Raw genomic sequence first — 144,179 nt, forward strand, 5'->3', positions numbered from 1 at the left:
ATATCTGCCACACTCTCTCCCCTATTACGTGATAATACAAAAAGAGCTGCCCTTTTTTGCACCCTTTCGATGTCCTCCGTCAATCCCACCTGGTAAGGATACCACACCGCGCAGCAATATTCCAACAGAGGACGAACGAGTGCAGTGCAAGCTGTCTCCCTAGTGGACCCGTCGCATCTTCAAAGTGTCCTGCCAACGAAACGCAACCCTTGGCTCGCCCTCCCCACAATATTATCTACGTGGTCCCTCCAATTGAAGTTGTTCATAATTGAATTGACAGCCCCGAGAATTGTACTATTTATCGAGTAATCGAATTCCAACGGATTTATTTTGGAACTCATGTGGATCACCTCAGACTTTTCGTTATTTAGCGTCAACTGCCACCTGCCACACCATACAGCAATCTTTTCTAAATCGATTTGCAACTGATACTGGTCTTCGGATGACCTTACTAGACGGTAAATTACAGCATCATCTGCGAAAAACTTAAGAGAACTGCTCAGATTGTCACCCAGGTCATTTATATAGATCAGGAACAGCATAGGTCCCAAGACGCTTCCCTGGGGAACACCTGATATCACTTCAGTCTTACTCGATGATTTGCCGTCTATTACTACGAACTGCGACTTTCCTGACAGGAAATCACGAATCCTGTCGCACAACTGATACCCCATAGGCCCGCAGCTTGATTAGAAGTCGCTTGTGAGGAACGGTGTCAAAACTTTCCGGAAATCTAGAAATACGGAATCAACTTGAGATCCCCTGTCGATAGCGGCCATTACTTCGTGCGAATAAAGAGCCAGCTGCGTTGCACAAGAACGATGTTTTCTGAAACCATGCTGATTACGTATCAATAGATCGTTCCCTTCGAGGTGATTCATAATGTTTGAATACAGTATATGCTCCAAAACCCTACTGCAAACCGACGTCAACGATATAGGTCTGTAGTTCGATGTATTACTCCTACTACCCTTCTTAAACACTGGTGCGACATGCGCAATTTTCCAATCTGCAGGTACAGATCTATCGGTGAGCGCGCGGTCGTATATGATTGCTAAGTATGGAGCTATTGTATCAGCGTAATCTGAAAGGAACCTAATCTGTATACAATCTGGACCTGAAGACCGTATGAAGCGATTTGAGTTGCTTCGCAACCCCTAAGGTATCTGCTTCTAAGAAACTCATGCTAGCAACTGTTCGTGTTTCAAATTCTGGAATATTCCATTCGTCTTCCCTGGTGACTGCAAATCTGTAAGCCTGTCTGGTGACTCGACCCGCTGCATTGCCATTCACAAACAGCACTCATGGGATATTTTCGAACAATATCCTCTACAGAGTGTTGACATGTTGGCCTGGCCTGCTCGATCACCAGATCTGTTTCCAACAGAACACATATGGGGCACCATCGGACGATAACTTCGGCTTCGTCCACAAGCAGCATTAACCGCCACTGTACTGACCGAACGAGTGCATAAGGCATGGAACTCTATCCCACAAACTGACATTTGTACAACAAATGCATGCACGGTTGCATGCCTGAATTCACAGTCCGGCGGTTACACCTATTATTAATGTAGCAGCATTTCACAGTAGCAATGGTGTATCTCTCACTTACATTAACCTGTGATAATGCAATGTTAATCACTTATACAGGGTGGTCCATTGATCGTGACCGCGCCAACTATCTCACGAAGTAAGCGTCAAACGAAAAAACTACAAAGAACGAAACTTGTCTAGCTTGAAGGGGGAAACCAGATGGCGCTATGGCTGGCCCGCTAGATGGCGCTGCCATCGGTCAAACGGATATCAACTGCTTTTTTTAAAAAATAGGAACCCCCATTTTTTATTACATATTCGTGTAGTACGTAAAGAAATATTAATGTTTTACTTGGACCACTTTTTTCGCTTTGTGATAGATGGCGCTGTAATAGTCACAAACATATAGCTCACAATTTTAGACGAACAGTTGGTAACAGGTAGGTTTTTTAAATTAAAATACAGAACGTAGGTACGTTTTAACATTTTATTGCGGTTGTTCCAACGTGATACATGCACCTTTGTGAACTTATCATTTCTGAGAACGCATGCTGTTACAGCGTGATTACCTGTAAATACCACATTAATGCAATAGATGCTCAAAATGATGTCCGTCAACCTCAATGCATTTGGCAATACGTGTAACGACATTCCTCTCAACAGACAGTAGTTCACCTTCCGTAATGTTCGCACTTGCATTCACAATGCGCTGACGCATGTTATCAGGCGTTGTCGCTTGATCACGATATCAAATATCCTTCAACTTTCCCCACAGAAACATCTTGTAGTAACATCGGTAGAACATTACGTAGGAAATCAGCATACATTGCACCATTTAGATTGCCATCGATAAAATGGGGGCCAATTATCCTTCCTCCCATAATGCCGCTCCATACATTAACCCACCAAGGTCGCTGATGTTCCAATTGTCGCAGCCATCGTGGATTTTCCGTTGCCCAATAGTGCATATTATGCCGGCTTACCTTACCACTGTTAGTGAATGACGCTTCGTCGCTAAATAGAACGAGTGCAAAAAATCTGTCTGGCCTCTTGTGCCCAGTGGCAGAACTGTACACGACGTTCAGAGTCGTCACCATGCAATTCCTGGTGCATAGAAATATGGTACGGGTGCAGTCGATGTTGATGTAGCATTCTCAACACCGACGTTTTTGAGATTCCCGATTCTAGCGCAATGTGTCTGCTACTGCCGGCCAGAGTGGCCGAGCGGTTCTAGGCACTACAGTCTGGAACCGCGCGACCGCTACGGTCGCAGGTTCGAATCCTGCCTCGGGCATGGATGTGTGTGATGTCCTTAGGTTAGTTAGGTTTAAGTAGTTCTAAGTTCTAGGGGACTGATAACCTCAGCAGTTACGTCCCATAGTGCTCAGAGCCATTTGAACCATTTTGTCTGCTACTGATGTGCGGATTAGCCGAGACAGCAGCTAAAACACCTACTTGGGCATCATCATTTGTTGCAGGTCGTGGTTGACGTTTCACATGTGGCTGAACACTTACTGTTTCCTTAAATAACATAACTATCCGGCGAACGGTCCGGACACTTGGATGATGTCGTCCAGGATACCGAGCAGCATACATAGCACACGCCCGTTGGGCATTTTGAGCGCAATAGCCATACATCAACACGATGGCGACCTTTTCCGCAATTGGTAAACGGTCCATTTTAAGCCGGGTAGTGTATCACGAAGCAAATACCGTCCGCAGTGGAGGCATGTTTCGTGATATCACGTACTTATACGTTTGTGACTATTACAGCGCCATCTATCACAAAGCGAAAAAGTGGTCCAACTAAAATAATCATATTTCTTTACGTACTGCATGAATATGTAATAAAAATGGGGGTCCCCATTTTAAAAAACGCAGTTGATATCCGTTTGACTCATGGCAGCGCCATCTAGCGGGCCAACCATAGCGCCACCTGGTTTTCGCCCTTCAAGCTAGACAAGTTTCGTTCTTTGTAGTTTTTTCATTTGACGCTTATTTCGTGAGATAGTTGGCCCGGTCACTATCAATGGACCACCTTGTATATGTTATCTAGAAAATGAATCCCCGAAATTTCATTACTCTTCATTAATTATTTTTTGATGTAGCGACTTTTTCTCTGCCAGTGCATATGTAATGAATGTGTATCTTAATTGGTCATAAAATAAAACAACTTATTATCATTCGTATTTTGTATAATTTATTTGCATTGCAAATTTTACACTGTACATTGTGACTTTGTTTAATGAAAATGATCCGTTTCTGAATCTCACTCGTAATTAACAGTTGATTCCGTAGGAATCCATGTAGAATAGGTCAATGCGTTCCAGTCAACAAAAAACGGGGTGTTAAACAGATTGTAATTTTTAGTTGCGGTACAAAATATCTTATTTTAGAAGAAAGTTGTCTAAACATATTTGTTTATGCTTGTGCTTCAAAATTTGTCGATATGGAGACAGAGACCATCGTTAACTAAATTCGTAGCGTCCATGGCACCTGCCTCACGGGTATCCTTAATGAATTCGAGATTGTTAACGTCGACAAATCAGGATTGGAGTCAATCATAGACAAATACTGAAACGGAAAGGGTTACCACGCGCCGGCGAAGGAAAGATCTTCCAACATCGATGCAGAGAATGTGCAACATCGTGGTAGAACACCGAGCAGTGGTAAGGGTGGCAACAACCGCCATTACAGCTGACTGAGTACGGCGCTGCCCAAGCTCCTATACTATGGTGTGGTAGCTTATAGGAGGACGCGTGGTCATACCTCGCGGCCAGAGAGACCGATCCAGGCCAGAAGATAGTTTTTGAAATGGTTGGTAAAGACTGAAAAAAAAGTAATAGTTAACACACTCTTTATGCATAACATCTTTCGTTAATCGAGTCAGTTTCTTTAATTTTCTTCTACTCGTTATACGAATGGCGTGCGGACATTTGCCACGCCGGACATTTGCCACGACTTTACCTGCTCCGAAGGGTTGGGTCCCTTGTCTCCCCCTCCTCCTCCTCCTCCTCATCGCTTACTGAGCCTTTCCGCTGGTTTTCTTAACATAGGACCAGAATCTCTATGGATTTTTCGCCACATTTCTAGAGAGAGTTTCGTTGTGGAAACTATTAAATGCATCTCGCATTGAAATCCGCACCAAATTTCGAGCCACAGTAAAAGTTCGTCAGTCTTGGAGATTTTGCGCTCGTCTAAATTATACGTGCCTTTTTCGGTGCACCTGCAGCAGCTTTCTGTCCTGTTTTGTGTACCATGGGGAATCAGTTCCGTCTGATATCAATTTATTTGGTATGAATCACTCGAGTGCTGTTGATACTATTTCTTTGGACTTAAGCCACACTTCACTTACATAGTTTGGAAGGATTGGAGACTGTCTCTTAGAAAGACGACAACCGAATTTTTAGTCGCTTTTATAAATATATATATTTCGCGTTTAGTTTTGGTGAATTTCTTTGGCACGGAATTGAGCCTCGCTACGACTGTGTGCTCACTAATTCCTGCACCCATCGTGATGCTCAGGATTATTTGCGGCTAAGAGGTCAAGTGTGTTTTCGTAAGCATTTACAATTTGAATGACCTCGTGAACTAATTGTTCAAAATAATTTTTTAAAAAAGCATTTAGAACAATTACGGAAGTTGTTTCCTATCTACAATAGGGTCTGAAAATGTATTTTTGTCAACATACGGAAGGTAGATTGAAGTCACTGCCAACTATAATTGTATGAGTAGCGTACCTATTTGTGATGTGACTCGAATTTTCTTTGAAATGTTCAGCAACTGTTTCATCTGAGACCGGGGGTCGGTAAAAATGCCAGTTATTTATTTATTCCGGTTGTCGAATATAACCTCTGTCCATACTAAGTCACAGGAACTATCTGCTTCAATGTCGCTTGTGAGCTGGAACACACATTACATTATTTTTCCTTAAGTTGTGCTTCTTGTTTCTGTTGTTGTGGAGATCACTACAATTACGGCTTTTCCCTCCAAAACCTAGGATGCTTTCTCTGTGACCCTGTAAATACCAGAGCTAAACAATGTAGAACAACAACGTACGTTACAAGCATAGCATTCTGTATTACTTCATTTCCTTATTTCTAACATTTTAAAATTGTACGTCGACTTTAGATGGCATGTAAGTCATAGATGTTCTTATCTCTGTTTATGAACGTACTTTGTCATGTTTTGAACATTGTCCCGCTACACTTTATTAGCTAAAGTTTCGCCGCAAGAGATATCCGATTTTAGAGAGTAAATTAATATGGAGTATGTCGTTATTCTTCTCAAACATTCACATACCCATTTCTTCTTTCCTAATTGTCTTTTGGGCATGAAATTGTAGTAATTAAAGTAGGCACAAATGCAGCGATCAAAAAGAAATGATTAGCGTACATTCCCATTCTCTTTACATCGTTCCTTTCTTGTTGCTCCCCTGGCGATGGACTGTTTCTATCGTTCTATCGCAATCAGTAAGCGTGAAAGGAAGCTACCGTACAGACAGAGGGATCTGTATTTATACTTGGCAGAACTAATTACATACTGACATAATCGTCGGAATTGCTTTCGTTTCCCAAAAGATATAAATATTTCGATTTCGGAAAATAAGCTCTGAATTTCGCTAAGATGTCGAAGAAGGAGGTCCCTTGCGTACTGGTTGTATCGAGTAAGATGTGGAGACGACGGTTTGAAAGCGGACAGAAGTAAGAGGAAGGGCGTCCCTTACCTGAGGGATCGCTACTCAAGCTACCTGGCGAAGGGGCAAGTGTGGCAAATGTCGTGGTGTTCGCAGACCGATGTTATGGCGCGGGTCGCAGTTTGGAGACCCCCTGCTGTAGATTGTCGTATTACAGCGTTCTCGAAGCCTTGGGCGAACTTACCAGGTGTACAAGTATGAAAACGGAATTTCTCTATAGATGGTGCTAACCGACAGTTAGCTTTCGGCGAACATGCTCATGGGAAAACGCAGTGTTTCGTGTGGTTCAAAAAATTCAGAATTCAAAAGTAATGATTTTGACGTGAGAAACGACGAGCTCGGGAAACCACCGAAAGAGATCGAAGACAACGAAATTGCAGCTCTTAAGGGATGAAGATGATACTCAGACTCAACTGGAACTCGCGGAACAATTGAATGTGACGCAGAAAGCCGTTTCTCTTCGGTTGGTAGCTATGAGAAACGTGGAGAAAATAGGAAAATGGTTTCCGTATGAACTGGATGAAAGGCAGCGAGCAACTAGAAAGACCACTTGTGAAATTTTGCTCTCCAGATACAAAATAAAGTAGTTTCTTCATCGAGTAGTGACAGGTGATGAAAAATGGATCATAAGCGTCATTAAAGTGCGCGTCATTTACGACGGCGGCCGAGTTTAGGTTCGTTCTGCGCATCTGACGTCACAAAACACAGTCAGCCAATGAACAGAGAACGACGTTGCCAGAGCTCGACTGCAGTGCAGAGCACGGACGAGTTTTATAAACGTTCAGTCATAAATAAAGTAATTGAACAAAAGCAATGTCTTGATAGCAAACTTTCTATAAAATAAAGTTTGGAAAAAGCATTCTTTATACCAACTGTTTCATATTCAATTAATTAATTAAACCAAACCAGCAATAAGCCTCCTAATTCAGGAGATAGCAAGGAAATTCATTCTCACTAACCGCTTTTTCGCAATAAAGAACAGCGGTAATTTTTTATTTCCTATTGTACTTCGACGAAACGTGAGCAATTCATAGGCATACCAACAGTGTTTGTCGGTATTTTGCTTGATCGTTTAAAGTACTCCAGGAATTCTGTTGAACGACGAGCTGCATTAGTGTAACGGCTAAGGTGTTTGGCTGTTAAGCGAAAGATTCCGACTTCAAATATTGTTCGATGTGTGGTGTCACTGCCAGACACCACACTTGCTAGGTGGTAGCCTTTAAATCGGCCGCGGTCCGGTAGTATACGTCGGACCCGCGTGTCGCCACTATCAGTGATTGCAGACCGAGCGCCGCCACACGGCAGGTCTAGAGAGACTTCCTAGCACTCGCCCCAGTTGTACAGCCGACTTTGCTAGCGATGGATCACTGACAAATTACGCTCTCATTTTCAGAGACGATAGTTAGCATAGCCTTCAGCTACGTCATTTGCTACGACCGAGCAAGGCGCCATTATCATTTGCTATTTATCTTGTGATGCATGTACCGTCAGACCGATATTCACCAATTATGGATTAAAGTTAAGTATTCCAGAAGCTACGTACCTTTTTTGCTAGTCTCAATTCCTTGTCATTTTCCAGACCTCACGCCAGCCTGCGTGAGCTTAAACGCGTGCCTTTCGGCTTCCTGTCAAAGTGGATTGGCTGTCTTGCCAGTCCACAACACGATGCTTAATATTTTCTGTATTTAAAAACAATATTGAAGTGTCTAACTTCATGAATTTTATTCGTTTGACTGTAATTTTTTGAAATTTCTAGTGGCAACTAAAATCGACCATACGGAAAGTATACGCTGTGGACTTTTACCTCTACAAACTCTTCAAAATTTCGTGCAATGGTTTACTACATTTAATGTTGCACAGTAACTGCGTTGAACATCGAAACAAAATAAAGTCATTTATGGGGGGGAAAGGTATCAGTCAAGAAGATGTGTAAAAATCAAATTTTTGGGCCAAATAGTTTTTGTGAAATCGAATGATAAGTGTGTCAAAGCTGTCGGAACACCATGTGTCTGCGCAGGTGAGCAGTGCAGTGATGACAAAATCACGCAGAATGCGGGGAGCACGTCTCTGAAGCAGCGAAAGGGTTAATGCCGCCGTGGTGGCTTTACTCCATAAACTGCGCGCTCCACCCCAAACGTAAGTTTGCGAACTATACTATACTATGGCGCTGCTTCTCTTAGCGCGTGCAACTGGCAACGCAGCAATCTCCCGCGGCTGGGAGGGCGTGCGTGAACCGCCAAGATAAAAGAATTGAACTATAATCATGAGTGAATCCAGGCAAACCATCGACATCTAGTGCAAGACCAAATCGCTTTGGAAAGAAGACGATGCTCTGTTTGGTGGGATCAGAAGGGTATCATCTATTATGAGCTGCTGAAACCTGGTGAAAGCGCTAACACTGATCGCTACCAACAGCAAATGATCGATTTGAATCGAGCATAAAGTGAAAAACGGATGGAATATGGAAAAGGGCATCACAAAGTCATATTGCTCCATGATAACGCCCCATCACACACAGGAAAACGGATCACGGAAACGATCGAGGCCTTCAGTTGGGAAATACTACGGCACGCGGCTTATTCTCCAGACTTGGCTCCGTCCGATTATCATCTATTTGCATCTCTGGGACACGCTCTCACTGAACCTCAGTTCGTATGAAAATGCACGAAAATGGCTCGCTGACTAGTTCGCTTCAAAAGAAGAACTGTTTTTTTGGCGTGGCATTCAATAGCCTGCCGGAGAAGTGGGAGAAATGTATAAATAGCAATGGAGTGTATTTTGAATGAACTATTGTTATCACTTTCAAACAACAGACGTGTAATTATTGCAACCAACTCCGGTTTCATACTTCTACACCTGGTATGTGCTTTTGCTGATACAACTGAGCGACATTGCAAGTTGTTATAGCATTCTTTACGAAATTAGTTACGAGATTTTTGTCATTTGTAATGTTTTGGGGTTTCGTTTACCAAATTCTGTCATAGTTCCTTTCAGCAACGTCGGAAGTGCAACGGGCGCTTTAGAGTCTAACTAATCAAAATTGACTTCCTTACGTTTTTCTTGGTTAAACGTCCAGGTAAATTCGTGGTCAAAATTATGCAAGGTAGACCTCTTAGAACCGGTTTCTACATAACATGTCAACTATATGTATATTTTAACTTACTCTCTAGGTCTGAGTGGCTTCGCTTAATGTGAGTCAACCGACTGATCCAAGTCTCTGAGAGTCATCCCAGCTGTATGAAAGTGGATTAATAAGGTAAGGAATGACGAGGTTCTCCGCAGAACCGACGAGGAAAGGAATATATGTAAAACACTGACAAGAATAGGGGACGGGACGGTAGAACGTGTATCAAGACTTCAGAGAATGACTTCCTTTGCACTAGATAGACCTACAGAGGGTAAAAACTGTAGAGGAAGAGTTCATCCAGCAAATAATTGAGCACGTAGTCTGCAAGTACTACAGAGGAGAAATTTGTTGCGGGCTGTTTCAAACCAATCAGAAGACTCATGACTCAAAAAAAAAAAAAAAAAAAAAAATCACTTCGTCTCTTGGTTTGAATGGTTTCCTTTACATAGTTTTTCAGCCTTTCGTATTAGATGTGAACGATGACTAGAGTTGCCTACTGGTTTAGAGACAAATAACGTATCTTATTTCAACGACAGATGAATAAAAAGAATGTTTTTTAAAAAAATATTTTCAAAATTTGTGTATTCACGTATTTATTTAAATCCGAATTTTTCGTACTTCCTGCATTGAATATGGATATCTGATCAGTTTTAAAGGATTAGCAACTGTTGCTACCTTACAAACTTATATTTAATTAAATGAAGTTAATTTTAAGTTTAAATTTATTGAAGTCTCGTCTGCTGGTTTGCATCCATCGCTGATAATCGATTTCAGTAAATTCTGAAGTTAACGTGAACAAAACGTACGTCAGACACGTCTTTTTAAGTGTTTGTTAACACGAAGCGTTTTTTAGAACTATTTTTCATCATTCGTTAATTTGAATTTCTTTGATTAATGTAGCTTCAGAATGAAAACCATCTTGGCAGATGCGATACAGCGCACTGAAATTATCTTGAGGGTCACCGTTTATCCAGTGGTATGATTCTTTCCATTCCTCAGCCGCATGTTTTCGGCATTTTGACCCAGACTGTAGTTCACCGTTAAGTAAATCTGTAGTCACAAATACGGAAGAAACTGTGAACTAAAAGCTGTGTATTAGCACTCAGTAAGAAGGGAATGTCGGAAAGGCAGCAACAGTAACGGCAGGCGATAGCCGTAAGCTGTCAACAATAATGATTTAACAATGGCAGAACGGTCGAACGTTTGCACTCAGGACTTTTGGTTGCTCTCGCAGACCGGTTTCACTCGAAAGAGATGAATGAATAATTCAACCGATACAAAAAACTACAATTGAATGAGTCGACTGTTTTCGAAAAACCGAATGAATCGAATGTTTTCATTCAGTTGTTCCCATCACTAGTTTAGACACCACCCTCTAGAATTCGAAGCACAAACTCCACGTGTGTAACGTTCTCACGCGTTTGGCAAGTCACACCTCCAGAAGGAATGGCGTCATCACCCACCACATCTTCTTCGACACCTTCCCCAATTAACGCGTAAGTACTTACGCTGATGTGTGCCGTTAAGAATGCAAAGCCGAGCGCGAAAGTCCCCTTAGGGGTACATGAAGAAGAAATAAGCATGGCCAAATTTTAGAGGCATTTGTCTTTGTGTTTAATAGGGGGTAGGACGTCAAACGGGCCGACGGAGCAGGAGAGGCACCACAGGACATTTTAATTTCCACTGTGCATACTTTTACAAGTAAATTGTTAAAACTTTGTCAGCATGACCAGGAAGGACTCAGGATTCACATTCATTACAGTGAAAGGTAAAAAACATAACAAAATACTTTTTTTTACATGTGAAGTTTCATCGTTTTTTTTTTCACTTCTCATTGGCTGCATTTGTTGCTACAGCTACATATTCTTCATAAGTAGAAGAGATTCTTCGATGAATTTTTCACAGAATACAAACCATACTTGTAGGTGTATCAAACTCTACAATTTATTTAGTTTATGAAAAAATGAATGCTCTGTTACATTTAAAATTCCATGTTTCAATCAAACTCATTTATAGTTAATTATCTTAGTTTTTACCATAATTTTAATAGAGTTGGAAAATTCTAGAGTTTCATACACCTGTTGGTATGGTTTGTATGCTGTGAAAAATTCATCGAAGAATCTCTCTTATTTATGAGGAAAAGCGTACCTATAGCAAGAAATGCAGCCAATAGTAAGTGAAACAATGATGAAATTTCACATGTAAAAAAAATTGTCATCTTTTTGAACTTCCACTGCTATGAGTGTCAATCCTGAAACCACCCTGGTCATGCTGACAAACTTTGATGAATTTACTTGTAAAAGTGTAGACAGTGGAAATTAAAATTTCCTGTGGTGCCTCTCCTGCTCCAAGTCAGCCCATTTGACGTTCTACCCCCCGTTAATGAAAAGATGTTACGATCTTCAAAAATTAAAAATCATATGTATCTAGCTCTTGAACAATTATTCAGCGACTTAATGGCGCGGAACATAACTATATTGTCGAGAAAAATTCCCTCACCTGCGGCGTACGTTGAAATTACAGACACATATGCCAACGTGGTTACATTTCAGTGGCTGTGAAGAGTAGCAGGTATAGTATTGTCTTTCATGGGTTGAAAAAATTGCTGTTAACATTCACACATTGGTATCTCAGCTTCACTGTTATGCCTATCTCTAGTACAACGCTGGAAGAACCCTGGAACCGAGTTCGCAGCCCTCTGGACCGCTGGGAGTGATAATAGTACACTTCCCTGAGTGCCGCCGCACTCAGTTCTGAACGAGAACAATAGATCATTCATGTGTCATTAAGTCGTTACTGTTGACTATACTCTGTCGTCAGGGTTAGTTTCCTTACGACATATGCTTTTTATTTGGTGCTCATAAGTAGCTTTTAGTTCAGTTTTTCGTCCATGTTTAATAACAGTGCCCTTTCATAATAGTGAACATTCTGTCGCAATCAAAATGTGTAAATACGGAATTGAGTGGGAAAGCGAGAGGTCGTATGACTGCACAGAAAGTGACTTTCAACGTAAATTCTATGTGACACGCGGTATGCAGTATCTGTAAGGATAATTCGTATCCAGTAACTGTATGAACTAAGCAAGTTTGAAGGAAATTACAGAACGATGAAGAATGATATTCACAAAAAATGCTTCTGTTAAGTGTCATTCTATGCTTAAAAAGCAAATGCATAACTCACCCATGATATGAAAAATATTTTATGCTATGTAGTTTTCCTTCATGTAACCTCAGAATTTACTGAAGATGATTATTGGCGATGAGTGCAAACCATCAGATGTGGGAGAGAGAGTTTCCACGAATTTAAATAAAAAAGTAATTGTTCATTTATTGAAACTTAAGTTTACAGTGTAACACTATTTACTAAACTTTTGAAACCAACCGAAAGTTCTTGTGTAATATCAGAAGCATGAAAACATGGGATTTAAGTAAATGATGATGAAGTCCCATACTCCATGACGGAGTGTAGGGGAATGATACGGGAGACCCGCACCGCCGTACTAGGCAAGGTCCTACTGGAGGTGGTTTGCCATTGCCTTCCTCCGACCGTAATGGGGATGAATGATGATGATGAAGAGGACACAACAACAGCCAGTCATCTCGAGGCAGGAAAAATCCCTGACCACGCCGGCAATCGAACCCAGGACCCCGTGCTTGGGAAGAGAGAACGCTACCGCGAGACCATGAGCTGGATACACGAATTTTCAAAATACTTCATTTTTAGATTTATAGATTCTTTTTGTACCTCTTTGAAATTAGATACGTTATTTCTGTCTTAAAATGTGGGGAATATGGCCCTCGTCGACCTATACCCAAACAGGATGAACAAATATGAAAATCACAGTGGAGGCTAACTGGAACATTCATATAACTGACATAACAAGCAGAGACTTGTGTGAGTCGGTCGAGTCAAGCACGGAGAGTGAGTGAAGCGCATTCAAACAACTGACGTGGCCGCAGTGACTAATTCCATTCGAGTCTTTCATTCCACTGAAGAAACCGACTAGACCTATTGGGTGTTAAGACCAGTTGGTAGTCCCATCGTCACTAACTGTAGCGAGTAGAGGGACAACGCCACTACTCGCGCACCGCACCGGCATCGAGCAGCAGTCTGACACACGTGGCGCTGCGGCTCTTCAGAGCACAGGTCAGTGGGGAAACCCCGTCCGAGTTCTTCCCGTTGACATGCGCCACAAGGAGAGCGTGAGACTGGTTCCGGAGAAAACCCAGAAGCAGCCTCACGGTGTCCTCGTGGCCTCTCCGTGCTGCCAAGTGCAGGGCCGTCCACCCGCCGTAACATTTCGCCCACACGTCCGCGCCCGCCTCTGCAAGCAGCGAGAGGCACTGTGTATTCCCGGCGGCAGCAGCGTAGTGGACTGCTGTACAGCCAAACACGTCCCTCTCGTCCAGATCTGCTCCTGAATTTATAAGTGTGCGTAGTTTACGTGAACTGCCAAATGCTGCAGCGTAATGTAGTAGTGAGTACGTGTCACCGTTGTGCTGCCCCTGTGTCCACCCACTGCGACTGGCGACTGCTGGAGACCTCACCACTGCCGGTACCATTTCAGCCTCTGCCCGGGCAGCGTCATTCTCGTCTGGAACCTCTGGAGAACTACTTGGGCTATTTGGGCTCCAGTTGCTGCAGTTTCTCTCTGCAGGCACATCCTGCAGCTGGCCACCAATCAGATGGTTTCTCAGACGGTATGAACGAACATCTTTGGCCAAAAGTTTTGCCAACTTCATCCAACGTCCCATTTCTTCTTCAACTGTCGTGCCGTATGCCCGCAACAGTAAATGCCAAACCTGAGAAACAAAATCAGTTCTTAGAATACAATCGCAACCCATTAGTAGTGTAATAAGAGCTGTAATTCGTATGTACAGCTTGTAGTATCGTTAAGGAAACAATATTTCAAATATACCTCCGTTCTTATAGCTCAAAGATAAATATTTTACATTAATAAACTGGAGGCATTCAGGGGTGGATAAACAATACTTCAATAGTATAACTAAAAAATAACCAATCTTGTGCAAAATTGTGTATATTTAGAAAATTAATTTCCTTATTGATGTGTAAATACACTGAATGCCAATAAACAATGGTGTAAAACCGTTGAAACATAGCTTACAGCTAGCATGCTTTTTCATATTACGAATCAATTAAAAATTCTGTTGCTCACTTAAAATTATCGCAATTCAAGTAAAATTTTATGCATACGTAAATTATGAATCTGAAATTGTATGATACAATATTTCTTCAATTCCCAATTTTCCCTTTGTAGTTTTACAGTAGATGAAAGTAATTGTGTTTTGAAATTTGGATGGGAACCATCTGGGAGAACTGGCACAAAGTTACACCACTGCTGGAGTCTCCAGCTGTTCGACTGTTCCCATGTATTCACAGACAAGCTAGACTACACGGTAAGTTAATGTTCCAGCTGGCTTTGGCTAGTCACTTATTAACGAATCCTAGGTATTCTACTGGTAGCCTGAGTAAGATGCTTATTGCAGTTTGTGAATTTTCCCACCGCTGAAAAATGTGGCCCACAGTCATATCTTCAATGAGAAAGACAACAAGTACACCAAGTATGTCAGTATGTTTTCCACCTCATTAGCTGAGTGGCCAGTGTGGACGACTGCCATGCGGGTTCCTGAGCTCGATTCCAGCCGGGTTGGAAATTTTATCTAATCTGGGACTGGGTATTGTGTTGTCCTGATAATCCTCATCAGCATCGGCACACAAGTCGCTGAAATGGTGTCAAATAAAAAGATTTGCAGTAGATGGTCAAGAAACCCCAGATGGAATCTCCCACCTAGTAATGCCATACCATACTTTCATTTCATATATGACTGTTGTCAACAGTTCTGGCACAACCAACCGATAATTTTACAGTAGGGAGTAGAGAGCAAGTGATTGTTCAAGAAGGGGTGAAAGTATATCGAAATGAGAGAGCGACTTGGATGAAAGACAGGATGCGGCAGTGGTCTTGGGTGTCTTTGCTTTGCGATGTAATGAGGTACAGAGAAATCATCCTCTCTCAATACTGTGCCTTGAGAACAACAAGAGTGTGTTTAAGAAAATGCTTATGCCTGCCTGCTTTAAACAGGAAAATGACGATCAGAATAGTATCCAGATAGGTACACTGTACATGCAGTCCTCTACACAGATGAAAACTTTTATCTTCGGGCACACCGTCATGTGGAGGAAGTTACACATGAGGATATTCATTGCAGAGCAAAATTTGGAGAGTAAATGTTGAATTGGCACAGTGCCTCGAAAAAATTGTTGGAGAACATTGTGTTGACAGGTGGAGGTAATTTTCATGTCGTGGCTTCATAAGCAGGTGTTACTGGGACAAGTAGCATGAATGAAATCTTGTAAAGTGACTGTAGCAATAGCACAGAACCAACCACTTGTGAGCAGATGAAGTGGGATGACGGCCATCAGTATAATGGGCCAATATCTGCTGCATGACACCACGAATGCTGCCTGTTAACTTCTGGTATTAAATGAAATATTATGAATAGGAAGGTAGGGCAGAGGGTGTGTTACTGTGAACAGTTCAGTGACCGGGTTGTTCTAATCAGAATCCACAGCAGACCAACACCGACAACGATAGTTCAGGTATACATGCCGACGTCGCAAGCTGAAGATGAACAGATAGAGAAAGTGTATGAGGATATTGAAAGGGTAATGCAGTATGTAAAGGGGGACGAAAATCTAATAGTCATGGGCGACAGGAATGCAGTTGTAGGAGTAGAAGAAAAGGTTACAGGAGAATATGGACTTGGGACAGGGAATGAAAGAGGAGAAAGACTAATTAAGTTCTGTAACAAGTTTCAGCTAGTAATAGCGAATACCCTGTTCAAGAATCACAAGAGGAGGAGGTATACTTGGAAAAGGCCGGGAGATACGGGATGATTTCAATTAGATTACATCATGGTCAGACAGAGATTCCGAAATCAGATACTGGACTGTAAGGCGTACCCAGGAGCAGATATAGACTCAGATCACAATATAGTGATGATGAAGAGTAGGCTGAAGTTCAAGACATTAGTCAGGAAGAATCAAACCGCAAAGAAGTGGAAGTACTAAGGAATGACGAGATACGTTTGAAGTTCTCTAACGCTATAGATACAGCAATAAGGAATAGCGCAGTAGGCAGTACAGTTGAAGAGGAATGGACATCTCTAAAAAGGGCCATCACACAAGTTGGGAATGAAAACATAGGTACAAAGAAGGTAGCTGCAAAGAAACCATGGGTAACAGAAGAAATAGTTCAGTTGATTGATGAAAGGAGCAAGTACAAACATGTTCCGGGAAAATCAGGAATACAGAAATACAAGTCGCTGAGGAATGAAATAAAGTGCAGGGAAGCTAAGACGAGATGGCTGCAGGAAAAATATGAAGACATCGAAAAAGATATGATTGTCGGAAAGACAGACTCAGCATACAGGAGAGTCAAAACAACCTTTGGTGACATTAAAAGCAACGGTGGTAACATTAAGAGTGCAACGGGAATTCCACTGTTAAATGCAGAGGAGAGAGCAGATAGGTGGAAAGAATACATTGAAAGCCTCTATGAGGGTGAAGATTTGTCTGATGTGATAGAAGAAGAAACAGGAGTCGATTTAGAAGAGATAGGGGATCCAGTATTAGAATCGGAATTTAAAAGAGCTTTGGAGGATTTACGGTCAAATAAGGCAGAAGGGATGGATAACATTCCATCAGAATTTCTAAAATCATTGGGGGAAGTGTCAACAAAACGACTATTCACGTTGGTGTGTAGATGTCTGGCGACATACCATCTGACTTTCGGAAAAGCATCGTCCACACAATTCCGAAGACGGCTAGAGCTGACAAGTGCGAGAATAATCGCACAATCAGCTTAACAGCTCATGTATCGAAGCTGCTTACAAAAATAATATACAGAAGAATTGAAAAGAAAATTGAGAATGCGCTAGGTGACGATCAGTTTGGCTTTAGGAAAAGTAAAGGGACGAGAGAGGCAATTCTGACGTTACGGCTAATAATGGAAGCAAGGTTAAAGAAAAATCAAGACACTTTCATAGGATTTGTCGACCTGGAAAAAGCGTTCGACAATATAAAATGGTGCAAGCTGTTCGAGATTCTGAAAAAAGTAGGTGAGAGCTATAGGGAGAGACGGGTCGCATACAATATGTACAACAACCAAGAGGGAATAATAAGAGTGGACGATCAAGAACGAAGTGCTCGTATTAAGAAGGGTGTAAGACAAGGCTGTAGCCTTTCGCCCCTACTCTTCAATCTGTACATCGAGGAAGCAATGATGGAAATAAAAGAAAGGTTCAGGAGTGGAATTAAAATACAAGGTGAAAGGATATCAATGATACGATTCGCTGATGACATTGCTATCCTGAGTGAAAGTGAAGAAGAATTAAATGATCTGCTGAACGGAATGAACAGTCTAATGAGTACAAAGTATGGTTTGAGAGTAAATCGGAGAAAGACGAAGGTAATGAGAAGTAGTAGAAATGAGAACAGCGAGAAACTTAACATCAGGATTGATGGTCACGAAGTCAATGAAGTTAAGGAATTCTGCTACCTAGGCAGTAAAATAACCAATGACGGACGGAGCAAGGAGGACATCAAAAGCAGACTCGCTATGGCAAAAAAGGCATTTCTGGCCAAGAGAAGTCTACTAATATCAAATACCGGCCTTAGTTTGAGGAAGAAATTTCTGAGGATGTACGTCTGGAGTACAGCATTGTATGGTAGTGAAACATGGACTGTGGGAAAACCGGAACAGAAGAGAATCGAAGCATTTGAGATGTGGTGCTATAGACGAATGTTGAAAATTAGGTGGACTGATATTGTAAGGAATGAGGAGGTTCTATGCAGAATCGGAGAGGAAAGGAATATGTGGAAAACACTGATAAGGAGAAGGTACAGGATGATAGGACATCTGCTAAGACATGAGGGAATGACTTCCATGGTACTAGAGGGAGCTGTAGAGGGCAAAAACTGTAGAGGAAGGCAAAGATTGGAATACGTCAAGCAAATAATTGAGGACGTAGGTTGCAAGTGCTACTCTGAGATGAAGAGGTTAGCACAGGAAAGGAATTCGTGGCGGGCCGCATCAAACCAGTCAGTAGACTGATGACCAAAAAAAAAAAAATTAAATGAATACGTTTGGTACATCATAGGTGATTGAGGAAAGATCAATAAACCAGTTGTCATGCGAGATGGTGTAACAAGGCATCTTCCACATCCTCTCAGTTGGAGGAGCTGTTTCGTAGACTTCAGCTGCTTCGATGAGAATCTCGCCAAAGTGGAACAGAAGTTCAGGCCTCAAGATTCTGTTACGTTGGGCGAAATAGGAAGCATAGCGGCCAAAACTGGATACACCAAACGTGTTCGAGGCACAGATACAGAATGTTCTACAAGATTTCCCATGCAGACGTTTGAGTGGTGTAATCAAACCAGCCTGCAGTTCTAAGAGAAGAAGAACACGAAACGGAGATATTAGTTGAGAAGGAATTTAGACAAGAATGTAGCCAGTCCGCCATGTAGTTCTATCTGTACACAGAGCACCAGAAAACGAAACCACGGAGAAAACTGAAAATGGAATTTAAGTTCGAGGAGAAGAAACAAAAACTTTAAGTTTTGCTGATGACATTACAATTCTGGAAGATATGTCAGGACCAGAAAGATCGTATGAACGGAGTGGAGAGCGTTTTGTGTAGACCCACAACGGACGAGCATGAAGACGACGACGGATGCTACTAGAATAGCTGCAAGTAAACACAAAATAGAGTTGCAGATTATTTTATCTCAAAAATTACATTTGTAGATACGGTAATTTCTTAACGCGCCAACTGAACTCACAATAACATAATTTCCTTGCAGACAGAAAATTGAACAATAACGTAAATAACATCCTACATAAGCTAACATTCAAGAAAATAAGGTAATAATCACAAGAGGCCTGAACTTTGTTACAGTAGTTATTACTGAAAACATGTCTGCATTTTAGAACTGAAGAAAAGATGCCAAAACAAGTTTTGTTAATTGAAGAGAAGTATTGTGTGCAGAAGAAGTGGACTTGAATTCTTACAATTTACCCTGAAAACAACATCTGATGTCAAAGCTTCAAAAGTGTTGTGTACATAGTTCCGCGTAGTCAGCGCGTACACAACTTTCCCACTAAAGCGCGCCCCGCTAAGCACAACAGCGCAGGTGCAGCGCTCGCCCGTCTCCGCACTACGAGATGGCGCTGTCTTAGAGACGGACCAAATTCTGCTTCCGTCGATCCGCGTATTAATATCTAACACAGCCAATGAGATTGCTGCTAACGTAGAACGTTTTCTCGTCGCGGATCACACTCGCACAGAGATACATGAACGCGCGAGGTATTATAACGAGTGTACAGACCTCCGATCAGTCAGTCTGCATTTGTCTGCATCAGTCTGTACCCGTCTGCATTAGTCTGTACCAGTCTATAGTCAAGTTTCAGTCTGTGCCTAATAAGATTACCATATTCCTGTACATAGCCATGAAGATAAATGAATAGACACTTTGTCAAGTATCAGAGAGAATAAGATTAACGTACCAAGACCAAAGGAACTTCAGATTGTCAATTGTAAACAGCATCCAGAATCAAGTTAAGTAAGGTTTATGATTGTTATTATTTTAATAAATGTGTTTGAAAACTAATCAAGTTCTGTTTAAAGTTGGTCACTGTCAATCTGCTACTCTAAGCGTGCAAGTGGCATTTCTATCGTCTGACCTAACGACAGAAGATAAACATGCCACGATAAGGCCACGAGACATATTGCTGACACTCGCCTACTTCGATAGAGCGACAAGTCAAATAATCTGATGGTGTGTGCCGGCCGCGGTGGCCGTGCGGTTCTAGGCGCTCCAGTCCGGAGCCGCGCTGCTGCTGCGGTCGCAGGTTCGAATCCTGCCTCGGGCATGGGTGTGTGTGATGTCCTTAGGTTAGTTAGGTTTAAGTAGTTCTAAGTTCTAGGGGACTAATGACCACAGCAGTTGAGTCCCATAGTGCTCAGAGCCATTTTTTGATGGTGTGTGTACCGAAGGTCTTACACTACGCCCACCACAAAAAGCAAACGATGAGGATCGTTAGTGCTATTATTCTTATTTTTATTACAATGCTGGAGAAAAATGCAGCACCCTCAAGAGAGGGGTCATTTTATTGACAAGTGAAGTAACGGGTAATTCACTGTAGGAGTGTACGATAACAAATTCAGACTAAATGAAACACAGTTGTGGCAGCAGAGAGCGCACAGTCAGTCGCATTAATAGACAGTATACAACACCCCTCCCCCCTCCACTCCCTAAGGCGCAGATCATCCCAAGTATCTAGCTCCTTCTGTTGCAGCTCGACAAGGTTCTTGCAAGCCCTGGAGAACGAGTATGTTCCGCTTCATCATATTCCATACGTGTTCAACTGGCGAGAGATCTGATGATTTTTTCTTGGCCAGGGCACTTGTTGCACACCACGAAGAGCGCATGCGTCGCAACAGCCGTTTGTGGGCGAGCACAGTCCTATTCCGATACCACATCACTTTCCTATACAAGAAACGGCTCCAGCACAGGGATTACAACCTGTGGAATAGAGCGACACTGCTTACTTCACCCTCCAAAAACACCAAACGTAACCGTGAAGCCTAGGGTCTGACCTGCATATGGTGAGCGAATGCATTCTGGAAAAGGAAGCTCACAATGTCTGCACCATACACGTGTACGTCCATCACTCGCATACAGGCAGAACCTACCCTCATTACTGAAGACAACAAAACGGCTTTCCACTTTCCAGTCAACTCTTTCACATCAGAATACCCACGACTGGCGGGGTAGAGATGTCAGTGGCAGCCTGGCCTGACGCGCACACGATCTTAATCCTGCTGCAAGCAGATGGTTCCAAATGACTCCCGATGAGACAGCAAATGGAACACGTGCTACGATTTCGTCCCTGTATGATATTCGGCTTCTATCGGTTTTTCCATTCGTCTGTAAAGAATTCGCGTTAGTATTTTGCAGCTGTGACTTATTAAACTGATAGTTCGGTAATTTTCACATCTGTCAACACCTGCTTTCTTTGGGATTGGAATTATTATATTCTTCTTGAAGTCTGAGGGTATTTCGCCTGTCTCATACATCTTGCTCAGTTTAGATTCCGTAGAAATGTTGGAACACGTGAGGCAATACTGACCCTACGACTTATCTTAGAAGAAAGATTAAGGAAAGGCAAACCTACGTTTCTAGCACTTGTAGACTTAGAGAAAGCTTTTGACAATGTTGATTGGAATACTCTCTTTCAAATTCTGAAGGTGACAGGGGTAAAATAGAGGGAGCGAAAGGCTATTTACAATTTGTACAGAAAGCAGATGGCAGTTATAAGAGTCGAGGGGCACGAAAGGGAAGCAGTGGTTGGGAAGGGAGTGAGACAGGGTTGTAGCCTGTCCCCGATGTTATTCAATATGTATATTGAGCAAGCAATAAAGGAAACAAAAGAAAAGTTCGGAGTAGGTATTAAAATCCAGGGAGAAGAAATAAAAACTTTGCGGTTCGCCGATGACACTGTAATTCTGTCAGAGACAGCAAAGGACATGGAAGAGCAGTTGAACGGAATGGACAGTGTCTTGAAAGGAGGGTATAAGATGAACATCAACAAAAGCAAAACGAGGGTAATGGAATGTAGTCGAATTAAGTCGGGAGATGCAGAGGTAATTACATTAGGAAATGAGACACTTAAAGTTGTAAAGGAGTTTTGCTATTTGGGGAGCAAAATAACTGATGATGGTCGATGTAGAGAGGATATAAAATGTAGACTGACAATGGCAAGGAAAGCGTTTCTGAAGAAGAAAAATTTGTTAACTTCGAGTATAGATTTAAATGTCAGGAAGTCGTTACTGAAAGTATTTGCATGGAGCGTAGCCATGTATGGAAGTGAAACGTGGACGATAAATAGTTTAGACAAGAAGAGAATAGAAGCTTTCGAAATGTGGTGCTACAGAAGAATGCTGAAGATAAGATGGGAAGTTGACATAACTAATGAGGAGGTATTGAATAGAATTGGGGAGAAGAGGAGCTTGTGCCACAACTTGACTAGAAGAAGGGATCGGTTGGTAGGACATGTTCTGAGACATCGAGGGATCACCAACTTAGTATTGGAGGGCAGCGTGGAGGGTAAAAATCGTAGAGGGAGACCAAGAGATGAATACACTAAGCAGATTCAGAAGGATGTAGGGTGCAGTAGGTACTGGGAGATGAAGAAGCTTGCACAGGATAGAGTTGCACGGAGAGCTGCATCAAACCAGTCTCAGGACTGAAGAGCACAACAACAACATGATATTCTGTCGGCCATCGCCGCTCGCACAGTGCGCCGATCTTGACGGACACTGTGTGATCAAATGTATCCGGACACCTCGTTGAAAAGGCTAAAAAGTTCGTGGCACCCTCCATCGGTAATGTTGGAATTGAATATGATGTTTGCCCACCTTTACACTTGATGACAGCTTCCACTCTCGCAGACATACATTCAATCAGGTGCTGGAAGATTTCTTGGGGAATGACAGCCCATTCTTCACAGACTGGTGCACTGAAGGGAGGTATCGATGACGGTCGATGAGGCCTGGCACGAAGTCGGCGCTCCAAAACATCCCAAAGGTGTTGTATAGGATTCAGGTCACGACTCTGTGCAGGCCAGTCCATTACAGGGATGTTATTGTCGCGTAACCACACCGCTACAAGCCGTGCATTATGAACAGGTCCTCGATCGTGTTGAAAGATGCAATCGCACTCCTCGAATTGCTCTTCAACATTGGGAAGTAAGAAGGTGCTTAAAAAATTAGTGTAGGCGTGTGCTGTGATATTGCCACGTAAAACAGCAAGGGACGCAAGCCCCTTCCATGAGAAACACAACCACACCATAACACCATCGCCTCCGAATTTTAGTGTTGACACTACACACGCCGGCAGATGACGGGCATTCGCCATACCCACACCCTACCATCGGATCGCCACATTGTGTCCCGTGATTCGTCATTCCACACAACGTTTTTCCACTGTTCAATCGTCCAATGTTCACGCTTCTTACACCAAGCGAGGCGTCGTTTGGCATTTACCGGCGTGATGTGAGGCTTATGAGCAGTCGCTCGACCATGAAATCCAAGTTTTCTCACCTCCCGCCTACCCGTCATAGTACAGTTTATCCTGATGCAGTTTGGAATTCCTGTGTGGTGGTCTTCCTATTACACATTACGACCCTCTCCGTCGCAGTCTCTGTCAGTCAAGAGACGAGGTCGCTTTTATGCTGTACGTTTCCCTTCACGTTTCCACTTCAGTGTCACATCGGAAACAGTGGACCTAGGGATGTTTAGGACTGAGGAAAGCTCGCCTACAGACGTACGAAACAAGTGTCACCCAATCACCTGACCACGATCGAAGTTCTTGAGTTCCGCAGGGGCCGGCCGAAGTGGCCGAGCGGTTCTAGGCGCTGCAGTCTGGAACCGCGGTACCGCTACGGTCGCAGGTTCGAATCCTGCCTCGGACATGGATGTGTGTGATGTCCTTACGTTAGTTAGGTTTAAGTAGTTCTAAATTCTAGGGGACTGATGACCTCAGAAGTTAAGTGCAACGCAGCTAGGTCTTTATTCGCACGAAGTAATGGCCGCGATCGACAGGGGATCTCAAATTGATTCCGTATTTCTAGATTTCCGGAAAGCTTTTGACACCGTTGCTCACAAGCGACTTCTAATCAAGCGGCGGGCCTACGGGGTATCGTCTCAGTTGTGCGACTGGATTCGTGATTTCCTGTCAGGAAGGTCGCAGTTCGTAGTAATAGACGGCAAATCATCGAATAAAATTGAAGTGATATCAGGTGTTCCCCAGGGAAGCGTCCTGGGACCTCTGCTGTTCCTGATCTATGTAAATGACCTGGGTGACAATCTGAGCAGTTCTCTTAGGTTGTTCGCAGATGATGCTGTAATTTACCGTCTAGTAAGGTCATCCGAAGACTAGTATCAGTTGCAAAGCGATTTAGAAAAGATTGCTGTATGGTGTGGCAGGTGGCAGTTGACGCTAAATAACGAAAAGTGTGAGGTGATCCGCATGAGTTCCAAAAGAAATCCGTTGGAATTCGATTACTCGATAAATAGTACAATTCTCAAGGCTGTCAATTCAACTAAGTACCTGGGTGTTAAAATTACGAACAACTTCAGATGGAAAAACCACATAGATAATATTGTGGGGAAGGCGAGCCAAAGGTTGCGTTTCATTGGCAGGACACTTAGAAGATGCAACAAGTCCACTAAAGAGACAACTTACACTACACTCGTTCGTCCTCTGTAAGAATATTGCTGCGCGGTGTGGCATCCTTACCAGGTGGGATTGACGGAGGACATCGAAAGGGTGCAAAAAAGGGCAGCTCGTTTTGTATTATCGCGTAATAGGGGAGAGAGTGTGGCAGATATGATACGCAGGTTGGGATGGAAGTCATTAAAGCAAAGACGTTTTTCGTCGCGGCGAGATCTATTTACGAAATTTCAGTCACCAACTTTCTCTTCCGAATGCGAAAATATTTTGTTGAGCCCAACCTACATAGGTAGGAATGAACATCAAAATAAAATAAGAGAAATCAGAGCTCGTACAGAAAGGTTTAGGTGTTCATTTTTCCCGCGCGCTGTTCGGGAGTGGAATGGTAGAGAGATAGTATGATTGTGGTTCGATGAACCCTCTGCCAAGCACTTAAATGTGCATTGCAGAGTAATCATGTGGATGTACATGTAGATACGAACATTTTACTAATGCCACTTTTCACATTCGGCATCGCTTATGAATTCAGGCAGACCAGTACCAAACATCACAATAATTACGTTTTTATACTACTACGTCGAAATTTTGTTTCTTTGCGTTTCTTTGCGATTCTTAGACCTTGAACACTCCCAATGGACCATAGATCTTTGCCGTTGGTGGGGATGCTTGCGTGCCTCAGTGATACAGATGGCCGTACCGTAGGTGCAACCACAACGGAGGGGTATCTGTTGAGAGGCCAGACAAACGTGTGGTTCCTGAAGAGGGGCAGCAGCCTTTTCAGTAGTTGCAGGGGCAACAGTCTGGATGATTGACTGATCCGGCCTTGTAACATTAACCAAAACGGCCTTGCTGTGCTGGTACTGCGAACGGCTGAAAGCAAGGGGAAACTACAGCTGTAATTTTTCCCGAGGGCATGCAGCTTTACTGTATTGTTAAATGATGGTGTCCTCTTGGGTAAAATATTCCGGAGGTAAAATAGTCCCCCATTCGGATCTCCGGGCGAGGACTACTCAGGAGGTCGTCGTTATCAGGAGAAAGAAAACTGGCGTTCTACGTATCGGAGCGTGCAATGTCAGATCCCTTAATCGGGCAGGTAGGTTAGAAAATTTAAAAAGGGAAATGGACACGTTAAAGTTAGATATAGTGGGAATTAGTGAAGTTCGGTGGCAGGAGGAAAAAGACTTCTGGTCAGGTGAATACAGAGTTATAAATACAAGATCAAATAGGGGTAATGCAGGAGTAGGTTTAATAATGAATAAAAAAAAATAGGAGTGCGGGTAAGCTACTACAAACAGCATAGTGAACGCATTACTGTGGCCAAGATAGAGACGAAGCCCACGCCTGCTACAGTAGTACAAGTTTATATGCCAACCAGCTCTGCAGATGACGAAGAAATTGAAGAAATGTATGATGAGATAAAAGAAATTATTCAGATGGTGAAGGGAGACGAAAATTTAATAGTCATGGGTGACTGGAATTCGATAGCAGGAAAAGGAACAGGAGGAAGCGTAGTAGGTGAATATGGATTGGGGGTAAGAAATGAAAGAGGAAGCCGCCTGGTAGAATTTTGCACAGAGCATAACTTAATCATAGCTAACACTTGGTTCAAGAATCATAAAAGAAGGTTGTATACATGGAAGAAGCCTGGAGATACTGACAAGTTTCAGATAGATTATATAATAGTAAGACAGATATTTAGGAACCAGATTTTAAACTGTAAAGCATTTCCAGGGGCAGATGTGGACTCTGACCACAATCTATTGGTTATGTACTGTAGATTAAAACTGAAAAAACTGCAAAGAGGTGGGAATTTAAGAGGATGGTATCTGGATAAACTGACTAAACCAGAGGTTGTACAGAGTTTCAGGGAGAGCATAAGGGAACAATTGACAAGAATGGGGGAAAGAAATACAGTAGAAGAAGACTTGGTAGCTTTGAGAGATGAAATAGTGAAGGCAGCAGAGGATCAAGTAGGTAAAAAGAAGAGAGCTAGTAGAAATCCTTCGCTGACAGAAGAAATATTGTATTTAATTGATAAAAGGAGAAACATAAATATGCAGTAATTGAAGCAGGCAAAAAGGAATACAAACGTGTCAAAAATGAGATCGACAAGAAGTGCAAAATGGGCAAGCAGGCATGGCTAGAGGACATATGTAAGGATGTAGAGGCTTATCTCACTAGGGGTCAGATAGATACTGCCTACAGGAAAATTAAAGAGACCTTTGGAGAAAAGAGAACCACTTGTATGAATATCAAGAGCTTTGATGGAAACCCAGTTCTAACCAAAGAAGGGAAAGCAGAAAGGTGAAAGGAGTGTATAGAGGGTCTTGAGGAAAATTTTATGGAAATGAAAGAGGATGCAGATGAAGATAAAATGGGAGACACGATACTGCGTGAAGAATTTGACAGAGCATTGAAAGACCTGAGTCGAAACAAGGCCCTCGGGAGTAGACAACATTCCATTACAACTACTGACGGCCATGGGAGAGCCAGTCCTGAGAAAACTCTACCATCTGGTGAGCAAGATGTATGAGACAGAAGAAATACCCTCAGACTTCAAGAAGAATATAATAATTCCAATACCAAAGAAAGCAGGTGCTGACAGGTGTGAAAATTACCGAACTATCAGTTTAACAAGTCACGGCTGCAAAATACTAACGCGAATTCTTTACAGACGAATGGAAACACTGGCAGACGCCGACCTCGGAGAAGATCAGTTTGGATTCCGTAGAAATATTGGAACAAGGGAGGCAATACTGACGTTACGACTTATCTTAGAAGATAGATTAAGAAAAGGCAAACCTACATTTCTAGTATTTGTAGACTTAGAGAAAGCTTTTGACAATGTTAACTGGAATACTCTCTTTCAAATTCTGAAGGTGGCAGGGGTAAAATACAGGGAGCGAAAGGCTATTTACAATATGTACAGAAACCAGATGGCAGTTATAAGAGTCGAGGGACATGAAAGGGAAGCAGTAGTTGGGAAGGGAGTGAGACAGGATTGTAGCCTATCCCCGATGTTATTCAATCTGTATATTGAGCAAGCAATAAAGGAAACAAAATCCATGGAGAAGAATAAAAATTTTAAGGTTCGCCGATGACATTGTAATTCTGTCATAGACAGCAAAGGATCTGGAAGAGCAGTTGAACCGAATGGACAGTGTCTTGAAAATAGGATATAAGATGAACATCAACAAAAGCAAAACGAGGATAATGGAATGTAGTCGAGTTAACTCGGGTGATGCTGAGGGAATTAGATTAGGGAATGAGACACTTAAAGTAGTGAATGAGTTTTGTTATTTGGGGAGCAAAATAACTGATGATGGTGGAAGTAGAGAGGATATAAAATGTAGACTGGCAATGGCAAGGAAAGCGTTTCTGAAGAAGAGAAATTTGTTAACATCGAGTATAGATTTAAGTGCCAGGAAATCGTTTCTGAGAGTATTTGTATGGAGTGTAGCCATATATGGAAGTGAAACATGGACGATAAATATTTTAGACAAGAAGAGAATAGAAGCTTTCGAAATGTGGTGCTACAGAAGAATGCTGGAGATTAGATGGATAGATCACATAACTAATGAAGAGGTGTTGAATAGGATTGGGGAGAAGAGAAGTTTGTTGCACAACTTGACTAGAAGAAGGGATCGGTTGGTAGAACATGTTCTGAGGCATCAAGGGATCACCAATTTAGTACTGGAGGGCAACGTGGAGGGTAAAAATCGTAGAGGGAGACCAAGAGATGAATACACTAAGCAGATTCAGAAGGATGTGGGTTGCAGTAAGTACTGGGAGATGAAGAAGCTTGCACAGGATAGGGTAGCATGGAGAGCTGCATCAAACGTCTCAGGACTGAAGACCACAACAACAACAACTGCACAGCAACTGGCATCTGACCTCGCAGCATCCACTGGACGAGTTGTGTCGAGGCAAACGGTGTGCAGAAGGCTTCCGCAGATTGGCCTTTATTGTCGGAGACTTGCTGTATGTGTACTACTGACGCGTCTTGACAGATGGGAACGTCTAGAGTGGAGTTGGCGACGTGGCACATGGGCGGTCGAACGGAGGGCCAATGTTGTTTTCACACATGAGTCCCGATGTAGTCTGGAGAGTGATTCTCTACGGATTCACATCTGGAGGGAACGTGGAACACGGTCTCGGGACAACATTGTGGGAAGAGGATCCTTAACGTTGTGGGCAGGGACTATGTTGACCACACGAACGCCTCTTCATGAAATTGTATTGGTGAATTGGCAAGGTTTAACTGCTGTCAGGTGTCGTGACGAGATCTTGGGACCTCATGTGCGGTTGTTGCGAGATGCTGTCGGTCCAGCCTTTGTATTGATGTTGCTCAACCTCACACAGCACGGGTGGTTGATGTTTTCTTGGAAACTGAAGATATTGCAGAGATGGCGTGGCTTGCTCGCTCTCTCGCTTTGAATCACACAGCGCATGTCTGCGATGCACCAGAGAGACTGGCTGTATCACTTCAGCCTCTGCCAACCGCTCTCCGGAGTAGCTCTGCATGAGACTGATGACGTAATTCACACATGCACCATCGATGTAAGGCTTGTCTCGCTGCCAGAAGTGATTACACGCTGTACCGAACATATTAACAAGTTCTCGGACTGAGTATGCAAAATGGTTCAAATGCCTCTGAGCACTATGGGACTTAACTTCTGAGGTCATCAGTCCCCTAGAACTTAGAACTACTTAAACCTAACTAACCTGAGGACATCACACACATCCATGCCCGAGGCAGGATTCGAACCTGCGACCGTAGCAGTCGCGCGGTTCCAGACTGCAGCGCCTAGAACCGCTCGGCCACACCGGCCGGCCGAATGAGTATGCAAATCCGTGAAGTTGGAAAAAACGAAGAACATTTATACACGTTGTAGTTGTTTACATTCTATATTCTTTACATTGTTTCTACTTTACTATCACCTCTTTATACTGTTTTATGGCAAAATGAACGTAACCTTGCAAAATTTCCATTTGTTCAAAAATGGTTCAAATGGCTCTGAGCACTATGGGACTTAACTTCTGAGGTCATCAGCCCCCTAGAACTTAGAACTACTTAAACCTAACTAACCTGAGGACATCACACACATCCATGCCCGAGGCAGGATTCGAACCTGCGACCGTAGCAGTCGCGCGGTTCCAGACTGTAGCGCCTAGAACCGCTCGGCCACCCCGGCCGGCTTTCCATTTGTTGCTTTTTAATTTTGGACACTAGTGTGTTTTATCACTTTTGGACACTTTCCAGATGCCGATGGCTGCTTGATTTCACCGATGAATGATCTTTGCAGATTTCAGAAAAAAATGGCTTTTCCAAGGTTCCCAGGCCGATTATATGCCCTGTGCCATTGATTTCCTTGCGGGATCGTGCATGCTGTCTGTATGTTCACAGTCCTTTCATCACTGTACTACCTGACATGAACTTGAAGCTTGAATACATCAATGTGGAGGCATTACTACTCGTGTAGCATATCGATGTCTTCCGGTTGACAGTTCACTGTTTTCACCATTGTCGACGCAGAGACCCCTTCCTCTGCCGTGTTGACACTGGAAACCAAAATCTGAGTCATGTGATGGGGCACAGTTTCTGTCATTACGTCCTACGCGAAGCGGAGATGACATTTAGAGTTTTTCTCATTTATAGCTGAAATCAGGCATTGATTCCAACAATTGAACGATGTGTTGTATTACTATTAACCGTGTAGTAGAATAGTTAATCTAAGTTCTCCGGAATTTCCAATACTAACGCGATGGTTATCCTTTTCACATTTCACCAGGTGAAAGCCATACTAGGACTTTGAAAATTGTAGCTCCTCACTAAGTCTCTGTTTTATTGAAGAGTGAGTCGTTTTGTTTGTCGTCTCTACTGGAGCAGAAGACTGAAGAACTTTCTGTTTTTGACAATCCCTCAACAATATGTGTGACAATTTTTATTATGATTTTATATCCATCCATTTCCTTCAATAATGTTCGGTTTTTACACAAAATTAGCGTTTACTTTTACAAATTTTGCGCAATGGAGTACAGATACCGTAACAATATCTACATGAGCAGCATAATACATTAGAAAACAAACAATCCTGTTGGAGGGACATCCGCAACTGAACATTGTACCAGAGGTTGAAAATACCGCTACAATTGTAAAGTTGTTTTAATATCACACGGGCCGGCCGCTGTGGTCAGGCGGTTCTAGGCGCTTCACTCCGGAACCGCGCTGCTGCTTCGGTCGCAGGTTCGAATCCTGCCTCGGGCATGGATGTGTGTGATGTCCTTAGGTTAGTTAGGTTTAAGTAGTTCTAAGTTCTAGGGGACTGATGACCTCAGAAGTTAAGTTCCATAGTGCTCAGAGCCATTTGAACCATTTTTGAACCGGTCATGTGATAATAAAACAACTTTACAACGGTAGCGGTATTCTCAACCTCTGACATTAGAAAACGTTGATTACAGAGAAAACTCTTCTAACGAGTTAGATATTAATATTCTGTCGTCTCAAAATCTTCAGTATTCTTTGAGTTTTAAGTACGATTTTTTCGATGAAAGACTGTAATTTTTAAGGGCCAGCGACAGCTCGTGGATGAAAAATGCTTTCGGTTTCAGAACAACATAAGTGAAGACATCACACGTTCATTTTTGTACCGAGAATGTGCTTTTTCATAAGTTATTGACCTTACTTTTGCTCAGTTCCTCACTTAATAAAATTCATAACTCTTTCAGAATTCTCTCGCAACTGCGAGTGCACAACATGTCAGTGAGGTGACATTATGTAAATTCCGCTGTGTTTTTGGCAAAATAAGCAAATTTTGGCATGGCAAAAAATGAATTATGTTGGTTTTATCGAATATTCGCGACTCATGACGCTTCTGAAAGCTACAAATGGTTAACAAGTCGGGCTAGAATAAATCGCTATTTTTGTTGCATTTTCAGCGGAATTCTTTTTAAATTGTAACTGAAGGAGAGGTGACAGATCTTTTTGAATGGTCACCATGCTAGTGTGGGCATGGAGGGGCTTCCCTTAAAATTTACAAAGAATTTGAGCGTGCGCTTTAGAACAGCACCTCTCCCCCTGCACGCCTTTCTGGTTGCGCGTCTACTGGCCACTTTATTCTGCGAACACATTATATAGGGTTTCACTTTCCAGACATCTCAAACGGATCACCCCGTGTAAAAAGAAATAGTATCGGCAGCAATTGAGAGATTTATACCAAATAAATTAACAAACGACGGAGCTGATCCTCCTTGGTACACAAAACGGGTTAGAACACTGTTGCAGAAACAACGAAACAGACGCAAAATGCCCAAGATTGGTGATCTTTTACAGAAGCTCGAAATTTAGCGCGGACTTCATTGCGAGATGCCTATAACAGTTTCCACAACCAAACTTTGTCTCGAAACCTGGCAGAAAATCCAAAGAGATTCTGCTCGTATGCGAAGTATGTTAGCGGCAAGAAACAATCAATGCCTTCTCTGCGCGATAGTAATGGAGATAGTATCGAACACAGTGCTGCCAAAGCAGAGTTACTAAACACAGCCTTCCGAAATGCCTTCACTAAAGAAGATGACGTAAATATTCCAGAATTCGAATCGAGAACAGCTGCCAACATGAGTAACGTACAAGTAAATATCCTCGGAGTAGTGAAGCAACTTAAATCACTTAATAAAAGCAAATCTTCTGGTCCAGCCTGTATACCAATTAAGTTCCTTTCGGAATAAGCTGATGCATTAGCTGCATACTTAACAATCATATACAACCGTTCACTCGACGAAATATCCGTACCCAAAGACTGGAAAGTTGCACTGGTCACACCAATATTCAAAAAAGGTAGTAGGAGTAATCCACTAAATTACAGGCCCATATCGCTAACGTCGATATGTAGCAGGATTTTAGAACATATATTGTTTGAACATTATGAATTACCTCGAAAAAAACTGTCTACTGACACACAGTCAACATGGGTTTAGAAAACATCGTTCCTGTGCAACACAGCTATTTCTTTATTCACATGAAGTGTTGAGTGCTATTGACAATTTCAGATCGATTCCGCATTTCTGGATTTCCGGAAGGCTTTTGACACTGTACCACACAAGCGGCTCGTAGTGAAATTGCCTGTCAGTTATGTGACTGGATTTGTGACTTCCTGTCAGTGAGGTCACAGTTCGTAGTAATTGACGGAAAGTCATCGAGTGAAACAGAAGTGATTTCTGGCGTTCCCCAAGGTAGTGTTATAGGCCCTTTGCTGTTCCTTATCTATATAAACGATTTTGGAGACAACCTTAGCAGCCGTCTACGGCTGCTTGCAGATGACGCTGTCGTTTATCGACTAATAAAGTCATCAGAAGATCAAAACATACTGCAAAACGATTTAGAAAAGATATCTGAATGGTGCGAAAAGCGGCAGTTGAAACTAAGTAACGATAAGTGTGAGGTCATCCACATGAGTGGTAAAAGGAACTCGTTAAACTTCTGTTACACGATAAATCAGTCTAACCTAAATCTGTAAATTCAACGAAATACAGTACCTAGGTATTACAATTGCGAACAACTTAAATTGGAAGGAACACACAGAAAATGTTGTGGGGAAGGATAACCAAAGACTGCGTTTTATTGGGAGGACATTTGGAAAATGTAACAGAGCTACTAAGGAGACTGCCGACCGGCGTGGCCGAGCCGTTCTAGACGCTTCAGTCTGGAACCGCGCCACCGCTACGGTCGCAGGTTCGAATCCTGCCTCGGGCGTGGATGTGTGTGATGTCCTTAGGTTAGTTAGGTTTAAGTAGTTCTAAGTTCTAGGGGACTGATGACCTCAGATGTTAAGTACCATAGTGCTCAGAGCCATTTACTGCCTACACTATGCTTGTCCGTCTTCTTTTAGAATACTCCTGCCCGGTGTGGGATCCTTACCAGATAGGACTGACGGAGTACATCAAAAAAGTTTAAAGAAAGGTACGTTTTATATTATCGCGAAATATGGGAGAGAGTGTCACAGAAATGATACAGGATTTGCGCTGGAAATCATTAAAAGAAAGGCGTTTTTCGTTGCGACGGAATCTTCTCACGAAATTCCAATCACCAACTTTCTACACCGAATGCGAAAATATTTTGTTGACACCGACTTACATAGGGAGGAACGATCACCACGATAAAATAAGGGAAATCAGAGCTCGTACGGAAAGATATAGGCGTTCATTCTTTCCGCGCGCTGTACGAGACTGGAATAATAGAGAATTGTGAAGATGGTTCGATGAACCCCCTGCCAGGAACTTGAATGTGATTTGCAGAGTATCCATGTAGATGTAGATGTAGATGTAGAAGGCGAAGCTGCCATTTTATGGATCTCACTTCTGCAACATATTTTGCTTAGGCCTTACTTCAGCATTACAGGTTATTGAATCGATCAGGTAACACATAATCTTGACAACTATTTCAGGTCAAACATTTAATTTAACTTTGCGATGTAGCTATGTAGAAGGCAATCGAAGATGACGTAAGTTTACAATGAATAGAGCCACAGATAATGATTACTAACGATACGAATGAGTTATTTACTTATCCTCATTACTGCAATCTTTAAGAGACAAAAGGGATAATCATTGAAAGGGTGTGTAACTTTAATTTCATGTGCCGTTTCGTGATCTTATTTCGAAAGACAAAATTTCAAACTCGCGATTCAGATTAATTTATATGATGATATACAAACCTGCTACATGTGTCAAATATAATCGTTCAGATTATTCACATTAAAGTCTACAATAAAGAAAATCTTTTCAACTGCCTCCAGATAAGATGTATGTTGTAGTCATATTGAATGCTAGTCCCCAGAAAGAAAACACTATTATTGCTACTCCCATGACAGTCGAAATTTTATAACAGGTGCTTGGGAAGCGCAGAGAGACTGGACAAGCGTAATGTAGGCATTCTCTTTAGTAGGCTGTGACGTTTTCTATATTTAATATTAGGTTTTTTAATTATATCAAATACTTCCATAGTTTGTTCGATTGCGTCATCCCCCACTGACGAGCCCTTCAATGTTCCAGATATTCTGTCTACTATTTTCTTCTCGTTTCTTCTTTATACACCATGTTTCATATAACTTTAAAACTGTGGTAAAAGTGGTGGATAGATGCCCGTTTTGGTTATATTATAGATATAGTTGCTCTTTATGATCTCGATCAGTGCATAAAAAGTTTCATTTATATTTTTAATCCAAATTTTAATTTATCTTTTACGTTACATGCTGTATTAATGAAGCTCACCTTCCAAGCTATTAAATTTCATGTCTTTGTTCAAATGTTTTGGTTTAAGTGAGCACAGAATATTTGGTTTTGTTGTTGATATTTTATTGTAAACTAGTTAAACTGAAGCTATGAAACTGTTACTTGGCCCTTCTTTCACGCTAGAAAATTTTCAAGTATAAAATTCCTGTGATATCATAGCGTTACTCAAACAAAATACCGTAAATTATCAATAGGCAAGAGCCAATAAACAATCGTACTACAATATCGATAGTACAAAAACACAGTCAGACTGCTACTGTGATATAAATGGACGAACAATGTCCTTAGGCTTCAATGACCTTCGACTTTAATATGACACAACTGTCAGAGATAAAGCAACATTTACCACATACAGTCGTCATACTTACTAGCGTGTGTCCTTTCTCCCAGGCCTTCCCGGCGATGTGACTCAGCGCCTCTCTTGGCATATTTGCAGAGATCAAGGATACAGCAAACTGCGAAACGTCAGACTACGTCAGTAGAATTTCTTAAGACCTTACACACGATAAACAAAAAAAAAAAAAATTAAGCAATAGTTTACACAGTCCTAAATTATTGGATTGTTTTATACATCTCCATTGTTTCCAACAATTAAAATACAGTTTGCGTCCAAACTTCTTCACAAAGCACCCTCGTACTTACAAGGAACGTGCGGCGCACTTGTATGGAAATCGTCGCAAAGATATGGATAGTAAAGTGAATTTATCTGAAGGCGAGAGATTAGGACTGTGCAAAGAAAGTGTAAGTATAATGCAAGCCCACTTGTTGCCAATGTTCTTTCGACTGAACTGGAAACCAGAAGACTTATAATCTCATTACATATTTAAACGAGAAAGCATCAGAGAAAGTGAAACCAAGAAAAGGAGTAGGACAATTCAGCACTCTGTCGCCTACCCTTTTCATTCTTAGAAAATATTGACTACTTCTCACAGAATAACAAGGGGGTGAAAACTGGAGGAAGAAGAATATTGTGTCTGAGGTTTGCAAACAACGTCGCCCTTTTAGCAATCGGTAAAAAAGAATTACAGGATATAGTGTGTGCCGATAAAGCTAAAGGAAATACGAGGGTGAGCCAAGTGAAAACCTTAAATTTGTAATAACAAATTGAAATTTCGCGCCGTTATCCTGTTAGTTGGTAAGCGTGCTACAAAAAGCGTGCAGAATGGCCTGTAGGTGGCAGCATAGTGCTGATGCACACATACCGTCGTAGCATCAGTATAAAGATGGCCGCCCCACTTGCGACTTGCACCAGGGAAGAAAAGCGTTCCGTTATTCGATTTTTGCGTAGTGAAGGTGTGAAACTTATTGAAATTCAACGACGAATGAAGGTTCAGCACGGTGATGCATGTTTGTCACAGCAGCAAGTCTACAAGTGGAGTAGGAAGTTCGCAAATGGTGTGACTTCAGTGGAAGACGCTCCTCGAAATGGTTCAAATGGCTCTGAGCACTATGGGACTCAACTGCTGAGGTCATTAGTCCCCTAGAACTTAGAACTAGTTAAACCTAACTAACCTAAGGATATCACAAACATCCATGCCCGAGGCAGGATTCGAACCTGCGACCGCAGCGGTCTCGCGGTTCCAGACTGCAGCGCCTTTAACCGCACGGCCACTTCGGCCGGCTGACGCTCCTCGTCCAGGTCAGGCACAACGAGTTGTGACTCCACAGAACATTGCAGCAGTTGAAGCCATAGTGAAGGAAAACCGCCGAGTGACGCTGAATGACATTGCAGCATGTTTACAGATTAGTCATGGGTCAGCACACCACATTGTGCATGATGTGCTCCAGTTTCACAAAGTGTCTGCAAGATGGACGCCACGGCAGCTGACTCCTGAAATGAGAGAACGACGTGTTGATGCCTGTGAAGAATTTCTTTGGAGCTTTGAACGAGAAAGTGATGGGGTTGAGCAACGGAGGCAGCCTGGGGCAAGAACTTTAAGTAGTAAGTAACCTTGCCCAAAAACACCAGATAAGTCCTTAGGACGAGGAAGGGCCTCAATGGCCGCGACATTACGACCTGAAGGGCGAATGCCATCTTTGATACGTCAGTGGCCTAAGTATTCCACTTCCAGCTGAAAAAAGAAAAACAACAGTTGTCCAGCCAACAGTGTAAACCAGCAGACTGCAGAGCGTGAAATAAGGCGCTGAGGTTTTGCAAATGTTTCTGGCGGAAACGCCCGGTGACCAAGGTGTCATCCAGGTAATTCACACAGGCGGGGATAGGCTGTGTCAGCTGCTCCAGGAATCGCTGGAAAATGGCCGGCGCTGAAGAGACACCAAAGGGAAGGCGCTTGTACTTATACAATCCGAAAGGCGTTTTGATAAACATGATGTTCTGAGATTCTCCATCTAAGGGCAGCTGGTGGTATGCCTCAGCCAGGTCGATCTTTGAAAAATACTCTTCCCCGGCAAGCTCGGCGAGAAGGTCTTCCTGTCGGGGAATGGGGTAAGTGCCAACGAGGGACTGAGCATTGACTGTAGCGCCGAAGTCCCCACACAGCCGATGGGACCCAGTGGGTTTCCGTTTGAGCACCAGTGGTATCGCCCAGGCACTAAGTTACAGGCTCCAGAACGCCAGCGGCCTGGAGCCGATCAAGTTCCTGCTTGACTGCTGGCCGTAAGGCCACCAGATGGGGCCGGACCCGGAAAAAGCGAGGCTGTGCATCCGGCCGTAGGCTGATGTGCGCCTGAAAGCCGGAAGCGAGATCCGTTGCAAACAACGATACAAAAGCGGAGCACAGTTCGTCCAAGTCGGGAAAAGGAACAGCAGTGGAAACGACCTTAACTTCGTCAGAATTAGAAAAGCCAAACAGTTGAAACGCATCCAGGGCAAAAATATTCGAAGCTGACATATGGTCGACAACAAAGAGGGTAAGGAGCCTGGGAACACGCTTGTACGTCGCCTGGACGACGAACTGCCCACGAAGGGGAATGGAACCGTCTCCATGCTAGCAACTACCACCTTCTACCTCGTCGCCAAAGATGTTGTAACCTGTTGTGACGGCGACTGGAACGGTCACAGGGTGGCCGAGAAAGTGCGGCGGAACCAAACGGAGAGCGGCCCCGCGAACAAACAAACGAACGGAAGGACGGACACGAAACAACGACGGACGATGGAGAGAGACCTTACAACGACAACCCGCAACAAGCAACAGAGTGACAGAGACAACCAAACGAATCAAAGACGTCCACGAGTAATGAAAACAAAGAACGATACACACGCTGTCTGTTGTCGAGGTGATGTGTCGAGACTCACGCAACGATTAGACTCGCTGGCTGACCTTCTTTATTTCTCTTTATTGAATTTCGATTCCCCCCGAAGGGAGCGGGCTGGCAGCAGCTTAGTATGCCGCTCTTCAGCCTACAGAATTTGTTTTAAAAAAGGGGAAGATAATAAATAGTAAAAAACAGGCGACAAAATCGGAGACAAAGGGTAACATGGAGAAAACATCGTGGAACTTAAAACAGAGAACAAAGGGATGATGATGCTAATAAAATACATGTGAAGCAGACAGGTAAAATAGTAGACAGACAATTAAAAAACACGGCGACAGTCTGGTTTCTGTTCGCAAAAGACATAAAATTCACACCCAGCGACAGCATGGTTTTGGTTCGCAACATGGGAAAAGAAGAAACAACACTGAACAGTCACTGGAACACTGCACTAAAATATGACATACCACAGCTGAGAGTGGGTGGGGGGAAATTGGTCAGATGATGGGAAAATAAAAAAGGGGGGAAGTTAAGGAAAAGCGAAGGGGGGAAAAGAGCCAATGGAGGATGAGGACCCATAAGAAGGGTGGGGGGGGGGGTGCTGGGCAGACGTCGTGACAGGGAGTGGAGAAGGCAGAGGTCGGGAAGACAAAAGGACTTGGGGGGGGGGGAGAAGAGAGGTAGGGAGAGGTTAGGTGGGGTGGAACACAGGATCGAAGGGGGGGAGCCCAGGGAAAGGATGGAGGAAAGGAGGGGTGGGGTGAGGATCATAGGAGGGATAAATGGAGGGAGAGGGCATCATCCGGGAGGGGGAGTTGACGGAAGCCACCTTGGGAAAGGAGATGCTGGCTGAGCGAGAGGCAAGCACTTAAATATTCTATCGGGGGCGCCGCTATTGGCGGCTGGGACCACGTGTTCCACTGTGCCGACCTCACACTAAATGCCGGCCAGGAGGCGCGCGCCGCCACAGCTTAGGGCGCGATGTTGCAGAGACCTCTATGGGTCTTCGACGTCCATGACGTCTGGCGCGGATTCAAATTCCGCGGAGATTGGTACCAGAGCATCAAGGAAAGTTACAATTCCAGTTTGTTTGTCTTTGAGGGGGACATTCAGTGATACAACACTCGACCCCCTACGCAACCATGTGCATTAGTGGCGTGAGGTAGCTTTGAAATCTTCAAAAGGAAACAACAAGACCCCTGTTTTTTGTTCCAGATTATATTTCAATGGCAAAATCAACATACGTTTTGTCTGAAGCATTTTCTTTGTTTCGCCACAGATGGCACTGTAATAGAAGGCATAGGAATGGGTACACAATAGTAATTTACGATATGTTAACTGTTCTCGAATATCTACTGGCACATGGGACCCCACCTCCATGCTGCGAGGGTATGACGGACCAGTATTTCTTAACTTGAAGGTCTTGATGCAGTGACACGTGGTATGGATGAAACTTACGACGATGCAGTATTGTGACTGTACTACCTACATACCTAACATAAGCATGGTGTAATTGCCAGGCGCTTATCTGTGGGTTGAGGTGTGCTGCCGCTAGAACAGCCATATCAGTAGCTTCTCCTGTAGCGGCCAGTGTGTAAGATAAGATGCCATCAGACATAAAGGCCTTCACAACCTTGTAATCTTTCTGTGGGAAACGCTCGGGCGCGGTATTGGCCGAGCGGTCTCAGGCGCTGCAGTCATTGACTGTGTGGCTGATACCGGCGGAGGTTCGAGTCCTCCCTCGGGCATGGGCGTGTGTGTGTTTGTCCTTAGGATAATTTAGGTTAAGTAGTGTGTAAGCTTAGGGACTGGTGACCTTAGCAGTTAAGTCCCATAAGATTTCACACACATTTGAGGTTTTTTTTTTTTTTTTTTTTTTGAAACGCTCGGCAAACAAGGCAACAGCAGCCTCAACATTTGTCCTATTTTCTCCGTAAATCAGGATCATTTCAGTCTTTTCTTCTGTGGTTGCAACATCCATCGTCCACTTGCACGTCTGTTCTGTGAATGATAGATAGGTGTATATGCAATAAACACTGTGCAGATATCGTAATTTTTAGAGCCACTTTCAGTTCTACGTCTGCACGATACGTGGGCTCTGGTCACACTGTTATGGTACCTCGTAGTACACCACACGGCCACGGTGGCGCGCCGAGTAGCCCCCTGTTGGATATGTCGGAGGAATACAACGATGCGAATGGGGTTTCCAATTAAAAGCTACGAAATACTGGCCTGTCCTACCCTCGCAGCATGGAGATGTGGTACCAGTGCCATTGGACATTAAAGGGCCATTGAGTAGCATGTCGTAATTCACGATTGTGCACCCATTTCTGTTCCTCCGTTTACAGCGCCATCTGTGACGAAACGAAAAAGAAAATGCTTCAGACAAAACGTATGTAGATTTTGCCGTATAATGGTAATCTGCAATAAAAAAACGGGGGTTGCCGTTGAGGATTTCAATGTGATTTTCCGCCACACACGAACGATGTTGGGTTGCAATTCAAGTGTGGTATCTTTGAGTAAGTTTTTTTGATCTGATGTGTAGTTTTCGAGATATTTCAACGTTTTCACTTAAAATGTCTCCCGCACCCTCACGAACCACGGACCTTGCCGTTGGTTGAGCGGCTTGCACTTCTCAGCCATACAGACAGCCATACCGTAGGTACAACCACAATGGAGGGGTATCTGTTGAGAGACCAGAGAAACATGTAGTTCCTGAAGAGGGGCAGCAGCCTTTTGAGTAGCTGCAGGGGTAACAGTCTCGATGACTAACTGATTTGGCTGACAGCAAGGGGAAACTACAGCCGTAATGTTTTCCGAGGATAAGTAGCTCTACTGTCTGGGTAAATAAAGGTGGCACCCTCTTGAGTATAATATTTCAGAGGTAAAATAGTCCCATATTCGGATCTCCGGGCGGGGACTATTCAGTTGGACGTCGTTATCAGGAGAAACAAAACCGGCAGCCTACGAATCGGAGTGTGGAATGTCAGATCCCTTAATCGGACAGGTAGGTTAGAAAATTTAAAAAAGGAAATGGGTAGGTTAAACTTAGATATAATGGGAATTAGTGAAGTTCGGTGGCAGGAGGAACAGGACTCCTGGTCAGATGAATACAGCGTTATAAATACAAAATCAAATAGGAGTAATGCAGGATAGGCGCCCCCATCGTGCGCATCTTCTGAATGACTTCCTTCAGGATAACGTCATCGCTTGACCAGAGTGGCCAGCATGTTCTCCAGATATGTATTCCTGTCGAAAATGCCTGGGATAGAATGAAAAGGGCTGTTTATGGACGATGTGACCCACCAACACCTCTGAAGGAGCTACCCTGAATCGCCGTTGAGGAGTGGGACAATCTAGACCAACAGTGCCTTGATGAACTTGTGGATAGTATGCCACGACGAACACAGGCTTGCATCAATGCATGAGAACGTTTTGCTGGGTATTAGAGGTACCTGTTTGTACAGCAGTCTGGACCACCACCTCTGCAGGTCTCGCTGTATGGTGGTACAACATGCATTGTGTGGTTTTCGTGAGCGATAAAAAGGACGGAAATGATGTTTTGTTGATATCTATTCCAGTTTTCTGTACAGGTTCCGGACCTCTCGGAACCGAGGTGATGAAACACTTATTTTGTAGCAGGTCGTGTGTGTCTCTATTTCCTGCGAACCATTGCTCTATATTCTGCCGCCCATCACATCATCCAAGATGTGAAATCCTTCCGTCCCTTGCCTCCTTTTTGCTTCCAAATTGCTTTTTAAGACGTTTTTTATGCCCCTCCTTCTTAATTGATATAATTATGTCCACTCCAGTTTCGTTTCCTTCTTTTTATTACATCCAGTAATTGTCTTTGCTCTCCCACTCTTTTCAGTAGCTGTGCATTTCTCACTCTATGCGTCCAACTTATTCTGTCCATTCTCAGCCATGTTCACATTTCAAAAGCCTCCAGCAAGAGCTTCGCTTAATCTTTCTTCCTCAGTGTCCACGTTTCAGCACCAGTAGTGACTGACCTGGACAAGAGCGTCTTCCACTGAAGTCACACCATTTGCGAACTTCCTACTCCATTCGTAGACTTGCTGCTGTGACAAACATGCATCACCGTACGGAATCTTCATTCGTCGATGAATTTTGATAGGTTTCACACCTTCACTACGCAAAAACCGAATAACAGAACGCTGTTCTTCCCTGGTGCAAGTCGCAAGTGAGGCGGCCATCTTTATACTGATACTGCGACTGTATGTGTGCATCTGCACTATGCTGCCATCTACAGGCTATTCTGCACGCTGTTTGTAGCACGCTTTCCAACTTACAGGATAACGGCACGAAATTTCGATTTGTTATTACAAATTTAAGGTTTTCATTTGACTCACCCTTGTACAAAGGTACAGTCTTGGTATTTCCGCCCACAGTCCAATTTTCTCAGGATGCAATGGCGTTTCAAGCACAGCTCGTGGATTCTCCGTTGACCATAATGGCGTGTTTTGTGTGTTTGATTTGCGTGTTTATTTATCGCCTTCACATGCTCAACAAGGAAAGTTCCAAGCACCATAATTTAAAAACAAACAAACATCTAAGCACTATACCATTGTCGATAGCTTTCATCAAATGAACTGTTACGAAACAGTGGAATAAATTAAGAAAGAATCCCATATCAATGAAAAACTAGTCCTGCGAACTTGTGTTCTCCCAACTTTGTTTCGAACTTCGAATGTAACCTACATCAGTAATGCACCGTCCAGTTTACAGCGACTTTCATAAAGGAATTTATCACACAAACCCATGTTAAAATTTGATGGGGCCATTGGGCTATGAAACTGATGGTTGCAGCCACGTAGTTTATTCCTAGAAGACCCAAGAAGTCAGGATACAGTACGCTGATAACTGCGTTTCACAGCGGTTGTAAATAAGTTTCAATGATGCAGAAGATAACGATCTCTGCTGTGGTTTGTGTGCAGTACTGAAACTTCTTGGCAGGGGCTCCAACCCAGAACCTTTACCTTTTGTGAACTAATGCTCTTACCTACTGTGCTATCCAGTTCCGACTCACAGCAACACTTCCTTTCTCCTACTTTCTCAACGCCACAGAAGTTCTCCTGCATCTCTTGCAGAACTAACATTACTGGAAGAAATCAATTTTCATATTTGTGCACATTTCGGTGTAGAGTGAAAATTTATTCGGTAAACAATCTCCTAGGCTGGGCTAAGGCTTTTCTCCACAATGTCCTTCCTTCCAGGGGTTCTAGTCCAGCAAGGTATGTGAGTGAAATTCAGTGATGTTGGCACCAGTAAAGCTGACAGGGCTGTCCACAAGTCGTGCCTGGATAGCTCAGTGAGCAACAGCATTTGCCCTTGAAAGTCTAGCCGTTTTCATCGGATTAGTTAAAACTAAATCCATATGTGGTGTCTATTCTTTCACACATATTCGAAAGAATAGATGCCATTTTGATCCTGCAACACTATGAATAAAACCATAGAGGAATTAGAGGCAATAGGTGCCAGAGGGCACTGACTTATATCAATGGGGTAAGTTGAAAATTTGTGCCAGACTGGAATTCAAACGTGGGTCTCCTGGTTAATAGGCAGATGCACTGACCACTATACCGTCTGGATACAGTGGTCACCACAAGCACATGGACTACCCTAGCATGTCACCAGTAAGACACAGATTCGCAACTTATACCACACACTGCCGATTTAACGCCCTTCTCATTAGCCTCATTACTCACGGTATCTCTCTGATTCCCATGAGAGTTAGAGCTTGGTGTGCATCTGAAGGGATCACTGGCTGCCATCTCCTTACTTATACCACTATGATCACGACATATCAATGGGGGAGGCATTGATTTATATCAATGGGGGAGATGAAAATTTGTCCCACACTAGGATTCCAACCCAGGTCTCCTGCTCACTCAGCAGATGCACAGAATACTACGCTATGTGGATATGTCTGAAAGAACATACACCACATATATAATTATAGTGATGACAGCCAATGATCGCTTCAGTGCAGAATGCACACGAAGCTCGAACTCTTATGGGAAGCCGCCCGGGATTAGCCGAGCGGTCTAAGGTGCTGCAGTCACAGACGGTGCGGCTGATCCCGGCGGAGGTTCGAGTCCTCCCTCGGGTATGGGTGTGTGTGTCTGTCCTTAGGATAATTTAGGTTAAGTAGTGTGTAATCATAGGGACTGATGACGTTAGCAGTTAAGTCCCATAAGATTTCATACACATTTGAATTTTCTTACGGGAATTGGCGAGATGCCACGAGTTATGAGGATAATGAGCAGTAGTTAGTGGTATAAGTGGAGATTTTCGGTCTGACAGGTGTGCTAGGATAATCCGTGCCATTGTGTTTGGATAGCATAGAGGTAAGTGCATCACACTATAGTTGAATTCTTTTATCTTGGCGGTTCGCGCATGCCCGCCCAGACGCGGGAGATTGCTGCGTTGCCAGTTGCACACGACGCACGCGCCAAGAGAAGCAGCGCCATAGTATAGCATAGTTCGCACGCAAGCTTACGTTTGGGGGGGGGGGGGGAGCGCGCAGTTTATGAAGTAAAGCCACCACGGCCGCATTAACCCTTTCGCTACTACAGAGACGTGCTCCCCGCATTCCGCGCTGTGCGCGATTTTGTCACTGTACTGCTCGCCTGTGCTGACACATGGTGTTTCCGACTGCTTTCACACACTTATCATTCGATTCCACAAAAACTATTTGGCCCAGAAATTAGATTTTTACATATCTTAGTGACTGATACCTTCCCCCCACTTCCTTTGACTGAAGTGCTTTAAAATAAAGCCAAACGCCCCCGGTGAAAATAAAACTTTTATTACAGTCGCGAAAGACGGAATATTTCTCAATATTACATACGACACCTATGTGGTACTTAAATTAAATGAGATATTGTTATACAGTAAATTCTCTATGAAATTTTGGTACCTTGTCCACATTTCATTCTCAACATTGTGGCAACTAAAATCGACCATACGTAAAGTATACAGTATGGACTTTTACCTCTGAAAATTCTTCAAAATTTCGTGCAATGGTTTACTACATTTAATGCTGCATAATAACTGGGTTGAACATCGAAACAAAGTTAAGTCATTTATGGTGGGAAGGTATCAGTCGAGAAGATGTGTAAAAATCTAATTTTTGGGCCAAATAGTTTTTGTGAAATCGAATGATAAGTGTGTCAAAGCAGTGGGAACACCTTGTGTCTGCACAGGCAAGCAGTGCAGTGATGACAAAATCGCGCACAGCGCGGAATGCGGGGAGCACGTGACTGCAGCAGCGAAAGGGTTAATGAAGAGACAAAGCACTAGAAATTTCAAAAAATTGCATTCAAACGAATAAAATTCCTGAAGTAAGACACTTCGATATTGTTTTTAAATAAAGAAAATATTTAACATCGCACCAGGTTTGAACTCTTTAACTTTCGCTTACTAAGACAACGCCTTAACCGTTACGCTAACGCAGCTCGTGCTGCAATGTTTCTCCATCGTCGAAGTACAATAGGAAATAAACAATTATCGCTGTTCTTTATTGCGAAAAAGCGGTTAGTGAGAATGATACAAACACCTTTCCTTGCTATCGCCTGAATTAGGAGTCTTATTGCTTGTTTGGTTTAATTAATTAATAGAAAATGAAGCAACTGGTATAAAGAATGGTTTTTCCAAACTTTCTATAAAACAAAGTCTGCTATCAAGACATTGCTTTTGTTCTATTACTTTATTTACGACTGAACGCTTCTAAAACTGCTCTGCAGTCGAGATCTGGCAACGTCGTTCTCTGTTCATTGGCTGACTGTATTTTTTGACGTCAGATGCGCAGAACGAACCTAAACTCGGCCGCCAACATAAATGACGCGCACTTTAGTAACCAAGAAATCTGAGTCTGAATCCCATTTTGGAACAAATTTTCAGCTTGACCCATTGAAACAAATCAGTGCCCACTGGAAGCTAATGTCTTTATTCCTTTGTTTCTTAGAACTAAACATCACGTGATGCACAGTACATTTTAACATACCTCCATTTGTTGTGCTGCTTTCTCTACTGGCTGTTTGATGATGTGCTGGTACAGGGCCTGGTATCCAGACCTTCTGAACACATCACATAACTGTGCAGGGTCGTGTAGCCCCGCATGGAAGTCCCCCAGATGTCTGAGGTCGTCACCCGCCTCCAGCAGCTTCTTCACAGCGATCCAGTGTCTGCCCTCTGCGGCGTACCTCATCGGCGTCCACCCGAGCAGGCCGTCCTCTACCGACAGCATGCCCTCCCCCACATACCTGCACAGCCGCCGCAGCAGAGGCAGCGAGCGCTGCTCGTCGAGGGCTGCCGCCAGGTGAAGTGCGTTGCGGCCACACGCATCTCTCTGCCTCGGGTCGGCACCCTCCGCCATTACAGCCTGCAACCTATCCTTGTCACCGCCCAACAGTGCCTCCAGCAGTGGCCGATCCCTCGCTGCCCTGCGGTTGAAGGCCTCCAGAAAGAATTCCAGTGTCCTGTCCAGGTAGGCCTCACGGTACACTGCTGCACGACGCCGTTCCCCTTCTCTGACGAAGCACCACTTGGCGAGGAAGTGTTCGGCGAACGTCCTGTGCAGAAATGTGGGTTTCCTATTGGCAAACTTGTACACGATTCCAGCTTTCACGAAGTAGTCCATATCCACTAATGGCCTTGCCGGTATATCTGTACTGCGTAACAGAATTGATGTTGCAAGGAGCATCAAGTGTTTCTCGTGCTTCTTCTGCGCCTTCTCGAGCTCTATTTTCCTTCCAGGGGTGGATAAGTTGTGACCCCACTTCTCCTTGTAATACCTCCTGAATTCATTTTTGAAGAAAGCTTCGTACAGAGTCACAATGTCGTATGTGTCAGGCACCTCCTGTGACACATTCACAAACATTTCAGCAAACAGAGGAATTTTCAGAAGATCCCTTAAATTACTGTTGAGACCATTGATGGGTGGGATTCTTCCCCTTGAGGGGTGGTGTCTGAAGAAATCCTCTAGCTCTGAGTCAGTGAAAGGGTCCAATGAATATGCTGGCACACCCAATCGTGCCTCCAAGAGCTTCAACGGTGCTGGCCTCGTTGTCACCAGGAGCTTGCCCTGGCGTGGCGCCAGCAGATTCAGTATCTCGAGACACTCGGTGACGTAATCCGGGCAGACCTCATCGAAGCCATCCACGAGACAGACGACTCGCGGGGAGTGCGACAGGCTGTGGCGGAGCAGTGCATACTCCAGTCTGCCCAGCTGGTCGTCGTTGAAGACTGTCTGGAACAAGATGTCTCTCACACCAGTTATCCCACTGCAACTGTGATCTAAAACCGTGTCAAACTCCAACAGGTTAACTCTCAATAGCCAGCAGGCAGGGTCCCTTTCTTTTATTTGCTTCGCCACGTGTGACAGCATCTTCGACTTGCCCACTCCAGGTTTCCCTTCCACAATTACTATGTTACTGGCAGTGTCCAGTACCTCGAGTTGCTCTTTTCTCTGCTCTCTTGGATACTCTAGAACCCTACAACTCCGCCCAGAAAAGTGACGAATCTTACAACTGTCTTCGGAAATCAGTAATATGTAGAAATTAAAAACTGCCAACCTTCGGATGTTTTCTGGGATACTCTCCAGGTTGTCAGTCAATACAAACAGGGGCCAGTCGAATTCGGATTTATTGAGGATCCATCTCACTACCTCTTCAAAACTCGTGAGTGAATGTCTGCCAATTTTACTTTCTAGCAACTCATAGCACGCACTGTTGGTGATGCACACATCCCTGGACCCCAGAGACGAGACGAAGTCGGCCAGCTCGATTCGAGGATCCACAAGCTTTCTGGGAATGTAATACGCAGGGAGCGGTTCGAGCTCTGGGCCCATCCTCAGAGGCTGCGACAGCTGTGCCAGAGCCAACAACAGTGCCGGCTCGTCGTCCAGCACAGACTTCAGGGCGCTGACACTTGCCACCAGGTCCCGCAAGTGGCATTCGTAGTGGTCCCCATTCAGTCTGATGTCAGTGTCCATCCACTTGTTCCAGCTGTCGTCACTGATGTCTGCTGATTCGAAAGTGTCGACATAGCCGTTAGTCTCCCTTGATGACACAATAATGAGACGTCGTTCAGTTTGTATTTGGGCCACAAGCTCATGCAAAATTTCAGAGCTCTCTTCGCTATCCTCATCTATAATCACCTGTAGGCGATTAAAATAGATTAGTTACAGACAAATAAACCTGTGACATCAATATCTTGCAAATATTACTTACATGCATAAGAAATTTGTGTAGTGTGACTCACAGAATTAAACAATTCTTTTTTTTACTGCCAGTGCTAATCAGAATCAACCTTTCACTGTACAGTATTTAATAATAGTAAACTGGAAAACTGCTCTCATAAACTTACTACGTCGTATGATGGCCTCATGGATCCAAAACTATAATTGGAACCAGCCGCTGTGGCCGAGCGGCTTTAGGCGATTCAGTCTGGAACCGCGCGACTGCTATGGTCGCAGGTTCGAATCCTGCCTCGGACATGGGTGTGTGTGATGTCCTTAGGTTTGTTAGGTTTAAGTAATTCTAAGTTCTAGGGAACCGATGACCTCAGATGTTAAGCCCCATAGTGCTCAGAGCCATTTTTTTCTATAATTGGAAGGCATGGATTGAAGTTTGTGATAGGGAGGGCATTGGACTAGAGCAGTCCACGCAGCTGTGACACCTCTACTGCTACAGTGGTGTAATGGCTGACACACCAGCCGACACAATCCACCTTCAGCGTTGTAGCAGTCTGGATGTGCCTAGTGCTCCGGCCATGCTCCTTTAGAGGGAGTTTTTGTTTACATCTGTGAGGCAAAAATGGCTCTGAGCACTGTGGGACTTAACAGCTGAGGTCATCAGTCCCCTAGAACTTAGAATTACTTAAACCTAACTAATCTAAGGACATCACACTAATCCATGTGTGAGGCAGGATTCGAACCTGCGACCGTAGCAGCAGCGCGATTCCACACTGAAGCGCCTAGAACCGCTCGCCCACAGCGGCTGGCCAAGAATGTGAATTGATCTCTGGAATCGCATATCATCTTACGTATTAATAGGTGGATGTCGAGCCATTGTCATATACGACGGTCAACCGAAAACCTGTTTTGATTGCAGGCTGACTGTCTTGAGCAACGTCTCGCACAGCTACCTATGGACACCCAGCACCCATCACAGCATATGACATCGCCGCCTATTACGTACATGATAACGGAACGAGGTGCCCATAGAGTCCACGATTATTGCCCTTGATCCTGGGTCTCTCGTTACACCATCAGCCAGATGCCCCACAACAGCTGTGGAGTCACGGTTCTTCCATGTTCCAGTCGAACCCATCTTCAGTTATCGAAGCGGATCCGCAAGAGGAGCGTTGCTGGCTCTGGATCACGGGATCCTGGGTTCGATTCCCAGCCGGGTTGGGGATTTTCTCTGCCGAGGGACTGGGTGTTTGTGTTGTCCTCATCATTTCATCATCATCATCATCATTCGACAGTGGCTAGATTGAACAGTTTAAAAGAATTGGACTGTGTAAAAATTGGGTGCTGATGACTGTGCAGTTGAGTGCCCCACAAACCAAATATCATGATCATTCGCAAAAGGATCACACTGAACAGCATCCCTCAGCTAACTTGGAAGCACGACTACGAAAGCAGGTGCCGCTGCAGAAACGAAAGAAGCGGCGGCTGTCCACAGAAGACGAGCAGCACAGCCGAGTCCATCAACAAGACAGTGGAAACGATCATGATTCGTTTCCACCGACCGGTCAGGACGACGTCACATCCATAGCGTCTATGCTGCAGACTGTGGAGGGGCCACAGCGTCAAAGAGACGCAACAGGATGACGTCCCATCTGAAGATGAACGCCCATCAACAGTGAGAATCCTCATCGGTTCATTAGCAGATTGGGCACACGAAATGGACCAAACTGATGAAGATGCCGGAGGTCGAAGTTCAGCCATTGGCTCCCATGGACAACGAGTCGGGAGGTCAAGTGGCCAATGAGGTGGTGTCATGAGGTACCAGTGCAGGACGAATCCTCCATAGCCAGCTGATTCATTGTTGCATGATATTCTAGCAGTGCACAGTCGATTCGAAGTCACATGTCTGCTGAATTACCACACTTAACATCAGTGGAGTTCATGCCCCAGTAAAGATCCAAGTGCTGCAGGCAGGGTACGAAATAATGACGCAGTTGAGGTTTACAGTTGTGACGTCCGTCGTTTGACAGGTTACGACAGCTGTAGCACATTCATACTATCACGAGAAGGAATAGTGGCAGACGACGTGGAATACCTATCATGAAGCTGTAGTGCTGCCCTGACTGTAAACGATGAACGCCATCTGGCTCGACGAAGAGACAAGAAGACACACCACATTTTTCACAGAGGAAGTGTCACCTCTCTTTCGAGGACGTCAGGAGAATTACGTTGTCGGCGGGTACTTTAACTGCTTTCTGCGGCCCGAGGACTAACACCCACACTTCGTCCCTCTGCTGGTCCGAGATCTTGCACTGCATGACACCTGGGAAATTAAGCAAGGAAACAGCCGCGTATATACGTAGGCGACGAAGGCGACCACTGACACTGAGGCGTGACTACGGCCTTTACAGACCACCAGCGTTACATCTGCACCATCGCTCTGCCACGACAAAAGACGCGGCCCCATGGAAGCTCAGCGTTACCCACCTGCGAGATGAGAACCATTTTCGAGAGGTTGAAGACACATGGTGTCAACGTCAACAGCGTCAACGTGCATACGATTTAACGCTTAAATGGTGGCTCTGCATGTCAAACCAGCTTTACGTAGAACGTTCACACGATATGGACAAGATAAGTCACACTGGTAACGAGCGCCTTCTCAATTTTCCTTCACGGTCCTACGCGAGTTGGCGACGCAACCACCGTCTCCAGACCATCAGCAGGCTTCTCAACGTATAAAAACACAACTGCTGCGAGTTAAGGCAGTGAAGATGGAAGTTCGTGCGAGGATACTCGATGGATTACGCAACTAACGGCCGTCAGCATATCTAGTGAGAGAAAGGAAACGGCGCTGGCGTACACCTATACGGGACGTCGTAATGGCCAATTGATCGCGGGCTCACCACTGTCGCAGTGTCTATGTGGAAGACCAGCTGGACAGAGCAAGACTCACACACATGCTTCGACAAATGCCACCGGCCGAGTATCCTACTGGTCGGCCTTATGGCTGAAGTAACCATTGATGCCCTGAATTGTGGTGCGTCAAACAAATCTGCTGGACCACATGGACTCCCTCTTCAGTTCTGGCAGACCTTTGCTCCTCTGATGGGATCGAACATGAGTACAGATGTATAACGAACTCTTCAGAGCTACCTTACGGGTCCCTACTGAGTCCATACAGGGTGTCAAGATACCTGTTCCAGACCTCAGTGATGGTCGTAGACCACATGAATACCGACCTTTGACATTATTGAAAGGAGACTACAAAATCTTTGCACGTATCCTTCAAGCTGTGATAAAGGACAAAAAAATTAGATCAAATGTGTCTAGTTGGGAAGAGCAATATCGACACGACACTAGGGGCATACAGGCATGTTGTAGCACTGATGTCGCCGTGTAGATTATGAGTCCTGGTGGCATCGGATTTGGATCACGCTTTCGACCGTGTCGACCATGTGTTTCTACATGTGGTCATGGAATGGGTGGCAATCACCCTTAAGTTTGTGGACACGATCTTGCTGTTGATTCACTGCACACACTCGAGAGCCCTGGTGAGCGGAGCTCGCTCAGAACCTTTCAAGATCCAGTGCTCAGTGCGGCAGTGTTGCCCCCTTTCGGCCAACCTACTTGCCATCACTCTCGAACCTGCACTACAGGGCATCCAACGGCGCCTTAAGGCGCCCAACTACGGACCGCACCTTTCCAATGCCGCGCATACGCGGAAGACTGCACTGTAGTTCCTTCTCTAGATTGTCGCACAGATGACAAAATGGTAGATATCGAAATAGACGACAGAGGGATAGAGAAACAATTAAAATCGCTCAAAAGAGGAAAGGCCGCTGAACCTGATGGGATACCAGTTCGATTTTACACAGAGTACGCGAAGGAACTTGCCCCCCTTCTTGCAGCGGTGTACCGTAGGTCTCTAGAAGAGCGTAGCGTTCCAAAGGATTGGAGAAGGGTGTGGTGTCACCGCTAGACACCACACTTGCTAGGTGGTAACTTAAATCGGCCGCGGTCCTTAGTACATGTCGGACCCGCGTGTCGCCACTGTGTAATCGCAAACCTAGCGCCACCACATGGCAGGTCACGAGACACGGACTAGACCTCGCCTGAGTTGTACGGACGACATAGCTTGCGACCAGACGTACGAAGCTTTCCTCTCATTTGCCGAGAGACAGATTGAATAGCCTTCAGCTTAGTCCATAGCTACTACCTAGCAAGTGTGGTGTCTGGCGGTGACACCACAAAGGGCACAGGTCATCCCTGTTTTCAAGAAGGGACGTCGAACAGATGTGCAGAACTATAGACCTATATCTCTAACCTCGATCAGTTGTAGAATTTTGGAACACGTACTATGTTCGAGTAAAATGACTTTTCTGGGGACTAGAAATCTACTCTATATGAATCAGCATGGGTTTCGAAAAAGACGATCGTGTGAAACCCAGCTCGCGCTATTCGTCCACGAGACTCAGAGGGCCATAGACACGGGTTCACACGTAGATGCCGTGTTTCTTGACTTCCGCAAGGCGTTTGATACAGTTCCCCACAGTCGTTTAATGAACAAAGTAAGAGCATATGGACTATCAGATCAATTGTGTGATTGGATTGAAGAGTTCCTAGATAACAGAACGCAGCATGTCATTCTCAATGGAGAGAAGTCTTCCGAAGTAAGAATGATTTCAGGTGTGCCGCAGGGGAGTGTCATAGGACCGTTGCTATTCACAATATACATAAATGACCTTGTGGATGACATCGGAAGTTCACTGAGGCTTTTTGCAGATGATGAGGTGGTGTATCGAGAGGTTGTAACAATGGAAAATTGTACTGAAATGCAGGAGGATCTGCAGCGAATTGACGCATGGTGCAGGGAATGGCAATTAAATCTCAATGTAGACAAGTGTAATGTGCTGCGAATACATAGAAAGAAAGATCCCTTATCATTTAGCTACAATATAGCAGGTCAGCAACTGGAAGCAGTTAATTCCGTAAATTATCTGGGAGTACGCATTAGGAGTGATTTAAAATGGAATGATCATATAAAGTTGATCGTCGGTAAAGCAGGTGCCAGACTGAGATTCATTGGAAGAATCCTAAGGAAGTGCAGTCCGAAAACAAAGGAAGTAGGTTACAGTACGCTTGTTCGCCCACTGCTTGAATACTGTTCAGCAGTGTGGGATCCGTACCAGATAGGGTTGATAGAAGAGATAGAGGAGATCCAACGGAGAGCAGCGCGCTTCGTTACAGGATAATTTAGTAATCGCGAAAGCGTTACAGAGATGATAGATAAACTCCAGTGGAAGACTCTGCAGGAGAGACGCTCAGTAGCTCGGTACGGGCTTTTGTTAAAGTTTCGAGAACATACCTTCACCGAAGAGTCAAGCAGTATATTGCTCCCTCCTACGTATATCTCGCGAAGAGACCATGAGGATAAAATCAGAGAGATTAGAGCCCACACAGAAGCATACCGACAATCCTTCTTTCCACGAACAATACGAGACTGGAATAGAAGGGAGAACCGATAGAAGTACTCAGGGTACCCTCCGCCAGACACCGTCAGGTGGCTTGCGGAGTATGGATGTAGATGTAGATGTAGACGACGTCGTTCTTTTGGTCAAGTCAGGAGATGAAATCCAGGCGACACTGGGATGGCTTCAACAGTATGGAACGGTGACAGCGTCAGTAAACCATGAGAGACCCGATGTATGGAAGTGGACAGAGAGCTGCCACCAGGGACAGCATTGCACATCACCAGGGTCCCAACCCTCAAGTGGTGTTCTATGGAAACATACGGCGTACGGCGGCAGATAATTATCAACAGCTGTTGTGACAGATTTGCGCATTCGTTCACTGCGCGCCAAAGATAAACTCCACCGCGCACATTATATCGACGTCTATTTGGTACCAAAAATGGGTCACTTGGCGCACATTGCCCACCACGATAGCGTCAAGACTTCGGACATTTCGTGGGTGCTGACCTCCTCTTTAAAATCCGCTACGATACACCTTGACACTGCCACCGACAGGAGGAGGCATCGGACTCGTAAACGTGAGGAACAGGGCCTGTGTGATATTTCTTAGTACGATGCCATGCTATTGGAGAACCGAGCACGTCGTCTTAATGGGCCCTGTGATCAACACAGTGGCTCCCCATTCACTCTGTCCACCAGTCAATGTGGACCAAGACAGAAAGAAAAAAGTTCTGCTGAATAGCACAAATAATGTTGGGAGGGTGGTAAATTCTAGTGAATGGGGAGTTATCACAAAGGGAGTCCCACAGGGTTCAATTTTAGGTCCTCTGCTGTTCGTTATTTATGTGATTGACCTCCCACGTAACCTTCAGCAAGCGGAACTAGTACTTTTTGCAGATGACACGAGTGTTATAATAAATCCCATTTCAGAAAAAGCAGCTGAAGATATTGTTAAGGCCCGCATCTCGTGGTCGTGCGGTAGCGTTCTCGCTTCCCACGCCCGGGTTCCCGGGTTCGATTCCCGGCGGGGTCAGGGATTTTCTCTGCCTCGTGATGGCTGGGTGTTGTGTGCTGTCCTTAGGTTAGCTAGGTTTAAGTAGTTCTAAGTTCTAGGGGACTTATGACCACAGCAGTTGAGTCCCATAGTGCTCAGAGCCATTTGAACCATTTGAACCATATTGTTAAGGATATCTTTCGAAAAATTATTAAGTGGTTCTCAGAAAATGGACTCTCCCTTAATTTTGAAAAAACTCGCTATATCCAGTTCTGTACACCGAATAGAGTCATACTGACAGTTGATGTAGCATATGAACAGGGCTCAGTTAACAGCGTAGATTTCTCCAAATTTTTGGGTGTTCACATTGATGAGAACTTGAACTGGAAGAAGCGTATTACTGAGATTCTCAAACAACCAAGCTCAGCTTCTTTCGCTCTTCGTATAATCGCTAGTCTTGGTAATAAACAGATCAGCCTTCTAACGTACTTTGTATATTTCCACTCAATAATGTCTTATGGAATAGTTTCCTGGGGTGACTCACCACTTAGACATAAAGTATTGATTGAACAAAAGAGAGTGGTGAGAAAATTAGTGGTGTTCACCCAAGGACGTCATGTGGTCACCTATTCAACTAGTTAGGTATTTTAACCGCATCATCAGAGTACATATATTCGCTAATGAAATTCGTTATAAATAGTCCATCTCAATTCGCGAAGAACAGTGATGTTCATACGTATAACACTAGAGGAAGAAAATGACCTTTCCTATCCGCTGTTGAAGCTGTCAGTTGCTCAAAAAGGAGTACATTATTCAGCAACAAAAATCTCTGCTTATTTCCCCAACAGCATAAAGTGTCTGGCAGGTAGCAGATCAAGTTTTAAATCTAGCTTAAACTCATTTCTTTCGGACAACCCATTCTACTCCACGGACACCGAGAGTAGTGATTAGCACTCGCGTTCGGGAAGACGACGGTTCAATCCCGCGTCCGACCATCCTGATTTATGTTTCCGTGATTTCCCTAAATCGCTCCAGGCAAATGCCGGGATGGTTCCTTTGAAAGGGCACAGCCGCTTCCCAATCCTTACCTAATACGATGAGACCGATGACCTCGCTGTTTGGTCTCTTCCCCCAAAACAACCAACCGAACCCAACTCCAGGGACGAGTCTTTGTTTCAGAAATGATAAAAAAAAGTTCCTATAATGTAGTTGCATGTGTAGAACTAAAAATTTCAGTAATTTTCAGTAATATTATCGCTATTCATATATATATATATATATATATATATATATATATATATATATATATATATATCTCTTGTAATCTGACTTGTTCCACATCACATCGATAAAATAATTGGGAAAATGATCTACAGAACATAACATAACTAAAACTAAAAACATCACTGAAACCACAGGACACCTTCGGGACTTCTTTGTCGGTTACAGTTACATTCAGGACAGATTACCTTAGACCAGGCTGCCCACAACGAAAGACGTATATCGAAGCTTCCTTGAACAACAATCTCGCAATATGGTCGAACAGTAGTACGCGGAGGTGCAGTGGCAGAGAATATGGAGACCGGTTCATCTTCCCTCTCTCTCTGCAGGTGCACAAGCGTTGTGGTATGTAGTGGTGAACGGCTAATTCCCTAACCGTCAACGACTGCCCTCTGTTCACCAGGTCGACACGCCGATATGCCCCCACTGCGCGGTCGTCGAGCATCGTCTGATTTGTGGCAAGGCAATCGCTTGTTGGTTTCACTGCGTACGGCGCACAGGGCGATCAAAGCTGACGTCCTATGCTTTACCATAGCCAAAGCAAACGCCGTAAATTGTATGTAGGGGATGGCGACGTATTATCTCCATCGCACCGATGACGAGGACGTCATAGACTTCTGGTAGCTATTGCAAGACCAACATGTGATCTTCGTTGTTCCATTATGGATCGTGGGACGACGGCTGGCATGAACTTCTTGATACAATAATTTACCAACAGCCGTATGTATTGTAGAAATTTATTTTATTTTATGAACTTCTATGTGCTACCAGTTTCGGCATTACATTGATGCCATTTTCAGGCCCCACTCGTCATAGTCGTAAAATCGCTATACACGGAAGGAGCCGTATAACTGGATCCGTGAATCAGATCGTCCTGCAACAGCTCTTACGGGCCTCCTCCCGTGTGTAGCGGTTTTACGACTATGACGAGTGGGTCCTGAAGATGGCATCAACGTAATGCCGAAACTGGTAGAATATAGAAGTTCATAAAATAAAATAAATTTCAACAATACATACGGCTGTTGGTAAATTATTGCATCAGGAAGAACATGTGGTCTTGTGGCGACACGCGAAATACAGAACATATTTTTCCAGTTACTTGGGGTCGTTCTGACTGCAAGGGTGTTCCGGATGCGAGAAGTGAAATGAGAAGAGAGTCCAAAGTTCAGGACCTTATGTACTGATGTACTCAGGGGACTAGATATTGTTTTTAAGTTCGAGAGAAGCTGACTTGGATACACATCATCTGGACCGTTGAAGGGTCCCGCTTCCCTTCGTTAGTGAAATCCTTAAATCTGGATATTGGGAGCCGTTTTACGTTTGGTTGTAATGAATGGCTCCTTTAGTTTCTGTATGTTATGTTTTGCATCTATAAAAGTGTAAAAAAATCAATAAATAACTAAAAATAACAAAATAAAAAATGGTAAGCAGGAGACCCGCATTCAAGTCACGGCCGTGGCACAAATTTTAATTCATTTCTTCAGCTTCTGTCATTGCTGTTCCCACTAAATTAAAAAGCTGTACTATGGAATAAGTTTTCATCTTTGCTGAACTCGAATGATCTTAGGGCTTAGTGGGCTCTATCATTTCAAATGCGGAATGAGCAAGCCTCAATTTTTAGAGAAATGCTAAATGGTGTAAAATGTAAGGTACGGAGAAAATTTTCCCCACATTTTGAAGCTGACAAAAGAATCTGACAATGTGGTGGAGTATATTCAGCACTTTCTAATGTTTCTCCTTAATATTACCGAAAACTTGAAGAAATCAGAGCTTAAAATAGACCAATCCAAGAATTTGAGGACAACTAATCGCATATGGTATTCCAGTGCCTGCGTTGTTCAGAAACGCGATACAATATTCCTTTGGACATACACACATATCCAAAGGAGCTGGCATTGCGGCGACTACAGTTGTCATGAACTACATGAAATCTGTTCGTAGCTGCGAATATGGCCAACCATCAGTTCTATAATGGAATGGCGACAATGGAAATATGCGCACGAGCAGCACTGGAAACGGATTTCCCGCTTATCGCTAACAGTCGCCTTACAATTAGGCTATCGGAACACGCTTCCTGCCAAGACCCATACTTCCGTATGTCGTCAACCACGCTTCTACAACCTGCTCTCGTGCATCCATTATGGGCCGGCCTTGGTGGCCGAGCGGTTCTAGGCGCTACAGTCTGGAACCGCGCGACCGCTACGGTCGCAGGTTCGAATCCTGCCTCGGGCATGGATGTGTATGATATCCTTATGTTAGTTAGGTTTAAGTAGTTCTAAGTTCTAGGGGACTGATGACCACAGCAGTTAAGTCCCATAGTGCTCAGAGCCATTTGAGCCCATCCATTACGTACAGGGTGGTCCATTGATAGTGACCGGGCCAAACATCTCACGAAATAACCATCAAACGAAAAAACTACAAAGAACGAAATTCGTCTAGCTTGAAGGGGGAAACCAGATGGTGCTATGGTTGGCCCACTAGATGACGCTGCCAAGTCAAACGGATATCAACTGGTTTTTTTTTTAAATAGGAACCCCCATTTTAATTACATATTCGTGCAGTGAGTAAAGAAATATGAATGTTTTACTTGGACAACTTTTCTGGCTTTGAATTAGATGGCGCTGTAATAGTCATAATCGTATAAGTACGTGGTATCACGTAACATTCCGCCAGTGCGGACGGTATTTGCTTCGTGATACATTACTCGTGTTAAAATGGACCGTTTACCAATTGCGGAAAAGGTCGATTTCGTGTTGATGTATGGCTATTGTGATCAAAATGCCGAACGGGCGTGTGCTATGTATGCTGCTCGGTATCTTGGACGACATCATCCAAGTGTCCGGACCGTTCGCCGTATAGTTACGTTATTTATGGAAACAGGAAGCGTCCAGCCACATGTGAAACGTCAACCACGACCTGCAACAAATGATGATGCCCAAGTAGGTGTTCTAGCTGCTGTCGCGGCTAATCCGCACATCAGTAGCAGACACATTGCGCGAGAATCGGGAATCCCCAAAATGTCGGTGATGAGGATGCTACATCAACATAGATTGCACCCGTACCATATTTCTATACACCAGGAATTGCATGGCTACGACTTTGAACGTCGTGTACAGTTCTGCCACTGGGCACAAGAGAAATTACGGGACGATGACAGATTTTCTGCACGCGTTCTATTTAGCGACGAAGCGTCATTCACCAACAGTGGTAACGTAAACCGGCATAATATGCAACTATTGGGCAACGGAATATCCACGATGGCTGCGACAAGTGGAACATCAGCGACCTTGGCGGGTTAATGTATGGTGCGGCATTATGGGAGAAAGGATAATTGGCCCCCATTTTATCGATGGCAATCTAAATGGTGCAATTATGCCGATTTCCACGTAATGTTCTACCGATGTTACTACAAGATGTTTCACTGCACGACAGAATGGCGATGTACTTCCAACATGATGGATGTCCGGCACATAGCTAGCGTGCGGTTGAAGCGGTATTGAATAGCATATTTCGTGACAGGTGGATTGGTCGTCGAAGCACCATAGCATGGCCCACACGTTCACCGGATCTGACCTCCCCGGATTTCTTTCTGTGGGGAAAGTTGAAGGATATTTGGTATCGTGATCCACCGACAACGCCTGACAACATGCGTCAGCGCATTGTCAATGCATGTGCGAACATTACGGAATGCGAACTATTCGCTGTTGATAAGAATGTCGTTACACGTATTGCCAAATGCATTGAGGTTGACGGACATCATTTTGAGCATCTATTGCATTAATGTGGTATTTACAGGTAATCACACTGTAACAGCATGCTTTCTCAGAAATGATAAGTTCACAAAGGTAGATGTATCACATTGGAACAACCGAAATAAAATGTTCAAACGTGTCTACGTTCTGTATTTTATTTAAAAATTCTACCTGTTACCAACTGTTCGTCTAAAATTGTGCGCCATATGTTTGTGACTATTACAGCGCCATCTATCACAAAGCGAAAAAAGTGGTCCAACTAAAACATTCATATTTCTTTACGTACTACACGAATATGTAATAAAAACTGGGGGATCCTATCGTAAAAAAACCAGTTGATATCCGTTTGACCGATGGCAGCGCCATCTAGCGGGCGAACCATAGCGCCATCTGGTTTCCCCCTTCAATCAAGACAAGTTTCGTTCTTTGTAGTTTTGTTGTTTGACGCTTATTTCGTGAGGTATTTGGCCCGGTCACGATCAATGGACCACCCTATATATGCCCATACAGGGGAGACATTTTAACTGAATGTCGCTGTTGTGGCGTAACAAGCTAGTCACGCCACACTGAGAAGGAAGCCGAAAGGCACGCGTACACACACGCCGACTGGCGTCAAGTCTGGAACAGGATAAGTTATGACTGCTATAAAGAAAATACGTAGCTTTGGAATATACTTAACTTTTAATCAATCCTTGTGATACATCTCTCTTGACTATACAATTGAGACATTGTGACAATTGGCGCCTTGCTAAGTCGTAGCCATTAACTTAGCTGAAAGCTATTCTAACTGTCTCTCGGCAAATGAGAGCAAAGGCTTCGTCAGTATAGTCGCTAGCAACGTCGTCGTACAACTGGGGCGAGTTCTCGTACGTCTCTCGAGACCTGCCATGTGGTGGCGCTCGGTCTGCGATCACACAGTGGCGACACGCGGGTCCGACATGTACTAATGGACCGCGGCCGATTTAAGCTACCACCTAGCAAGTGTGGTGTCTGGCAGTGACACCACAGTCGCTCGCTCGGTGTCGAAGTATAATTACGAATTCGGGTTCGAGTTCCGGCCCGACACAGATTTTCATTATCGTCATTTCGATATGCAGCTGATGATTGTCCATATTCACAACTGTCAATACGTGTCATAACTAATATCATGGTTGTCTCTTTAACTTTTGTATTCAAACCACTGCTTCTGTGTTGGGACAATCAAACAGCCCAAAAATAATGTGAGACCTGAGTTTCTCCTGGCGTATACAACTTTCAAATAACTTCCGGGAATTCAGCCAGGTAACACTTCCAGCGACCGCCGATATTTCGGCGGGAGAACACCCCGCCATTTTCAAGGCAAACAACGAACAGGAGGCGTACATGCAAATTTAAAACCTCGGTTCTCGGACTGAAACAGGAAAGATAACACACACACTGAACACTAGTGCCACCACAGATGTCCAAAGTCAGAGCTATCGATAGTGAGAATATGGATTCGCAGGTGAGGTAGCATTGACTCTGTCCCTATGTTTTTTGACAAGGGAGAGAGCCGGATTCCAAACAGAGTTTAAACAGAAACCTCCATCCCTGTTAACGAGGTTGCTCGCTAATTTAATTTCAACTGCCTCCCTAATAACACTGTCCCAATAGCTGGACGTGCATGCCAATATCTCGGTATAACATGGGGTGACCAGTATCCAAGCAATGTTCGGCAATAGCAGATCTACTTGGCTGCTGTAATCGTGTGTGCCGTTTATGCTCAGTACATCGGTCCTCCACGGTCCTGATAGTTTGACCAATATATGCCATGCCGCAGCTACAAGGAATACGATATACACCCCCCTTACGCAGTCCAAGATCATCCTTAACGGAAATCAAAAGTGTTCTAATTTTGGTTGGAGGTCGGAAAACACATTTCACATCGTATTTCCGAAAAATACGACCGATCTTGTTGGACGTGTTTCCTACGTAAGCCAAAAAGGCAGTAGACTTAGGTGTTGACTCAAAATTATCATCAATCACCCGATGTATAGTTGGTCGATAGCGCAACGCACGTTCAATCTGTATATCACTATAACCATTTTGACGAAAGTGTTACCTGGCTGAATTCCCGGAAGTTATTTGAAAGCACAAAAATAAGTTTCAAAAATTGTAAATTTGTGGTAAGATCTTATGGGACCAAACTGCTTAGGTCATCGGTCCCTAAGCTTACACACTACCAAATCTAACTTAAACTAACTTATGCTGAAGACGACACAACAACCCGTGCCCGAGGCAGGACTCGAACCTCCGCGTGGACCGTGACAAGACGCCCTATACCGCGCTGCTACCCCGCGCGGCAAAATTAGATATTCCTAAAGAAACAACTTACTCTTAAGTATGCAAATCTCATTAGAAGAGAAAAGTAACATATTTTGCACCCAAAGTCCTACGAGATATGGAAAACTAGAAAGAATTACGGACTGTACAAGGGCTATTCAAATGCATTTTTTTATTGTTGAAACCAACAATTGTACCGATGCGTGCGCATTCTCTGTGTTCGAAGGCATACGTTGTGCACATACATTATGATTTTACACGACTACCAGTCGCTGGCTAGCCATTAACGAGTGAACAAGTGTAAGTGGTGGTCACTAGATTTTGTATTGTGGGAGAAATGGAAGAAAAAGTGGAACAACGTTATTCCATCAAATTTTAAGTTTGGCGAGTCTCGAGTTGAAACGCTCCGCAAGATTCAGCAATAGTCTGGGGACGAACCAATGGAGACCACACAGATAAAGGAGTGGTACAACCACTTCAAAGATGGCCGCTCATCGGTAAAAAGTGAAGCACCTTCTGGTAGGCTCTCAACATCTGTAGATGAGGTTGTTATTGATCACGTAAGGACACTAACGATGCAGGATAGACGAAACACGATCAGACGACGTTAAAATTAGTATTGGATCCATTCATTCTATTTTGACGGAAGATTTGTACGTCAGGAGGATCTCAGCGAAATTTGTGCCTAAGTTGCTAACAACTGAGTAGAAGCAACTCCATTTGGAGATCGCACTGTGAACAGTAATCCCAACTTTCTTCATTCAGTGACTAATGATGATGAGTCCCGGATTCCAGTCAACGCAGTGCAAGCATCATCCATCTTCCCTGAGACCCACAAATGCGAGGCAGGTCTGCAGCAATGTCCAAGTCCAGCTGACCATCTTTGGCTCCAATGGCATGGTCCATCACAAGTACGCCACAGAAGATACTGGTTCAAATGGCTCTGGGCACTATGGAACTTAACATCTGAGGTCATCAGTCCCCTAGAACTTAGAACTACGTAAATCTAAGGACATCACACTCATCCATGCCCGAAGCAGGATTCGAACCTCGGACCGTAGCGGTCGAGCGGTTCCAGGCTGAAGGGCCTAGAACATCTGGCTTTTCCCTAAACCGAAAAAGGAAAGACTGTGATAGGAATTAGATTTCAGAGCATGGAAGACATTATGCACAACTCGATGGAGCAGATGCGCACCATACAAAAGTGGCTTCCCAGGGATGCTTCCAGCAGTGGCAGCAGAGCTGTGAAAGGTACACTATGTGATCAGAAGTATCAGGACACCATAAAAAACATACGTTTTTTCATATTACGTGCATTGTGTTGCCACCTACTGCCAGGTACTCCATATCAACGAGCTCAGTAGTCTTTAGACATCGTGAGAGAGCAGAATGGAGCGCTCCGCGGAATTCACGGACTTCGAACCTGGTCAGGTGGTTGGGTGTCATTTGCGTCATACGTCTGTACGCGAGATTTCCACACTCTTAAACATCCCTAGGTCCACTGTCCCCGATTTGATAGTGAAGTGGAAACGTGAAGGGACACGTACAGCACAAAAGCGTACAGGCCGACTTCGCATGTTGACTGACGGAGACCGCCGACATTTGAAGAGGATCGTAATGTGTAACAGGCAGACATCTATCCCGACCATCACACAGGAATTCCAAACTGCATCATGATCCAGTTCAGATACTATGACAGTTAGGTGGGAGTTGAGAAAATTTGGTTTTCAAGGTCGAGCGGCTGCTCATAAGCCGCACATCACGCCGGTAAATGCTAAACGACACCTCGCTTGGTGTAAGGAGAGTAAACATTGGACGATTGAACTGTGGAAAAATGTTGAGTGGAGAGACAAATCACGGTACACAGTGTAGCGATCCTGTGGAAGGGTGTGGGTATGGCGAATGCCCGGTGAACGTCATCTGTCAGTGTGTGTAGTGCCAACATTAAAATTCGGAGACGGTGTTGTTATGGTGTGGTTGTGTTTCTCATGGAGGGGACTTGCACCCCCTATTGTTTTGCGTGGCAATATCACAGCACAGGCCTACATTGATGTGTTAAACACCTTATTACTTCACACTGCTGAATTCAGGGATGGCGATTGCATCCTTCAACACTAGCGACTACCTTTTCATAAGGCTCGGCCTATGGCGGAGTGGTTACACGACAATAACATCCCTGTAGTGGACTGGCCTGCACAGTCCTGACCTGAATCCTACATAACACCTTTGGGATGTTTTGGAACGCCGACTTCGTGCCAGGGCTCACCGACTGACATCGATCTCTCCTCAGTGCAGCACTCCGTGAAGAATGGGCTGCCATTCACCAAGAAATCTTCTAGTACCTGATTGAACATATAGCTGCGAGACTGAAAGCTGTCATCAAGGCTAAGGGTGGGCCAACGTCATATTGAATTCCTGCATTACCGATGGAGGCCGCCACGAATTTGTAAGGCATTTTTATCCGGGCACTTTTGATCACATAGTGTGTGTGGAGGCTGAAAGGGACTGCGTTGAAGATGACTAGTTAAGAGACAATTGTACCTGAACAAAGACTGATTTTCTAAGTTGAACTCGGATACAATCCTCGTACAGTTTTTTACACATAACCAATATTTGCTGATGAGCTGAAACTTTCTGACCGTTGTCCATTACGAGACCGAACGCCGAGTGGTGGTTCTGCGGAAACATGACGCAGTAAGGGTAGAAGAATCAATTTACCATTGATTTGGGCCGCAATTGGGGAAATCTATAGACATAAGCGCATTTCAAAAACGGCAGATTGTTACGGCCCAACATCTGCTGTCGTGAGCATCTGTGGTAAGTAGTTCAAAGACGGTCAAACCCCGAGTAGGCGACAATGTGTTGGATGTCCACCCTTCATCACACAATGTGGCGACTGGGGGCTTTACAACTTTGTAAAATGGGATAGGCGGTGATCCGTGCCAGATCTGACGACAGAGTACAACGATGGTGCAGCCACAGGATTTCGGAGCACATCGTTCAGTGTACACTGCTGAACCAGGGGCTTTCACAGAAGACGACCCCTTAACGTTGAAATACAGACCCAACGACGTCTTCAGTTTTGAATGAGTGGACACGAGATCATCTAGACTAGATCTTGGATCAGTGAAAATGTGTGGCGTTGTCTGATTAATCAACTATATTATTAGACCAGATAGAAGGTCGTGTCCATGTAGGCTATTATCATCTGCGTGAAACATGTCTGTGCCAAACTCACCCCTTATGGGGACAGTATTGTGCTGTAGACGGCATTCTACTATATGGTGATAATTAAAGTCGCAAAGAGAGCTATGGACAAAGTGACGTTATTAGAGACCACATACATTCCTCCCCCACGGCAATCCCATCGTCCAACAGGATGTCAACATTATAAGGCCAGAATCGTGCTTCAGTAGTTTGAGAAGCATATGGAGAACTCACACTGATGTCTTCGCCATCAAAGCCAATGGAACAAGTATGGGACGCTATGGGGTGCCAGTTCCACAGCCCAAAATCACGGTCTTTAATTTATGGGAGTTGCGTGTGCTGCACATAGACATTTGGACTCTCATACCTTTAGAAACTTTCCAAGGCATTGCCGATTCTATATATAGCTGCTGTACTGTGTACAATTGGTGGACGATCACGGCATTAAACAGTGGGTCCTAATATCTCAGCTCATCAATGTACATATACAACATATGATCAAAAGTATCCGGACACCTGGCTGAAAATGACTTACAAGTTCGTGGCGGCCTCCATCGGTAATGCAGGAATTCAATATGACGTTGGCCCACCCTTAGCCTTGATGACAGCTTTCAGTCTCGCAGCTATATGTTCAATCAGGTACTAGAAGATTTCTTGGTGAATGGCAGCCCATTCTTCACGGAGTGCTGCCCTGAGGAGAGATATCGATGTCAGTCGGTGAGCCCTGGCACGAAGTCGGCTTTCCAAAACATCCCAAAGGTGTTATGTAGGATTCAGGTCAGGACTCTGTGCAGGCCAGTCCATTACAGGAATGTTATTGTCGTGTAACCACTCCGTCATAGGCCGTGCCTTATGAAAAGGTGCTCGCTAGTGTTGAAGGATGCAGTCGTCATCCCCGAATTGCGCTTCAACATTGGGAAATAATAAGGTGTTTAACACGTGCTGTGATACTGCCACGCAAAACAGCAAGGGGTGCAAGCCCCCTCCATGAGAAACACAACCACACCATAACAACACCGTCTCCGAATTTTACTGTTGGCACCACACACACTGACAGATGACTTTCACCGGGCATTCGCCATACCCACACTCTTCCATAGGATCGTCACATTGTGTACCGTGATTCGTCACTCCACATAACGTTTTTTCACTGTTCAATCGTCCAATGTTTACGCTCCTTACTCCAAGCTAGGCGTCGTTTAGCATTTACCGGCGTGATGTGCGGCTTATGAGCAGCCGCTCGACGATGAAATCCACTTTTTCTCACCTCCCGCCTAGCTATCATAGTACTTGCAGTGAGTCCTGATGCAGTTTGGAATTCCTGTGTGATGGTCGGGATAGATGTCTGCCTGTTCGATCCTCTTCAAATGTCGGCGGCGGTCTCTGTCAGTCAACAGACGAAGTCGGCCTGTACGCTTTTGTGCTGTACGTGACGCTTCACGTTTCCACTCCACTATCACATCGGAAACAGTGGGTCTAGAGATGTTTAGCAGTGTGTGGAAATCTCGCGTACCCAATCACCTGACCACGTTCGAAGTCCATGAGTTCCGAGGAGCGTCCCATTCTGCTCCCTCAGGATGTCTAATGAGATCGCTGATATGGGGTACCTGGCAGTAGGTGGGAGCACAACGCACCTAATATGTGTTCGAAGTCCATGAGTTCCGAGGAGCGTCCCATTCTGCTCTCTCAGGATGTCTAATGAGATCGCTGATATGGGGTACCTGACAGTAGGTGGGAGCACAACGCACCTAATATGTTTTTTGGGGGTGTCCGGATACTTTTGAACACATAATGTATGTTTGTATGAATTCTGACGAAGTATTTCTTGGTTACCATCTGATGCTGATTTCAATTGCTCTGATGATGGCCCACGGTAGGCGATAGCGATGTACCATATAAAATATTTTCCGAGATTGCATCGGAGAAAAGGCTACTTGAAAAATTGAAGAAATTACTCTCTTTCATACATTCACCACTTTTAAACATACCAGCCATCTGCAATATGGTCCCCAACAGCACAGAATCTGGGGTTGTAGCATTTTCAAATCGTCCGCAGCCACCATTATGTGTGTTTCATGAGCCAGTGTTTGGTGGATCTTCGTAGCAGAGAGAGCTGCCGTTCCCCTCCCTGGAGGCCTCACCCACGCCGGATTACAGGACTCCACGTATCTCCGAATATCTCCCACGCAGCAGTACTCGAGTCTAGTGGTCACCACTCTGCACCGAGTCACCTCTTTCCTGATGTAATCGCCTACAATTGCCTGCCACTTGCTCCAGCTACTCGTCAGACACACACTCGCCTCGTTCATCCACTCCCTAAGACTCTTGCACAAACTTTCACATATGGACTCACAAAGGTTACCGGCGCCGAGCAACTTATCCAGCTCACTGCAAATGTCTTCCACAATCTCCACAGAATTCTTCTGGTGGCACAATAAGTAGAAATGCTGCACAAAACTCATGTTCCCACGCACTGCCTTCCTTACTTGCTCGTTGTTCGAGTCGAGTTTGTACAGGTCGCCACCAGCTTTAAGCAACTCTAGCCCTTTGACGGTGTCCACCAGCTGGCGCTCGAACAAGCTGAGGCTACTTTCGCCCAGACGGGCGTTGGTCAGAAAAACTAGTGTGACTCTGTCCATCACCAGTGACTTGCAAATTTTTCCGTACGAGGTGCAGTACTTGCTGATGCTGAAGTCGGTGTCCTTGGAGAGCCACACGTCACTTTCTAGGGTCAGTTGCCTGGAGGAGGTCTTGTGCTTGAGCTGGACGAGCAGGGTGTGTTCCTCGGCGTCTTCCTCGGGTCGCCACGCCAACACCACGTCGTCGAACTTGTCTGCATCGTTGTTGTTGGCAGACAACTGGAAGATCAGCTGACTCCTTAGGCAGCGGAGGAAGACGAGGGCCAGCATGCACTCCTCGTACCGGTCCCCATCTCCTCTACTGTGTCCTGGTTTCTTGTTGTATGGCAGAGCAGCAGACCTACAACAAGCAAGATGATGGTGATGAAGAAGATGACATGAGGAGGATCAAATAGCTCTAACAAGGGAACCTCCCCATCGCACCCCCCTCAGATTTAGTTATAAGTTGGCACAGTGGATAGGCCTTGAAAAACTGAACACAGATCAATCGAGAAAACAGGAAGAGGTTGTGTGGAACTATGAAAAAAAAATAAGCAAGATATAGTAGTCCATGCGGAAGATAGGCAACATCAAGGAGAGTGTGAGCTCAGGAGCGCCATGGTCCCGTGGTTAGCGTGAGCAGCTCTGGAGGTCCTTGGTTCAAGTCTTCCCTCGAGTGAAAAGTTTATTTTCGCAAAGTTATGATCTGTCCGTTCGTTCATTGACGTCTCTGTTCACCGTAATAAGTTTAGTGTCTGTGTTTTGCGACCGCACCGCAAAATCGTGCGATTAGTAGACGAAAGGACGTGCCTCTCCAATGGGAGCCGAAAACATTTGATGGCAAGGTCATAGGTCAACCGATTCCTCCACTGGAAAACACGTCTGATATATTCTATACGACACTGGTGATGGCATGTGCGTCACGTGATAGGAGTATGTTATCGATCCACCTAACTTGTACACTTGGCGAATGGGTAAAAAGATTCTTCTACCTTGCTCGATTTAGGTTTTCTTGTGGATGTGATAATCACTCCCAAAAAAATGATGAAAACAAGAGTTTGTCACATAAACTGCAACAAATGAGTGCAACAGTTGCACAGTAGCACAGTTTTCCCTGTGCTCTGTCAAAACATATGTTTTTAACGTTTTCAGATTTTTCCGTGTGTAGACCGTCAAATCCTGCATATGTCCAAGCAAATATGAACATGTCCTGGAATTTTGGAGAGCGAAGTTGATTATATAAAAAATTAAACTTTTCACTCCAGAGAAGACTCGAACCAAGGACTTCTGATTCCGCAGCTTTATCTTCCGCATGGACTACTAAGTTTGTATATTTTGCTTATTTTTTTTTCATAGTTCCACACAACTTGTTCCTGTCTTCTCGATTGATCGGTTTTTCAAGGCCTATCTTCTGTGCCAACTAATAACTAAATGTGAGGGGGGTGCGATGGGGAGGTTCCCTTTTAAGCACTATGGGACTTAACACATCTGAGGTCGTCAGTCCCTTGGACTTAGAACTTTAATCAATATTTCACCGTCCCTTTTCTTTGTCGCTTAAAGTTTTTTTATTATTATTATTATTATTTATTTATTTATTTATTTTTTTGTTTGGTAGGTATTCTTCTTCAGAACTGTTACTGGCACAACTGACGTCGTCCGAACCACAGTCCATGGAATCGTCACAGTAATTTCCTATTTCTGGTAACGTATCTGTGGTGTCCTGCCCACTCATAGGGTGCCTAAAGGATGCTGCGTCCTGGGAATGCTATACAACAATTCAGGTAAATAACATTAATAGTTTTTATTACAAATAAGATGACTGACAATACTTATCTTTCAATTTACAATGGTGTCGCAAGCTATGGGCGACATGCGGTCAGTAGAATAAAGAGTCAGTAATATATGGCAGAAATTTCAAATCCGTATCTACAACAGTCTCTGAGACAATGGGTCATTAACATTGGTGAATTAACGTGGGCGAGATAGGGGCCCAGGGCTCTCCTTAACATCTGGGGTCATCAGACCCCTAGACTTAGAACTACTTAAACCTAACTAACCTAAGGACATCACACACATCCATGCCCGAGGCAGGTTTCGAAACTGCGACCGCAGCAGCAGCGCGGTTCCGGACTGAAGCGCCTAGAACCGCTCGGCCATAGCGGCCGGCTGAGGAGGAGGAGAAGGGTTTACGGTGCTGAATGACGAGTGTGTCAGTACCATTTCTGACTATGCATTTAGTTAAAGGTAAGTCAAAAAGCATCTGCACAACGTTTTTCTAATTTACACTGAAGCGCCAAAGAAACTGGTATAGGCATGTGCATTCAAATACAGAGATATTTGAACAGGCAGAATACGGCGCTGCGGTCGGCAACGCCCATATAAGGCAACAAGTGTCTGGTGTAGTTGTTAGATCGGCTACTGCTGCTACAATGGCAGGTTATCGAGCTTTAAGTGAGTTTGAACGTGGTGTTAACAGTCGGCGCACGAGCGATGGGACACAGCGTCTCCGAGGTAGCGATGAAGTGGGGATTTTCCCGTATCACCATTTCACGAGTATTTCGTGAATATCAGGAATCCGGTAAACATCAAATCTCGGACATCACTGCGGCAGGAAAAATATCCTGCAAGAACGGGACAAACGACGGCTGAAGAGAAATGTTCAACATGATAGAAGTGCAACCATTCTGCAAATTGCTACGGGTTTCAATGCAAATGGTGTAAGACGTGTATATTTCTATTGTCTATTGTCAAACCACAATTTAGGAAAGATGTTTATATTTTATTAATAGGATTAAGTAGGAATAATTAATATTTGTCATGTTGGAAATAATTCAAAAAAATGGTTCAAATGGCTCTGAGCATTATGGGACTCAACATCTGAGGTCATCAGTCCCCTAGAACTTAGAACTACTTAAACCTAACTAACCTAAGGACATCACACACATCCATGCCCGAGGCAGGATTCGAACCTGCGACCGTAGCGGTCACGCGGTTCCAAACTGAAGCGCCTAGAACCGCACGGCCACACCGGCCGGCCTGGAAATAATTGTGGTAGCAGGGAATGTCTGCACCAAAGTATTGTTGATATAATTTTAAAAAGGGCAGGAGAAACCGCGTATGGATACATTTTAAGAAAAGAGCGGGAAAGACCGCGCATTGATATATTTTGTAATGGTAGCAGGGATTGTCTGCACCAGAAAGCATTGTTGGCAGGAGAGACCGCACTTTAGCGTTTGTACGAAGTCAGTAGTAAGCGAGATGTGAAGCGAGTCGGTAGCAGGTCTGAAGCGAAAGGTTGAGAGGAGCGGTGTGCCTGCCAGCCACCAGCTATGATTTATAAGAGAATATAAACGGATGTACAGAGACATCAACTAACTATTATCATAAGAGAAACTAATATTATTGAATTATTTTCTTTGCGAAACTCAAGACTACTGAAGGTATGTTGCCAATGCTAGTTGTAAGATTATTGTAAAAAGTAAGTTCCATTTCAACGTTTGTAAAATCATTTCATTACCAACAGCAAATATTTGAAGCGTTTTCAGAACATAATTAATTTTTGCCAGCAATGTTGCATCATTGATTATAATCCATCCCAAAAACCATCAACATAAAACTTTGCAAAAAGTTTAACTATGAATTGCGTTAACTTCAGTCAAATTAACAAAAGAATAACGTTAGCTTTGCTATTAAAGAATAACGTCAGCTTTGTTAATAAATACAGCCACTTATTATGACAGCCCACCAGCAGTTAATAGAGTATAGTAAACCAGAGTAAGTATATTCATGTCGCAGTTCGATGCAGCAGTCAGATGGCGATGCAGTAACAGTAAAAACAAAAAGTAAGGAACAGTTTTGGGTTACTGCAGATAACGACTGAGGGCCACGACGACGACACATTCTATGTCTCGTCGAAATAATCAGAAAATCACTTTTAATAAGCAGCAATTAAATTTGTATGCGAAGATTGAGAAAGAATAAATTTGTTATTATTAAGCAAGAGATAGAAATCCTAAGGGAAAGTTACATAGGTTATTGTAAAAGGGAAGGTTGTTGTTGTTGTTGTGGTCTTCAGTCCTGAGACTGGTTTGATGCAGCTCTCCATGCTACTCTATCCTGTGCAAGCTTCTTCATCTCCCAGTACCTACTGCAACCTACATCCTTCTGAATCTGCTTAGTGTATTCATCTCTTGGTCTCCCCCTACGATTTTTACACTCCACGCTGCCCTCCAATACTAAATTGGTGATCCCTTGATGCCTCAGAACATGTCCTACCAACCGATCCCCTCTTCTGGTCAAGTTGTGCCACAAACTCCTCTTCTCCCCAATCCTATTCAGTACCTCCTCATTAGTTATGTGATCTACCCATCTAATCTTCAGCATTCTTCTGTAGCACCACATTTCAAAAGCTTCTATTCTCTTCTTGTCCAAACTATTTACCGTCCATGTTTCACTTCCATACATGGCTACACTCCATACAAATACTTTCATAAATGACTTCCTGACACTTAAATCTATACTCGATGCTAACAAATTTCTCTTCTTCAGAAACGCTTTCTTTGCCATTGCCAGTCTACATTTTATATCCTCTCTACTTCGACCATCATCAGTTATTTTGCTCCCCAAATAGCAAAACTCCTTTACTACTTTAAGTGTTTCATTTCCTAATCTAATACCCCCAACATCACCCGTCTCAATTCGACTACATTCCATTATCCTCGTTTTGCTTTTGTTGATGTTCATCTTATATCCTCCCTTCAAGACACCATCCATTCCGTTCAACTGCTCTTCCAAGTCCTTTGCTGTCTCTGACAGAATTACAATGTCATCGGCGAACCTCAAAGTTTTTATTTCTTCTCCATGGATTTTAATACCTACTCCGAATTTTTCTTTTGTTTCCTTCATTGCTTGCTCAATATACAGATTGAATAACATCGGGGAGAGGCTACTACCCTGTCTTACTCCCTTCCCAACCACTGCTTCCCTTTCATGTCCCTCGACTCTTATAACTGCCATCTGTTTTCTGTACAAATTGTAAATAGCCCTTCGCTCCCTGTATTTTACCCCTGCCACCTTTAGAATTTGAAAGAGAGTATTCCAGTCAACATTGTCAAAAGCTTTCTCTAAGTCTACAAATGCTAGAAACGTAGGTTTGCCTTTCCTTAATCTTTCTTCTAAGATAAGTCGTAAGGTCAGTATTGCCTCACGTGTTCCAGTATTTCTACGGAATCCAAACTGATCTTCCCCGAGGTCGGCTTCTACTAGTTTTTCCATTCGTCTGTAAAGAATTCGTGTTAGTATTTTGCAGCTGTGGCTCATTAAACTGATTGTTCGGTAATTCTCACATCTGTCAACACCTGCTTTCTTTGGGATTGGAATTATTATATTCTTCTTGAAGTCTGAGGGTATTTCGCCTGTTTCATACATCTTGCTCACCAGATGGTAGAGTTTTGTCAGGACTGGCTCTCCCAAGGCCGTCAGTAGTTCCAATGGAATGTTGTCTACTCCGGGGGCCTTGTTTCGACTCAGGTCTTTCAGTGCTCTGTCAAACTCTTCACGCAGTATCGTATCTCCCATTTCATCTTCATCTAATTCCTCTTCCATTTCCATAATATTGTCCTCAAGTACATCACCCTTGTATAGACCCTCTATATACTCCTTCCACCTTTCTTCTTTCCCTTCTTTGCTTAGATCTGGGTTTCCATCAAAGCTCTTGATGTTCATACAAGTGGTTCTCTTATCTAGAAAGGTCTCTTTAATTTTCCTGTAGGCAGTATCTATCTTACCCCTACTGAGATAAGCCTCTACATCCTTACATTTGTCCTCTAGCCATCCCTGCTTAGCCATTTTGCACTTCCTGTCGATCTCATTTTTGAGACGTTTGTATTCCTTTTTGCCTGCTTCATTTACTGCATTTTTATATTTTCTCCTTTCATCAATTAATTTCAATATTTCTTCTGTTACCCAAGGATTTCTACTAGCCCTCGTCTTTTTACCTACTTGATCCTCTGCTGCCTTCACTACTTCGTCCCTCAAAGCTACCCATTCTTCTTCTACTGTATTTCTTTCCCACATTCCTGTCAATTGTTCCCTTATGCTCTCCCTGAAACTCTGTACAACCTCTGGTTCTTTCAGTTTATCCAGGTCCCATCTCCTTAAATTCCCACCTTTTTGCAGTTTCTTCAGTTTTAATCTACAGGTCATAACCAATAGATTGTGGTCAGAGTCCACATCTGCCCCTGGAAATGTCTTACAATTTAAAACCTGGTTCCTAAATCTCTGTCTTACCATTATATAATCTATCTGATACCTTTTAGTATCTCCAGGGTTCTTCCATGTATACAACCTTCTATCATGATTCTTAAACCAAGTGTTAGCTATGATTAAGTTGTGCTCTGTGCAAAATTCTACCAGGCGGCTTCCTCTTTCATTTCTTAGCCCCAATCCATATTCACCTAATACGTTTCCTTCTCTCCCTTTTCCTACACTCGAGTTCCAGTCACCCATGACTATTAAATTTTCGTCTCCCTTCACTATATGAATAATTTCTTTTATTTCATCATACATTTCTTCAATTTCTTCGTCATCTGCAGAGCTAGTTGGCATATAAACTTGTACTACTGTAGTAGGTGTGGGCTTCGTATCTATCTTGGCCAGAATAATGCGTTCACTATGCTGTTTGTAGTAGCTTACACGCGTTCCTATTTTCCTATTCATTATTAAACCTACTCCTGCATTACCCCTATTTGACTTTGTGTTTATAACCCTGTAGTCACCTGACCAGAAGTCTTGTTCCTCCTGCCACCGAACTTCACTAATTCCCACTATATCTAACTTTAACCTATCCATTTCCCTTTTCAAATTTTCTAACCTACCTGCCCGATTAAGGGATCTGACATTCCACGCTCCGATCCGTAGAACGCCAGTTTTCTTTCTCCTGAAGGGGAGGTTATCATTAACAAAAGAAGTATAGATCTGGAAACATCCCCCAGGCTGTGGCTAAGCCATGTCTCCGCAGTATCCTTTCTTTCAGGAGTGCTAGTTCTGCAAGTTTCGCAGGAGAGCTTCTGTAAAGTTTGGAAGGTAGGAGACGAGATACTGGCAGAAGTAAAGCTGTGAGGACCGGGCGTGAGTCGTGCTTCGGTAGCTCAGATGGTAGAGCACTTGCTCGCGAAAGGCAAAGGTCCCGAGTTCGAGTCTCGGTCGGGCACACAGTTTTAATCCGCCAGGAAGTTTCAGGTAGAGAGGAGACGGGAAGGTTTCACTGCAAATGAGTGTTTGGCGTCAATGGCCGGGACGCCCCTAGCGGGCAGGTCCGGCCGCCTTGGTGCAGGTCTTATTACATTCGACGCCACATTGGGCGACCTGCGTGCCGGATGGGGATGAAATGATGATGGAGACAACACAACACCCAGTCCCTGAGCGGAGAAAATCCCCGACCCAGCCGGGAATAGGACCCGGGCCCGTAGGACGGCAATCCGTCACGCTGACCACTCAGCTGTTGGGGCGGACACAGATTTCAATGCTGGGCCATCAATAAGTGTCAGCGAGCGAACCATTCAACGAAATATCATCGATATCGGCTTTCGAAGCCGAAGGCTCACTCGTCTACTCTTGATGATTGCACGAAACAAAGCTTTACGCCTCGCCTGGGTCCGTTAATACCGAAATTGGACTGTTGATGACTGGAAACATGTTGTCTGGTCAGACGAGTCTCGTTTAACATTGAATCGAGCGGATGGACGTGTACAGGTATGGAGACAACCTCATGAATCCATAGACCCTGCTTGTCAGCAGGGGACTTTTCAAGCTGGTGGAGGCTATGTAATGGTGTGGGGCGTTGCGAGGTGCTGGGGCTATCAGTGTATTTAACACTAAATTCTTCTCGAATCTTCTTATGGAAATGATGCTCTAAGCCCCCCCTTTTCTATCTCCGACCTTTGCTGTTGCACATGGATTAAGAAGAAACGCGAACGGACTGTAATCGACCCTGCAAGTGGAGTAGAAAAGAGTTTGGCATCTGCAATAATGTAATTGGATAGAAATTAAGGAAAGTTTCATTAACGTATTGAGGAATGAAAGGGTTCCTCTACCGATTAACAGAAAGAAAGTTCTGTCCAAAACAACAATTTGATTTATTATGACTAAACTCAAAATAGTAAACAAAACACATGAAACATTTACAATACATCAAATTGGATACTCAAATAAATGCTCTGAAGGTGAGGTTCTCCATAAACTAGATTGTGACATTTATGACCAAGTGATATGTGGAGCCAATTCCTTGCAACTCAGATCTTAAGAGAAACACCTAGCCAACCCAACATTAATTGCTGCTACAGTAGTGAGAACTCAGGCAATGAACGTCCAAGACAGAACCACGTAAGAAAAGACGGGAACAGGCGCGCTCTGCTGAGCTCTGATTGTCACAGAGCAAATTCCCTAATCTGCCGGTGCTGCGGACATACATTACCAAGCTGTCTTCTTAACTGCAAGGACACGATCTGGCGTACCAGAAGCGATGGCTGGTTGCTTCGACGTCCCGTCGTGGTGATGATAATGTCGCGAGTATAGCCCGAAACAAATTATCCTGGTCTGGTTGTTCCAGACTAAAGACTTCCTATCAATACAAATGCGCCTCTGAGGGAGACGAAGAAGGCTCGGCACACAATCACTGACGGTACAGTGATTGATTTTAACAAGCGAAGTCACACAGTAACTCCGATACAGTCAACTTTAGCCAAAACTGCCCAAGACAGACAACATAAGCCGCTTGTACGCAGAATGCTCAATTGCCAACTGTACTCGGAAAGTTACCTTGAAGTCGAAACTTCAGCAACTTCGTCAAACAGTTACAATCAAATAAAAGTATATTAGACAGCCAACGGAAGGCAGGCTCTCCAGAGCAGTGAGAGCTCAGTCTTGTAACCTACACCGACCGAAAGGCGAGAGCCGGCCCTCTCAAGAGCACCCGTACAAACCGAACACAGAACATTCCCGCCCCCACGACAGTGGTCGTGGTTAAACGTTCCAATCAACAACTCGAAAACCGGCGGAAAATTCCACTCTATTGCCGAAGCACTACCTTTCCACCAATGGAGATTCTTGGCGCCAATTTCTGCGCCGATTTTGCTACATCACGGAGCTATGCCCTGAGCAAGCCAATCACAGTTACGATTTTTCAGAAAACGCGGGAATTTGCCCGCCAAGACTGCCTGGGAACACAAGTCATTCCCACACCTCGCTGGTAGCCCGCCAGAAAGTGTTTTCACTAAGTTTCTGCGAAGTAACGGAATCTTTAACCCCAGCCGCTCCTTCAGGCCCCTGTGGGAGTGTCGCCCCTGCTCTTATGACAATGTCGGCGACTGGAAAGCATCCACTCGACTCCCTCACACCTGTCGGCTTAACCCCTTCAAGCTCAGCAGAACTCGCCTGTCACCGGACCACCCGGGTGACGAGAGGCGCTGCGTGAGAAGTCCGCGTGTGAAGGAATAGCAACTTTTCACCACATGCAATTAGAGGGGAAAATCGAATTACTCAGATAGAAATATGAGAGGGGGCTCATGCCACCTCTCAGAGTGTGCAGTTGGAGTGACATGGGACTCCTGATACGTCTAGATACGATTCCGACAGGTGACACGTACGTAAGCATCCTGTCTGATCACCTGCATCTATTCATGTCCATTGTGCATTCCGACGGACTTGGGCAATTACAGCAGGACAATACGACAACCCACACGTCCAGAATTACTATAGAGTGCCTCCAGGAACACGCTTCTGAGTTTAAACACATCCGCTGGCTACCAAACTCCCCAGACATGAACATTATTGAATATATCTGCGATGTCTTGCAACATACTGTTCAGAAGAGATCTCCAGCCTCTTGTCGTCTTACGGATTTATGGACAGCCCTGCAGGATTCATGGTGTTAATTTCCTCCAGCACTACTTCAGACATTATTCGAGTCCATGCCACCTGTTGTGGCAGTTCTGCGTGCTCCTGGGGGCCCTACGCGATATTAGGAAGCTGTACCAGTTTCTTTCGCTCTTCACTGAATTACAACGGTATGAAATTTAAAGGGGCACCATTTTTCAACTTAGACACATTGCCTGTAAGTGCACTTGCTCCGTCGTGTTACAATATCCGTAGAAAGAAGTTTTTCGGTTGAGCAGCCAGTGCCACTTTCATTGCTCGCTTCCTCCACCTCTTTCTTCACCGATGATCTCTTAAATCAGGGCTGCTATCTAAGCCGCAACCTAGTGGCCAGTGCCACAAAAATTTAAAATTTAAAAGTCATGTGGTGTGGGCCTCCTTATAATCGTGTAAGTCGGATTTGTAATCGTTTCGTTTGAGATTATTTGGCTGAATTTCAAATTGGACAGCTGATATGAATTAAGTCAACACCCGTTTCTCAACATTCGCTCTCTATCATGTCAAATTCAAAATCGTACCCAAATAAACGCTTGGCATGGCACAAGACTATTAAAAGAATGGTTAACGGAATTTTAGTTTTTTCATACACCTCACCAGTCCAAAAATTTGCGACTCTCGGTTAATAAAAAGTAGAGACCGGAGTACGGTTCCAAGTTCGCGGTGCCACCCAACAGTCGGCAATATGCATCGATACTAAAATGTAGACTTTCACGGCCGAAAATATCATGTCCATTATAATTATCCGGGCTGTTATGCCGTGGTCCGTTGATGAATTCTGTGTCAATTCCCACGTGGGTACCACTAAAAGAACTGTTTCTAAACGTTTGGAAGAGCACAAGGGCAATTGTAGAATAGGAGAAACAGAACGATCAGCTGTTGCGGAGCATGCTTTCCAGCCAGGGAACCACAATATTCGTTTCGAGGAGACGCAAGTACTAGCGGCCACAAGCGGATATTACGAAAGGCTCTACAGGGAGGCAATGGAAATCGCTAAACACCCTAATAATTTCAATCGAAAGGAGGAGGGCGTGAAATTAAACGGTATTTGGATGCCGGTGCTAAAGAAGATGTGTACCACCCGTCCACTACTGGGTGATGGCAACGGCGATCGACGGCGACGGACAGCGGCCAATTGCACTGACGTTTTCAAAACACGTGACGTCACGCCGCGGCGCGGGAGCGCGGGGACACGGAATTTAGCGGCAGTCGGTAGCGAGCCAGTGTGTGTTGGACCTTCCATCGACCTACGGACCCCCTTGAAGATGTCTCCCGCAGTCGGAGACGAAACGTTGGGAATTGACACAGAATTCATCAACCGACCACGACATAAAAGCCCGGATAATTATAATGGACAATATGCATTGATACCTCAGACATTACTGAGGTCTCGCTGCAGTCTGCAACGTAGAACGTGAGGCGCTCCTGAAGACCACGCCCTCTCTCTCTCTCTCTCTCTCTCTCTCTCTCTATCTATCTATCTATCTCTCTCAGGACAGCAGCGCCCTCACACAGGAGGTCAATATAGAGCTACACATGGAAGCGCTGTGCCATAGCTCATCATCTCAGCTGAACTAAAGAGTTATTGAAGTCTCAGATGGTAACGTACATTCGTAAATGTTGGTCATCGTACTTCAAGACGATCAAGGGATGCTTTAACAACCACAGACATGATCATGCGCTCCTACGGCAACGGACTGCATCAAGTTCAGTAGATCTTTTTATCATTCGTGTAATAATGTGAATTAATGTTTCAAATGTGGTGGCAGGGGTAAGAAACAGGGAGCGAAAGGCTATTTACAATTTGTACAGAAACCAGATGGCAGTTATAAGAGTCGAGGGACATGAAAGGGAAGCAGTGATTGGGAAGGGAGTGAAACAGGGTTGTAGTCTCTCCTTATGTTATTGAATCTGTATATTGAGCAGGCAGTGAAGGAAACAAAAAAAAATTCGGTGTAGGTATTAAAATCTATGGAGAAGAATAAAAACTTTGAGGTAAGAGACAGCAAAGGACTTGGAAGAGCAGTTGAAAGGAATGGACAATGTCTTGAAAGAAGGATATAAGATGAACACAACAAAAGCAAAACGAGGATAATGGAACGTAGTCGACGTAAGTCAGGTGATGCTGAGGGAATTAGATTAGGAAATGAGACACTTAAAGTAGTAAAGGAGTTTTGCTATTTGGGGAGCAAAATAACTGATGATGGTCGAAGTAGAGAGGATATAGAATGTAGACTGGCAATGGCAAGGAAAGCGTTTAGAGAAATTTGTTAACATCGAGTATAGATTTAAGTGTCAGGAAGTTGTTTCTGAAAGTATTTGTATGGAGTGTAGCCATGTATGGAAGTGAAACATGGACGGTAAATAGTTTGGACAAGAAGAGAATAGAAGCTTTCGAAATGTGGTGCTACGGAAGAATGCTGAAGATTAGGTGGGTAGATCACATAACTAATGAGGAGGTATTAAATAGAATTGGGGAGAAGAGGAGTTTGTGGCATAACTTGGCTAGAAGAAGGGATCGGTTGGTAGGACATGTTCTGAGGCATCAAGGGATCACCAATTTAGTATTGGAGGGCAGAGTGGGGGGTAAAAATCGTAGAGGGAGACCAAGAGATGAATACACTAAGCAGATTCAGAAGGCTGTAGGCTGCAGGACGTACTGGGAGATGAAGAGGCTTGCACAGGATAGAGTAGCATGGAGAGCTGCATCAAACCAGTCTCAGGACTGAAGTCCACAACAACAACAACATGTTATAGTTCAGATGAGTCATTTCCAAGAGCAATCAAAGACCCCAATGTTATGGCCAGAGGATTGTAGGTTCGTCTAGTCAGAACAGAGAGAATAGTTAGGATGTTGGATTTAATGTTTCTGTTGTTCTAAATAGACCACCCCTACTTGAGTACAAAGCACTGAATGTTCATATGGACTGACAGAAATGTCCTCGTTCGCCTGTCGTTCAATATCCACATCTCATTCACACTTTCTCCTTTTTTTTTCGGACCACCAGAGACCAAATCTGCCTTTGTCGTTCTACGTTAGTTTACTATTCAGATTTTTTCCTGAAATGAACTGTCCACATCCTTCATTTCAATGAAGTCGCGGCAAGCGTCCACCCATCATTGTTTTCGTTGAGGAGTCAAGACGTGCGGGACAAACTTTGTACGCCATATTTTTTTCTTTTTCAAAACATTCTGGAGAATGGCTTCAGTAACTTATTTAGAGACGTTGCTTCATTGTGATTTTTGACACAACAACGTTGGCACGCTGAGGCAGCATGCCCACTACTTAACATTCCCTGCTCATAACTGCACACGTGTTGTTTGCAGCTGTTGTTAGTTCAAACTGCCGCAGTAATTTCTGCGCTGACGTTCATTATACGCCCGTTAGTGTCGGAAATTTTGGGTGGAGGGCGTAGGTTTGAGTCCATTAAAAGCCGAACTTATCCATACCTCGTTTCGTACAAATCTCGACCGATAAGACGATAATCGTTGTTTTCCTTATTTTGAGGTCGCTATAAGAACTTTCTGTCACTTATAATCACAAAGAATAGTTAAAAACTATCATTTTCGAAATTGGAGGTCACAAAATGGCTTCGAACTTTCGTGTTAAAAGACAAGGCTCGACGATTTGGCATCGCTGAATATTGAGAGTGATAGTGACAACTGAGTTACGAAGTTATTTTAAGTAGCTTCATTAGTATGAAGCGGAGACATAAACCAATTCACCAATAATAGTATTTAAATCTCTAATTTATGGTTCTATGATTATTTGGAGAAATTTTATATTATATTTCATTAGAGGTAAAATTTGTTTCGTTGATACATTCTGTTGTTGTCTTGCATTCGCCTAACAAACACCTCTGCTTCTAGATTCATTATGGGGTGTAACAAAAAGAATCATCCAATTTGGCAAGTCTATATTTCTGAAACTAATAAACATACACAAAGAATTTTGTTTTTTGATGAACGGTTTCTCTTCACAACTTTTCACAGATGTGCAATATGTCCCCTCGAGATGCACGGCATATGTCAATGCGCTAGTAAAATTGTTCCCACATTGGCACACTGCAGCGAGCGGGTCTTGAGTTACAGCTTCCACAGTTGCAGTTATGCGATGTCTCAGTTCATTCATAGTTTAAAATTTTTGAAAACATTATCAGCGATCTAATATTAATATGTTAATTGAAAACCAGTCTTGGTCGTAAATTTCTTTTACTCGGAGTGCCCGGTTTCAATCCTTAAGGATCATCTTCAGACTCTGAAATACCATATATACAGATAGAGGGATCGTTACAGTATCGTATATTCACTGAAATACAATTACAAGCTACATATACCTAGAACGGCAGGTGGACATCCATGGAGCAAGCTGCGCCGACCAAAGACGCTGAACTGACTGCTAAATGGATAGGCAGCGAGTGGTCTTAAATAGCATTAGTCGCGCCCACCGTTCTGTGTATGACATCAGTGCTAACCAATCAGAAGTATAGTGTGTACTATTCGCATAAAATGTGTTACAATAGTCTATATTATTAATATTTCATCAAATGGTTAAAATACATCTTAGAGTTGCTATGAAATAGCTAGTCGTCAGCTATAGTAAATAATTAGCTTAAAGTAAACTAGTCTAGGTGCCCTCTGTTATCCGTTCCGTAAAATACGTACTGATGGCAAGGATATATGCAATAGCTATCAAAGTTTGTTATAGCGATAGAGAGAAGCTACTAGCAAAGATAATCTATATAGACGTTGAAGGTTGCCGTAGAAACGGTGCGCTCTACCGATGCGACATTCTAATAAGCTGGCACAGAGTGCCGTAACGACGGTAAAGACGATCTATGTAGACGTTAAGGGTTGTCATAAAGACGACGTCCTCTATCGATGTGACACGTTAAAAATAACTAGAAAATATAGTAGTGAATATGACAGTCGTTAAAGATTATTCATAGGAATGTGAATGGCAGAATAGCGAAACATGGGGTGTTAGCTAACAAGCAGGCTTGCCTAATATGTAGGAAGGAAACACAGATACAAAGGGCAGCAGATGGTTTAAGATATACAGAGGTTCATTACATCTCGTGTTAAACACGAAATGGTTCTAAATTCATATAATAGACAATATTATGTAAAGTATTGGTGATGAGAAATAAACCATGCAACATTAAAGGATACAAAATCCGTTAAAAGGAAAATGTTAGTGAAGAAAACAGTTTGTGAGGAACAAGGGGGGGGGAACAGAACATTAAGAATACTAACATAACAGCAGTGTTAAATACACTCCTGGAAATGGAAAAAAGAACACATTGACACCGGTGTGTCAGACCCACCATACTTGCTCCGGACACTGCGAGAGGGCTGTACAAGCAATGATCACACGAACGGCACAGCGGACACACCAGGACCCGCGGTGTTGGCCGTCGAATGGCGCTAGCTGCGCAGCATTTGTGCACCGCCGCCGTCAGTGTCAGCCAGTTTGCCGTGGCATACGGAGCTCCATCGCAGTCTTTAACTCTGATAGCATGCCGCGACAGCGTGGACGTGAACCGTATGTGCAGTTGACGGACCTTGAGCGAGGGCGTATAGTGGGCATGCGGGAGGCCGGGTGGACGTACCGCCGAATTGCTCAACACGTGGGGCGTGAGGTCTCCACAGTACATCGATGTTGTCGCCAGTGGTCGGCGGAAGGTGCACGTGCCCGTCGACCTGGGACCGGACCGCAGCGACGCACGGATGCACGCCAAGACCGTAGGATCCTACGCAGTGCCGTGGGGGACCGCACCGCCACTACCCAGCAAATTAGGGACACTGTTGCTCCTGGGGTATCGGCGAGGACCATTCGCAACCGTCTCCATGAAGCTGGGCTACGGTCCCGCACACCGTTAGGCCGTCTTCCGCTCACGCCCCAACATCGTGCAGCCCGCCTCCAGTGGTGTCGCGACAGGCGTGAATGGAGGGACGAATGGAGACGTGTCGTCTTCAGCGATGAGAGTCGCTTCTGCCTTGGTGCCAATGATGGTCGTATGCGTGTTTGGCGCCGTGCAGGTGAGCGCCACAATCAGGACTGCATACGACCGAGGCACACAGGGCCAACACCCGGCATCATGGTGTGGGGAGCGATCTCCTACACTGGCCGTACACCACTGGTGATCGTCGAGGGGACACTGAATAGTGCACGGTACATCCAAACCGTCATCGAACCCATCGTTCTACCATTCCTAGACCGGCAAGGGAACTTGCTGTTCCAACAGGACAATGCACGTCCGCATGTATCCCGTGCCACCCAACGTGCTCTAGAAGGTGTAAGTCAACTACCCTGGCCAGCAAGATCTCCGGATCTGTCCCCCATTGAGCATGTTTGGGACTGGATGAAGTGTCGTCTCACGCGGTCTGCACGTCCAGCACGAACGCTGGTCCAACTGAGGCGCCAGGTGGAAATGGCATGGCAAGCCGTTCCACAGGACTACATCCAGCATCTCTACGATCGTCTCCATGGGAGAATAGCAGCCTGCATTGCTGCGAAAGGTGGATATACACTGTACTAGTGCCGACATTGTGCATGCTCTGTTGCCTGTGTCTATGTGCCTGTGGTTCTGTCAGTGTGATCATGTGATGTATCTGACCCCAGGAATGTGTCAATAAAGTTTCCCCTTCCTGGGACAATGAATTCACGGTGTTCTTATTTCAATTTCCAGGAGTGTATAAAGACACTATAACGTCATTAATCATAAAAAAATGCTAATGATAAAATAACGAGTCAGCATTATTTGTATAAAAAAGAAGGTAAACTAAAACATAGACTGGAGAAAAATCGAAAGAGCAGTCAAAATTATAACATGTTTTCTAAAAGATCAAAGAAATATTTTCCTTAAAATCAAGCTGCTCGTTCAATAAAGCTAGAGACTCGTTTTTGTGATGTGCGTAAATTCCTATTTCTTCTAGTGAATTTAATAAAGGTCCTTTAGGGACAATATGGAGAATTTTTAAATTATTTTGGATTGACCCTTCAGAGTGATCACAGTCTTTTAAATGTTGGCCCAATAAAGAATTACCTCGACTAGTAGTTGATGTGTGTTCTTTAAATTGTATGGCAAAATTGTGACCTGTCTGCCCAATATATTACTTCTCACATTAATTACATAAAATTTTATAAACGCCAGAATTTTGGTATTTGATGTCATTTGGACGAATGGTATGTCTAAGTCTATTCTGAAGCAAGTTGTTGGTGGTAAAAGCTATTGTCAGTTCGGTCTTTTTAAATAATTTATTTATTTTGTTAGAAATATTCCCCATATATGTCATTTTGGAGAATTTTCGATCACCAGCTTCAGAAGTGCCATACAAATGTTGTAGCTTATTAAACAAAAAATGAATTTTGTTGGGATTATAATCATTTGCATTAGCAATCTGCTTTAGTATTGACATCTCTGGGTCAGAGGTAATTTTATAATTCTGTTGATCATTGATGGATGACAAGAAGTAGCGTTAATGATGACATCTTTTGCCGTTGGCTTTCTATAGATTGCAAAATAATGTCTATTGTCCCTGTTTGCGATAGTGAGATCTAAAAAATTTATACTTCCTTGATTTTCGTATTCAACTGTGAAAATCAATTTGGGATGTGTATTATTCAAACAGTCTTTCAATATTTCGTCTTTAGTCCCATTATAAAGCAACAGTGTGACATCGACATATCGCTTCTAGTATATAATTTTACTGGTAATTGCTGGATTATCTTTGAAACATTGTAACTCTACATAATTAACAAAAATATCTGCCAGGATACCAGCTAAGGAATTCCCCATTGCCAGTCCATCTTTTGAAAATACATTGCACCATTATAGTTCAATGAACTCTGTGACCTCTATATCCATGATTTTGTGCAATTGCAAATTATTTTTAATAATATCAATTGTTTCTTTAACTGGTATATTAGTATATAAATTTGTAATATCAATGAAGGAAATATAGCACCATTTGGTATGTCGACGTTGTAAATTATTTGTACCAAATCATAGTTGTTTTTAATGTTAAAGCTTTTATCATAAACATGAAAGGATTTCAAAATATCATTCAGTTTTTTATTTAATTTATACGAAGGACAGCTCTTATTATTCACATTAGGGCGAAGCTTCAGTTGGGATCTTAATTTAGGTAATTGTGGATTCATCACCTTCAGAAACATATTTTCGTTAGGCGTAAATAGCGAATTATTGTCATCGATTAGCCGGCCGCGGTGGTCTAGTGGTTCTAGGCGCGCAGTCCGGAACCGCGGGACTGCTTCGGTCGCAGGTTCGAATCCTGCCTCAGGCATGGATGTGTGTGATGTCCTTAGGTTAGTTAGGTTTAAGTAGTTCTAAGTTCTAGGGGACTGATGACCACAGAAGTTAAGTCCCATAGTGCTCAGAGCCATTTTGTCATCGATTAGTTTCCTTATCTTTGTTTGAAATTTAGGGGTTGGATCTTTACTGATTTCGTTGATCTCATTTTCGCTAAAAAATGTAAGTGTTTACGAAATGTAATCAGCTTCGTTGACAATTGCTAAGGTGTTTCCTTTGTCTGCCTAAGGTCAATCTTTTATTAATATTTTTAATTATGTTAGATTCACTATTTGTTTTTGTCTGTCCTTTCCATTGGTAATGAATTCTTGTGTTTTTAAGGCAGTTTTGCATACTTTTGATTTGTTAACTTTAGAACATTTTGTAGCAACCTTTACCTCAGTAGTTATCCATTTCACATTTTCATGTCTCATCGATAGAGAACGCCGTCTTTAGGAAACCCTTAACGTCTATTAACGTCTACATAGCTCGTCTTTACTGTCGTTACAGCACTCTGTGCCAGCTTTCAGAAAGTCGCATCGGTAGAGGACGCCATTTCTACGGTAACCTTCAGCGTCTATAAATGCTAGTAGCTTCTCTCTATCGCTATAGCAACCTTTGACAGCTATTCCATATATCTTTGCCAACAGCACGTACTTAATGGAACGGATAACAGAGGGCAGCCTAGTCTAGTTTATTTAAAGCTAATTATTTACTACAGTTTATATTTCTGACGAATAGCTATTCCATAGCAACTCTACGATGTATTTTAACCATAACTCTTCTTCAAATCTTAGTAATATAGACGTAATAAATTTTATGTTTATAGTAAACACTATACTTCTGATTGGTTAGCGCTAATGTCATACATAGAACGGTGAGCGGGACTAGTACTATTTAACACCACTCGCTGCCCATCCATTTAGCAGTTCAGCGTCCCTATCTGTACGTATGTTATTTCAGAGTCTGAAGATGATACTTAGGGATTGAAACCGGAGTTAAAGAAATTTCCGATCAAGACTTTTTTAATTATCATTCATTGTTGTTGGTAACAGAAGCACATAAACAGAAACCTCCACAAGAAATACGAGGTGCGGCTAGAAAAAAACCGGACTGATGCTGGAAAAAACATTTATTTACAATTATTTACAATTTCGTGTTATCTCCTTCAATGTACTCTCCTCCTCGGTCTCTACACCGCTCCATACGAATTTTCCACTGTTCATAGCAATGCTGCAGATCATTTTCGGTAAGTCCATACATTACTTCCGTCGCTTTTTCTTTTACTGCTTCAACAGTCTCAAATCTAGTTCCTTTCAAAGCTGACTTGACTTTAGGGAAAAGAAAAAAGTCACAGGGGGCCAAATCAGGTGAGTGGGGTGGATGATCTAAGATGGGATAGTTGTGTTTTGCCAAAAACGCCTTCACTGACAACGCACTGTGAGCTGGGGCATTGTCTTGGTGAAGGATCCATGACTTTTTTCTCCACAAATCGTTCCGTTTTCTCCGTACTCGCTCACGTAGGTTAGCCAGGACGCTAATGTAGTAATGCTGATTCACTGTTTGTCCCTCTGGTACCCAATCAAATTGCACAATCCCTTTGATGTCAAAAAAAAAACAATCATCATTGCCTTGAATTTCGATTTTGACATTCGTGCTTTTTTTTGTCGTGGAGAACCAGGAGTTTTCCAATGCATCGATTGGCGTTTAGTTTCGGGATCGTAAGTAAAAAACCACGATTGATCGCAAGTAATAACATTTTGTAAGAAGGTGGGATCACTTTCAATGTTTTCCAGGATGTCAGAACAAATCATTCTTCGGCGTTCCTTCTGTTCAATTGTGAGACACTTTGGAACCATTTTTGAACACACTTTGTTCATGTTGAAACTTTCATGAAGAATCTGCCTAACACTTTCCTTGTCAACTCCTGTTAACTCAGACACTGCTCTGATTGCTAAACGGCGATCTTGTCGAACAAGTTTACCGATTTTTTTCAATGTTTGCATCAGTTTTTGCTGACAATGGTCTGCCAGTGCGAGTGTCATCACTGGTGTCTTCGCGGCCATCTTTAAATCGTTTAAACCACTCAAACACTTGTGTTCGCGATAAACAATCATCGCCGTACACTTGTTGTAACATTACAAACGTTTCACTTGCAGATTTTCCTAGTTTGAAACAAAATTTGATGTTAACACGCTGTTCATTTTCCGACGCACAGATAAAACGTCAACTACTTAAAACAGACGCCACGGGCAGACTGAGTGCAGGAGGCAGATGAAACTCGAGCAGTAGGCGGAGCGAGAGTCACGTGACAGGCCACGCGACTTTCAGCCTTATTGCATTCGTTTTATTGTTTCACCAGTACTAGTCCGGTTTTTTTCTAGCCACACCTCGTAATCACACACAGTCAGATCCGGTGACCTAGGAGGCCAGTAATGTGAGGCTGAATCATTTGGTCCAGTGTGACCAATCCAACGTTCAGTAATCCTTTAACTTAAAAATTCCGACACTTCCAGATGCCAATGTGGCGGCGCCCCATTGTAAATTAAATCGTTCGGATCAGTCTCCATCTGTGGGAAAAGAAAGTTCTCAAGCACATCGAGGTATGCACTTCCTGTAACAGAGTTAACGACAAAGAAAACTGGACCGTACCCTTTTTCCCGCAAAACTGCACAAAACACATTAAATTTTGGAGAGTCCCTCCCATGTTGTACAACTTCATGTTGTTTTTCCGTACCCTATATTCTCACTTTATGACGGTTCGCCTTTCCACTTAAATGGAATGTTGCCCCGTCACTAAACACTAAGCATGAAAGAAAATTGTCATCATACATCTTGCCAAGAATGAAATTACAGAACTCCACACGTTGTTACATTCGCGAAGAGCTTGCAGAAGCTGAATTTTGTATGGTTTCACGTGTAAACGTCGACGCAACGCACGTCAGACGGACATTGGGGGCATGTTGAGCTGTCGAGCTTCACGGCGAACAGATTTCTGCGGACTCCTTGTGAAACTATGGCGGATGCGTTCGACGTCTGTGTCAGGGACACGGTTCGGCGATTTGTCTTTACACAAACAGTCTACAGGGTGTGTATAAATGAATATCGGGGTTTTAACGCTTTATAATATTTATTACATTAAACTTACAGTTATAAATGATATGTCAATTGAAAGAGCCACTCAAACAGTTTTACCAAGAACCTTACAAATGTTCACTGGCATAGCGAAGTACGCGATTGGTTGAACCTCAATGTACACAAGCGCTGGGTAGGCCGCAAGGGGCCCAATGACAGAGCTTGCTTTCCATGGCCTCCACGTTCACCCAACCTAACGCCATGCGATTTTCTCCTTTGGGGCTTCATAAAGGATCGGTGTGTACGTACCTCCGCTACCAGCACACTCCGTTTTCAGGCCACAAGTGGGCCATCTGGACCATTCGACCGCCGTGTCATCCTCAGGTGAGGATGCGGTTGGGAGGGGCGTGTGGTCAGCACACCGCTCTCCCGGTCGTTATGATGGTTTTCTTTAACTGGAGCCGCTACTATTCGGTCGAGTAGCTCCTCAACGTGTGGAGTTCATTTGAGGAAGAAATTTCTGAGGATGTATGTCCTGAGTACAGCATTGTATGGTAGTGAAACATGGACTGTGGGAAAACCGGAACAGAAGAGAATCGAAGCATTTGAGATGTGGTGCTATAGACGAATGTTGAAAATTAGGTGGACTGATAAGGTAAGGAATGAGGAGGTTCTACGCAGAATCGGAAAGGAAAGGAATATGTGGAAAACAGGCAAAAAGGAATACAAACGTCTCAAAAATGATATCGACAGGAAGTGCAAAATGGCTAAGCAGGGATGGCTAGCGGACAAATGTAAGGATGTAGAGGCTTATCTCACTAGGGGTAAGATAGATACTGCCTACAGAAAAATTAAAGAGATCTTTGGAGAAAAGAGAAATACTTGCATGAATATCAAAAGCTTAGATGGAAACCCAGTTCTAAGCAAAGAAAGGAAAGCAGAAACGTGGAAGGAGTATATAGAGGGTCCATACAAGGGTTATGTACTTGAGGACAATATTATGGAAATGTAAGAGGATATACACTCCTGGAAATGGAAAAAAGAACACATTGACACCGGTGTGTCAGACCCACCATACTTGCTCCGGACACTGCGACAGGGCTGTACAAGCAATGATCACACGCACGGCACAGCGGACACACCAGGAACCGCGGTGTTGGCCGTCGAATGGCGCTAGCTGCGCAGCATTTGTGCACCGCCGCCGTCAGTGTCAGCCAGTTTGCCGTGGCATACGGAGCTCCATCGCAGTCTTTAACACTGGTAGCATGCCGCGACAGCGTGGACGTGAACCGTATGTGCAGTTGACGGACTTTGAGCGAGGGCGTATAGTGGGCATGCGGGAGGCCGGTGGACGTACCGCCGACTTGCTCAACACGTGGGGCGTGAGGTCTCCACAGTACATCGATGTTGTCGCCAGTGGTCGGCGGAAGGTGCACGTGCCCGTCGACCTGGGACCGGACCGCAGCGACGCACGGATGCACGCCAAGACCGTAGGATCCTACGCAGTGCCGTAGGGGACCGCACCGCCACTTCCCAGCAAATTAGGGACACTGTTGCTCCTGGGGTATCGGCGAGGACCATTCGCAACCGTCTCCATGAAGCTGGGCTACGGTCCCGCACACCGTTAGGCCGTCTTCCGCTCACGCCCCAACATCGTGCAGCCCGCCTCCAGTGGTGTCGCGACAGGCGTGAATGGAGGGACGAATGGAGACGTGTCGTCTTCAGCGATGAGAGTCGCTTCTGCCTTGGTACCAATGATGGTCGTATGCGTGTTTGGCGCCGTGCAGGTGAGCGCCACAATCAGGACTGCATACGACCGAGGCACACAGGGCCAACACCCGGCATCATGGTGTGGGGAGCGATCTCCTACACTGGCCGTACACCACTGGTGATCGTCGAGGGGACACTGAATAGTGCACGGTACATCCAAACCGTCATCGAACCCATCGTTCTACCATTCCTAGACCGGCAAGGGAACTTGCTGTTCCAACAGGACAATGCACGTCCGCATGTTTCCCGTGCCACCCAACGTGCTCTAGAAGGTGTAAGTCAACTACCCTGGCCAGCAAGATCTCCGGATCTGTCCCCCATTGAGCATGTTTGGGACTGGATGAAGCGTCGTCTCACGCGGTCTGCACGTCCAGCACGAACGCTGGTCCAACTGAGGCGCCAGGTGGAAATGGCATGGCAAGCCGTTCCACAGGACTACATCCAGCATCTCTACGATCGTCTCCATGGGAGAATAGCAGCCTGCATTGCTGCGAAAGGTGGATATACACTGTACTAGTGCCGACATTGTGCATGCTCTGTTGCCTGTGTCTATGTGCCTGTGGTTCTGTCAGTGTGATCATGTGATGTATCTGACCCCAGGAATGTGTCAATAAAGTTTCCCCTTCCTGCGACAATGAATTCACGGTGTTCTTATTTCAATTTCCAGGAGTGTAGATGAAGATGAAATGGGAGAAATGATACTGCGTGAAGAGTTTGACAGAGCACTGAAAGACCTGAGTCGAAACAAGGCCCCCGGAGTAGACAACAGCCTTGGGAGAGCCAGTCCTGACAAAACTCTACCGTCTGGTGAGCAAGATGTATGAGACAGGCGAAATACCCTCAGACTTCAAGAAGAATATAATAATTCTAATCCCAAAGAAAGCAGGTGTTGACAGATGTGAAAATTACCGAACTATCAGTTTAATAAGTCACAGCTGCAAAATACTAACGCCAATTCTTTGCAGACGAATGGAAAAACTGGTAGAAGCCGACCTCGGAGAAGATCAGTTTGGATTCCGTAGAAATACTGGAACACGTGAGGCAATACTGACCTTACGACTTATCTTAGAAGAAAGATTAAGGAAAGGCAAACCTACGTTTCTAGCATTTGTAGACTTAGAGAAAGCTTTTGACAATGTTTATTGGAATACTCTCTTTCAAATTCTGAAGGTGGCAAGGGTAAAATACAGGGAGCGAAAGGCTATTTACAATTTGTACAGAAACCAGATGGCAGTTATAAGAGTCAAGGGTTATGAAAGGGAAGCAGTGGTTGGAAAGGGAGTGAGACAGGGTTGTAGCCTATCCCCGATGTTATTCAATCTGTATGTTGAGCAAGCAATAAATGAAACAGAAGAAAAGTTCGGAGTAGGTATTAAAATCCATGTAGAAGAAATAAAAACTTTGAAGTTCTCTGATGACATTGTAATTCTGTCAGAGACAGCAAGGGACTTGGAAGAGCAGTTGAACGGAATGGACAGTGTCTTGAAAGGAGGGTATAAGATGAACACCAACAAAAGCAAAACGAAGATAATGGAATGTAGTCGAATTAAGTCAGGTGATGCTGATGGAATTAGATTAGGAAATGAGACACTTAAAGTGATCAAAATAACTGATGATGGTCGAAGTAGAGAGGATATAAAATGTAGACTGGCAATGGCAAGGAAAGCGTTTCCGAAGAAGAGAAATTTGTTAACATCGAGTATAGATTTAAATGTCAGGAAGTCGTTTCTTAAAGTATTTGTATGGAGTGTAGCCATGTACGGAAGTGAAACGTGGACGAGTAGCATGGAGAGCTGCATCGAACCAGTCTCAGGACTGAAGACCACAACAACAACAACACCAGGATCTCAGCAGGCTGTCTCTGATTCAGGTCCAACATTACAACACTGTGGTACCACATTTGTTCACAGGGATGATTGTGCAGTCAGTGAGACTAACATAGCCCATCCTTTAATGTTTTTGGGTGCTGTACCAAGCTTGTCTGGCAATATTAACCAGTTGTTATAAGTACAACGCAGCTTGTATGACTGATTTAAATAATAAACAGAGTACTCACCGATCATGAGCAGACGCCACTGCAGCTACTATGTCCTGTAGTGAGGTCATTCTGGAAAACAGAAAGGGGTTCATGAATGAACAAGTGTCAAACACTTGCACAATAGTAGTATATAAGTGTGTGTGTGTGCGCGCGCAAGCGTTAACGCTATACGAGGGTGGTTTGAAAAGTTCTCGGAATCACCACTAGACGTCAGCGCTAGCGCAACGAGTTGTTCACGTGATATTCATTGGACTGTTGCATGCCACGTAAGTGCTCTTCGAAGAGGGCTGTGGCGGCGAAGTGGCTCTGTTGTCGTTCCCGCGTAGTGATTTGCGAAGACGGAAAAAATCGAGATTCGAGCAGTACAGAAATGTGTGAAAGCAAAGGACATTCATGCCGATTTCCAGAATACACTATAGACTCTGTTTCTTCATAGTCAACTGTTGCCAAGTGGACAGATGAATTTAAATATGGTCTGGTGAGCTTGGATGATGATCCGCGCAGTGGTCGGCCAAGATGTGTCCCTACTCCAGAATTCATTGCAAAAGTGCACTAAACGGTCCTGGAGGATTGCCGATTGAAAGTGCATGAAACTGCTCACGCTTGACAGATTTCATCTGAAAGGGTATATCACATTTTAACTGAAGAATTACAAATGAAAAAATTATCTGCAAGATGGATGCCGCGACAAGACAATACGCGCCCGCGCAAATGCGCCGTCACCATGGCAAAATTACACGAATTAAGGTATGAATTGTTGCCACACCCGCCTTATCCACTTGATATGGCTTCGTCAGACTTCCATCTCTTTCCAAAACTGAAAATTTTTCTTGGTGGACGAAGATTCACTTCAAACGAAGAATTAGATTAGATTAGATTAGTACTTGTTCCATAGATCAGAAATACGACACTTCGTAATGATGTGGAGCGTGTCAAGTTAACAAAAGGTGTCTATACAGGATAACACTTTTTTTTTATGGAGGCTGGGAAATTACCCACTTACTATATCCAAAAATTCATCTAATGAGTAGAAGGAGCTGCCATTAAGAAATTCTTTTAATTTCCTTTTAAATGCTGTCAGACTTTTGATGCTATTAGGTAAGTGACCAAAGACTTTTGTGGCAGCAAATTTGCCCCCCTGTGAGCCAAAGTTAGATTTAACCTTGAGTAGTGAAGATCATCCTTTCTCCTAGTGTTGTAGCCATGTACACTGCTATTACTTTTGAATTCGTTTGGATTGTTAATAACAAATTTCATAGGTGAATATATATACGTATATTGTGAGGCTACAGTGAATATTTATAGCTCTTTAAATAAGTGTCTGCAGGATGATCTTGGATGAGCTCCAGCAATTATTCTGATTACACGCTTTTGTGCAATGAACACTCTTTTACTCAATGATGAGTTACCCCAGAATATGATGCCATACGAAAGCAGAGAATGAAAATAGGCGTGGTAAGCTAATTTACTCAGATCTATATCGCCAAAATTTGCAATGACCCTAATAGCATAAGTAGCTGAACTCAAACGTTTCAGCAGATCCTCAGTGTGTTTTTTCCAGTTCACCCCTCATCAATGCATACACCTAGAAATTTTGAATATTCTACCTTACTACCGATTTCTGATCGAAGTCTATATTTATTAATGGGGTCATTCCATTTACTGTGTAGAACTGTACATATTGTGTTTTGTCAAAGTTTAATGAGAGCCCATTTGCAGAGAACCACATAATGATTTTCTGAAAAACATCGTTTACAATTTCACCAGTTAATTCTTGTCTGTTGGGTGTGATAGCTATACTTGTATCATCGGCAAACTGACAACTATTTTGCACGCCTGCAGGAAACTCATTTTCGAGATGTGGTCAAGACAAAATTGTTCAAATGGCTCTGAGCACTGTGGGACTTAACTTCTAAGGTCATCAGTCCCCTAGAACTTAGAACTACTTAAACCTAACTAACCTAAGGACATCACACACACCCATGCCCGAGGCAGGATTCGAACCTGCGACCGTAGCGGTCTCGCGGCTCCAGACTGTAGCGCCTAGAACCGCTCGGCCACCCCGGCCGGCTGTGGTCAAGACACTGGGACATCTTTGGACCAAGTACATTACTCTACAAGGAGATTAAATTGAAAAATAAAGAATGTTTCAGTGGTGTAAGAACTTTTTTCTATTCGGTTCCGAGAACTTTTCGAACCACCCTCGTAAGTACATAAGCTGTGATCACTGCTATCATAATTCGTTTTTCCTCTGCGTCTTTCTGCAAGCACATCACCTAATATAACTACCTGATGTTTTCTGCCTGGTTGTAGCTGTGCCTCTAGTGGTGTACCTGTTAGTATATGCTGTCCGTTTTGCATTGATGTGTTCAGACTTCAGCACCTGACCTGCCAGGGGAAAATAAACATTAATGACTTGCTTGTGCCAAGGTACTGACCAACCTAAATACTTACTACTCCCGATAACTACAATTATTTGTCTGAAAATGACGTAAATAATGATGTAATATTGTTCAGTACAATGTCTCAGTCAGCAATACTCTCAAAGCCAGTATATTTAATTGCACTGAAAATACCTATCGTGTGTACGTGCTGTGTCCATTTTTTGGAAACAAACTTGTCCCATTCACTCAGGGAACATTCTGTTGACGGCGGTGATGTCCACTTTACTCTTTGCTTTTGAGCTTGGTTTCAGTACTTTACCCGGCAGTACTGGTGGTGCACTGACAGTGATACAGAGCAGTCACGAAGAGTTCGCCTCTATGCACCTCGTGCGTGGTTTCACAGAACACAGTGGAAGAGCAGCATAACGAAATCGTTCTGAACTCATTCCACAGTGACGGCAACGACATCAGCCTATCTCCGCATCTTCAGCTGGGCAAAACTGTCAAGATTGCCGATTCTCTCATTTATTCAATGACCTGCTTCGCCGTGCTTAAACGACCATCTGAGCACCATTTGACTGGAGCTGGCGGCATTGTGGAAAGCTGTGTGTGGTCACAACAGTAACAGCATATACAAACTGTATACAGTGTGTTACAAAAAGGTACGGCCAAACTTTCAGGAAACATTCCTCACACACAAAGAAAGTATGTTATGTGGACATGTGTCCGGCAACGCTTACTTTCCATGTTAGAGCTCATTTTATTACTTCTCTTCAAATCACATTAATCATGGAATGGAAACACACAGCAACAGAACGTACCAGCGTGACTTCAAACAATTTGTTACAGGAAATGTTCAAAATGTCCTCCGTTAGCGAGGATACATGCATCCACCCTCCGTCGCATGGAATACCTGATGCGCTGATGCAGCCCTGGAGAATGGCGTATTGTATCACAGCCGTCCACAATACGAGCACGAAGAGTCTCTACATTTGGTACCGGGGTTGCGTAGACAAGAGCTTTCAAATGCCCCCATAAATGAAAGTCAAGAGGGTTGAAGTCAGGAGAGCGTGGAGGCCATGGAATTGGTCCGCCTCTACCAATCCATCGGTCACCGAATCTGTTGTTGAGAAGTGTACGAACACTTCGACTGAAATGTGCAGGAGCTCCATCGTGCGTGAACCACATGTTCTGTCGTACTTGTAAAGGCACATGTTCTAGCAGCACAGGTACAGTATCCCGTATTAAATCATGATAACGTGCTCCATTGAGCGTAGGTGGAAGAACAAGGGGCCCAATCAAGACATCACCAACAAAGCCTGCCCAAACGTTCACAGAAAATCTGTGTTGATGACGTGATTGCAGAATTTCGTGCGAATTCTCATCAGCCCATACATGTTGATTGTGAAAATTTACAATTTAATCACGTTGGAATGAAGCCTCATCCGTAAAGAGAACATTTGCACTGAAATGAGGATTGACATATTAGCAGAAGTGTACCCGTGGAGGCCAATCAGCTGCTGATAGTGCCTGCACACGCTGTACATGGTACGGAAACAACTGGTTCTCCCGTAGCACTCTCCACACAGTGACGTGGTCAACGTTACCTTGTACAGCAGCAACTTCTCTGACGCTGACATGAGGGTTATCATCAACTGCCACGAAGAATTGCCTCGTCCATTGCAGGTGTCCTCTTCGTTCTAGGTCTTCCCCAGTCGCGAGTCATAGGCTGGAATGTTCCGTGCTCCCTAAGACGCCGATCAATTGCTTCGAACGTCTTCCTGTCGGGACACCTTCGTTCTCGCAATCTGTCTCGATACAAACGTACCGCGCCACGGCTATTGCCCCGTGCCAATCCATACATCAAATGGGCATCTGCCAACTCCGCATTTGTAAACATTGCACTGACTGCAAAACCACCTTCGTGATCAACACTAACCTGTTGATGCTACGTACTGATGTGCTTGATGCTAGTACTGTAGAGCAATGAGTCGCATGTCAACACGAGCACCGAAGTCAACATTACCTTCCTTCAGTTGGGCCAACTGGCGGTGAATCGAGGAAGTACAGTACATACTGACGAAACTAAAATGAGCTCTAACATGGAAATTAAGCGTTTCCGGACACATGTCCACATAACATCTTTTCTTTATTTGTGTGTGAGGAATGTTTCCTGAAACTTTGGCCGTACCTTTTTGTAACACCCTGTATACTTACATCTAGTTGGAGCAGATATCAATACTGCATCAATGAGTAAACTGTCGATTGTCTGTTGGTAAATCATTAATCAATTTGTATAGAATATTTTCGTGAAATACCTTTGACAGCTGGATTGACCATGGAGCGAAAAGTATTCCTACATTATATAAGCCCATTTATGATTCTATGTTTTCGTAAATTGTGTTCCTTAAATTGTACCTAATTGATGTTCCTTATGAAATTGTATCAATTTTCATAAATTACAATTTTCCTAATACAACAATTTCAAAATCTTTTTCATTTTTCATTTTAAGTTAAGTACTAATTTTGCCTGATCAAGGTTCCAATGTCGCATTATCATACTGCAAGTAAAATAATAATAATAATAATAATAATAATAATAATAATAATAATAATAATTAATAATTACCAGATAACACCTCACTTTTCGTGAGAACATAACTATATGTCCATATTAGTCCATTATAGTAGTTCAGTATAAGTTTTATGGAATTATTTACGTCGATTTATCGCAAGTAGTGTACCTTTGAGTTGTCTCACTGTTCTTGCCGAGATGTGAGATGCAGTAATAAACCGACCGAGATCAAATTACGCTAAGGCACTCGCTTGGGTGGTACATATACTCAAACGGGAATGATATAGAGAATAGTAGCGTGGCTGCAGGGAAAGCGTCACACGCAAAATTATAAAGCGTGCCACATTTTTTCTTCCAAGAGTACCATCGTATAATAAGACACAACTATCAAGGACCTTCACCACAGTTACAACATGGCTGAAATTGAAATACTGGAACTTCAACAAACACCTTTATCGGCTCAACCTCAGTTCCACTCTCTAAGTATTTGCGGAGAGGAAGCAAATTCAAACCATATATTCGTACAATGTCCTCGGAACCCGTTATCACATAAAAGTACTTGCAAGTAATCTTCGGGTTCTTGCTCATCTGTTCCCAAGCAGTCTTCAAACCTTCTTAGCATCCAACAACGTAGCAGCGTATAAGTGACTGTACGAATTCGTCAACATCAACATACAGCACCGTTAGCACCAAGATACAGCTCCCTGCGCTGCTAATCTAACGGCTTTTTACACCATCCACATGAAATCAACGAAATTTCTTCATGTAGTATGCACGATGGGAAAGACAATATGAAACAAAATTCAGCAGGATTTGAAATTGTCACGGTAATCCTCTAAATATCTTGATGTGTATCAGGCATATTTCAGTATCTTGGTAAGCTGTGGCGAAGAGAATTGATTACGTACTAGTGACTGCAGCTCGATTGTGTTGTACCTCAAGTGGAGACTGACCTCGTAATTATTCAACAGAATGTGATCTGAAAGTCTTCTCACAAGGTTCTTCCAACATTGAAAGCCGTATACCTTCCATGGCTGTACCTGTGCAGTCGAGCCCTTTGGGATCACCAGACAAACAAGTTCCTTGTCCTCAGGTACGAAGCTCCAAACGGTTCTTTCACATTGACCACCGGAAGAACCTAACAATAATACAGATATTTCTCCCTCACTGGGAAAGAAAACATCTTGCAAATACTTTTTGACCGGGTTAGAAGTTTATCTACACTCCTGGAAATGGAAAAAGGAACACATTGACACCGGTGTGTCAGACCCACCATACTTGCTCCGGACACTGCGAGAGGGCTGTACAAGCAATGATCACATGCACGGCACAGCGGACACACCAGGAACCGCGGTGTTGGCCGTCGAATGGCGCTAGCTGTGCAGCATTTGTGCACCGCCGCCGTCAGTGTCAGCCAGTTTGCCGTGGCATACGGAGCTCCATCGCAGTCTTTAACACTGGTAGCATGCCGCGACAGCGTGGACGTGAACCGTATGTGCAGTTGACGGACTTTGAGCGAGGGCGTATAGTGGGCATGCGGGAGGCCGGGTGGACGTACCGCCGAATTGCTCAACACGTGGGGCGTGAGGTCTCCACAGTACATCGATGTTGTCGCCAGTGGTCGGCGGAAGGTGCACGTGCCCGTCGACCTGGGACCGGACCGCAGCGACGCACGGATGCACGCCAAGACCGTAGGATCCTACGCAGTGCCGTAGGGGACCGCACCGCCACTTCCCAGCAAATTAGGGACACTGTTGCTCCTGGGGTATCGGCGAGGACCATTCGCAACCGTCTCCATGAAGCTGGGCTACGGTCCCGCACACCGTTAGGCCGTCTTCCGCTCACGCCCCAACATCGTGCAGCCCGCCTCCAGTGGTGTCGCGACAGGCGTGAATGGAGGGACGAATGGAGACGTGTCGTCTTCAGCGATGAGAGTCGCTTCTGCCTTGGTGCCAATGATGGTCGTATGCGTGTTTGGCGCCGTGCAGGTGAGCGCCACAATCAGGACTGCATACGACCGAGGCACACAGGGCCAACACCCGGCATCATGGTGTGGGGAGCGATCTCCTACACGGGCCGTACACCACTGGTGATCGTCGAGGGGACACTGAATAGTGCACGGTACATCCAAACCGTCATCGAACCCATCGTTCTACCATTCCTAGACCGGCAAGGGAACTTGCTGTTCCAACAGGGCAATGCACGTCCGCATGTATCCCGTGCCACCCAACGTGCTCTAGAAGGTGTAAGTCAACTACCCTGGCCAGCAAGATCTCCGGATCTGTCCCCCATTGAGCATGTTTGGGACTGGATGAAGCGTCGTCTCACGCGGTCTGCACGTCCAGCACGAACGCTGGTCCAACTGAGGCGCCAGGTGGAAATGGCATGGCAAGCCGTTCCACAGGACTACATCCAGCGTCTCTACGATCGTCTCCATGGGAGAATAGCAGCCTGCATTGCTGCGAAAGGTGGATATACACTGTACTAGTGCCGACATTGTGCATGCTCTGTTGCCTGTGTCTATGTGCCTGTGGTTCTGTCAGTGTGATCATGTGATGTATCTGACCCCAGGAATGTGTCAATAAAGTTTCCCCTTCCTGGGACAATGAATTCACGGTGTTCTTATTTCAATTTCCAGGAGTTTATCTACCATATTTCGATGCTATTACAAGGACATGTAGGGCTTCAAAAAGAGATTCTTGAATTCTAGGTTCAAACTCACAATTAGCTTCTTCTAAGACTGTGAAAAGGCAGGTGGTTAGTATGAAAAAAATCTTTTGATGTAACTCTTCAGGCTTTCCCGGCGATCTAATGACATCTTGGGTTGTCGGGTGTTCTGCCGGATATCAGCGTCGTACTTGCACGATATTTCGGTCACGTAGCTCGTGACCTTCATCAGGTGCGACCTGAGACTGCTCCTCGAGTGGACCTGGTCCAGTATTTATGCCTATGGCCTTCCCCCTCCACCAACGGCTGCAGGCGCTTCCTCTGTGGTCTGCGCAGGGAATGGGCGCGGACCACAGAGGAAGCGCCTGCAGCTGTTGGTGGAGGGGGAAGGCCATACGCATAAATACTGGACCAGGTCCACTCGAGGAGCAGTCTCAGGTCGCACCTGATGAAGGTCACGAGCTACGTGACCGAAATATCGTGCAAGTACGACGCTGATATCCGGCAGAACACCCGACAACCCAAGATGTCATGAAAAAAATCGTTTCGAGCAGTGTCTCTGAGGGCAAGAAACATCTGGTGATCCCAGAGGGCTCGATGGTACAGGCACAGCCATGGAACATATACGGGTTTCGATGATGGAGGAACTCTGTGAGAATATTTTCAAACCTGGTTGTGCTGGATGATTATGATGTCAGTATCCACCTGAGAAACAACACAATCAAGTTCCAGTCACAGGTATATAATCAATTCTCTTCGCCAAGACATACCAGTGTACTTAAATATGCCTCATATAAATCAGAATATTTAGAGGATCACATGTGACAATTTGAAATTCTGCTAAATTTTGCCTGATACTGGCTTCTCAGTCACGTGTATTACATGAAGAAATTTCGTTAATTTTATGTACATGGTGTAGAAAACCGATATATTTGAAGTATTTCCTTACAGATTATCATTACTGTAACTATTTTCTATCATAATAAAAAGCTTCTTCTTATTTCCACTTAAGCAAATACATGTACGTGAAATTGAAAGCTAAAAAACAAAAGAAGCCATGAATGTAACTCAAAATAACAATTTTAAACATAAAACAACTATAAATAAAACAAATGATTAAGGTAGTAACGAATGTTTAGATATTTTAATTAGGTATGTTGAAAATACTATAACAGCACATTGTGTACAGTTTATTTTCCAAAAATGGTATTTCAGAAACTAGAGATGTATGTGGCGTGAAAGCTTCTTTTATTTATGTTCCCACTTTTCAAAATTACTTAATGTTGATGGGAATATTCTGCATAATTCAAATTATTATGTAAGTTAATTATACACTTTTCAAGAACATCAATTACTTATCGGTTTTTATATGAAACATTTTTCTACATCATCGTTTTGAAGCCGTCCTGCTAAATTTAAAATGCCAAATTAGTTTTTGGGGTGTGTTTTACCACTTAAAAGCGAAAGTAGGCACAAAAAAAATGCCTGTTGCTCTATTTTGCCTCCTGTACACGGCTAACAATATTAATAAAGATCATTTATTGACACTTTGGAATGTTCTCTTATTAGTAGCAAATTTCAGATCGAGTGGAGTGAATACTATTCGCTATAATTTAGCAGACAGATCGTCAGTACTGGATAATACGAACAGCACTATTCTTCTATTTAAGCTCGAAAACCTGAGCAGGTCAAAGAAAAGTATCTATAATTTCTTTCATCACTTAGCACAGAATGAACTCGGTTTAATGTGTCAGTTACAGATGTTTTTGCGGTATATGCCTTGCTAAAGATTAACAAGAATTTTCACAAGATTTCATCTATAATCCTTTGACGTCTAGGTGTCCAATTTTCTATTATAAAATCTGCACACAGGAAGTTCACGATTACAGTGGTAAATAAGAAAATCTTTTTATTCTGTTGCAAGAGTACCACACTATGTTTCTGGAAGATAATTCGCTCCTGAACCCAATTATAATTTCAGAATATCTGTACCAGCCTAAGAATTAATGTAATAATGACTTTTGCAAGTGCTTATCGCAACTAATGTGTTATATTTACCCAACAAATGACACATTCTCACAACAAAAGTTTCATATGGAAACAGCAACAAAATCTGTCAGAACGCAAAAAAATCAAAGAAACAAGTAACATAAAAGTAATAATTATCTCAAACGGATGAATATGTCTGACCCAAAGTAAATAGGTTTTGCAAACAATGCATATGACATGAACTGTTTCATTCCTCCATCATACTTTCGCTGACGTTGCCCTGCAGAAAGCACGCAGAAATCTGAACATGTTTTACATTTCCTCTCTCCAAGCACCCCTGAAAAGATGTTGTTAGAACAAATTATGCATCATATAGACCTTTGTACTCCATAGCGGTCGAATATACCTAAGTGCAGCTCACTGGCAACCATTTAACCAATACTTCAGAAGAAACTGAGCTTCAAACTACTCAGCTTTCTGAGTTGCCCCCCCCCCCCCCAAGTAAAAGCTTCAACACTCAGATACATCTTAATAATCGAGTTCCTCTCCTCTTCTTTCCAATAACCAGATAAATCTACAGGGTGAACTGATGTGGCTAGGTAAAACTTGCAGTATTTCTTAAATTTATCTATAACACTTTTCTGGAGGCATTCTACAGCGTTTGATAACAATTCGCGTTTCGAAGCATTTTCACTTCCTAACTCAGGAGGTTCCATCATTCCCACACTTGCAACACAAATAGCTTTGAAAGTACATAAAAAGCTCTTATTGTTTTACCTTAGTGCTTATTCCACAGCTCGCTCTGACCCGATTCTTTTCCAATCCAGAATCTGTATCCTTCACACTACACACTGTGGGGTTACTTATGGCTGCTACGCTGTTTTTTGCAGTCAGGCGCCTTTGCTTTTCCTGTGCAGCTGGTAGCTTCTGAAACAGCTCTGCACTCCCCTGAAAGTGCTAACAGGCACGTTAATGTTGTGATGTAATGCAGAGTCCACTTCTCTTAAATATGCTGAAACAAAAGTTTATATTGTTATAATTTTTTCTTTCAGGCCTCATACACCAAATTTGCTACGAGGCAGCTTTTGCCTCTAATAATGTTAGTATTCCAATTCGGTCTTTGCCTCATGGACGTTAAAAAGACTGGAAGTATAACACAATTCTTACCACCACTGTCTGCAACAGCAATCGGATAGCGGAATGCCCGCCTACTGATAAGTCAGTTCTACGGATAGCAGGTACTTTTACAGCTGTCGGAGAGAATGCAAGAACGTGTGGTTAAGTAGTAGATAAAAGCCTTCATGATGTGATAAGAGATTTGCAGATAATGATAGCATTTATCTTACATGCAGAGACCTCTGGCCACAATAGTGCAGCTGAAAGGAGTTCCAGGAAGAAACATTCCAAACAAAATATTTGAAGCACCTAGTGGCCACGGCCAGGGACCACAAAGCCAGAGTTTTTCCTTTCTGGTTGTTTTGTAGATGAGGCACTCCACAACCGTGATGCGCCCTTGCAGAAATCATTGAAAAATAGTGTTTTATTGTCGTCTGTCTAGAGCAAGGAGTCTTGTCAACTGTACATTTACAATATTAACTGTAAGTTCAAAAGTGGTTCAAATGGCTCTGAGCACTATGGGACTCAACATCTTAGGTCATAAGTCCCCTAGAACTTAGAACTACTTAAACCTAACTAACCTAAGGACATCACACACACCCATGCCCGACGCAGGATTCGAACCTGCGACCGTAGCAGTCTCGCGGTTCCGGACTGCAGCGCCAGAACCGCACGGCCACCGCGGCCGGCCTTAACTGTAAGTGATGACTTTTTCCTGACCTTTCAGTGTCTTCCTCGATATTGCGGAAGACGTCACAAAACGTTGCTTTGTACTGCTAAACTTATTTACTACTCGAACAAAGTAAAATTTGAAGATACCGTGACATTGCAGTTGAGCATTTAGCACACTCATGAGATGCTGACGAGATCTGAACCTGATAACCTACCCAGTGATCAGTCAGATCCCCGTAAGATAACGTGAAATGTTATGGAGAAAAAGTCGCGCAATGAAAACTAATGAACATCTGACTTTAAGCAGGGGTGGTCCAATTAAACACGAAGTATCTGTACCATAACTCACATAGATATAATGAGGACACCTAAACGAAACCAAAGTCACAATAAAATCCTGTTTATTACTAAGATATCATTGACTCCATTTCACTCATTGAATAGGCAAAACAAATGACATGAAAACAGAAATAAACAAGCTTGAAAGCACTACGATCGCGTTTGTAGAGGATTTGTTTAGATTACCGATTTCAGCACACTACGTTGCCATCTTCGTTTCTGTAAATGAAAGCCCGAGTTGTAAGCACAATGTTTTTATACAAATCAGATGTGCCATGTCTACATAATATTTTTTACATAATATATACATGTAACGTACCTTACGCACTGCAAAACGTGGAGCGGTTTGTTTCCCTTTCGGCGTCTATATTCTGATCAAATTCAACTAGACATCGAGCAATGAATTGCGTTGTACCTCGACTTCATATTGCGCTTTTGGTAGCATGTACACTACTGCCCATTAAAATTGCCACACCAAGAAGAAATGCAGATGATAAACGGGTATTCATTGGACAAGTATATTATACTAGAACTGACATATGATTCAATTTTGACCCAATTTGGGTGCATAGATCCTGAGAAATCAGTACCCAGAACAACCACCTCTGGCCGTAATAACGGCCTTGATACGCCTAGGCATTGAGTCAAACAGAGCTTGGATGGCGTGTACAGGTACACCTGCCCATGCAGCTTCAACACGATACCACAGTTCATCAAGAGTAGTGACTGGTGTTGCTCGGACACCATTGACCAGACGTTTTCAATTGGTGAGAGATCTGGAGAATGTACTGGCCAGGGCAGCAGTCGAACATTTTCTGTATCCAGAAACGCCCGTACAGGACCTGCTGAAATGTAGGTTTTCGCAGGGATCGTAACACATCTGAAATGCAACGTCCATTGTCAGTGCCGTCAATGCGAACAAGAGGTGACCGAGACGTGTAACCAATGGCACCTCATACCATCACGCCGGGTGATACGCCAGTATGGCGATGACGAATACACACTTCCAATGTGCGTTCACCGCGATGTCGCCAAACACGGATGCGACCATCATGATGCTGTAAACAGAACCTGGATTCATGCGAAAAAATGACGTTTTGCCATTCGTGCACCCAGGTTCGTCGTTGAGTACACCATCGCAGGCGCTCCTCTCTGTGATGCAGCGTCAAGGGTAACCGCAGCCATGGGCTCCGAGCTGGTAGTCCATGCTGCTGCAAACGTCGTGGAATTGTTCGTGCAGATGGTTGTCTTGCAAACGCCCCCATCTGTTGACTCAGGGATCGAGACGTGGGTGCACGATCCGTTACAGCCATGCGGATAAGATGCCTGTCACCTCGACTGCTAGTGATACGAGGCCGTTGGGATCCAGCACGGCGTTCCGTATTACCCTCCTGAACCCACCGATTCCGTATTCTGCTAACAGTCATTGGATCTCGACCAACGCGAGCAGCAATGTCGCGATACCATAAACCGCGATCGCGATAGGCTGCAAGCCGGCCGCGGTGGCCGTGCGGTTCTAGGCGCTGCAGTCCGGAACCGCGGGACTGCTACGGTCGCAGGTTCGAATCCTGCCTCGGGCATGGATGTGTGTGATGTCCTTAGGTTAGTTAGGTTTAAGTAGTTCTAAGTTCTAGGGGACTGATGACCTCAGATGTTAAGTCCCATAGTGCTCAGAGCCATTTGAACCATTTGATAGGCTGCAATCCGACCTGTATCAAAGTTGGAAACGTGATGGTACGCATTTCTCCTCCTTACACGAGGCATCACAACAACGTTTCACCAGGAAACGCCGGTCAACTGCTGTTTGTGTATGAGAAATCGGTTGGAAACTTTCCTCATGTCAGCACGTTGTAGGTGTCGCCAACGGCGCCAACCTTGTGTGAATGCTCTGAAAAGCTAATCATTTGCATATCACAGCATCTTCTTCCTGTCGGTTAAATTTTGCGTCTGTAGCTCGTCATCTTCGTGGTGTAGCAATTTTAATGGCCAGTAGTGTAATATAATTTACGTACAGCAGCCAATGCTGTTTATGTAGTCTTTCTAAAAAATAATCAATCAATAAATAATTTTTTTAAATTTTTAGGCACCTGTCTGCATTGTATCTATTCCTTGTCTTTCAAGCCTTAAGTGAGCGTTTGCAACTCGTTCGTTAGGTTTCATTACAAATACTTTAAATGATAAATATGAATATACAGTAAGTCTGCCAGTTCCTAGTTGCTTAATATCCTACGTTCCCTCTTGGCGCCAAATATTTTCCTTATACGTACCTTTCTCTGGAAGACTAGCAATTTTTGTTCATCTGTTTTCCTCAGTATAAATGTTTTAGCGTCATATAGAGCTATCGTCAGAATTATACTGTGATATGGTCTGATTTTAAAACTTCTCGAAACTGTTGTATTGCACAAAACGTCCCGTAAGCCAAAATATTTGCCAATGCGATCCTTGCCATAATCTCAATTGTCATTCTATTCTGCTCATTAAAGATCGTCTGACATCAGTGACAACAGCTGGAATGAGTGCCTGGGCGTCGAAGTCAGGATGAACGGCGACCACTACAAATGTAAGCTGTGGGACCTGTGGAAGGTGTCGACGCACTGAAGTCACTGCTCGACAGCAAGCCGGCACTCTTGTTGAACATGGCGTGGTTGTCGCAGCCTCTGAAAATCTGGAAGCTGAAACCGCTGCCTGAGTTCTACATTCCCAGAAAGCTCGTGGACCGGCGAATGGTTCCAGCTGGTTTCTTCTCGTCTCTGGGGTTCAGGGGCCTGTGTGTCACCGGCAGCGAGTACTACAGTAGAGTCTCGATTATCCGACCTAAACCGGCCGCAAGGTCGGATAAGCGGGAAGGTCGGATAACACGGAAAATAACACAAAAAAACACAAAAATTAAACTAAAGTAGGCCAAATGAGTTAAACATTTAATACAATACAAATCAAATTAGACTGAATAGATATTTTCTGTATGAAGAAGTTAGTAATTGTCTTTTGTTTGCCTGCTGTTTGACGTTTATTTTCCGCTAAAACACGTAGTCTCTTAGATTAGATTAGATTAGATTAATACTAGTTCCACGGATCATGAATACGATATTTCGTAATGGTGTGGAACGAGTCAAATTTTCCAATACATGACATAATTAATTTAATTTAACAACATAATTAGTTAATATAACAACATTTTTATTTTTTGTTTTTTTAGTTTTTTTATAATTTTTTTGTTTGTTTTTTATTTTTTTCTTAATTTATATCTAAAAATTCCTATATGGAGTAGAAGGAGTTGTCATTCAGAAATTCTTTTAACTTCTTCTTAAATACTTGTTGGTTATCTGTCAGACTTTTGATACTATTTGGTAAGTGACCAAAGACTTTAGTGGCAGTATAATTCACCCCTTTCTGTGCCAAAGTTAGATTTAATCTTGAATAGTGAAGATCATCCTTTCTCCTAGTATTGTAGTTATGCACACTGCTATTACTTTTGAATTGGGTTTGGTTGTTAATAACAAATTTCATAAGAGAGTATATATACTGAAAGCTACTGTGAATATCCCTAGATCCTTAAATAAATGTCTGCAGGATGATCTTGGGTGGACTCTAGCTATTATTCTGATTACACGCTTTTGTGCAATAAATACTTTATTCCTCAGTGATGAATTACCCCAAAATATGATGCCATTTGCAAGCAAAGATGTTTATCACCAGAATTTGCAATGACCCTTATTGCATAAGTAGCTGAACTCAAACGTTTCAGCAGATCATCAATGTGTTTCTTCCAATTTAATCTCTCATCAATGGACACACCTAAAAATTTTGAATATTCTACCTTAGCTATATGCTTCTGATTAAGGTCTATATTTATTAATGGCGTCATACCATTTACTGTACGGAACTGTATGTACTGTGTGTTAAGAAGTAAAACCTCGGTAGACGATGTTTCCTCCAGTTGCTCTACATATTTTAAAGCAGTTTCTAAGGCCCTGTGTCCTTCGTTGTGAGAAATCTTGGGCGCACTTTCCTCCACTACATCCGCTTCTTCGTCTTCTTCTTTTTCGTTTACCATGTTGACTATTTCTTCATCTGTGACTTCAAATTCTTCGTCTTGGACAATCCACTCATTTATGTCATCTTCTGTGGCGTCAGCACATCCCGGAACTTTTTGTAACAGTGTAAGCAGGGTAGTATTTTCTGGTACGGCCTGCTATTGTAGATTTTCATCATCTGGAGAATTTTCTTGATTTTCCTGTAGCAAAATTTTCCAAAAAAAATGTTCAAATGTGTTTGAAATCTTATGAGACTTAGCTGCTAAGGTCATCAGTCCCTAAGCGTACACACTACTTAACCTAAATTATCCTAAGGACAAACACACACACCCATGCGCGAGGGAGGACTCGAACCTCCGCCGGGACCAAAATTTTGCAATTGTATTTGCTCCAACACTCACCCAAGATTGGGCCACGTCATAAGCTTTCAAATTAATACGGCGCAATTGCTCTAGCATGTCTTCTTCCTTGTCCATAGCTTAATTAAAGAGGAAAGCAAGTTTCTGCGGTAGTCTCTCTTCAGTGTCTCTGAGGTCCCTTGGTCCATAGGCTGACATAAGGATGTGACATTTGGAGGCAAAAACATTACCTTTATATCTTGATCTTGAAGTTCATCTTCATTAGAATGACAAGTGGCATTGTCTTGAAGCAACAGTGCTTTGCGGAGCAAGTTGCTTTCAAAAACTTTTCAGTTTATGGCACGAACTCGTTAAAAAACCATTCTTTAAAAATGTCTGAGCTCATCCAAGCATTTTTTTGGTTGTAATATTTCACCGGTAAAGCATTTTTAGATATATTTTTAAATGCTCTCGGTTTTTTGGTTTACCTATCACAAACAGTTTCATTTTCAAATTTTCTGTGGCTTTAGTGCATGCAAGAATTGTCACTCTTTGCCACGTTTGTAGCCTGGCGCTGCCTTTTCGGCCTTTGACACTAATGTTTTTCCGGTAACATTTTGTAATTGATATCAGTCTCGTCGCAGTTAAAAATTTGACCGCCTGTTAAGTTTTCCTTGTCCAGTACCTTGTGAAGTTTATTCCTAAACAATTGAACAACTTCAAAATTTGCTGAAAGCTTTTCACCACAGACATTAAGTTGCCGAATTCGGAATCTTTTCTTCCATCTATCGAGCCAGCGTACACTAGCTGTGGAATCAGGTTCACCTTCGTTTAGTTCGTTACGAAACTTTAAGGCTTTTTCCTTCAAAATAGGTTCCGACATGGGTACACCTTTATCTCTATGTTGAGTAAAGCATAGGAACAAAGCTTCACATACTTTTTCATAATCACATTTTTTCATGGTTTTCCGATTTTACAAAACAGCCGAGGTTGCTTGCTGAGAACACCACTTCTCAATTTCATTGCGGTTCCTTTTCCAGTCTCCAACTGTTGTTTCCCGACGTTATAATCTTGTGCCACTTTTAATAAAGTTTCACCATTGTCAATTCCTTTTAAAGCTTTTAAGTTTTTCTTCCATTGAAACGACAACCCTTTTCCGTTTTGAAGCCATCACCACAAATCTTTACAATAAACAAAGTGCAACACGTCAACTCCACTACAGATCTAAGTTAGCACTGAGGAGTGAGCAGACGGCGACAATGAACTGACAAGGGAACCTCCCCATCGCACCCCCCTCAGATTTAGTTATAAGTTGGCACAGTGGATAGGCCTTGAAACACTGAACACAGATCAATCGAGAAAACAGGAAGAAGTTGTGTGGAACTATGAAAAAAATAAGCAAAATATACAAACTGAGTAGTCCATCCGCAAGATAGGCAACATCAAGGAGACTGTGGGCTCAAGATTGCCGTGGTCCCGTGGTTAGCGTGAGCAGCTGCGGACCGAGAGGTCCTTGGTTCAAGACTACCCTCGAGTGAAAAGTCCACTAACTTTATTTTCGCGAAGTTATGATCTGTCCGTTCGTTCATTGACGTCTCTGTTCACTGTAATAAGTTTAGTGGTTGTGTTTTGCGACCGCACCGCAAAACCGTGCGATTAGTAGACGAAAGGACGTGCCTCCCCAATGGGAACCGAAAACATTTGATCGCAAGGTCATAGGTCAACCGATTCCTCCACAGCAAAACACGTCTGATACACTCCTGGAAATTGAAATAAGAACACCGTGAATTCATTGTCCCAGGAAGGGGAAACTTTATTGACACATTCCTGGGGTCAGATACATCACATGATCACACTGACAGAACCACAGGCACATAGAGACAGGCAACAGAGCATGCACAATGTCGGCACTAGTACAGTGTATATCCACCTTTCGCAGCAATGCAGGCTGCTATTCTCCCATGGAGACGATCGTAGAGATGCTGGATGTAGTCCTGTGGAACGGCTTGCCATGCCATTTCCACCTGGCGCCTCAGTTGGACCAGCGTTCGTGCTGGACGTGCAGACCGCGTGAGACGACGCTTCATCCAGTCCCAAACATGCTCAATGGGGGACAGATCCGGAGATCTTGCTGGCCAGGGTAGTTGACTTACACCTTCTAGAGCACGTTGGGTGGCACGGGATACATGCGGACGTGCACTGTCCTGTTGGAACAGCAAGTTCCCTTGCCGGTCTAGGAATGGTAGAACGATGGGTTCGATGACGGTTTGGATGTACCGTGCACTATTCAGTGTCCCCTCGACAATCACCAGTGGTGTACGGCCAGTGTAGGAGACCGCTCCCCACACCATGATGCCGGGTGTTGGCCCTGTGTGCCTCGGTCGTATGCAGTCCTGATTGTGGCGCTCACCTGCACGGCGCCAAACACGCATACGACCATCATTGGCACCAAGGCAGAAGCGACTCTCATCGCTGAAGACGACACGTCTCCATTCGTCCCTCCATTCACGCCTGTCGCGACACCACTGGAGGCGGGCTGCACGATGTTGGGGCGTGAGCGGAAGACGGCCTAACGGTGTGCGGGACCGTAGCCCAGCTTCATGGAGACGGTTGCGAATGGTCCTCGCCGATACCCCAGGAGCAACAGTGTCCCTAATTTGCTGGGAAGTGGCGGTGCGGTCCCCTACGGCACTGCGTAGGATCCTACGGTCTTGGCGTGCATCCGTGCGTCGCTGCGGTCCGGTCCCAGGTCGACGGGCACGTGCACCTTCCGCCGACCACTGGCGACAAAATCGATGTACTGTGGAGACCTCACGCCCCACGTGTTGAGCAATTCGGCGGTACGTCCATCCGGCCTCCCGCATGCCCACTATACGCCCTCGCTCAAAGTCCGTCAACTGCACATACGGTTCACGTCCACGCTGTCGCGGCATGCTACCAGTGTTAAAGACTGCGATGGAGCTCCGTATGCCACGGCAAACTGGCTGACACTGACGGCGGCGGTGCACAAATGCTGCGCAGCTAGCGCCATTCGACGGCCAACACCGCGGTTCCTGGTGTGTCCGCTGTGCCGTGCGTGTGATCATTGCTTGTACAGCCCTCTCGCAGTGTCCGGAGCAAGTATGGTGGGTCTGACACACCGGTGTCAATGTGTTCTTTTTTCCATTTCCAGGAGTATATATATATATATATATATATATATATATATATATATATATATATATATATATATATGTGTGTGTGTGTGTGTGTGTGTGTGTGTGTGTTATAGTTACACTGATAGGAAAACCTATTTTGTGGTACTCTGAATGAAGTGTAGCATACTAAGTTTTGGATTTTTATCGTACAGTAATCCATATGAGGCACTGAGAACCATAAAGCACATCATCGTCAATTGTGAGACTGTAGCGTGTATTCATGTCTCTGACATTTGTTGATGTTATCATAGGTTTATCTGTTCTGTAGGCCCATATTTCACGTATATACACTATGTGATCAAAAGTATCCGGACATCTGGCTGAAAATGACTTACAATTTCGTGGCGCCTTCCATCGGTAATGCTGGAATTCAGTATGGTGTTGGTCCACCCTTAGCCTTGATGACAGCTTCCACTCTCGCAGGCATACGTTCAATCAGGTGCTGCAAGGTGTCTTGGGGAATGGCAGCCCATTCTTCACGGTGTGCTGCACTGAGGAGAGGTATCAATGTCGGTCGGTGAGGCCTCGCACGAAGTCGGCGTTCCAAAACATCCCAAAGGTGTTCTATAGGATTCAGGTCAGGATTCTGTGCAGCCCAGTCCATTACAGGGATATTATTGTCGTGTAACCACTCCGCCACAGACCGTGCATTATGAACAGGCACCCGTTAGTGTTGAAAGACGCCCACAGTGGGAAGCACCAAGGTGCTTAAAACATCTGTGTAGGCCTGTGCTGTGATAGTGCCAAGCAACACAAGAGGTGCAAGCCCCCTCCATGAAAAACACGACCACACCATAACACCACCGCCCCCGAATTTTGCTGTTGACACTAGACACGCTGGCAGATGACGTTCATGGGGCATTCGCCATACCCACACCCCGCCATCGGATCGCCACATTGTGTACCGCGATTCGTAACTCCACAGAACGTTTTTCCACTGTTCAATCATCCAATGTTTACGTTCCTTACACCAAGCGAGGCGTCGTTTGGCATTTGCCGGTGTGTTGTGTGGCTTATGAGCAGCCGCTCGAAATCCAAGTTTTCTCACCTCCTACGTAACAGTCATAGTACTTGCAGTGGATCCTAATGCAGTTTGGAATTCCTGTGTGATGGTCTGGATAGACGTCTGCCTCTTACACATTACGATCCGCTTCAACTGCCGACGGTCTCTGTCAGTCAACAGACGAATTCGGCCTGAACGCTTTTGTGCTGTACGTGTCCCTTCACGTTTCCACTTCACTATCACATCGGAAACAGGGGACATATAGATTTCGAAGTCCGTGAGTTCCGCGGAGCGTCCCATTCTGCTGTCTCACGATGTCTAATGACTACTAAGGTCGCTGATATGGAGTACCTGGCAGTAGGATGCAGCACAATGCACCTAATATGAAAAACGTATGTTTTTGGGGGTGTCCGGATACTTTTGACCACATTGTGTATGAACATTCACGAAATGCTGTCTTACTGGTTTCTCTGAGATTCACTTAAATGTGGGGTAGGAGACGCTCTGCTTTTGGGCCTTAAGGCTCTCAGTGCATCATTTGTTTTCTGGTGAACTAACCTTGTTGGTAAATAGTACTACCTGAATTCAATAATTTCTGCAAACGGCAGTTTGTATTTGGAGTTGGTTGTCTACAAGTTCAGCAATCCGCTTTCCTGTACTGTGTCAACATAAACTCTGTTGAACTTGTATTAAGCGCTAACAGAAAAGAAAGTTACCAGGAAAAGTTAGCCACAGAGAAATTTGGGCCTCCCAGACCAGGTTCGTTGTCTGAGGAAGTAACGACATCAAATAAGCATGAGTACAAGCGAACATTTAACAAAGAAGTGTGTAATAACCTAAGTTCTTGTGTGAGGGAAACATAAGAATGCTTGATTTTCAGCCCAGAAGTTAATGCGTTACCTATTACATGAATTATGGCTCTTGTACATTTGCCCGAAAAAATAAAAAAGCACGAAAACACCCACTTACACAAAAATGCGAAATGCAGTAATGAAAGCTTAATCATTATTCGTTCTTCCCATTAACTGTACTTCATTATTTACAAAACTACTTTTTCAGACAAGTTAGTTACTTTCATCTTCCATGGATCATTTTGCACGATAATTCGTCGTGATGCGAAAAGAGTCAATTTACATTCATATTTCAAATTAATTTGTACATCTATTTGTACTTTAAACATCATTTTTTTTCTCTGAAACGAAAACAAGATATGCAGATTGAGTTAGCAATGCCTACCCACCACCTTTTACACATTACAAACATATAAATTCTTCTACGGAATAGAAGGCGTTGACAAGGAGAAACTTTTTCAATTTGTTTTAAAATCGTACCTTGCTGTCTGTTAGACATTTTATATCACTCCGTAAGTGCTCAAAAACTTTTGTTGCGGCGTTGTGCCTCCCTTTCTGTGCTAAAAGCAACCTTAACGTTGAGTAATGAATGTCATTTTTTCTTCTAGTATTGTAGTTATGTACCTCAGTGTTCCTTTCGAATTGTAGTAGATTATTTACAACAAACTTCAGGAGGAAACAAATATACTGTGAGGCAGTAGTCAGAATGCCAAACTCCTTAAATAGCCACATCAACAAAAGTTTTGCATCACCTCCGTTCCGAGATTTCCGGAACCTGTACAGAAAATTGAAACAGAGATCAACATAAACATCATTTCCGCCCGTTTTATTGCTCTTGAAAACCACACATTGTATTTTGTACCACTATACAGTGAGACCTTCAGAGGTGGTGGTCTAGATAGCTGTACACACCTGTACCTCTAATGGCCGGCCGTGGTGGCCAAGCGGTTAAAGGCGCTACAGTCTGGAACCGCGCGGCCGCTACGGTCGCAGGTTCGAATCCTGCCTCGGGCATGGATGTGTGTGATGTCCTTAGGTTAGTTAGGTTTAAGTAGTTCTAAGTTCTAGGGGACTGATGACCTTAGAAGTTAAGTCCCATAGTGCTCAGAGCCATTTGAACCATTTTGTACCTCTAATAGCCAATAGCAAATCCTCTTGCATCGATGCATGCCTGAATTCGTCATGGCATACTATCCACAAGTTCATCAAGGCACTGTTGGTCCAGATCGTCCCACTCCTCAACGGCGATTCGGCGTAGATCCCTCAGAGAGGTTGGTGGGTCATGTCGTCCACAAACAGTCCTTTTCAACATACCCCAGGCGTGTTTGATAGAGTTCATGTCTGGAGAACATGCTGACCACTCTAGTCGAGCGATGTCGTCATCCTGGAGGAAGTCATTGACAAGATGTGAATGGTGGGGGCGCGAATTGTTGTCCACAAAGACGAATGCCTCGCCAATATGCTTCCGATATGGTTGCACTATCGGTCAGAGGATGGCAGTCACGTATCGTACAGCCATTACGGGACCTTCCACGATCACCAGTGGCATACGTCAGCTTCACATAATGCCACCCCGAAACAGCAGGGTTCAAATGGTTCAGAGCACTATGGGACAACATCTGAGGCCATCAGTCCCCTAGACTTAGAACTGCTTAAACCTAACTAACCTAAGGACAGCACACACATACATGCCCGACACAGGATTCAAACCTACGATCGTAGTAGTTGCGCGGTTCCAGACTGAAGTTCCTAGAACCGCTCGGCCACAGAGGCCGATAAACAGCAAGGAACCTCCACCTTGCTGCACTCGATGGACAGTGTGTCTAAGGCGTTCAGCCTGACTGGGTTGCCTCCAAACATGTTTCCGACGATTGTCTGGTTGAAGGCACATGCGACACTCAATGGTGAAGAGAACGTGATGCCAATCCTGAGCGGTCCATTCGGCTTGTTGTTGGGCCCATCTGTACCGCTCTGCATGGTGTCGTGATTGCAAAGGTAGATCTCGCCATTGACGTCGGGAGTGAACTTGCGCATCATGCAGCCTATTGCGCACAGTTTGAGTCGTAACATGACGTGCTGTGCCTGCACAAAAAGCATTATTCAACATGGTCGCGTTGCTGTCATGGTTCCTCCGAGCCATAATCCGTAGGTAGCAGTCATCCTGGGCGAGGCATGTCATCAACAGTTCCTGTGCCTCTGTATCTCCTCCATGTGCGAACAAGAAGCGAACAATGCAGATGCGATCGAACTGTGGCATTGATCGTCTAGGCATGGATGAACTACAGACAACACAAGCAGTGTACCTCCTTCCTGGTGGAATGACTTGAACTGATCGGCTGTCGGACCCCCTCCGTCTAATAGGCACTGCTCAAGCATGGTTTTTTACATCTTTGGGCGGACTTAGTGACATCTTTGAACAGTCAAAGGGACTGTGTCTGTCATACAATATCCACAGTCAAAGTCTATCTTCAGGAGTTCTGGGAACCGGGTTGATGCAAAACTTTTTTTTTATGTGTGTAGATGTGTACAAGATGATAGGGGGTGAGCACCACATATTATTCTTACAGCACGTGTTTGGGCAATGAAAACCTTCTTTCTTAAAGTTGAGTTACCCCAGAACATTATTCCATATGAGATTACTAAATGAAAATAAACAAAATATGTCAACCTACTGCCGGCCGGAGTGGCCGAGCGGTTCTAGGTGCTACAGTTTGGAACCGCGTGACCGCTACGATCGCGGGTTCAAATCCTGCCTCGGGCATGGATGTGTGTGATGTCCTTAGGTTAGTTAGGTTTAAGTAGTTCTAAGTTCTAGGGGACTGATGACTTCAGAAGTTAAGTCCCATAGTGCTCAGAGCCATTTGCACCATTTTGTCAATCTACTGATTTCTCTTTCCCCTCTCTAAATGCAAATGTAGCCGAAGTAAGTTAATTTAGGAGTTCCAAAATGTATTTTTTCCAATTTAAATTCTCACCAATATGGACAACTAAGAATTTTGAAGTTTCCACCTTATGTATTATTTGATCATCATGTGTTACACCTATCACTGGTGCAGTACCCCTACAGGTGTAGAAATGAATATGATGTGCCTTTGTGAAATTCAGGATGGGACCATTCGCAGAAAACCACTCAATGATACTTTTGAGAACTTTATTTTTTCCATTTCTGTAAGTATACTCTGAGTGATTACCATACTGGTGTCATCTGCAAAAAGAACTAATTCTGGTTGTTGTACGTTAGTTGGTAAATCATTTACATATCTGAGAAACAGTAGTGGACCTAAGACTGAGACTTGGGGAACCCCATGCGTGATTTCTCCCCAGTCAGAATCATGTCTCTGGATTCTGTTGGTTGAATTACTGCTAAATACAACTTTCTGCATTTTTTTCCTTAAATATGACATGATCCATTGGTTGGCTATGCCATCAATCCTATAAAACTTCAATTTATCTAGGAGTACACTATGATTCACACAATCAAATTCCTTGGATAGGTTACAGAAAATACCTAGCGGTGCTATTTTGTTATTTAATGCTTGTAATATCTGGTGTGTGAACATGTAAATGGCCTTCTCAGTAGACGAACCCTTCTGAAACCCAAACTGTGATTTGCTGAGGATATTATTGTTGCCAAGGTGAGATACTGTTCTGGAATACATCACCTTCTCAAAAATTTTGGAAAATGCATCATATTATTATTATTATTATTATCAATGTTATTGTTATTATTGGTAGTGCTGAAGTTGTATATGTTGATAAGCATAACCGTTATACAGCAGATGTTATTAATTTCGTACTCTCCTATTTATCTGAATTTAAAAATTTGGCAGCACCCAGAAAGTATACTTACGAGGGTCGGTCAAAAAGTAATGCCTCCCATTTTTTTTCTACTTAAAGAAATTAAGTTAAGTGAAAAATTTGAATTTGGCGCCATTCCTCACACCTTCTTCTGCTGCAATCCACTGCAGTAGTAACTTTCTGTGTCAACAGGAGGCAGCACAGCAGAAGTTTGTAAGATGGCCGACATCGATGTTCGTTTGAGACAGCGTTGTGTGATTGAATTCTTGAATGCAGAAGGTGAAGCGCCCATACGCATTCATGAAAGACTGAAGAAGGTGTATGGTGTTGTGACAGTGGATGTCAGCACTGTTAGACGATGGTTTCGTCGTTGTAAGGAAGCTGAAGGGCAAACACCGTTGACTGACGAAAAGCGGAGCAGCAGGCCGGTGAGTGCAGTGACTCCACACAACATTCAGCAAGTTGATGACATCATTCGTGGTGACCGTCGGGTGACTGCAGATGAAGTGTGTCGCATTATTTCTCTTAGTAAAGGCAGTGTGATCACGATTATTAAACAATTGGGGTACTCAAAAGTTTGTGCACGGTGGGTTCCAAGAATGTTAACCGATCAGAATAAAGAGGCAAGGAAAACAATAGCCTCCCAACACTTGCAGCGCTTCCGTTTGGAGGGAGATGAGTTTCTGAAAAAAATTGTGACCGGGTACGAAACATGGGTGCATTTTTTTGAACCCGAATCAAAGAGGCAGTCAATGGAGTGGCGTCACACAAGCTCGCCGAAGAAGAAAAAATTCAAAACTGTGCGATCGGCAGGGAAAGTTATGGCAACAGTTTTCTGGGATACAGAGGGTGTGATTCTGGTTGATTTTTTGGAGCAGGGATGCACAATAAATTCTGTTCAATACGTCACAACCCTCAAAAAACTTAAAGCACGTCTTCAGCGAGTTCGCCCAACAAAATCAATGGCAGATGTTCTTCTTTTGCATGACAATGCAAGACCACACACCAGTCGTCACACCTCTGACGAGATTGTCAAAATTGGATGGGAAGTTTTGCCTCATCCCCCATACAGCCCTGACCTGGCACCATCAGACTTCCATCTGTTCGGGCCACTAAAAGAAGCTCATCGTGGGATTCATTTTGAAGATGAGGAGGCCGTCAAAACATCCGTGCGTCAATGGCTTAGGAAGCAGAGCTGTGATTTTTACCGTGCTGGGATACATGCCCTTGTTCAAAGATGGACCAAAACTGTAGAGATGGGCGGAGATTACATTGAAAAATGACAAAATGATCCTCAATGTTGTGGTTTTCAACCTATGTAATTGCATTTAAATTTCCTGACAATTAAACGTAGAAAAAAAAATAGGAGGCATTACTTTTTGACTGACCCTCGTATAATTTGCCACTGTGGCTAACTGATCTAAAATTAAAGTAGTACAAGTCATTGTATAAACGATACCATGTAACAGACAATTATCATGACCAGCAGATTCACAAACTCATAAATGAATTATTATTGCGCAAAAAGTATTACATGTGCTCGAAACAGTATTTGTTAACACATGCTTACAGAGAATATTTCCCAAAACAGGAGTCTGTGTTACCCTACATTCTTCCAGAATTCGTTATCCAAATGCAAATGTGGAGTTTGAATGAAGCGATTAAAACACAGAGGAGTGGCGCATTATACATACCTGACAGTGCCAGCATATGGACATGCTGCATCATTCTTGGTACCTGTGTTGCAGTTGTCCAGCATAAAAAGTTATACTGTTCCCTTTACTATCCAGACCTTATCGATTTTTCCATACGAATGTGCCACACATGCCATGTCAGTTCAGAGGTTCTTTGTGATGAGTCTGGACTCAAAATTTATTTTCATTGACGGAAAAAAATGTACCCATATGAAACATCTATATAAATTGTTATTCTGCAAAGTACTGCATAATGCTGTTTTTTGTTTACCACCAGTAAGACTGCAAGATTAGATTAGGTTAGATTATATTAATTATGCAATCGATAGACCCATAAAAGAGGGAATCCTCCTTGGTGTGGAACATGTCAAATAAACACACTACAAAAATGTAATTAGAAAATCTTGAGTTTCATTAATTTTAATGATTCTCAGTCAACAAACAGTAAAATTATGTACATGAATTAAATTTAAACTTCTTATATTTACAGGTTTAATACTTAGATCTGCTTTCATTAAATCCATCATTCAGATATTTGCTAGTTTCTTGGCTATTACAACCAAGTATTGTCAAAAATTAAAGTAAATTATTCACTTCAGTGATCCTCAGTTAAGAACAGTCAGATTATGTACAAGATTTAAAATTGAACTTCCACTATTTACAGACTTAAGACTTACATCTGCTTTCCATACATCCATCATTCACACAATAGGTAGTTACTTGGCTGTTACAACCAAGTATTGTCAAAAATTAAAGTATAATCAATTTTCATTACAATGATCTACTGCACTTGTTGAGAAACTCATGGATGGAATAGAAGGTGTTGGCCACCAAAAATTCTTTTAAATTATGTTTAAATTGTGCCTTGTCTGAAACTAAACTCTTAATGGTTGCTGGTAACTTATTGAAAATATGCATTGCTGAATACTGGACTCCTTTCTGAACAAGAGTAAGTGATTTTAAATCTTTATGTATATTGTTCTTATTCCTAGTATTGATACTGTGTACTAAGCAGTTAGTTGGAAAAAGAGATGTATTATTTACAACAAACTTCATTAAGGAATAAATATACTGAGGAGCTGTGGTTAATATGCCCAGTTCTTTGAATAGGTTTTGACATGTTCTTGAATTTACACTACTCATTACTCTTATTATACGCTTCTTTACTCTAAAAATTTTTTCTCTGTTTGTGGAGTTACCCCAAAATATGATACCATATGACATAATGGAGTGAAAATAAGCAAAATATCCCAGTTTTTTTACATTTATATCTCCCATGTCTGACATCATTCGCATTGCAAACACAGACTTGTTTAGGCGCTTTAGCAGTTCGTTAGTATGTTGTTCCCAACTGAATTTATTATCAAGTTGTAATCCCAAGAATTTTACACTCTCAACTTCTCCTATTTCCATGTCATCATATTTTGTACACACACAGTTTTATTGACAAAGTTTCCTGTCTGCAGTTTGTCGCATCCTTGATCTCTGCAAACGTGCCAAGCTAGTTCCTCATGGTCGTGTTTTAAAACGCCTCGGACGAAGGCCAGGGGATGGTAAGTACGAGATTGTTTATGATGACTGTTACCTTAATTATAATGGAGGTCACACAATAAGGTACGTGGTTTTTTTTTTTGGGGTGACTGAGCGACATTGGTTATTTGCATCAGAGTGGTATTCTGATTGTGCTTTTACACTGCTGATATTGTAATGTGATTGTTCACTGGTTCATACCTATCGAAAATTTATAATATTTTGTTTGGGTTTCACCATAATATGAAAGGAATTTGACTCTTGAGTTTATCTAGTGCTACCTAAGAGCCAAATTTCATAATCTTAACTTTATCTTCAATTGATGTACAATAAAATATCAGCAACAAAACGATGTGTTCTGTGCTCACTTATACTACCTAAGATGCTAGATGTGGGACTACTGAAGGACAGTATACAACACGTGGGCTTTGACCAATGACGTCAGAATTTGCCAGAGATGATTTATTACACAGATTTAACCATGGAGGTATAAGGAGGGGAGATGCCATGACGTCACAAACTTGAAGCCGACAGAAACCGAGCTCCGCCATTGCAGTTTGGTCAGAAGACTCGTTTCCGATTGTGCTACTGCCTAGAGCTGCTGAAGGTTTTTTCATTTTAAAATGCCGGTTTGCGTTGTTTACGGGTGTACTAACCATTGGAATAGTGCTACCAAGTTAAAAGGAATCACGTTCCATGCGTAAGTGGCCCCGTTCGTAAAATATTGTCGTTTATATTCGTGAGATGTGCGGCCTTGTTTACGTTTTGTGAAACTGTTTTCTTCTTATTTTATTTCCATGGAGGTATAAGGAGGGGAGATGGCACTATGGCCGTCTGCTGTACGTCTGTTTGAAGCCGGTGGGCCGCCATGTTTGATTGGTCAAAACAGTGACAGAGCTCTTGTTAGAATTGCGTGTTCTTCATATTTAACGTTATGTCTGCGAAATAATTTCAGATGATGAGTGTTACAATGTTTACATGCATAACACAACGTCAGAATAGCTTTTTCAGGTGTTTTCGTTTTGTTTTTAATGCGTTTTTGCCCCAGCAATACAACTGATTTGGTCTCGTTAACTTAAGTGTTTCTTTTGGATACGAACTTCGAATGATGAAAAATAACAGTGTACAAAGCTCTTTTCAAACTCAAATCACCTTTTACTGTATTTGTGTCGATGTAAACTGAAAGCAGAACCCGAAAGCTATGCTAGTTTACATACCGGATGATATTTCTTACTCGTTTATACACTTATACAAAATTTCATTTGTAAATACAAACATCGTTTGTGCTTTGTCAAGAAAAATAAGCATATGAACCCACAGAGCCCTACGAGCTTCATTGATCGGAAATCTGAAATAAAATAAGAAGAAAACAGTTTCACAAAACGTAAACAAGGCCGCACATCTCACGAATATAAACGACAATATTTTACGAACGGGGCCACTTACGCATGGAACGTGATTCCTTTTAACTTGGTAGCACTATTCCAACGGTTAGTACACCCGTAAACAACGCAAACCGGCATTTTAAAATGAAAAAACCTTCAGCAGCTCTAGACAGTAGCACAATCGGAAACGAGTCTTCTGACCAAACTGCAATGGCGGAGCTCGGCTTCTGTCGGCTTCAAGTTTGTGACGTCATGGCATCTCCCCTCCTTATACCTCCATGGATTTAACAGCAAAGACGGGTGTTCATAAACAAAGGAATGCAGGAGAGGGAAAACAGATGGTGGACATATATCACGTGCATTAATATTTCGAACATAACGTTAAGGATATCGCTTGTTTGAGTCCTAGTACCTCCGTAAAAAAAATAAAGAAAAAAAGGGATAGAAGTAACGTTAGCATGGAATACCTCAGTTGACATATATACGAGTTGTATGTGGAACTTCAGTCGATTTGTATAGGTTAGCTGCAGTACGGGATACAAATTTAACGGACGTCGATTTCTTCGTTTTCGTTAGCATTAACATCCTACTCTTCAGTTGACCTATATAGGTAAATGATAGCAATGCTGCATATGTCGCTTTTTTCGTCTAGGAATCACCAGTATCCCGTACTTCAGTTGACCTGCATACATCGACTGAAGTACCGAATACAAATTTTACTTATGTCGGTTTTTTCGCCTTCAGTAGTACTAGTATACACTCAAAAAAATCGTAGTGATACTAGTACTAGGAAAGGAAAAGAAAGCAACAACTGCAAAATTTGTATTCCGTACTGCTGCTGACGAACTCATACTTATCGCAGAACAATATAATACGACAAAGAAATACATCAAAATATACAAATTCAGTAAAACATAAATAAAAGACTAAACTTAACATACGCAAACTCCTCCGCAAAGAACCAAAGCTCGCCTTGAAAGACGTCAAGGAAAATCACATACCCACATGCACAAGAAACACATCACAAAAAACACACATACATACAAATATATAAAACGAGAAGTTCGCATCAACGAAGTGAAGTAAAATAATTTTAAAAAATATCTACAGAAGAAAATTCCCTAATATAAGTAAATGAAGAATGACGGATCAGCCCCAAAAAATTCAAATAAATATTTTAACAGCCCGACCAAACCCATCCTTTTCCTTCATTATCAGGTCCCCCTCCCAAACCGAAATTAACTAACAAATTTTGGAGAACACATTTGCCTAACACCTTTTAGGAAACACTTAAACGGGCAATATGTCACGTGTACTCTACGCCTCAATGAATATTCATCTTAATGTCTCTGTAGTCTCGACAAGCGTCGTTTTCCCCTCCCTACAACAGATTTTATGACTGACCAATAACCTTCTATACTACTGGTGCAATCCCCAGTTGATGAAGATCTGAACTCAGTATTATGATTGACGAAAAGATGGTGAAAGCCCCTATTCCCCTAATCCGTATATGAAGAAAAACATCGGAAATAACTACAGAACCCTCTGCAATATGATCTTCAATTAATTTCACCCACATTTTCCTCGTTCGATTAGGAACTGCTTCAAAAACTACATCATCACATGCTGGGCCTGCAATTACAGCACATCAAATTCATAATCCCACCGCAGGTTCCTCCCAGTTATACTTGGTCTTGCCAAAATGAGACTCATCGATTTCGACTATAACACCCGGCCCCCACAAAGGTCCCCTTCCCCACAAACTACCCTACCAGTCTAAAACGGTACGTTCACTCACATGACATTCATGCACACACAACTACACAGTATACCTTAAACATCACGACGAGCAGACAAACTTATCATGCGCATATGTTCGCCGCACTCACGACATCGAGCGTACTCCCCATCAGCAAGAAGACCACACATTTGCAAAAATCGAATGGTTGCCATCATGTCTACGCACAAAGCCTGCTTTAAGTCTTCAATATCCATGGGAGTAGATAAATTCATACCTACAAACGAAAATCAAAAACTAAAAATTTTTGTAAATAAAAAACTATGCTCCCAAACTATCTCAGGCTCACTAAGACTGAATTAAACGGAAAAGTATTGTTGCATTCATCAGTCCACAAATCCGCTAAAAAATCCGTTGACCGCTAAATGCAAAATTTCACCTGCTGACAGTGTGTAGAATCCGTCAAATTTAGCGGAAATTCCGATAACTTAGCAACACTGCGCCATTGTTCGTGGATCGGACCATAGCAGCGTCCAAATAAATTGTCGTTGAAGACTGGGCAATGTCTAAAGCCCACGCGAGCGTTTGTGGAAGTTAAATTTCTGATTACCCAAATTGTGAAAGTGAGGTGAATATGATACAATTACTACAATTCTACTATACAGTTTGTATTACCTTTTTAGCATGCATCGATTGTTTGAAGGCATTTTTGCGGTTCAAGTCATTTCTTATGTGGGATGGCGGGTTACATAAATAATGTGGATGAACAAATTCAAACATGGCTGCTGAGTGATGACGGCGACGTTTTGAGCGAAAGTGATGAAGAAGAAAGGTTCATGTAACAGAACGTCCTGCCTACGTTTCCTCACAAGTCTGATACGGAACAGGAAAGCAAGATGACAAAGATGGACATATGGCACTGAGATCATTGGCTACTTACCAGCCTCGTAATGACACGAAACGGAGTATGCTTCCACCATTCACTCCAAGAACTAGATTTCACAACAGTTTTGCTCGTCCACCAGACCTAACACGTGTGGCTAAAGACGCTAAACCAGCTCGTCTGTCATTTCTGCTGTTTTTCGATGCTGATGTTTCGAACCCCTTGTTGATTCAACAAACATCTACACTGATAGCATTAAAAGCAAATACGAAAGAGACAGAGGTGCATCTCATACCGACCTGACGGAAGTCAAGGCCCTTCGAAGCATTTTGTTAGTAACTGGAACTGTGCTGGCCGAAGAAATCTAAAGGACTTTCGGAAGAATGCGAAATGTACTGGGATTCGATTAGTGTGTACACCTATGTGAAAGAGTAGATTCTGATTCCTACTGTGCGCTTTGATGATGTAAAATATAGGCAGGATCGTGAAAGAATCGTCCAGTTGGCTGCAGTACGCCAGATTACTAACATTATGCTTCAGAACTGTAAGACATATTACACTCCCAACCAAAATACGACTGATGAACGATCAGTCGCTTTCAGTGGACGCTGCGGGGTCGTGTTCTACATGCCGAACAAGTCGGCAAAGTTCGGTATAAGGATCATTATGGTGGTGGACATAAAATATTCATATGCCTATAATCTTGAGACTTGCGTATACACGCTAATAGAGGGACCATTTAGAGAATCAAATAAAGTGCCTGACAGTGTACATTGAATTTTGACTCCATTATAGGGCCTCAGATGCAATATCGCTTTGGCCAACTGCTTTATTAGTGTGCCTACATGCAAATAACTGTTGATTATGCCAGTAGGAACACTAAAAAAGAATAAACTAGAATACCTAAATTCTTCTTCTTCTTCTTCTTCTTCTTCTTCTGCTTATATGGCCTCATTGGACCACTTCAGTCATTTTCTGGTCATCTCCTTCGCTAGCTTCTCTTTCTGAACTACTCAGTATATTTTCATTTGTTCAATTTTTTTGTCGTTCCTCATCTGTAAATACCCTTTTCATTCTCTGTCGTTTGTCTATGTTTGGTTTAAATTTTATTTTTATGTTTTTCAGCTTCTTTAAATTTTCTATTTTGTTTTGCATATCGCTCAATGTTAATACTAGCTCTTCTCATATCCTCCCTGATTTTCTTTGCCCATTCTACTTACTGCTTCATGTTCCAAAGTTTCTTTATAATTTTTCTTGACAATTTCATTCCTTGTGCCCTCACAAAGCGACCAAGAAAAGAAATCCTTGTTTTCCATATAGTATCTATAATGGGTTCCAGTTAGCTGCGCACCACTTCATTTGGTACTATCCACCATTGTCCATTTTTCGATATTACTTATTTATGCAAGTTGTTGCTATTCTTCTCCCTATTTTTAGGATTTTGTCGATTCTGTTTCCCTGGGAGATTCTGAAAAGAGTTTCACTTCGGTATGTCACCTCTGGTTGAACCATCGTCTTATTATGTTTTAATTTAGTTTTGGAAATTGGAAATTTGTGGTAAGGTCTTATGGGACCAAACTGCTGAGGTCATCGGTCCCTTTGCCTACACACTATTTAATCTAACTTAAACTAACTTACGCTATGGACAACACACACACCCTTGCCCGAGGGAGGACTCGAACCTTCGGTGGGGGCAGCCGCACGGTCCGTAACAAGGCGCCTTTAGACCACGCGGCTACCCACCGCGGCAATTTAGTTTTGATTTATTATATGTTGACAATGTTAATTGTTTAGCTTTTATTATTATGTTAGTTCTTAGTTGCCATGCAGGTTTCTCGCCCAAGCCACATGTTAAAATTTCTCCTATCTTTTTAAATTGTTCCACTACTTTTACTCTCCTGTTATTTTCTGTTATGTGCTTGATTACTAGTGGATCTGCTACCATTAACTCAGTCTTTTCTAGTGACTTGTGGAGTCCTGTTTTTTTGCTATACTTTATGGACTTGTTATTTGACTTCTGGCTTTTTGAATGTTTTTAGCTATTAATGCTAAGTCATCTGGGAATCACAAGCACTTTAAATTTATTTTATCTTTCTTGGCTCCAGTTCTTAAGTTTTCAGGATATTCCTTGTACCGTTCCCTCGTCACGTACTCAAGTGCACAGTTGAAAAGTATCATCGTTAAACGATCTCCCTGTCTTAGCCCTGTTTTAATCGTGAATTTTGTTGTTAAAATTAAGTTTATCATTTTTATTAATTTGGGATGGAGGCCAAAAATTGGTCAGTATCTTCCTCATTGATTGTTCGAAACAACACGAGACCGAGAAATAAAAGAATCTATTTTCAGGTTTCAGCCAGAGCGTACACTAGTCAGTTACGTGCCTAAGCGCAATAAAGTAGTTTTTTTGTTATCTACACTTAACAATCGCGACAAAATCGATGGTGCTTATGGTGATGCCATAGGACCAGAAACCATCACATTTTATAACCACACAAAGAATGGCGCCGACATTTGTGGTAAAATATACAGACAATATGACGTTACTCGAAATAGTCAACGAAGGCTTCTCAAGCCGTTTTTTTTTTTTTTCTTCCAATACGGCAGGCATAAATGGTCTTGTGGCATATATGGGATGAATGACTATGAAACAAAAGTTGTCCGCCATCACTAACTGCAAGAAGTCAGATTAGCACTTGCAGGACGTTCTATTGACCGTCGCATACCAGAGCAAAACATTCCCAGATGTATCACACTCACAGGCAGACTTCTTCTTGGACTTCCAGAACTACGCCTGTAACCTATTATGCCTATACATAGGGGAGTAGTCCGTTGTTCTCTTTGGAGGAGGACTCGTGATACCAGCACGGTAAACAACGGAACAAATGCACAAGGCGTACAGGGATGATAATGGGAAGACCTGTACTTACTTGGGAATGGTTTATTAATAAGGGGTTGGACCCACATTTGGCTGTAATACAGTTGCGATTCTTCTTGGAATATTGGCATACAATGATTGTATAGTCTCCAGTAGAATATTATGCTACTCTTCCATCAGAACCTCTTATAACTCCTGTAGTGACGAACAAGGTGTAAGTCTGCCCCGGCGTCTACGCTCCAATACCGGCGACAAGGGTTCGATAATGTTCTAGCCCGGGGACTGTGCTGGCCAGGGAAGACGCTGCAATTCAATTGCATGCTTCTCATACCTTGTACTGTCCTGGCTGTATGAGTGGGTGCATTATCGTCCTGAAATATGGCATCATTGTTGGGGAACAACATGTGAATCATAGGGTGCAAATGACCACTTAAAATGTTCACAAAACCGTTGGCTATAACAGAGCCTTTGAGAGTAATGATGGGACAAGCTGAATACCATAATATGGTTGCCCACACCATCACACTTCCACCCCCTTGCTTAACCGTTGGAATTAAGCAAACAGGACTGTAGGTCTCTTTTGGCGTTCTCAAGACGTAAACCAGGCCCGATGTTGGAAATAACGAAAACGTTGACTCATCGGACCATATTACGTGTTTCTACTGATCAGCCGTCCAGGATTGATGCTCTTGGCACCATGTTTTACGCTTTTTTGCGTTGGTTGTCGTCACTAATGGTTTCGACATAGAAGCTCGTCCATGAATGTTCGCTTTATGGAGTTTTCGGCGGACAGTGTCCCTGGGCGGCAATTTCAGGGGCGCCAAATTCATATTCATGAGGAAAAAAACCTTGTTTCTCAAAGTACCTCTCATCCAGCTCACGTTGCTCTACCGATTATTCATATGATTTTTACACGCATCCCAGTTGGTTTTTGAACATTTTTGAACACATTCTAAGTTGATTTCTGAACGAATCATAAGTTGATTTTTGAACGCGTGAATAATGTACGTGATGTCTCTGCCAGGGGAATCCCCGTTACATCTAGAAATAAAAAAACTTTCCCACAGACGGAAGGGGACGGGGCTATACGAGCTGTTGTTTATGTGGTTGATTGGGTGAGCGAGTGATCGGCGTTAATCCATAGATTCAGATTACCAGAGTGGAAATAAACGACTAACAGGAATAACAGATAAGAAATATTACATACTATATTCTCAGTGTATCCAAGAAAATGAAATTTTGCCAGAAAATTTTTACCAGGTCGGTACACTACCAGTTGTACAGTCCCCGGTTAGCAGCCACTTGAAGTTCTATTCTAGGAACAGAAACGTGTCCTACGAACACGTAATAACTCCGAAACGGAGAATAAACGCCGGATAACTGCGATTCTGGCAGGGTTAGTGAAGTTAACAGGAGAAAAATTTTAACAATGGCAGGAATAGTTACAGAATGGGTGGTGACAAGATTTTTTTTTTTTTGTTAGAATGGGGAAACAGAAGAAACGGGGACATCACACAAATTATATGGAAGAATATGACGTTTCCAAATTTATGTAAAAATTTCGTACTACTGCTTTTCGATCTCATGCTTCAGAAGCTGGAGTTGATGAATTAAATGTGAAACTGTTTCCTGACATAACTTTTAGCTTGTAGTAGGCCTAATAGGCGTTTGATATTCGTATTTCGTGAATTACGTTCTGTCGTTTCATTTATGTAAATGAGTTACGTAAAAATGACCGTTTGTGCCAAAACAGTCTCGCTTATTTGGCGTGTGTTACAAATGCTGCAATATTAGAGAGGCCTAATTCGTTTTATCTGGCACACAGTGGCAAAACAGACGTTGTTAAATCGAGAAATCACACTAGTCTTTGGTACTATTCGCATTAACAACTTTTTCAGTATTAGGCAACGACAGTTTGGTTTTTCATGTAGCAAAACGTTTAACGAACTTTAACGTGGTAATAGATTCTTTGGAAGGAAGGAAAGCTCGACGTGTAAAGCTGTAGCAAGATTAGAGAGAAAAAATATTGGGACCTAAGGATTGAAGAAATGTGTACTGTCTTGCTTGTCTCTTGTCTTTACTGGTTTTATGTTTCCTATGTTTAATTTTATGTCACACAAAAGAAAATGTTATTAGCTAATAGGCAATAAAGAGTGCAAATTTTTTGAAGAGTTCTTATTCTCCTTGTCAAAAAAAAAAAAAATCCCACTCAGTATTGATTGTGAGCCTTTTTTTTTTAAGGAGGGTGGGATGTCAAACAGGTCGACTGGGACCAGACGAGGCACCACAGGACATTCTAGATTCCCACTGTCCTCGTGGCTTCCACTACAAAGTATACACGTTTGAATTCAACAGGACAAAATACAGTGAGGTGCTATGGAACAATGCCGTGTGAAGAGGCGTGGCACTGCACTTTTAGTGGGGGCGCCAATATCAAGTTTTTGCTCCTGTTAAGAAATATCGTAGACCCGGGGCTTGGAAGGGCATTGCTTTGGGTGTTGGCCGGAAATGTTGCATTATGTGAGCAAAAGTATCCGGACACCCCCAAAAACATACGTTTTTCACATTAGGTGGATTGTGCTGCCATCTACTGCCAGGTTCTCCATATCAGTGATCTCAGTAGCCATTAGACATCGTGAGAGAGCAGAATGGGGTGCTCCGCGGAACTCACGGACTTCAAACGTGGTGAAGTGATTGGGTGTCACTTGCGTCATACGTCTGTATACGAGATGTCCACACTCCTCAACACCCCTAGGTCCACTGTTTCTGATGTGATAGTGAAGTGGAAACATGAAGGGACAGGTACAGCACAAAAGTGTTCATGCCAACCTCGTCTATTGACTGACAGAGACCGCCGACAGTTGAAGAAGGTCGTAAAGTGTAATAGGCAGACATCTATCCAGACGATCACACAGAAATTCCAAACTACATCAGGATGCACTCCAACTACTACAACAATTACGTGGGAGAAGAGGAAACTCGGATTTTATGGTGGAGCGGCTGCTCATAAACCACACATCACACCGGTAAATGCCAAACGACGCCTCGCTTGGTGTAAGGAGCGTAAACATTGCACGATTGAACAGTGGAAAAACGTCATATGGAGTGACGAATCACGGTACAAAATGTGGCGATCCGATGGCAGTGTGTGGCGATGGCGAATGCACGGCGAACGTCATCTGCCAGCGTGTGTAGTGTCAACAGTAAAATTCGGAAGTGGTGGTTTTATGGTGTGGTCATGTTTTTCATGAAGGTATCGATCAGATCTTCGTGCAAGTGTTTGTCAGGCTGTGTGTGTATTTGGCATTATTTCCACTGACTAGTTATTTTAAACGTTATCGGCGTACTGGCTCCGAGAGGTCAGTCGTCTCATTGGGCGACGTGTAGCTGGTTCTCCGAGCGCTTCTGGGCCCCTCCAATTACCATCTTGTGGAACTTGGGTCGGTCCTTTCCTGGTGCAGGGATGTCGTTTAGCCAGTGGGCGTGTTTCCTCTGCATGGTTGAGTTCGAGCCTGTACAGGGTTATTACAAATGATTAAAGCGATTTCACAGCTCTACAATAACTTTATTATTTGAGATATTTTCACAATGCTTTGCACACACATACAAAAACTCAAAAAGTTTTTTTAGGCATTCACAAATGTTCGATATGTGCCCCTTTAGTTATTCGGCAAACATCAAGCCGATAATCAAGTTCCTCCCACACTCGGCGCAGCATGTCCCCATCAATGAGTTCGAAAGCATCGTTGATGCGAGCTCGCAGTTCTGGCACGTTTCTTAGTAAAGGAGGTTTAAACACTGAATCTTTCACATAACTCCACAGAAAGAAATCGCATGGGGTTAAGTCGGGAGAGCGTGGAGGCCATGACATGAATTGTTGATCATGATCTCCACCACGACCGATCCATCGGTTTTCCAATCTGTTTAAGAAATGCCGAACATCATGATGGAAGTGCGGTGGAGCACCATCCTGTTGAAAGATGAAGTCGGCGCTGTCGGTCTCCAGTTGTGGCATGAGACAATTTTCCAGCATGTCCAGATACATGTGTCCTGTAACGTTTATTTCGCAGAAGAAAAAGGGGCCGTAAACTTTAAACCGTGAGATTGCACAAAACACGTTAACTTTTGGTGAATTGCGAATTTGCTGCACGAATGCGTGAGGATTCTCTACCACCCAGATTCGCACATTGTGTCTGCTCACTTCACCATTAAGAAAAAATGTTGCTTCATCACTGAAAACAAGTTTGGCACTGAACGCATCCTCTTCCATGAGCTGTTGCAACCGCGCCGAAAATTCAAAGCGTTTGACTTTGTCATCGGGTGTCAGGGCTTGTAGCAATTGTAAACGGTAAGGCTTCTGCTTTAGCCTTTTCTGTAAGATTTTCCAAACCGTCGGCTGTGGTACGTTTAGCTCCCTGCTTGCTTTATTCGTCGACTTCCGCGGGCTACGCATGAAACTTGCCGCACGCATTCAACCGTTTCTTCGCTCACTGCAGGCCGACCCGTTGATTTCCCCTTACAGAGGCATCCAGAAGCTTTAATCTGCGCATACCATCGCCGAATGGAGTTAGTAGTTGGTGGATCTTTGTTGAACTTCGTCCTGAAGTGTCGTTGCACTGTTATGACTGACTGATGTGAGTGCATTTCAAGCCCGACATACGCTTTCTCGGCTCCTGTCGCCATTTTGTCTCACTGCGCTCTCGAGCGCTCTGGCGGCAGAAACCTGAAGTGCGGATTCAGCCGAACAAAACTTTATGAGTTTTTCTGCGTATCTGTAGTGTGTCGTGATCATATGTCAATGAATGGAGCTACAGTGAATTTATGAAATCGCTTCAATCATTTGTAATAGCCCTGTATTTCTGCCGTCGTGTGTCTGGAAGTGAGTGGGAGACGTACCAGCAGTGCAGTCAGTCGCGACGGAGCAGCAGTCGCAGACGTACCAGCAGACAGTCGGTCGGTTGTGGAGGACGAGGGAAGTTATCTACGCAGTCCGCTGGCAGCCCCGGCGCAGTGTCAGAGCGCGAGTTGAGCTGTCCGATCACTATGAGCTTCGTGGTTCACCGACCTAGGAAGTCAATGTAGAGTAGTGGTTTCAATTACCCAAGCCAAGTCTATTGTGTGTGTGTGTGTGTGTGTGTTGGGGTTTATGGGCGCTCAACATCGAGGTCATCAGCGCCCTGACACACATGAAAAGGAACGAATGTGGAGAGACCTAATAAAACTGAAAAAACACACTCAAAGAAAGCAGAAAAAGAGGGAAAATACTAGCCAAGTCTATTCATCTTGTGATGGTTCGCTTCGGTGGTTTGCTGTTGGGGAGGTTTTCCGGTGAGCAACACCCTGTGGTTATACTGCTGAGATTTGGCCGCCATACGGTGCAATTAACTATTTTGGTCGACTACGATTTGAGTGTACCAGTGGAATTTTTTGCCTAGTGGCCGTTAGTGTTCCGATTAACTGCCGTGGTCACTACCGTAATTTCAGGCAGTGTCATTTCCTCACCTGTTGTTGTCCAACATGGTGTGTAATTTTGACAGCTAACACATGCTCCATTGTGGATTTTCACGTTTGTAACATCGCCAGTTTGAGTTATCATGTACTCGTGTACTGATTGACAGGATGCAAGCCGTTGTGCCGTCGGTCCGTGGCTGTCCCCTGAGTGGGTTCCGACGGATCAAGTATAGTTGGGCTGACCACCTGTCTCACCTACGTGAGCGAGGGCAGACCGACCTCCCTGGAGGCCTTCTGAGTGCCACCGGTGTTTAATTATCTGTTGTGAGCTATTTTAAATTTTAGGCTTATGGTTATTTGTTTGTTTTCTTAAATTTTTGCAAAATTAATTTTTAAATTTATCTTTCAAGCTTAAACACTGCGGCCTTCTGCCTTTAAAGATGATGGTTACATATTTTAAAATTTTGAAGGCTGAATGTGGCCTTCAGCCATTTGTGTTGCACCTTGCATATGTTGCTTCTATAAATTATTTTATTGCTATTTTAATTGGATTTTTATCTTGTTGATGTTTAAGATTTCTTGTTGTTAAACATGCTGGCCTTCTGCCTTTAAAGGTCTATGGTAATATATTCTGAAGTTTAAAATTTAATTGTGGCCGTCAGCCATTTGTGTTGCACCTAGCATATGTTGCTTTTTTGGGGTTTTAAATTATTTTATTGCTGTCTTAATTGAAATTATGATTTTTAAAGATTTCTTGTTGGCCTTCAGCCTTTAAAGGTCTATGGTAATATATTCAAAAATTTTGGAATTTAATTGTGGCCCTCAGCCATTTATATTGCACTTTGCGTATGTTGTTTTTTGAATTATTTTATTGCTATCTTAATTGGATTTTTATCTTGTTAAGATTTCTCGTTGGAGGCCTTCAGCCGTGAAAGAGTTGCATTCGGTAAAGATTCGGCTGTGCGTCGCTTTGGTTGTAAAGGTTATTAAATCACAATAAATGACAGTAAGAAGCAGAAACTGACCTCAACCCTTGGCCCTTTCCACAATGCTATTACCTGTTCTGCTCAGCGGGATTAGCAGGCATTTCACTATGGTTCTCCTTTGACTGACAGGTACTTAACCTATTGTTCTCATTTGATTGACAGGTACTTAACCAATTGTTCTGTTGTTTTCAATGTCACTGCACTTAACCTATTGTTCCCCCACCCCTTCCACTCCCCTCCCCCCTTAGGAAACTCCCCACTCCTCGCTGCTACAGGTACTCTTTCAGGTCTGAGTTAACGTCTTGTAGTGTTAAGTGCTTTGCCATGTCACTCCAATTTGCTTTTGATTGGCGGGCACTTAACCTATTGTACTCCCACCCCCCCCGCCCCTCCCCTACCCCAACCCTCTCCCCCTCGCTGCTACAGGTACGCTTTCAGGCCTGAGTTATTGAAATAGCCCCCCCACTCTCACTCTTATCAATTTGATTGACTACTAAATTAAATTCATCAATTAATGAACCTCTCTGGTGGGAAAGTGCCACGCCCCCCTCCACTCACCCAGAAAAAATGTCAGGAAGTTCAAATTCCAACAGGATAATGCGTCATACCACGGTTATCTCTAGTAAACTAAGAAAATCGCAGAAAGATAGGCCACTAGGGCTACCTCCACTAACCTAAGTCATCCGATTGCCACCTCTTCCTAGGATGTGGCTCACAGTTTGAATACTGCCACCTCTTCGTAGGTATTGGCTGGAAAAGGACTCAGCCTGTGCTGGATAGGATGGACATAAGTCTTATTTAACCTATTGTTCTGTTAAGTGGTATTCGATGTCACGCCCATTTTCTTAAACTATTGCACCACTTTTGATACCGAATTAAGTAATTAGTTATGTCCTCCCACCATTTTCTGGTACACTTGTCGAATTTCACATGCTTTTGAACGCCATTTCTGGCGCATTCTTTTTTGTCATCCACCCTCTTAAACTATAGCAAAAAATTTTACATAAAAAATTATTCAAGTTAACTTAGTGTTCTGCACTTAACCTGCAGTTCTGCTCCGTGTCACCCACTCACCCCTCCTTAACTATTGTACCACTAACACCACATTGTTATAAGAAATTTATACAAATTAATTAAATCGATATTCTTTGCATGTATGGGGTAGTTTTCTTTAATTCGCAGCATCTTATTGGTCGGTGAAATCTATGGGACACAGTTTATACAAAAGATCACTAATAAAGAACACATCCCACAAGCCTGACACCTGACACCGACGCCCCAGTCAGGGTGCACCGATGGCCCCGCGAAGCTATGATGCAACCCTTCGGGTCCGGCAAGCACGAGGCGCCGACATCTCTTTCATACTTGACTCCTGAGAAATTCCTACCAAAATATGTGTTCACCCAGCTACCGTTGCTGGCGCGATGACGCATAGCTGCAATGCGGGTCCAGTGCCGAGAGATGTTGCAATGGTTTCCAGGATAGCACAGGGTGTATTCTTCCTAGCGATTGTCACTGAATTTACCAATAAAACTGCAGCTGCTGTCGGTGTGGGAGCACCATCTCAAATGACATTAGTGTCTGCTGAAGATGAGTGCTATTAAGTAGGTGAAGTTTAAGATGGAATATAACAACATATACATAACGATTTCATGGAATTACCCCATCATGTAGCACGAATTGGGTTATGTGAGCACAAGGCACGTGACTGTGTCCACTTCCAAAGATATATAGCGACGTATCTAAAATTATATCTCCTGTACTTGTAGAAAACCACAGACATAGCATGTGGTTAAAAAACTGTACACTGTCACAGTGGGAGCAGGATTGAGAAGAACACAGAGGTTGTGAGGTTAAAAATTCATTTATTTCTGATCCAACTTAAAAGTAATTTTACATTTTCATAAGCTGAGACAGCAACAATTTTTTCATGCATTTTCTTGAGTCAATGGAGAGAACACCCTTAGAATTCCAGGTCTTGAACAGCAGCAAACTTCAAGATTTGATGCAGCCATGAGATCTTCTCATTCCCCTTCACGTAGACGATGGTATCCGTGTGATCGAATAATTTAAGCGCCATCACCATATCTTTATAGGGTATGCTAGGATCATCCCAGTGAATTCCATGGTAGAAATGCGTTAACCACTTTGCACTCTTCCGTGTCTTAGCACACTTCACATCGTTGAAAGGCCTCGATGATGCAGTGTTTGCTGAGAATGTCTCCATTATTCCAGCATCTTGTGTGTATGCTACAAACGCAACATCTTTAAATATGAACTGTCCATGCTCACCATCATAGAAACCCTGAGACTCTGCAGTGATGTTCACACCTTGAGATGCCATTGTGAAATGCTGTAGGTATGGTGCAGCACCTATTCATTTATACAGCTCGTTGCACAACACCTGTGAGCGGGCAGTATTTGGTCACACTGTCATGTAGAACTGGAGCATACACAGCAGTGTGTTATGGGAAATTTGTCAAAGATTCAAACTCAGTTCGCACACCTAGAGGTCCAGACTCAAATTATCTCGTTCTGTTTCTAGCAGTCTATTACAATGATCGGCGAAAGCTTCTCGAACTTACGTGGACTGAGTAGACACCCTTCTCCCTCTCCTTCGCCAGTTTCATAGTAAGAAGCACGAAACCTTGAATACATGTCATAAGCTAGAGTGTAACATTCTGATTCCACTGCAGGTACAAATTGTCATATGGGTAGAATTCTGAATTAGGGTAGACTTTGGTATTAATTAACTTGCAGTTGTCGAACACGGTGGGATAATTGACTATATTACCTCTTCTATCAGTCTGAAATGCAAGTATGATGAATCTAGGTGTTTCTAGCTAGTTTAATAGCTCACGTTTGTCTGTTCACAGTCGGTAACACTGGGTTCTCGAAAACCTCCCATGAGCGAAATGTCAGCAACAGAAATGTACTGGAATTCAGGACTTTTAAAAGCTTCAAACGTTCCTCATCGGATACAGTGATGTAAGGCATTTTCCATATTACCTTGCTGATTGTGATCATATTCTCCTCTTGAGTTCTCGTAACATGCAAAGATCAGCACATTCCTCAAACTGGGGAACTATCAAGAATGGGGTTCCACAAGGGTCAGTCTTGGGTCCTTTGTTGTTCTTATTATATATTAATGACTTGCCATTCTATATTCATGAAGAGGCAAAGTTAGTTCTCTTTGCTGATGATACAAGTATAGTAATCACACCTGACAAACAAGAATTAACTGATGAATTTGTCAATACTGTCTTTCAGAAAATTACTAAGTGGTTCCTTGTAAACGGACTCTCACTGAATTTTGATAAGACACAGTACATACAGTTCCGTACAGTGAATGGTATGACGCCATTAATAAACATAGACCTTAATCAGAAGCATATAGCTAAGGTAGAATATTGCAAATTTTTAGGTGTGTCCATTGATGAGAGATTAAATTGGAAGAAACACATTGATGATCTGCTGAAACGTTTGAGTTCAGCTACTTATGCAATAAGGGTCATTGCAAATTTTGGTGATAAACATCTTAGTAAATTAGCTTACTACGCCTATTTTCACTCATTGCTTTCATATGGCATCATATTTTGGGGTAATTCATCACTGATGAATAAAGTATTTATTGCACAAAAGCGTGTAATCAGAATAATAGCTGGAGTCCACCCAAGATCATCCTGCAGACATTTATTTAAGGATCTAGGGGTATTCACAGTAGCTTCTCAGTATATATACTCTCTTATGAAATTTGTTATTAACAACCAAACCCAATTCAAAAGTAATAGCAGTGTGCATAACTACAATACTAGGAGAAAAGATGATCTTTACTATTCAAGATTAAATCTAACTTTGGCACAGAAAGGGGTGAATTATACTGGCACTAAAGTCTTTGGTCACTTACCAAATAGTATCAAAAGTCTGACAGATAACCAACAAGTATTTAAGAAGAAATTAAAATAATTTCTGAATGACAATTCCTTCTACTCCATAGAGGAATTTTTAGATATAAATTAAGAAAAAAAAAACAAAAAATATTAAAAAAAATAAAAAAATAAAAATAAAAAATAAAGAAAAACAAAAAACACAATAAAACAAAGTTGTTATATTAACTTAAGTATGTTGTTAAATTAACCTAATTATGTCATGTATTGGAAAATTCGACTCGTTCCACATCATTACGAAATATCGTATTCATGATCCATGGAACTAGTATTAATCTAATCTAATCTAATCTTGAATGTATGATTTATTATCCGTCGTACTCCGCACCAGAGTTTGCTCCTGTTTAGCGTTCGTAATAATCTGTCTCATGTCCTCAAAGTACCCCATAAGCATTTTTAGTGGTATGCATGCAGTAAATCGCTTGTACTTCACAACTGTTCTATCCTCTGGATTGTCTATAACCATCCCGCATTTTCTAAACTATGCAAATCTGCAGGTGATGCAGAGACGTATGTTTTAAGGGTCGATGTTATGCCAACATTGCGTGTACGGTCGTTCTCAGACCCATTGAGACCATAGCGTATCTCTTGGAACAGGAATGCTAAAGCGTTACGTGTAAGCTTGGATCCTACTGTATCGCTGCCATCGGTTTTCTTGAATGACCTTCTACATATATGAAACTCTCTCACGGAAGTGTGAGTGCATCTTGGTGCTGAATGACAATGCTAATTTCATTCTTCTTGTTAAATGTAGTAGAATCATATTCTACCGGACTGGTTATACTGAGTGAGGATGTCATTGCGCGGGTCAAGCCAACTAATTTAAGAACCTCGTAATTTGCACGTGTTATCACTTTGCTGTTTGGTAGCAAACAGGCATGCTGTGGATTGTGTGCACTTGTTTTATACCGTACGCCCGTACCGCCTTAGTTGTAATCGTACAATGATCTCCTCACCGTGAAAGTCAACAAGTTGGTTATTCCGGTCCACAATACGCAGCTCCAAATAATCCAATGTCTGAGCTGCCACTGGAAGGCATATTGCATTGGCAGGGGTCTCAAGAAACTTGTACCCCGTTGCAACTGAGGGGAAGAATCCGTAAATAGTATGAAAAAGACTATTGTTGAGACAGGAGTTCGTTGCAATGTTACACTCGTCTTGGACTGTGCTGACGGGAAGTATGTCTACATTCTGATCTGACTTGTAAAATTTACTTGGATCCTTCTTCGAAACCTGCCCTTTCGTGAAACCCAGCAGACACCCTGTTGAACCTTTCTGGTTAAAGTCAATCGTTGCATTTACAATCCTTATTTCAGATTTAAGTATATTGATGTTTGCACATAATTCAATACCTTTTCCAGACTCTTTTAAGACTTCGTTTAAATCGTCAATATCGTATGCACCCGGTTCTATTCCCACAATATCTTTTTCACCATTAATATCCAGATGCAGTTTGTTGTTAGTCTCAGTGATATTTGGGATGCTGTTGTACGTCTCCAGTCTAATCAGTGCAATCCTCCATTTATCAATGTTCAAATCAATTGGCGGGAAGTAATTTGCACGCAGTACAGATGACCGTTCTTTTAACGTCAAAGTGTACGACATTGCATCTGAACCTCAACTGATGAAGGAATGTTTTTTTTTTTTTTTCTTTATTGAATTTCAATTCCCCCCGAAGGGGGCGGGCTGGCAGCAGCTGACTACGCCGCTCTGCAGCCTACAGAATTTGTGTTAAAAAGAGGAAGATAATAAAAAATAACAGTTGGCGATAAAATCGGTGACTTAAAGGTAAAATGGCAGAAAATTCTAGAACTTAAAACATAAAACACATGGGTGATGATGCTAAGATAATACACAAGAAGCAGAAAAATAACAGACAGACAGTTAAAAAAAAAAACACGGCGACAGTCTGGTTTCTGTTCGCAAGATATAAAATGCACACCCAGCGACAGCATGATTTCTGTTCGCAACACTGTGGAAAGACGCACAACACTGAACACTCACTTAAACACGGCACTAAAAAGTTGGCACAAATATGACATACCACAGCTGAGAGCAGGTGGGGGGGAAACTGGACAGATGATGAAGAAAATAAAAAGGGGGGGAAGGAGAAGAAAAGTGAAGGGTGGGAGGGGGGAAAGAAGCCAATGGAGAAGAAGGAATGTTTAAAGCTCCTCCTTATATAGCATGCTTCTTCTTCTTCTTTGCAAATGTCAAGAGAAACATTATGCATAGGTGTCCACAGAGGCATATACAGGGTGTCCAGAAAAGGACTCCCTGATTTCAAATTTAAATATCTGGAAAACAAAGATCGATAGAGGAATGCAGTAAACGGTATGTTTATTGTGAAAGCTGTAAGAAGTTTATACAGCAGTTTGAAATAATAGTTACAAAAGCTGCTAACAGATGGCGCTGTAATCGCCATACGTAATGCCTAGTATAAATAGTGATCCGAAGCCCAGAGCGATCAGTTCCACTATTGAAATGTGAAAGGAGGTTAGCGCACCGAAGGAAGAGATTAAAACCATGTACTCCATTGAACAACGCGTTTTTCTGGTGTTAGAGTACCACAGGTTAGAAGAGAGTCCTACGGTAACAGGGCGACGTTTCCAACGACGATTTAATGTTCCAAAAGGACCCGATGCGAAAACCATTCGTAGCCTCTTCGCAAAATTTCAACGAACAGGCAGCGTAACTGATGATCTAGTGGGGCATGTTGGCCGCAAGCAAACCGCAGTTACGCCTGAAAATATCGCCACAGTTTCTGGAATTATTCAGCGAAATCCAATGTCATCCGTCCGTAGAATTGCATCTGAGACTGGTTTGAAGCGTTCCAGCACGCAGAAGATACTGAGAAAGAGCCTACACATGTTTCCATTCAAAATTCAAACGCACCAGGCCATACCCGTACGAGCTGTGCAACAAAGGGTTGCCTTTGCTGATCAGATGCTCACAATGATTGATAGTGAAGGATTTGATGTTGGCTGCATCTGGTTTACAGATGGAGCACACTTCCACCTGAATGGATACGTGAATAAGCAGAACTGGCGATTTTGGGGTTCCGAAAAGCCATATTGGTGTGAAGCAAAACCCCTGTATTCTCCTAAAGTTACTGTGTGGGCTGCAGTATGCAGCAGAGGCATTATTGCCCCTTTTTTCATTCGAGAAACGGTCACTGGTGCACGTTACGTTGCAGTTTTGGAACAATTTGTCGCCACACAGCAAGCGTTATAGGATCGACCAGGTACTGAATGGTTTACGCAAGATGGAGCCCGACTACATCGGACCGAACAAGTGTTTCGCTTTCTTGAGGAATACTTCGGGAATCGAGTCATTGCTTTGGAATATCCCAAATTTACTGGTGCAGGCATGAATTGGCCTCCATATTTGCCGGATTTGAGTCCCTGTGACTTTTTTTTGTGGGGCACAGTGAAAGACATGGTCTACCCGAAGCATCCCGCCACGCTGGACGAGCTTGAATCGGCGATCTCGGTGGCATGTGAATCCATTTCGGTTGAGACACTACGAAATGTGATGGTGAATTTCATTCTTCGTTTGCACCACCTCTGTAGTGCCAATAGTGAACATTTTGAAAACAATGTGATGTGATTGTTTGCAAAGATTGTTTTCATATGATTATTTGACTTATGTATGCTGATATGAGCTGTAAAGCGTACAGTGCCATCTGTTAGCAGCTTTTGTAACTATTATTTCAAACTGCTGTATAAACTTCTTACAGCTTTCCCAATTAACATATCGTTTACTGAATTCCTCTATCGATCTTTGTTTTCGAGATATTTAATTTTGAAATCAGGGAGCCCTTTTCTGGACACCCTGTATTAAAGTCCTGATAGCGTCAATAATTGTAGAACACATGTCTTCTGTTACTCAAATTCTTCTGGCGGTTGCAGGTCACCAAATGAGTCGAAATACTGCACGGTATCCACATTTTTCATAACATATGATACTCAGTGTGTGCCAGGGCCTCCAGCAACATCTAAATTCACAATACCACATTCACCAGTTTGAATTTCACTCTAACAAAGATCTGTATTTGTGAGTGGTCGACCTGGTAGGACCACTAATGGGCTTTTTTAAAATTTATGAATAGACCAAGCCCTTTCCTGTATGGTTTCAAGTATAGTCCTTTTCTGATGGCTGCAGATTCCATCATGCGGTTATGTCTTCTTGCCTCTTCTAACTGTGCTTGGGAGTTTTGTGCATTCTTGACCGTTCGAGCGATAGCTGCAACACCACCAACGAGGGAATCTACCGCCGAGAGGGCTGCGATGAGAAATGGAAGAAAACCGCCAGATGTCTTGGGTATTGGTAGAACCTGAAGTGCTTTAACCGATCCTCTTCTTCCCGCATCTTTCTGCTTCAGTGCGTTTTTAGCTGCATACATCACTGTCAGGATACAGTTCTTCTTGTTTAGTGCACAAGTTGCAGCATTCATAACTCCCATGAAATTCATCACTCCTAAACCTAACTTAATTTTTCCTCGCATGGCCTTATCAACTGCAAATGCCGCGATGCGTTGACCTATACCAATATCCTTTCTTCTCCGTATCGCCTTAGCCTTGTCCACTAAAATCCTATCTGCAATGTGACGACCTGATAGATCTTTATTTGCAGCATATGCTTGTAGTGTTCCACACATGCTTCGTCAAGCAGATTAACCCCCTTATCACCTCTTGCCGAGCGTTTCAGAAGGTTTGTCCCAGGTCCACAGTAATTATACCCAGGGATCTGTAATTCGACTGGCAGTTTGTCTAGAATACCACCACCTCCTCTAATGCGTCTCCTAGCACACATGATATGCTACTGCGGTGGTTGTGGACTATGCGTCCTCATTATATAGCAAAACGTCAGCATCAATCCCACTGTTTTGTGTAGCAGGAAAACCAAGCCATTTGACTAGTGCTTTATTTCCACGGCATCTCATGACTCTCTCCACTAGAAAAACATCCGGTTCTGAGCTTTTCTGCAACTCCTCGGCATAGAAGCACCTTTGAAACTGTAAATATCTCAGTTGACCAGCTCGGTAGGTATGACTTCTCAAATGCAATCTTGTGTTTTGAGATATGTACCAAATCACCTACATTAAATTTCTGTTTGCGTGGATCCAGCATCTTAATGCGATAGTACACCGGATCCATGAGTCCATTATCACGAACATCGATTGGTCTCATTTATATTGTGGTATGTTTAGTTCAATTATACTGTCCCTATACATAGCTTCAAGCAAATCACTCACGCAGTGCTGCGTGAACGATTCGCATAAAGCTATGTATAGCGACAGAGCTTTAGATTTGCCGAGTCGTGCGCTAGGCGGGCAGCACTGTACAAACTATTGTTATAAGCTGTTCTTCGCGCGGCAAAAATGTGTAACTTTACATTATTTACAAAACACTTGCAGTGCCTCTTAGCACCTAAAATTCTGGCAGCGCATTTCTTTCGTTGTCTTCTTCCTGTGTAAAAAAATTTCAGGGTAGGTTTCGACATGTCTTATTGGGCCATTTCCTTGTGAGTGGAGTCATATCTGCTTTTGGCAGATGGATGTCCAACTGGGAACTATTTGG

The 144,179-nt window shown here is 43.3% G+C and overlaps 1 protein-coding gene across 1 annotated transcript; it reads right to left on the minus strand.

Moving 5' to 3' along the window:
- Positions 1-13,098: 13,098 nt before the first annotated feature.
- Positions 13,099-93,213, minus strand: LOC126209899 (uncharacterized). The gene is made up of 5 exons (XM_049939021.1): positions 93,164-93,213; positions 67,541-68,378; positions 46,204-48,357; positions 35,333-35,419; positions 13,099-14,161 (listed from the first exon to the last, which is right to left on the minus strand). Exons 1-5 carry the CDS (start codon positions 93,211-93,213, stop codon positions 13,436-13,438), a joined length of 3,855 nt encoding a protein of 1,284 aa, XP_049794978.1. The 3' UTR covers positions 13,099-13,435.
- Between the last annotated feature and the right edge of the window lie 50,966 nt (positions 93,214-144,179).

The sequence above is a fragment of the Schistocerca nitens genome, chromosome 10 (genome assembly GCF_023898315.1).
Source record: "Schistocerca nitens isolate TAMUIC-IGC-003100 chromosome 10, iqSchNite1.1, whole genome shotgun sequence".
NCBI lineage: Eukaryota > Metazoa > Arthropoda > Insecta > Orthoptera > Acrididae > Schistocerca > Schistocerca nitens.

Bases quoted from the DNA above. Each gene is read 5' to 3' on its own strand.
- LOC126209899 (XM_049939021.1), bottom strand. From the start codon at position 93,213: ATGACCTCACTACAGGACATAGTAGCTGCAGTGGCGTCTGCTCATGAT. The intron at 48,358-67,540 runs GTGAGGCCTCCA...AATCGCCTACAG, and splicing joins AGTCCTGTAATCCGGCGTGG to GTGATTATAGATGAGGATAG. The intron at 35,420-46,203 runs GTATGTTAAAAT...GACGTTTCGCAG, and splicing joins AAGCAGCACAACAAATGGAG to TTTGCTGTATCCTTGATCTC.